We start from the raw sequence: 144,179 nt of genomic DNA on the forward strand, positions 1-144,179 counted from the left end.
ACAGATTGCAATATGAGTCAGACAACAGTATGACTGCACTCCATATGGCAAAATTGATCCCTAATAAAACAACGGTTCAACTGATTAATAAGGCAAAACTGAGTAATAAACTAAAGAAACAGAAGATTATATCCATTGAAAATTAGCTATAAGAAATATATATATATATATATATATATAATTCCAATCTGTAGGTTCCTTTAGTATTGAAATTAATGTCTAAACTCTAAGCTAAAGGACAATTAAGCGGTATAGTCTTTGTTCTTATTCCAGATTTCAAATTTTGGTTCCATTTTAACAAGAGAGTAATATCCATCTAGTTAACACTCAACAACATCCATGATTCCCCAAATCAGTCTCAGCAAGTTGACCTTTTTTCCTGAATCATAATGGGGAAAACAAAAGCAAAACCACACACTTGCACAAAAGAAAATGAGTGCATTTACTAATGGAAAAATGGAAAATCAAGTTATTGAAAATACAACCTGCACTTTGCACCAAATTTGAGATTTTATTCATACCCACACTTACTAAACTTTATATATACTAAGCTTAAATGCTTAAACAAGTCTCATTCAACTTTAATATACTTTTCTCATTTAGCCATCAAATTCTATTTTAAAATTGACTTAAAAAGCATCGTCCATTTTTTCGAACAATCTTATTGATAATTAATCAACTAATACAGCAACATTCTATGTAAATAATATTAATAAATTTAAATCTAAAAGCAAAATTCTGCAACTAAACCAAAAAAAAAAAAAAAAAAGGAAAAAAGAAAAAAAAAAAAGGGAGTAATATCAGAGGATTTTATGAATTTTCAAATTATAATACCAATACCAAATAATTTTCTACAACATCCTAATTACAGAAAATAAGAAAAAATTTGTCTACAAAAGAAAATGAAAGATTAATCAAATGGAAAGCCATGACTCTTACCGAAAATCCAGAAGCTTCAAAATCAAGTTAAAAAAAAAAAAAAAAAAGGGTCGAATTTGAAAAGGCAGATAAGGGATTACTACTCACTGCCTAAGAACTCTATCGAGGAAGTGGAAAAGAAAGGTATGAGAATGACTTTCTAGGTTAGAATAAGCTGCTGAAGGGAAGAGTGAGTGAGAGTGAGAGATAGTTTCAGAGTTTGCCATGCCCAAAGCAACACGATTACGAGAGAGTAGTCGAGGGAGAGAGAAAGCCGGACCGTGAGATTTTTGGGCAAATTTTCAATTTTGGGAATTAAATCTAATTTTAAAATTCAGGAAGCCTAAAACATATTTATAGGTTGTTTTTGGGGTGTTCCAATAATTTTTAAAAGGTACTTTTGAAGTAAAAAAAAAAAAAAAATTTGTGATTTTTTAAAAAGCATTTTAGAAAAAAAAAAAATAGGCTAAATAAAAATTTAATATTTATATTCCTTATTTATTGTTATTATTATTATTTTTTATTTTGCTGGAGTTCGAACCTAGTTCATATGTCTGACTTGGTTGTACTTAATTTTTTTTATATTTATATTTATATTAATATATATATATATATATATATATATATATATATATATATATTACATGTTGATCCTTTAAATATTTATATTATTTTTTTAATATCATTTTCTAGCTATTGTGAGATAATATTGCAATAATAAAATGATAAAATCACAATATCAACTTTGACGAGAGAAGATCTATGTACTACAAATTTTTCAACCAAAAAAAAAAAAAAAAAGATACTACATCCCAAAAATTGTTTAAAAATAAATAAAAAATAATTTAAAGATCAAAAATTTTAACCATCACCATTTTAAAAAGACTTAAATTTTAGTTATACTTACAACCAACCTAAGTCCAAGTAGGATTCTAAACTAAACTAAATCATTTGGCAGTAAATGGAGTAGTTTTCTTGAATTATGTGGTGAATTCTCTTTTAAATTCCCTGTCGTTGTGAAACTTGTTAGCATTTCCTATCTTATATTCATAAGGTATTCATGAAATGTCAATATTTGAAGTGCGTAAAAACAGATTGATGGCTTGGAGTTCAATGTTGGAATTCTGATGGACTACTTGAAGAAGTTGGTGCCCATAGTCTTCATTTGTCAGACTCAGAATCATGAGCTGATTGTGTTCGATTCAAGGGGAAGTAGCCTAAGCCAAATTGGAAGTAGCCAAAGCAAGGCAAAGGTACGTGAAGCTGAAAAAACATCTCGATGAATTTATTTTCCAAGCAGTTGGAGTCAAGAATGGGCATATAAGAGTTATGACAATTCTGTCTCTGATTTTGTTTTTCGATATCTAGGTTACTTTTGAGCTTTATGACATTTAGGATAAGTTTGACTTATGGAATAGGTGATGGAATAAAATAAAAATTTTTAAAATTTTATTATTTTTTTATTTAGTTGGATTTTTAAAATCTATCTTATCTATTTTTATGTAATTTTAATTTTTTAAATTAATTTTTTTTTATTTTTTTTAAAAAGCCCAAAATCTGTATTCTAAAAAATAAAAAATATAAAATACGCTAATTTATGTTTTTTTTCTTTTTTTTTTTTTTACCACACTTTGATATTATTTTAGTTTCATATTAATTTTTTTTACCTTTTTTCTTGCGTCATTTTTTTTTTGGTCTTTTCGCTCACTATACCCAAAACACAATTTGCTCCAAAACTATCACTTTCATATTCTTTTCTTAAACATGAAGAAGTTCTTAGCAAATCTTCAAAGGTAATATTTTCTCCTAATCTCATTTATTTATTTATTTTCTTCTTCTATTTTTTTTTTTTTATTGCGAGATGTTAATAACCAGTGAATACTTATGACCTGTGTAGTTTACATTATAAAATATTTGATTTTATTATAAGTTGTCAGTCTCTTTCTCTGTACCGTCACTTCATAGTCTTTTTGTTATCAATGGATAACAAATTAAGGTGAATTAAAAATTAAGGTATCTTATGTATAGGAAAACCGAAAAAAAAAAAAAAAATAGAGGAAGGAAGAAGAAGAAGAAGATGATGATGATGAGAAGATTGATTATCTACTAATAAGAAACTTTTAGTTTACCGACTGAATATTAGTAATATGACAACATTGATTTAGTTTGACTTAAAAAGATCAATGTGCATGGAGAAACTTTGAATGGCCAATTTTCTCTTTCTTGTTTACGCCACTTGCCCTTTTTTCCCTCTTTTTTTGTTTTTTTTTGGCTTTATTATTATTATAATTTTTTTCTTTGCTTTTTGATTAAATTTCCTTTTTTTTTTCCCCACTTTCACTTGTTATATGTTTTCTGCTTTTTTACTCCTTTTATCATTCATTTTTTTTGTCCTTTTATAAATTACTCTCATCACTATTATATAAATCTTATATATCCTTATGCATGTATATTTGGTTCTTTGATTTAGGATTGCATAGTTTTCATTTATGAAAATTTGTTATGCTAATATTGATAATTTAGTAAACATTTCTTCTTTATTTTATTTTAAGGAGGGAAGAAAGATATGTTAGGTATACAGGATACTGAAAGTTGCTTGAATAATATAAAATTAGTACTATAAAATTTAATTTTATATATAATATTCTTGCAGCTAATTAAATGGTCCGATTGAGTTTAACTGCGAACAAATTGATGAGAAAAAAAAAAAGTTGGCTTCAATATTGATGGTGTGGTTGGAAATGTTATATACAGTCTCTAGTTTTTATGAATTGCTATGTTTTATGGTTAAACATTTGCTATGTTTTATGGTTAAACATTATATTGAAAAAAAAAATCTTTGAAAGTAACATATGTTAATGATTTTTATTCAAGAAGAAGATATATTAATAGATTAATATATATGAAAGTGATATAACTTGCACTAATCAACTTAGGATGAATAGACGTGCATTTATGAAATTGTATGGTATGCTTTAAACAATAGGAGGCTTAAAAGCCGCAAAACACATGTTAATAGATGAACATGTTGCAATGTTTTTACATATTTTGTCACATCATGTAAAGAATTGAGCATAAAACACCAATTTAGATGTTCAGGAGAAACAATTAGCAGACATTTCAACATTGTTTTGAATGCTATAATACAACTACAAGCAGATTTATTTAAGAAACCAGAGTCAGTTCCTGAAAATTCAATAGATGAAAGATGGAAATTGTTTAAGATAATTTTCATATTTTATTGCATATAATATATATAGGAAGTTATAACTAGAGAGACTATTTATTAATTTTATTTTATTCAGTTTTAGAATTGCTTAGGAACATTAGATGGAATATATATTCGATTAAGAATGCCTTTAGAAGATCAACGAAGATACTGTAACAGAAAAGGAAAGATAGCTACAAATATGTTAGGAGTTTGTTCACAGGACATGCAATTCATATATGTATTGCCTAGTTGGGAAGGCTCTGTAGCAGATGGTAAAGTTCTTCGAGATGCAATAGGTAGAAGAAATTGAATAAAAGTTTCACATGGTAAGGAAAATAAATTCCCTAATAAATTTTTAATTTACTACTTTAAAATATTGGCTTTCATTTTTAATAAAAATTAATATAAAATATAGTTTACTACTATCTTGTGGATGCTGGCTATACCAACTGTGAGGGATTTCTTGCCCTTTATAGAGGTCAACGATACCACTTAAATGATTGGAAGGATGGACACCAACCAACTATCCCAGAAGAGTATTTTATATGAAACATTCATTTGCTAGAAATATTATAAAAAGATGTTTTGGATTACTTAAAATGAGATGGGCAATTCTTAGGAGCCCTTCATTCTATCCGGTTAAAACAAAAATCCAAATTATTATGGCTTACTGTCTTTTGCATAATTTTATTAGAAGAGAAATGCCCATAGATCCATTGGAGGAAAGTTTGATCAACAAGAAAACAAATCAACTGAAATCCATGGTGAACCAATAACACAATTTGAAACTTCAGATGCTTGGAGTGCATGGAGAACAATCTTGGCTATTGAAATGTTTAATTTGTGGAGGAGAAATAGGAGGGATAATTTGTTTATTATGTAATGCCTGATTATTTAGTGATTTAATTTTGTTGAACTATTTCTTTATGTTTTTCAATGAATGTAATGATTGGATTAGTGTGTGATTTTTCTTTTGTTTAATTTGACATTGTATAATTCATTTTCATATTGATATTTTATTTTTTATTAGTCAAATTTAATGCATAATACATTAATTATTATATTTTTTGTATTATATTTCTAATTTTTAGGCAATATGAAAACCACAAGCGTTCAAGATTCTTCCAAAAAGAAAGTGGACACATGCTGAAGATGTCAAACTTGTTGAAGCATTAGTTGAATTGCATAATGAACCAAAAGGACTTCAATTTAGGCATGGATATGTGAAAGTGTTGGAGGAAAAACATTAAAAAATGATTTTCAAACTGTTCATGAGATGTTAACTGGTCCTAACACAAGTGGATTTGGATGGGATGATATGAGAAAATGTGTCACTGCAAAAGATGCGGTCTGGGAGGCATATATATAGGTAAATATTCATATTAAACAATACATATAAAATGAGTATTAGTCAGTTTGTATTTGTTTTTGTTTTCACAAAGTCATAGCAAGGCAGCTCCATTTAGAAACAAATCTTTTCCACTTTATGAAGATCTAAGTACTGTGTATGCAAAAGACCATGCTAATGGAAAAGATGCAGAATCACCAATTGATGTTGCTGAAAATCTAGATATGGAAGGAAAAGAAAATGATGGTCTAGAGAAAAATGCAAAAGATGGATATATTAATCCTGAAGAAGACTTTCAAACACTCCAAACTAACAAAGGTGAGGGACTTTCAACTAGAAAAAGGAAAAAAAGAGATAAAGGCGAAGAAAATATAATTGAAGCAATGAAAGAAGTTGCAAGCATGCTTGGCTCTCAACTTAAAGATGCATAGATAGACTTAGCAAAGCAGTTATAGGAACAATAACATCTGAAAATCAAAAAAAAATTAATAAGGAGTTGCTAAAATTACCAGGTCTTAACATGAAAGATCGCCACAAAGCAACAAAATTGATCGCTTGTCAAGATGAGCTACTTGATGTTTTCTTTAGCATTGCTGATGATGAAAAAGAAGAATGGGTTAAAGCATTTATTAATGATGAACTTTAATTAAGCAACAAAATCCATAAATATTTTAGTTTAAACCCTCTCAATCCTTTCTTTTGAATTGGTATTTATTTGAAATTTAGTTAAGATACTTGTGGAATTATTTATGAGGTTATTTTGATTTTTCTTTTTTATGTTGTCTAGGTTCATGGACTGTTAAGTTGATTAGCAATAATAAAAATTTTCTAATTAAGTATTTATTTCATATTTTTATTTTTATTTTTATGTTGTTGAAATTTTTTTTAGGGGTTTTTGAACATATAAATTCTTGAATAAATATTATGTAAAAATATTTATTATTCAATTTTACACCTATGAGAATGTTTACTATTCCATTATTTATCATGTGGAGCCAAACAAAGGAATTCCTATTCAATGTTATAATCCATTATTTTTACCAAATTAAAGAATAGGAATAAATATTTTATTCTATCTTTTTTATTTTTAGGAACTACCACTCGTTAATTTTAAAAAATAGCCATTCTTTTAACTAAACGTAGCCTTATTGTTTTTTTTTTAATAATTTTTTTTTTTAATTTTTCTGCTGAGATACAATTTGACTATTGTTGAATGAATGAGAATGTTTTTGATATTGACCAATACACTAACATTTCTTCACTTTTGTATTAGGATAGGAATATTTGGAAGGTCTACGTGTGATCTTGTAATTTGTTATGTCATGAGAATCATTATAAAATTTTTGGACGTACTGAATGTTAAATGAATATACAATACATATACTTACATACATGTATATATAAAATTTTACTAAAACATATATCAATTTTGCATCATAAGCGATGTGTCTATTGTTGATAATAAACTAGAATACATAATTTTGTGAATAATAGATTGGTGGCACGTCTTTTATAGTGTAGAACTGGCACCCACACTGTATATATAATAATATAGTTTTACATATGTTTAATATGTTGCCATGGCATATCCTTCGATGAGGAATATTAGAGTCCTTTAAAGAATGCATGTCATTTTAAAAAAGCTACCTATTCCACCATTTATGTGTATAAAACTGTTGAACCAAAATATTTCAAAAAGAAGAAAAAAAAAAGAAAAAAAAGAAAAGAAAAAAAAGAGAGGATAAGTACAAATATTTGGGAAAAGCATTTACTACCAAATCAAATTCTTTATCTGTTTTAAACGTTAAAAAAATTAAAAATTAAATATGATTTTCAACCCCAAAAGAAAAAAAAAAATTGTAGATATTAAAAAAAAAAGGGGAAAAGAGAAAACAAAAGGTGAATTTTATTTTCCAATCTCTGATGGAACATGGATATCGGTGACATTCTTTTTTATTAAATAATTTAATTATCAAAATTCTAGCTTTAAAGAATACTGCGGTATTTGTCATAGACAATATGAGTATTAATTACCAATATTCTAGATTCAAAAAATATTACGGTATTTTTCATGGGCAACATAAATATTGGTTATTGATATTTTAGCCTCAAGGAATATTGCATTCCTAGTAGGCAACATGAATATTGGTAATATTTCTTTTTTGTATTAATAATAACTTTTACTAAAAATGCCCTTCTTCCTCCATCCTAGAAATCATCAAATATGGATAAAATTTTAAAAAATATAATATTTTGTTTTATCCAAAATAAGCAAAATACAAAAAAAAAAAATTGCAAATATATGGACTTCTCGCGTTCTCAAAAATGCACCACAAATGATTTTTGTGTTTTTCCTAAAAAAATAAAAAAGATATTTATATAAAAAGGAAAAAATATATATCTTTTTTCATATTCCTATTTGACGTTAAACTCCTTTCTTATTTTTTTTGTTATTTATCAAAATTCAAAGAAGATAAAAAAACAAGGCTGTTGCCCCCCCTGAATTTCTAGCAATTTGCAGTTTGCACTCCGTACTTCATATTTAGCATCTATACCTCTGAGCTTTTATTTTTTTGGTAACAATACCCTTGAGTTTGATGATGTAAAACATGTAAAAAAAACCTATTCAGGGGCATTGCTAACAAAAAACTAGAAGTTAAGCATGAATTATATCTTGTAAATTGTAAATCTGCTAAAAGTTCAAGAACAATGGTGCAAAAAATCCTAAAACCAAAGGAGTGAAAGAAAAATGAAAAGAAGCATAAAATCATAAATAAAAAACCTAAAAAATAGAATTAAAAGAGAAAAATTGCCCCAAAAAAAGAAGAAAAAAGGAATTGGTAAAAAGGCAATAAAAAAAGGTAAAAATATTAAGCCAATAAAACTTGTTTTTTTTCTTAATATTTCATTTTGCAAATTTGTTTCCAAGTCAAATTATTTTATTTTAATCTTGATTCTTTGAAAGCCAATTGAATAAATGACTTTGAGATTAAGGAAAATGTATTTAATTAGGAGTTTAATGGATTTTAAAAAAGTTAATATGTTTAATGAAATTTATGATTTTTCTTATAATTCTATAGACTCCATATAGATTTTATCATTGATTCTATATGAAGTTTAATGGAGTTTGTGAGACTTATTATAGTCTTTAATAGATTTTTATGGAATTCTAATTATTAATTTTTTTTTCATATAACTTATTTTACTATTTTAGTGAATAATATAATTTATTTTTGTAGAACAACTATACCATAAGCATAGTTTTTTTTATTTTTATTATACCATAAGCATTGTTGAACATTTATGATTTCAGACAAATTAACAAATAGGTAAACAACATATACATGAATATTAAACTTTAATAATATCATCCTTGAAATATTTTTAAAAAAATGAAACATAGAAAGAAAAAAACACTAACAAGATGAATTAAAATAAAATTATATAAATATATTAAATAGTCTTATACCACATCTATTATTTATTATTATATGCAAAATTTTATTTAAAAAAATTTATTGTTCATTACTTTGATTTCTTACGTTTTAGGCATCCATCCATAGATCTTAAGCCATTGTAGTTCTCCATTCAATAGCATTCTCTTGTTGTTGCTCTTAACTTTCAAACACGTCCTCAAAATTATTTTCTTCAGTTTTTTGTGTTAATAATGATGATAGAGATTCATCATGTGGCTCAATAAAAAACTCATCAAGTGACATTCCTTGCGAAGAAAATTATGCAATCTCGCACAAGCTAAAACTAGCTTTGCTTGTGTCTTAAATTGAAATGGAGGTGCAAACTTAAAAACTGTGAATTTAGAATTGAATATACCAAAAATCCTCTCAGTTACATTTCTTACAGAAGAGTGATGGAGATTGAAAAATTCAACTGCAGTTTCGGGGTGACGATCTGGACCAGAAAAATCTTGCAAACAAAATGGAGCTAAAAATTGTCTATGATTTGGAAATTCACAATCCACCAGAAAATATTTGTCTAAAAATATAATATATTAATAATTAATTCATAAATATTATTTTTGTAAAAATGAGTACGTATTGAAAAATATATATAATAAAAAAAAAAAACCTTGTAGCACTTTAAGTCCATTCCTCCTTGATAAATCATCATGTAGCAATTTTGAATCATGAGCTGAACCCTCCCATCCAATGAGCATATATATGAGTTCCAAATCAAAGTTACAAACTGCTAATACATTTTGCAATATTTTTCCATGGCGATTACAGTAGCTACTTACATCACGACCCTTTATTGTTGCTAGTATATGTGTGCCATTAATAGCTCCAATATAATCCTAAAAGACATAATAAAATTTATAACTAATATAAGGTGTTAGAATAATAATTACAACACTAATAATAACAAAACTATAACAATAATTATTATTATTATTATTATTACTAAAAAAATAAATAGGTAAAACATCCATTATTTACCTTGAAGTAAGGGTAAAATCTTATATGTTCTCTTATTTTACTTGGCATTGTAGATTTTGGTTTAACCACCATATTTGGTGCTATTGTGTTCAAAAATCTTAAAATTTTGTTGAAGTCTTTGCTCATTGTGAAATGTGATCGACTAAACGTTTCACGAGTCATACGATAGTGAGAATTTTGACCTATGCTAAGTAAAATTGTTGCAAGCATTTCTTCAATGCAAATGAATTTTGTATCCCGCAAATGTGTTTTTTCTTTAATAATTTTACATAGCTTCAAAAACACATTAGGATACATCCTATATGATTGTCGAAAATATTGAGGATCTTATTTCAATACTTTATGGATATAATTACACCCTTTAGGAGTGATTGGTTATTGAGCCAATGGATGTTCGATATATTTATCATATATGCTTGAATTGCCAACAATATTAATTTAATGGTTTCATAAAATTCTCCAGCTTCTTTTGTATCTCTTTCTCTCACTACTTCTCGTTCCCATTTCTCTATTGATCTAAAACATAACATCAAATATTATTAGAAAAATATAAAATGAAATAAAAATAACAATATCATGAAGGGAAAAAAAAATCATTAATGATAAATTCAATTGAGTACAGATTGAAAAATAAAGCAAAGGAAAAAAAATTTACTTAAACAAACTAGAGAGAAAAATATACCAAAACTAAAAACCTATTTTGTAAAATCGTTAATAATGTCCAAATAGCTAAATATATATTTTAAAACTCATTCCATATTAAATGATATCCATTCTAAGCGCTCTTCAAGTAACATCTTCAAGAATGCATCTTTGATTCCCATTTTCTTAATCAAAGCAAGTGCTTTCTAGCGACCATGATTATCTAAATTTGGAGTCTCCTTAATAGCATTTCAAATATTATTCTTTTTCTCTTTTTCACTAATTTCCTTTTTCCTTTTCTCCATTAGGTTATACATTCGTCAAATTTCAGTGGCAATTTTTCCAATGAATCCAAATCATGAGAAAGTTTTTCTAGAAGATCAACTTGAGTGGCGTTCTAATCAAATGAATGAGTATTCCCTTCACATTCAGTTCTAGTTCATTTTCTTTGATAGTGTTTTCCATGGGAACTTCTAAATTTGGATCAAGCTCTGACATTGATGGTTCATTAGGGGAAGATGCTTGGTATGATGGATTGAGTTGATTTTGCATGCATACCTTGTTAATCTCATCATATACATAGTCATCTATCCTAACATATGTACTTTCATCTTCCCCATAAATTATTCCATCTGTATCGTCTCCCAATCTAATAGAGTTTTTTCCAATGGTTGTTCCATTTTCAACAGCAATTTTCAAATTCTCAAAGTGAGTAACAGTGTTTGTTCGAAGGTGTTTCTGATTTTGATGAGAATGTCAAATATATGTATAAAAAAAGAATATAATATTTTGTTAACATATAAAAATACTAAAAAATATATAAGATATAATATAAAATATATTCTTATGAAAATTTATAATCTCATCGTAAAGTAATTATCCCATGTTTCATTTATGACAGTGAATCTTTATGTGGTTGCATCCCATCCAAAACCAGATTTGAAATGCATGAGTTGAGAAAGTGTTTGATAATGCATTTTAAACCATTTCAAGCGACTCTGATACTGGGTATAATTTCTATTACACCTAAGTGCTTCATTAAGCTTAGGAAGTATCTTGCTTTCTATAGCTAGTTTGCTAAATACGCCATTATTGTCATGCCATCCATGATTAGTAACATCAACCATCAGTTCTAACAACATATTACTTTCATGTGAGGTCCATGTGTTATATGCAGTTTTAACTTTTCGTTGTGAATCTCCCATTGTAATAATGAATATCTAAATATAAAGCCCATTAATAGTTGAAACTCATGTTTATATATATATATATATATAAAATAAATTAAGCATATAATATACAAGATCTAGATCTTCACATTCCAACTCATTAGGCTATAAAATCAAATACTTAAAATATTTAATGAATCAGATTAGATTCACAATACACTTTAAAAAACTACTAACTGGAGCTAGAAATAATTTATTTTCCTAATTTTTTTCTTAATTTTTTTTAAAACCGTATTTTCCATTTGTAACAACATACATGTTTTTTTTTTTTTTTTTTTGGGTTTTCTTTTTATAGTTTTACTTACACCCTATAAAATGATAACCTATATCTTGACTTGCTAATATTTTTGAGAGCTACTATTTTTTTAGCCACATTATGAACGTTTTTGGAGAGCTTTTCTTCCTAAAAATGTATTTAAGAAATCTGCTCTAAAACACACCCTTTGTGCATTGGCAAATCATATTAGATTGAAGGAGTAAGGATGATTTGTTAAAACTCTAAAGCCTATCTAAAAATCTACCACACAACCAAAATAATAGTTGCATAATTTAACACAAACTAATCCAAGCACCCACCAAAAGTATCCAAGCAAATTATCTTAACTAATCAAGATTTTATATTTCAAAGTGGGAAATTAAAAAATCCAAAAATCAAACACAATACCAATATTTGTATATTAAAATATTTTCTAGGAAGTCTATGTTCTTCTTACATAGCAGTAGCCAAATCATGAAAATACTTGCAATTCAGATCCTATTGATAAGGAAAAGCTTGGCTTTGAGAGTTGGAGGCTTCCTACAGCTGGGGATTTTTCTTTTTTCTGTATGTTTTACATATGTCCAATGAGTCAAATCAAACTTTTATATATATTATATTAAATAATACTAAACCAATTACTTTTTCTTTTAACGTCACTTGGAGGTTTCTTCTTTTTCTATATGTTTTGCATATGTCCAAGGAGTCAAATCAAACTTATATATCTATTATTAAATAAAATTAAACCAATTATTTTTTCTTTTATCATAGCCCATAATTTACCAGATTTAGGAGATTAATGTTATTTTTCTTTGTATTTTCCGAAGAGTAGTAGTGACTCGACACATACAAAGCATAAAGAAAAAAGCAGAAGAAATTGAATCATACCCAGAAGCCTAGATCAAGGAAGCACATGGAGAGAGCCCACAATAAAGATCGTCGTTTTGGTTGCCGTCGATCTATCAATTTTGTTTGGCCGTTTATCCATCGAGTTGGGTTCGTTCGTCCATTCTTCTTTTTGTCTCAGGGTAGGGGTCTTACTTGGTGTTGGGTTCTAAAATATGATGAAATTTGTGGTGTAGAGGCTAGATTTGTGAAAGTCTTGAGTATTTATACCTAGCATCCCAAAATCCAATCAAATTCATCAATTTGTGAAATCCTTACAAGTTAATGACTTTTTGAATACTAATAGACTTTTAAAAAGTCATAATTAAATATCATCAAATTTATATGGATTCTAAAGAATTCTAAATTGAATACCCTAAGACTTCAATAAATCCCTTACAAATTTTAATTGAATACCATTTGACTTAATTTTTTTTTTTTAAAAATCCATCAAACTCATGATCGAATACACACCTCTAAACCAAAACAAAAATGTTTAAGGCTTAATTTCACTTCATCGATGACAATGTCCAAAAATGGATCCCATATAAGTTGGATGCAAGGAAAATTAAATTTTCATTTGGGTGAGGTATAGGCAAATGAACTAATTTTGATTTACCAAATTAAATGAATGGGTTTTAGATTAAATCAAAATTAAAAGCCTAATAAATCAATGAGTCTCACTTAAAATATAACCAAGTCAAATTTATGGATTATTAAAGTCTAGAGAACTAATTGAAGATTTATGATTTTTGCTCCTCTCATGGACTAGGTAAACACATATGCCCCTATGATTATAAATTTTTCACTTTTGCCATTCTCAATTGTTTACTGCATATTCAATTTTCCTTTATGCTTTTGGGCTTTCAATGAAATCCAAAAATAACGTTGTCTTCAACCTTGTATAGCCACTCGTTGCTACTAACTTTTGTACACACCTTTACCCTATATCAGGCAGATTGCCATTTCCGTTTGCTTTTTTGCTCAGAAAAACGCCCGAATTTTAAATAAAATAGCCTAAGGATCTTTTTGACCTCCATTACCATGATGTCATAATGGGAGAATAAAATCAAAGATTTAGGAAAGGTAATTAAGGCTTATTTCACACTCACACGTATGTTAATAATGTGCAATCTAATTGTAATTGTGTTTGACGCATGCTGGTAGACGTTCAATACAATTTACATAGTGGATATATAAAACAACTAGCAACAACCTAGTTAGTTGTTAGTAAGTTGTATGAACCCCTATAATTGCATGAGGTTGAAGACAACCTAGTCTCAATTGTGAATCGAGATCTCGACTTCCACAATTTAGGAATAATAGGAATATAGCATAAATCAAGTTGACTTATTATTTTGTTTTGTTTGCTATCTACTATAACATGAAAGTTTCTAGTTTTGTAAGCATGTTGTAAAAAGCTCTATTTAAGCGTTAAATGTATGATGCTCGACATGAGCATCTTGAAAATCCCAATTTTAAATCAGGATTTTAACTATATGTTTGTTACTCCTAACTTTAAATCAAGAACATAATTGTTGTTTATTTTGCTACTATTTTGAATAAGTGAATGTTTCCAATTACAGTAAAATGGACCGAGTTTGGTATAAATTAACTATGATGAAAGTGGAGCAAGGATAAAAATGCCGTTTGGGAACGTTTCAAATGGTTTGCTGTATCCATGCACTACTGACATGGATGGAGTACTCTTTATTAAAAAGCATTTAACAACCCCACTTATATGCCTGTTTCCACTATTTGCTGATGTAGTCCTTCAGGAACCAATTTACTTGTCTATATTAAAACTTCTTTTCAACCGGGGGAGATGTCTAAGATTATACGTGTAACTAGATTTTCTTCTGATAGCTGTAGAAATCAACTTTTGTTCTCTAATATGCTACTGTGACTTACATGTGGAAGCTGAGTCATATCACCAAGAGTTGAAGAGTTTGCTACCCTAATGCCAATTCCAGACCTGCATTTACTAGTTCTGGTAGTATGAGGAACATAAGTGCCAGAACTAAAAGTGTCAGAAACTCAAATGGTAGAAACACAGTTCCAAAACAAACTCTAGATAATTAATTTAATGAAGATATGGTGAACAACTTACAACATGAACATTTACATGATGAGGTCATAGGAAGGTAGGCTTTGGATGATGTGGGTGGAAATCTTGACCATGATGATCCAAATGGTGATGGTGTTCCATATGACAGTCTAATGTCACGTCCCGCGCAAAAGGAGTAAAACCCTTGAGGTTTAACCGGAAGACTCTACACTCTCCATGAAGATACAAGAGGAACCCGGAAGATTCTAGAAGATTCAAGAGCAACCTAGACTTATGTAGATTGGAATCTCTCTAGAATACTCCATGTAAATATCTTGTACATAACCCTAGAATAATCTAGAACCCTAACTAGATAGGTGACATGTGTACATATCTAGAATCTTCCTACATGCCAAGCCCTCTATATAAAGGGGTTGGACTCTCATTTGTAACATATCCAAGAACCAAGCATTCTAGTAATACAAGTATTCTCCACATTCTCTCAATCTCTCCTACTTCCTACTCTCTCACTCTTAGCTTCCGCATTTTCATAGCTTGTGAGCAAGGCTTACTTAGCAAGGGAGGTGCTAAGTGCCGCACGGGAGTGTTGAAAAATCTAGGCCCGTGACAGTTGGTATCAGAGCCAATTGCTACTCAAGCATATCGTTGGTGTAACGTGGAAGTAGGCAAGATGGCTAGCTCGGATGTTACCATCAATGTGGAGGGAGCTACCGAAGTGCGAGGTCGTGAAGTGCAACGCAACCCCAATGCGGGGAAGCAGAGGCATAAGTCCAAGTCCAAGGATGTGATGATGGGCGTAGAGTTGCGCTTGGAGGAACATGCATCCCGAGTACAAGAACGGTTTGAGGCGCTGGAGGGTCGCCTAGATGGGCTAGAGTCGGAGGACATTGCCATCAATCAAGCCGTGAGGGGGTTACTCAATGGGCTGGATGATGCCTTAAGGAGGGAGCTCCGTGCGACACGCGACCAATGCATGGGGGAGGTAGCAGACCTTCGTGGAATGTTGGAGAGGGAATTGGATGCCATCCGCACCCAAATGGAGGATATGCGGGGTGATTGGGCTCTTTGCAAGAGGGCGGTGGCGTCGGGGACGACCACCATACGCGAGGGGCCACGTATCGATGTGCCAAAGCCCAAGTCCTACTCCGGGGCAAGGAATGCGAGGGAGCTCGAGAATTTCCTTTGGGGCTTGGAGCAATACTTTGAAGCAATGGGCATTGCGGACGATGCTTCAAAGATAAGGACTGCCACTCTCTACCTTAGCGACACGGCAATGTTATGGTGGAGAAGGAGGCATAGCGACATTGAGCGAGGTACGTGCACTTTCCATACTTTTGAGGACTTTAAAAAGGATCTCAAAAGGCAATTCTATCCGGAGAATGCCGAAGATGAGGCAAGGAGTCGCCTTCGACGACTCAAGCAAGTAGGCCATATCCGGGAATACATCAAGGAGTTCACCAACTTGGTGTTGGAGATCCCGGACCTATCGGATAAAGACTCCCTTTTCTACTTCATGGATGGACTACAACCTTGGGCCAAGACGGAGTTGAAGAGGCGTGGAGTACAAGATTTGGCTAGTGCCATTGCGTATGCCGAAGGCTTCATCGACTACTCCAACCAAAGAGACTCTCCAAGGCCAAAGGAATGGAAGGACAACCATGGAAAAGGTGGGGGAGAACCTAGTAGGTCCAAAGAGGATGAAAGGGAGGAGAGTGCACACAAGCCAAAAAGCTCAAGGTGGAAGCCGCCTAGAGAAGGTAAGGATGCTTCCAAACCCAAAAACTCTTGTTTCTTATGTGATGGACCGCATTGGGTTAGGGATTGTCCGAAGAGGAAGACTTTGAATGCCATGACTACCCAATACGAGGAGAAGCAAGAGGAAGGAGCTCGTATAGGTTCCTTACAATTGTTAAATGCTATCAAGGCTGCTCCTAAGGAGACAAAGAAGAGTGGCCTAATGTTCGTGGAGGCAAAACTCCATGGAGTGCCCACCAAGGCGTTGGTGGACACGGGTGCCTCACATAACTTCCTATCGGTGGAGGAGGCACAAAGGCTTGGGATCGAGGCAACCAAAGAAAGGGGCTCCGTAAAGGCGGTGAATTCCGATGCGAAGCCACTCCAAGGAGTTGCTCGGGGTGTAAAAACCACCATTGGCGATTGGGAGGGCCAATTGAACCTAACAGTGGTGTCCATGGATGACTACAAGGTTGTCCTTGGTATGGACTTCTTCAACCAAGTAAAGGCTTTCCCACTCCCATTTGCTAACAAGTTATGCATCATGGATGGGGGAACGACGTGCATGGTGCCTACGGAACAAGCTAGCAAGCGGGAGGCCAAGGTTTTGTCGGCATTGCAAGATGAGAGGGAGGAGCAAATCAACTTGGTTGCTGCACAAAAGCCTAGTGAGGATGTCCCAAGCCATGCCAAGACACCTCCTAAGGTACAAGATGTGCCAAAGGAGTTGCACCAAGGGAGCTTGCGTGCATTGGCCTCAAGTTGTGGAGACAACGAGAGGAAACGTGTGGAGGCTAAGGGAGGGACCTTAGTCAAACCACTGTCTCAACCGCACAAGGTGCATGAGGGGGTGATAGAACCCCATCGGAGGTCGCTTCCCATTGTAGGGAAAAGGGGCAAGGAAGCCCCAAATGAAGGTAAGTCAAGAAAGGCACCCGTGGTGACAACGGCTTCACCCGACAAGAATGTGGAGGTCACTCCTGCGGATCGAGTCGTTCATCGTAGAGGCGTGCCTAATTACACCAAATACATGGTGAAGGAGAAGAACCTGCTGAATGGTGAAATAAGTGGGGAGCACGAAGATACGCAACGGCAACTCAAAGATCACATTCGGCGGGCAAGGAAGAAGGCGCGACGAGGGCGTCGCGAGTTTAGGTGGGGGAGAGTGTCACGTCCCGCGCAAAAGAGTAAAACCCTTGAGGTTTAACCGGAAGACTCTACACTCTCCATGAAGATACAAGAGGAACCCGGAAGATTCTAGAAGATTCAAGAGCAACCTAGACTTATGTAGATTGGAATCTCTCTAGAATACTCCATGTAAATATCTTGTACATAACCCTAGAATAATCTAGAACCCTAACTAGATAGGTGACATGTGTACATATCTAGAATCTTCCTACATGCCAAGCCCTCTATATAAAGGGGTTGGACTCTCATTTGTAACATATCCAAGAACCAAGCATTCTAGTAATACAAGTATTCTCCACATTCTCTCAATCTCTCCTACTTCCTACTCTCTCACTCTTAGCTTCCGCATTTTCATAGCTTGTGAGCAAGGCTTACTTAGCAAGGGAGGTGCTAAGTGCCGCACGGGAGTGTTGGAAAATCTAGGCCCGTGACACTAAGCTCTAATAACTACACAGCCTTAGTCTATAAGCGATTAATGTTGAGGGTAACTCATAAAATGGTCATATTGTCTCAATGGTCTAAACTGAAATAATATTATTCTGTCGTGTTTGACTAATATTCCACCATTTGATTCCTTACTCATGAAATAGTTGAGTAAGGGTAAACATTTGAAACTAAAAAAGGGATGATGCTTAAGCTAAGTCTTCATTCTTTGCAAAAGAATTTTGATTTTAAAGTTAAGAAATATGACAAATAGTAATTCATGATTTGCTGCATGGATGATAAGTTCACATGGAAACTTCGTACAATAAGGAAATCTAAATCATCAAATTGGATGATCACAACATATGTCCCTATGCACAAATGCAATTTCAACATTCTTAACTATGATCATTGACAAGCTAGTAGTACAATCATTGGATAGTTCAACTATGATCATCAACAAGCTAGTAGTGCAATCATTGGATAGTTCGTTAAATCAAAGTTTATTAGGATTGGATGTATTTAATGAATAGAAGATATTAATTAAAGTAACTTGGGACGAATTTGAGCTGAGAAATCTTGGAGGGATAAATAATATGAGACTGTAAGTGTATTGGGGACTTTAAAAGAATCTTATTCAATGTAGCCAATGTGGTCTATTGTATTGGAATGTACCAATCTTGTTTGAGTCATTTGCATTAAGACAGACTAAGAAGATGTTTTCCTATAGTACCTCATGCATTGGAAGTTGCATTCGAGGGTTTAAACTTAAGCATCCTATAATGGCTGCTAATAGGACATTTTTAAAGTACAAATATGGTGGTGCATTATACGTTGCATCATGATTGGATGGGCATAGTGAAGTCTATTCGTTAGCATTCGGGATTGGGCTGAATGAGAGTGATGTATCGTATATTTGGTTTTTTTTAGATCGAAGGAGGTTTTAGATGATCAACTTGATTTAGCATTCATAACAGATAGACACCAAAGCCTTGCAAATGTAATATGGATTGTTTTCCTCAACTCATACCATGAAAATTGCACGTATCATTTGTGGCAAAATTTGAATGCTAGGTCGAAGAAAATTGATTCAAAATCGTAGTAAGATCATGTTTCAAAATAATTACTAGAGCCTATATTACAAAATAGTTTGATAGATATTTCCAGCAAATGTGCATGTTGCATGCCTTTGCTACATAATATATAATGGAACCAAATCCAGCAAAGTGGGTGCATGCATATTTTCCTAGTAACAAATATAGTATCATGACCATAAACATTGTCGAATGCATGAATAGTATTCTTTATGACACTAGATGTCGGCCAATGATTGTACTTCTGAGTTTCGTTATAGATGTTTAATAAAAGTCATTTTTTGATAGGTGAAACTTTGCAGCAATAGTGATAGACAATCCTGTTACACCATGGTTGGGCAAGATCTTGTAGCAATGTAATGAGAAAAGCATGTGTTTATACATTATCCCTGCTAAATTGTACAAGTACGATGCACCGGGTGGGGTGATTTAGGCAAAGTAAATATGTGAAGGAAAACATGCTCATGCTGTGAGTTTAAACTTAATGGGTACCCTTATGTTCACGCTTTTGATATATGTAAGCAGCATAGCTTTTTTGTCGATAGTATGTGCAATCTTTGTTACTTTATTAATATATTTCATGACGTTTACTCAAAAACCATTTACACATTGGGAGATCCAACACAATGGCATGCTTCTGACGATGTCCTTGCTAGGGTTGTACTACTATAACTAGATTCATGAGAAGTCGGATGACCTAGGGTCAACTAGATTCCTTCTCAAGGCAAAGACCACATTGCAAGCAAGCGGGGTTCTTATGCTCTAAGTTGTACCCATGGATGAGTTATTTGGTTATTTATTTGGATGGATTCAAACAATTTCGTCATTTGTTATTGTATCAGATAAATTAATATTGGATTTAAAATGTTGTATTCTTTAATTGGAGTCATATAGGAATGTCTCTATATAGGAATGTCTCTATATAGGAATGTCTCTAAAATTCACTTATGTTTGAGGCTCTCGCAAGGCAATCATATTTGCAATGCAATGGTTGTAATTCTATTTAAAAATTTCTGAAGTTTTGATACTTTTATTCAAATTGACGGTTGTAATTCTGATTACGATACCTATATTGACATACCTTGACAAATATAAGTCGATATTGTACATGATATTTGACGTTGCAATTGCCGTATTGTTGTATTTGTTGTTGTATTGGATTGTCTCAACAATATATGATTGAGGCTTATGGTTAGATTGCAAATGTTGTATTTATATTCGAGAAAGAATCATGTTGATAGTGATTTTGATGTTATATTTAATAAATTTGATTACCAATGTTGGGGTGTCCTGATTTATAATGGACAAGGACAATAATAGCAATGCATTTGAATATGTATATTGAATCTCAAAGACGAAAGTCAGGAGTCTTGATGTATAGTCGAGGACTCCTTAAAGTCATAATGCATTTGAGGTTTATGCATTTGATGTTTTATTACATTATGTTATCTCAAAAATTGAAGTCAGGAGTTTATATATATATAGTTCTGTTTGAATTGTAATGCTAAAATATAGCATTGATATGTAGTCTCGATGTACATAATGAAATTATCTTCATAATTCAAGTCAGAAGTCTTGATAAATGTTCGAGGCTTATGGTTAAATTGCAAATGTTGTATTTGTATTGGAGAAAAAAATTGTATTAGGAGTGATTTTAATGTTGTGTTTAATAATATCGGTTACTAAAGTTGAGAGTCTCGATTTATAACTGACAAGGACAATATTGACAATCCATTTGAATGTGTGCACTAAATCTCAAATACGAAAGTCATAAGTCTCGATGTATAATCAAGGACTCTTTAAAGTTAGAATGCATTTGATGTTTTATTGCATTATATCATCTTGATACGTGAAGTTGAGAGTTTTGTTATATGTATGGGTTCTCGATATATGTAATGAAATTATTTCCATATTTGTAGGGTCAATATGATATTTTCTAAAAATTACATTACTTTATATATGCACATATTATATGTATATGTGTATATATTTAAATAATTATACTGTGTGTTTGTATATAATTAATGACTTTTAAAATACAACATCAACACATCTTTTACATTTTCAATGCGGGATGCCTCATTGAAAATGATTCATCAAAAATCTTTAATGCATACTTTTCCTTGTCCTAATGATGCTTTTTGGTTGAATCTTCAATGGTAGTCTAACTGACACCTTTTCGGTCCTTCAGCAAGTGTACATGCCACAATCACTACAATGAGGAAATACAATATTAATAAACTTACAAATAAACTTATATAAACTATTATAAATTTGACTTGGATTACAAATGTTTCACCATATAATTTGTTATTAAAAACTTAAGCAAAAATTTGTTATTCTTTGGTGTCCTGCATCCTCTGAGCAGTAAAGTCTACATTTGGATTATGCAGATGTAGATCTGGATGGTTTTTATAGAAGTCAATTATGTAAAGCAACATTGGCATCAAAACCCTCAAGCACTTGAAATTATCTAATTTTTCCTCATCATTCGTTGTCCCCTATATGTTCGAATCATAAAGCTCGATATGGCGTGTATGAAAATTTACGTGAGTTATGAGTTAGTATAGGTTGCTATTTTTTATTGCCATTAGCAGTTGAAGAAACATAGACAAATGTTAGCAAACATGGCCAGTTTCTTTCAATAGATAACAACATTTGATGTCACCATTGAAAATATTAAATCTTTTTAGTTTTAATAAACTATATATCATAAAACTTATATAGTCATACTATCGCCATGGCTGGCTATGTATTGGATATTCACCATTTACATACTTTTCTAATAGCCAATCGATATAAGTACAATGTTTGAAATCTTACCAACTTCATAACGACCATGACATGCTTGTTGCAAAATGGGTAAATAATAATATTTTTTACTATTGTACTTACGAAACAATTCAGTCAGCATTGTAAGTTTATATCATACCCAAAACACCATCCAATATTCCATATTTCACATTAAGTGCATTAGAATGCTACTCTATCCATTTTTTTAATGAAACAGAGGATAACATTCATTCCCTGGTTAAGAGGGAAACAACCTGGACCACTAACTAAGGCCTTTAAATGACCACTTAGTGATAAAGGAGGTAGAGGTGCAGAGATAGCTAAGGGGTTTGCTTAGAAGTAACCTGATACGAATCTAGGTCGATATACTCCTAAACCCGTATTATATTAGTCTAGATCTCAATTAAGTTCAAGTTTTAATGGATTGACCTCAACCCCTAACTAACCTATGATTAGAAATCTTGGTATAATGAAGATGCCACAATAGGTGATGGATATTTTATTGATAAGTCAAACAAAAATACTCATTCACTAATGATGTTTTAAGGGTTCAAAGAGAATAAAGAGAATTCAATCTCACAAATAATTTTTTGTATGAACAATATACTGAATATTATTAATAAAAGAAGCCTTTAAATAGGCTAAAAGTTACAAAATAAAACCCTAATTATCTAGATAAAACCGGCCACCAAAATATAGGAAACCTAGCTTGGCCGAAATTCACTTGCTTTCCTAATCTAATTTGGATTAATTAAATCCTTTATTTTGACTTAGGAATTAATTAATTTACAATGAAAATAATAAAATAATAACTTTCCTAAGTTGATTTGTCCAGAAAATAAATAAATAGAGAACAAATAAAAGACTAATTTCCTAAAATAAAAGGTCAAAATCAAATTAGAAAACTAGTTGACTAGTTTGACTATTAAGTTATCTTTGACCATTATCTAGCTTGTTTGAGCTTCAAATCAGCTTCCATATTCCATTTAGGATGTCAAATATAATTAATAATGATTCCCACACGTTGCCCCTTGATTGGAATAAGTCAAACAAGAAGAAAAGTCAAAGCCAGCAGCTAAATAGCACATTTTCGGCCAAATTGAGATGCTGTCTGTACAAGTCATTTTTAGATGCTTTTGATTCTTATTTGGCTGGATTACATATCCTATTAATGATACTCATTGAGTTCATGAAGTGTTGGAACCATTCCTTGCTACAGGAAGACCAAATTTGCATAAAAATAGCTGCTTGGGTCCGTATCGGCTTCCACCACTCGGATGCTTAAAACAGACTTTGTATCTTTGGATATGGACAAGCTATTTTGAGAGTTAACTACTCTTTATATAAATTATCCTAGGTTGTCCTTAAACCTCTTGGCTTGAGCTCTAGTGATCGGCCCAGTCTTCATCCGTATTGGGTCAGGACCCCAGCGGGTAGTCGGTTGTGCGAGTTCGGGTGGATTCTCATCATAGCCACCTTTGAAAGAGTGTGTAATAGCTCACTGATCAAGTGCTCTTTTTCCAAATATCAATGGGGCTAAGCAATTTGTTGAAGTTGTGGGATGTAAAAATGCATCAGTAGGGAAGCGTTTTGCCTAGAGGGAAGCACTCGCATGAGCAGTGGTAGACGAAGCGGAATCGAGAATGTTGGCTTGAGTAACGCATTCAATGTGTATTCCTAAATAATCTCATTTTTCAATTATTCAACCATTTCATTTTACCAAGTTCAATGTTAGTCAGATTAGTTAATATTTATATATTTCAATGCAACAACAAGATGTTATTTGTAACACAATGGGACAGCATGTTTGCAAAATGATGTTGAGATAATATATGAAAATAATTATGACATACTCAACCATATTACTTATGAATGAAGCCAGTGCTATTCTATATATGTTTTCTAAAAGAACTATTTATCTACTATGTTGAACTTTGTCCATACCATGGCATCATTCAGAGCCCTAACAAACTAAGCTTTGAATTGGGTAAATAGTTTAAAATCGAGCATCAAGTAATCCATATTAAATTGCTACTGTTTATGCTGCGATGGCTTCTAAGCCTACTATTATTGCTGCTTTTGCTAAGACTAAGGCTTTGGTTGTGTCTGCTTTGATGGATTACTTTGCCTAAGATGCACTATGTTTAGTTGCCGCCATGCACATCTCTTTCTTAGTGGAGGTTATTTGAGGTTAAGTTCCTCAATGCAGTTGGTGCTTTCAAGGACAGCTTACATTGGCTGTGGCACATGGTAATTAATGATATCTTAGACAAAATCATCCTATGCATTATCTTTTATCCTAGAGTTATAGGATGGTGTGTGTGTAATGATGATGATATAGCACGTGGCTTTGGTGATGACATGAGCATTGACAATGATTCCTATGATAGACATAAAGAAAATGATATATTTTTTAGGGTAATCAATACAAAACATATGATTTAAGGTTAATCAATACAAAACATGACTAAATTTGACTACTTGGCCATGTAATATAACAAAACATATGTTCGTATATCTTCCGTAGAAAGGGATGGTGGTTACTAACTTGGTGGTGTATCCATCAATGCCTATCATAATCAACAAATATCTTGGTTTACTTTGTTTAAAGTCAATGAAAACAAAATTAAAAATAAACTTTACTACTTGGGCTCGTAATATTTTAGTAAGTAAGTCTTGTATTTCTTTCATAGTAGATTGGATGGTAGACATGGCAGCCATCAGGGTGTTCATGTCAGCCTTAATGGTGGTCATGGTAGCCTGCAACCTATTGATCATATTCTCCACAAAATAGATCTTACCATCATTCAGAGATAGCTCAATGGCATGCTTAACTAGAGCCACAACAGGAGCACCATTTGCATTAACAAGTTCCACATCAAGAAGAGGCTCCATAATGGGTGGGTGTTGGTACCTAGGATTGTGAGGCCCTTCCTTGCAAAGAGCCATGTATGGCTCCTTTAACTCATCATTAATTGGCTCTAACATCAATACACTATTTACTGTGTTAGTGCAATATTTTTATGATTTAGGTAAACATATTAACTGAAACATTTTACATGTTAATGAGTCTTTTGAAATAAGATAACTTACTTTGTTAGCATCGAAAAATGCTTTTAATGTATCATAGAGCAGACAAGAGCTTAACTTTCGGCCAAACAAACAATGCAATTTATGGCTGTTTCATCTTGACAATATACCTACATATCTCTTCCTAATGTTATGCACAATCTTGTAAGTCGACACCAAAATCATAAAATGTCGAGTCTTTATTTTTCAAGTAAATCCATACCAAAATAACATAAAGTGGTACAGGAATGTTGGATGACTAATTTAACTTGCAAGCCAAAGGTAAGCCCTTAAGATCATATTTCATCAACTATTCAGCATTTTAGACATAGGAGGTTGCTTGAAATGTTGGTCAACAATGTAAAGATTGTCAAGTACAGTAACGTCTCTTATGGGTCTTGGTTAAAATTTTCTAGATCATCAATAAGCCTCAAGTAATTTGTATCAATTCTTGTCTTACTGGGACACCTAGGATGCTGTTGTTGATGAAGTTGGTCAATGTAATTTTGACTGCATCAATATTATGCTCATTTATCTAGTCTCTTTTTTCAAAGAGGTAATTCAGCTATTCGATTTTGATGGTGGTGATACTTCTTTTTTAGATGGTCATCAATATTGCCCATGTCGACTAAATTATATTCTTCACTTTTTCCTACACTTAGTAATGTAGTAATGAGGTAAAGTCTCTCTCTGTAAAGTGGGTGCCTTCACCACTGAGGTTAAACTCCATTACCTTCAGGTCACCACATTCTACCTTCCTAAACCGCAATAGTTATACCAACTATATGGAGGTTTTGAATTGTGGCATGTCAGGAAAATATTTGAAGTATGTTTTTTACGGAAGATATTCACTTGTTCGGTTGTCAAACGTGTTCTTACCTTAGAGATACTCTTGTACATATTGTTGTTCAACATTATGCTTGCCTAACATTAGTTGGAATCTTCAAACACTTACTTTTTAACACAATCCTCCAGATAAATGATTAGAAAGCATTTTTTTCAATTTCAATAATTTTCTAATTTGAACTTTTAGAGTTTACTACCTCAGATTTCTTTATAGTGGTGCATGGTGGGTGTTCTATCATGAAAGGTGGTGAGTTTTCTAGTGTGAGAGGTGGTGGGCTTTCTAATGTGGTTCTTGAGAAGTTTGTGAGGTAGGTTTGATAATGGGGTTATTAACTTGGTTTGCCATTGGGTGGTGGTTCATAAGTTTTTCTTCCTTTCACAGCACCACTAGTGTTGTTGCACGTTCATTATGGTTTCACTAGACTTACTTTTCCCCCCTGATTCTTTGGCACTTTCTTATTGATTATCCAGCCAAATAAATGACTTTGCAAAATTAAATTAGAATGAGTCATGATGGGTTTAGCACATCAAGGAAGGATGGATAGTGAGGGAAATATATACAAGTTTCAAATAAATATATATAAATATATTTTTTTAGTTTTTTTTTTGATAGATATGATTTTAAAATTTTAAATCCTTTTAGTTACAATGAAATGGATCTTCATATTAATGTAAAGTGTCCTGATTTGTTTTTCTGAAACTTGATGATACGAACTTAGGACGACCTGCTCCTAAACCCGTATTATATTAGCCCGGATCTTTAATTAAGTTCAAGTTCTAATGGAATGGACCTCAACCCCTAACCAACATGTGGTTAGAAACCTTGGTATACTGTAGACGCCACAATAGGGGATGGAAAACCTATTGATAAGTCAAGCTAAAACAACCAATTCTCCAATGGTGTTTTAGGTGTTCTCAAAGAACAAAGAGATAATTAATCTCACATGTATTTTCTTAATCAAATCAAAGTTTTTTTTATTGATAATTAAACCTTTAAATAGGTTACAAAGCCATGAAATAAAACCCTAGAACATAAAGAAAACCAGCCACCACACATAAAGAAACCTAGTTGGCTGAAACTATACTTCCTTTCCTAATCTAAGTTTGATTAATTAATTTGATTAATTAATTCCTTTATATTAAATTAGGAATTAATTAATTTACAATGGAAAGAATAAAATAAAAACCTTCCTAAAGTTATTTTTCCAGAAAATAAATAAATAAAAGCTAAAAAGTAATGGTAGTTTCCTAAAACAAAAAGTAAAAACAAATTAGGAAACTAAAAATGCTAGCCTTTTTGATCAAGTTGACTTTGATCAATCTTTGACCTCTTTGAGCTTCAAATCAGCTTCTAGATGATTTTTAGGATGCCAAATAAGCTGAATATGAAGTCCCACACGTTGCCCATGCTTGAAAAAATAAGAAAAGGCTAATACAGTAAAATACAGTAAAGCTAGCAAGCAATACAGCAAATTCGGCCAAATTGTTGAGGCTGTCCGTACAAGCCCTTTTTGATTGCATTTAAGGCTGCTTTAACTTGATTCCATGACCTCTTAGGCATATGTATTGAACCCATAAAGCATTGGAACCATTTCATGCTTCCCGGACTCTAAAAATGTACCAAAACCGTCACCCGGGTCCGTATCGGCTTCCACTACTTGGATGCTTAAAATAGGCTTTGTATCTTCAAGTATGGACAAGCTCTGTTGAGATTGATTACCCCCTGTATAAATACTCCCAGGTTTTCCTTAAATTTCTTAATTTGAGCTCTTGTGATTGGCCTAGTCTTCATCTCACCACAGCGGGTTATCGGTGGAGCGGGCTCGGGCGGAATCACATCACTTGACTTGCTTAATTGAAACAGTAAGGAGTACTTTGCTTAAGTGCACATAAGCATCCTGATATTAAATTGGGTCTCGTGACTTTTACCACTGAAGTATAAGCATTTTCCATAATTTTGACGGAGCTAGAGGCTACTATGTGAGTACAATGCAACCTTACTTTTTATCCTGATTTGTCTTTTGGTAGCTCGTCTTGTATATTTGGTATATGGTGCATCCACAAATGTTGAAAATATCAACTGCATCCCAATTTGAAATCGGATTGCTTGATTTGTATTAACAGGACATAGTGGATATCTTCTTTTCTAAAGGCATGGCCATAGTGCTTTACGATCATAATCATATTAAGTTATAACTATCCAAAATAAGCATGTCAATTTGTCTTTAGGGAAATCTGACTTGTTTAACTAGGGTAATGTGGAGTACTTTGCTAAGTGCACATAAGTGTTCGGATAATAATTTGGGTCTCCTAAATTTTATCACCGGAACATAATGCATTTTCCATAATTTTTAAAGGAGACAAGGGCAAATAAAGGCAATTATGCGAGGATGATGTAACCTTCCATTCTATTCCGATTTGTCTTCCGAGTAGCCTAACATGTATTTGGCGGCATGATGCATCTGTAAGCATCAAAACCATCAATTATATCTCAATTTGAAATCGGATCACTTGACTTCTGTTAATGGGACAAAGTCGATATCTACTTTTCTGAAGGCAGATGCAACTATAGTGCTTGGACAACATAATCATATCAAGTCATAACCATAAAAAATAAGCATCTTGATTTGTCTTTGGGAAACCTTGACTTGTTTAATGAAGATAGTATGGAGTTTTTTTGTTAAGTGTACATAAATGTCTTGATATTAGTTTGGGTCTCCTAACTTTTATCATCGGAGCACAATTCATCTTCCACAGTTTTTGAAGGATGCAAAGGCAGCCAGAGGCTACTATGTGAGTACATGCATCCTCCATTCTATCCCAATTTGTCTTCAAGCATCTTGACATGTATTATGAGGCCATTAGGCCATTATGCATCCACAAGCTTAAAAAACTTCAACTATCTCTCAATTTGTTATCATGTCATTCGACTTTTGTTAACAAAACATAGTGGATATCTACCTTTTTGAAAGTGCGACTATAGTGCTTTACCACCATAATCATATCAAGTCAAAACCATCCAAAATAAGCATCCCAATTTGTTTTAAAAAAACTTGACTTGTTCAACCGAGATATTGTGGAGTACCTTGCTTAAGTGCATAAGCGTCCTGACATTAATTTAGGTTTCCTAACTTCTATCATCAGAACAAAATGCGTCTTCCGTAATTTTTGAAAGATTAAGAAGCAGGTGGAGGCTACTATGTAAGTACGTTGTAACCTTCCACTTTGTCTTGATTTGTCTTTAGGTATCCTTGCATGTATTTCTAGGACATGATGTATCTATAAGCATTGAAAATATCAACTATGTCCTGATTTGAAATTAGGTTGCCTAACTTGTATTAATGGGACATAGTGGATATTTACCTTTTTGAAGGTGCGATTTTAGTGCTTTGCCACCATAATAATATGAAGTCAAAACCATCCAATATACGTAGAGTACAATTTGGGTTTCCAGCCAAATAGGAAACTTCATAAAATTAAACTGGAATGAGTTGCGTGTGTTTAGTGCATCAAGGAGGGATATGATTCGAACCTAGGTCGACTTGTTCTAAACCCTTATTATATTCGCTCGGATCGAAAAATTAAATTTAAGTTCTTATGGTCACCTCAACCCCTAATCAACCTCTGACTAGAAACCTTGGTATATGATGAAGATACCACAATAGGTGATGGATGTCCTATTGATAAGTAAAACTAAAACAGTCACTCTGTAATGGTATTTTAGCTGTTCAAAGAGAACTAAGAGAATTCTATCTCACAAATAAATTTTTGAATAATATTAAAGGTGCATTCTCATTGAAAAATTAACCCTTAAATAGGCTAAATTTACAAAACAATAAACCCTAAACAACAAGGTAAAATTCAGCCCAAAAGAATTAGGAAACAAGTGTGGCCAAATTTTTCATGCTTTCCTAAACTAAATTGGATTAATTAATTCCCTTATTTTGAATTAGGAATTAATTAATTTACAATGGAAATAATAAAATAATAACTTTCCTAAGTTGATTTTTCCAGAAATAAATAAATAAATAAAAAACAAATAAAAGACTAATTTCCTAAAACAAAAAGTCAAACTCAAATTAGGAAATAGTTGACTAGTCTGACTATTAAGCTAACTTTGATCAATTTTCAGCTTGTAAGGGCTGCAAATCAGATCCAATGTGGCATGTAGGATGCCAAATAGGGTTATTTATGATTCCCATACGTTGCTCTTGATTGGAACAAAGAGAAAATGCCAAATAAATAAAATACAGTAAAGCTAGTGGCAAGTATAGCATTTTCGGCCCAAAAAGGTCCCTCTATGCGCAAATCACCATTTTGGTTGCTTTTGATTTTTTCTTGTCTTGATTCCATGACCTTTTAGTGATATTAATTGAATTCAAGAAGTGTTAAACCCATTCCATACTGCCCAGAGTCCGTAATTGCACTAAAACAGCTACCCAGGTCCATATCGGCTTCCACCACTTGGATGCTTAAAATAGGCTTTGAATCTTCAAGTAATGGCAAGCCCTTTTGAGAATTGATAAATCCTTGTATAAATCCAGCCAGGTTGTCCTTAAATATCTTGGCTTGAGTCCTAGTGATTGGCCCAGTCTTCAACTGTATTAGATCTGCACCCTAGCGGGTTGTTGGTTGTGCGGGCACAGACTGATTCTCATCATTCCCCTCCTCTTGAAAAGGATTTACCCTTAAATCAAAATCATCACCTTTCTTCTAGCGGAATACATACGAAAAAGTCTTAATGAACTCAATCCACTTAGCATGCCCTTGGTTAAGCTTTCCTTGACCTTTGATGTGCTTCAATGATTCATGATCCGTATGAATCATAAAGTCTTTCTGCACTAAGTAAAGCTACCACGTTTCCAAAGCCCCCACCGATGCATACATCTCTTTGTCATATGTTGGGTACTTTAATGCCGTTCCATTTAGCTTCTCACTAAAGTATGCTACGGGTCTTCCTTCTTGCATTAAAACAGCTCCAATATCTACCCCTGAAGTATCACATTCAATTTCCAAAGTTTTTGAAAAATTAGGCAAAACTAGTAAAGGTGCTTTAGTTAATTTTTTTTAACAAATTAAAAGATTTTTCTTTTGCTTCCCCCCATTGGATGCCAACATTCTTCTTTACAACTTCGATTAAAGGTGCTGTGATAGTGCTAAAATCTTTGACAAATCTTCGGTAGAAACTAGGCAAACCATGAAAGCTTCTCACTTGGGTAATAGAGGTAGGTTTCGGCCATTCTTGGATTGCCTTTACCTTGGATTGATCAACTTTAATTCCTGCAGCACTTACAACAAATCCTAGAAAAACCAATTCATCTTTGCAAAAATCATACTTTTTCATGTTAGCAAATAATCTTTCATTCCTAAGAATATTTAAAACTTGTCGAAGATGTCCTACATGCTCATCAAGGTTTTCGCTATACACTAAAATATCATCAAAGTATACAACCACAAATTTACCAATAAATGGACGCATGACATGATTCATTAATCTCATGAAAATGCTAGGTGCATTAGTTAAACCAAAAGGCATCACTAACCATTCATACAATCCATACTTAGTTTTGAATGCGGTTTTCCATTCATCACCCTATTTCATCCTAATTTGTTAGTTTTGAATGCGGTTTTCCATTCATCATCCTATTTCATCCTAATTTGATGATAGCCACTCCTAAGATGTATTTTAGTAAACATGCATGCACCTTGTAATTCATCTAACATATCATCTAACCTAGGAATTGGCTGTCTATGCTTAATGGTAATATTATTTATGGCTCTACAATAAACACACATACTCCATGATCCATCTTTTTTAGGTATTAACAAAATAGGAACAACATATGGACTCATACTTTTCCTAATATAATATTTATCTAACAACTCACTTACTTGCCTTTGTAGCTTCTTCATCTCCTCGGGATTACTTCTATATGTAGGCCTATTAGGAATTGCAGCTCTCAGCATAAAATCAATTTGATGTTTAATCCCTCGAATACGTGGTAATCCATTATGAATTTCTTCTGGAAAGAAATCTTCAAAATCGTGTAAAAGAGAAGAGATAGAACTTGGCAATTAGAGTTCTTCGGGGTTAGCTTGATCATTTAAATAAACATCTTTATAAATCATGACTAGCAATGGTTTTTTACTCAAAATTGTTTTATTAACATCTCTAAAACTAAGATAGAAATTTTTATTTTTCTTCTCTTTCGTCTATTTTTCTTTCTCTCTCATGGCCTCCATTTTTTTTACCTCACCCTCAGCTTTTCTTGGATTTTTCTCACTCTGGGCTTTGTCATTGTTTTTTCCCTCACTATTGAGTTTAGAATACTTACCTTGGACAGCAAGCTCGGTTTTATTCTCATGGATAGGTGATGAAACTATGGGTGCCACACTAGACTTCTCCTTAAGCTTTTCGGCCTCCATTTTTTGTTGCATTTGAAGTTGGTCTCTATATACCTCCTTTAGAGTTAACGGCTCCCGCTTAACCTTTTTCCCTTTAAATTTAAATACAATGGAATTCTTTCTCCTATAGTGTATGGCATTCTTATCAAATTGCCATGGCCTCCCCAATAAAATATGACCAGTATGCATATGAACCACATCACACAATACAATATCCATATATTTATCAATGCTGAATTTTACTTTGGCTTGTTTATTTACTTTCATCTCATCACTATCATTAAGTCATGGTAATCTATATGGTTCTGGATGTTTAATGGTTTCTAAGCCCAATTTATCAACTACCAAATTACTAATTACATTAGTAAACTTCCACTATCAATTATGATACTACAAATGTTACCTTGAATTTCACATCGAGTGTGAAAGATGTTTTCTCTTTGAATTTGATCCTTATCTTTGTATATGGTTAGAACCCTTCTTGCCACCAAACTTAAATCAACCCTTGAATCCGTGAGTGTTATGAATTCCTCTGGTTCTTTATCTCAAACTTCTTCATCATCAAATTTGGTTTCTCTTTCACTTCCTTCACTTTCAGATTCTAACTCTTCATTACCTTTCAGCACCATGATTTTTCTATTCGGGCACTTACTAGCAATGTGTCCTCATCCCTGGCACTTAAAACACATAATGTCATGAGTTCTAGGAGGTTTATGATCAGATTTACCTTCATTCCTTGGTGCTTGGACAGATTTGGCCTTGGCTTCCGTTTTTGGCCGATTTGTGCTTTCCTCACCTAGTTTCGATTTTGGCTTGTTGTCATATGTGAAATTGCTTCTCTAAACACTTGGATTTGTCCTCCCGCTACTTGTAGCACCTCCAAACCATGTAGCACCTCCAAACCAAGAGCTTCCCCTCCTCTTGAATTGTTTTTCGATTTTGATAGCCACATGTAGTATCTCCTCCAATTCTACATATTGTTGAAGCTCCGCTTGGTTGGCTATTTTACAATTCAAACCACCCAAAAACCTTGCCATCATTGCCTCATGATCCTCATTCATACTCAATCTTGTCATCATCATCTCCATCTCTTTGTAATAATCTTCCCCGGACCTATTTCCTTGAGATAAAGATTATAACCTTTGATGTAGCAACCTATGACAATGAGTTGGTACAAATTGCTTCCCCATGGCTATCTTCAGTTGTCGTCAAGTCGTAATCAATTCATCACCTACTCTCCTTTGGGTACTTTGTTCATTTGTCCACCATTGAAGTGCATAATGACCAAATTCCAAAGCTGCCAATTTAACTTTCTTAGCCTTCGAATGGTTATGAAAGTCGAATATCATCTCCATTCCCTCCTCCCACTCTAGGTAAGCCTCCGGATCACTTTTTCCCATAAAAGGTAGTATGTTGACCTTAATATTTTCAAGGTCATTATCCTCATTCCTTGCTGGTCTCCCATGGATTCCCTTCCTTGGTAAGCAAAAATATCATCTGCCCCTTCTTCAAAATCATCTCCAAAGTTCCCTTCCTCGAATTCTTCTCTAGGTCGATCACGACCTCCTCGACCTCGACCTCAACTTCTGCCACCATGTGCATCAAACCTTGTATTCGGCCTACCTTGAGTATTTCCACTATGTCCAATCTTTGATCTAGGTGATCAAAATGAGCATTCATCCTTTAGAGTTGTTCCATGATCACCATCATGTCAGTATGTTTGTCTCCGCTTCCATTTGCTCTTGAATCACCTTTGCACCTCACAGATTTTTCTTTATTAATTCTTAATGATCCATCTCCTCTCTTCATTCTAGAATCTTCCATGTTAGTATAAATAATGCAAAAATTCTTACCAAAATCTCTCCCTCACATGTTTCACTCAAATAAGGTCTCTACACTCGTGTTTGCATATTAGTTTCGGCTTTTAACCCTCTTTTAAGTTCACACTCTTTTATCTTTTTCCCCTCAAAGAATTATCTCAAAATTCTAATAAAACAAACTCAAAATAGCAACTAGATCACAAATATGCCTTAATTTAACTTATCAACAAAACGACGACTAAAATAAACAAATACCTAGTCTCGGCCTAATTGACCAAAAACAAGGTCAAATATCAATGAAATTTTGGAATCAATAAATACTAGTCCAGAATATTAAGAAACCAAAAATTTAAGGATAAAATATAGAAAAAAGGTTCAAACAACTAACAAGAATCAATTTGAACAAAATATGGAATAGTTGTTAGTTGTTGTTCTTGTAATTTAAGTCTTTGTATCAAATTCTTTACCAAATTTAATCCAATTCATTTTAGCACTCAAAATTCAATTTTCTAGTAACCAAATATTGAATAAATAGACAATGTATCAGTAACTCCAACAATTTTTCAGCAAACAAATTCAAACTCCAACTTGTAACAAAAAATTGGCCTTTAGATTTTCTTTTTCTTTGGCGTTCATTTTTTTACCCATAGAATGTAAACTCACTCTAGTAAGAATAATCACACCAAAAATTGCAATTCCAATACCAAAAACTTCACCAAAATCGAGATCAAACTCCAAATAAAATCAGATTGCACAATTTTTAGGATTTATGCAATGTGCTTTCAAATCTCTCTCTCTTTTTTTTTTGTTTTTTTGATATATGAATGCAATTAAATAAGATTAAAAACAGCAAATAAAAATCAACAAATAACAAAATTAACAAGAACAATGATAAAAAGAAGACAACCTACAAACTAGAAAGCAAAAATACGGTAAACCAAGGAAAACGTATTTTGACTAGGAATGAGATTTTTTTTTTTAATATAGAATGTGTATGAGATGGATGCAACCTTAACCTAATGTAAAAATTGTAGAAAAATACAAACAAAATAAAGAAAATAAAGATAGATTAAACCTGAGCAAAATCTTGGCTTTGATACTAAATGATACGAATCTAGGTCGACTTGCTCCTAAATTTGTATTATATTAGCCCGGATCAAAAAATTAAATTCAAGTTCTTATGGTCACCTCAACTCCTAATCAACCTCTGACTAGAAACCTTGGCATATAGTGAAGATGCCACAATAGGTGATGGATGCCTTATTGATAAGTCAAATTAAAACGCTCACTCTCTAATAGTGTTTTAGGTGTTAAAAGAGAACTAAGAGAATTCTATCTCACAAATAAATTTCTGAATAATATTAAAGGTATATTCTCATTTAAAATTAAACTTTAAATAGGTTAAAGTCATAAAACAATAAACCCTAGACAACTAGGTAAAATTTGGCCCAAAGGAATTAGGAAACAAGTGTGGTCGAATTTTTCATGCTTTCCTAAACTATTTTGGATTAATTAATTTCGTTATTTTGAATTAGGAATTAATTAATTTACAATGAAAATAATAAAATAATAAATTTCATAAGTTGATTTGTCCAGAAAACAAATAAATAAAAACCCAATAAAAGACTAATTTCCTAAAACAAAAAGTCAAACTCAAATTAAGAAACTAGTTGACTAGTTTGACTATTAAGCTAACTTTGACAAATTTCTAGCTTGTAAGAGCTCCAAATCAGATCCAATGTGGCATGTAGGATTCCAAATAGGATTATTTATGATTCCCATACATTTCCCTTGATTGGAACAAAGAGAAAATGCCAAATCGACAAAATACAGTAAAGCTAGCGACATATACAACATTTTCAGCCCAATTCTGCCTTGTCATGATTTCATGATCTCTTAATGATATTAATTGAATTCAAGAAGTGTTGAACCCATTACATACTGCCCAGAGTCCATAATTGCACTAAAACAGCTACCTGCGTCCATATTGGCCTCCGCCACTTGGATGCTGAAAACAAGCTTTGACTCTTTGAGTATTGACAAATCCTTTTGAGAATTGATAACTCCTTGTATAAAGCCAGCTAGGATTCTCTTAAATCTCTTGGCTTGAGCCCTAGTGATTGGCCTGGTCTTCAACTGTATTTGATTTGCGCCCCAACGAGTTGTCAGTTGTGCAGGCACAGGCAGATTCTCATTAGGATAGATAGTGGGTGAAAGATCATATGGGTTTCAAATAAATATATATATATATATATATAATATGTTTTCCAATATTTTTTTTCTTTGTTGTTTCATAGTTACAATGGGAAATGATTTTCATGTAAATATTAAGTGTCTTGTTTTGTCTTCGGGTAACCTGACTTGTATTACCAAGACTTAATGCATTTTGAAGCTTTGAAAGCATCAACTATGTCTTAATCTGAAATTTGGTAACTTGATTCACATTAATGAGATATAATCGATATGTACATTTTTGAACGCTCACCTATAATGCTTTGCAACCTTAACCATATCGAGTCAAAACCATCCAATGTGCCTAGAGTACAATTTTGGGTATCTCGACCTTTTTAACCATCCACAGATACTCATAATTTATATAATAACATCTTTAATAGTAAATTAAAATTTTCCATTACTATTTCCAAAATATGGCATTGGCATGAGATCAATGTTAATATCTAAACATGGCTCCCAATTGTGATGTTATAATTTTAAGCAGCTAAATTAGTCTTGAATGTTGATCAGGCTCCTAATTGCAACGTTGTTAACTTCTTATATTGTTATTTACTATTTAAGTTGTAATTTTAGTACTATATTATCATACATATAACTACACCATGATTAATATGTCCCATTTACAATGGAAATTTATCATTCCACATAGTAACTACGTACATCTTATTAAGTCATTTGACAAATGCAGTGTTGTCACAATGATAGGTTTTTCAATCCCTATTGCCACCAACTTGATCCATTGATAAATGAGTACGCCATAGTCACCACTAAAATGAAACAATAGTTAAGCAAAAATAAATAACCAGTCACAAGTGTAAAACTTGTGAGCATATAATTCAGTGTTGTAAACTTACTCCTAGTCTTGTTGTGGCTACTTTGCAGGGGGCATCCTTTTAATTGTGAATGGACTTCTAAACATGTCTGCTAGATTGGGATGTTTGATGTTGAAGTAGCACATTTCCAAAAGGATAGGGACCAATGCTAGCTACAAGTCAGTGTTTGCAATAATTGTTAACAAAAATTAGCAGTTGAATACATGGAAAATCATTAGTATGTACGCATATTCAGTGTAATGTAGGGCATATTGCATTACATCACATGCACAACTTTAGTAATCGCACCCCCACTAAGGTAGGCGGTATGAAGGACTGATTCGAGTGATGAATCCAGGTAAAAAGGTATTGGAATCGATGTTGAGTAATTCCCTTCTTCATACAGACCATGAAATCCTTGTTGCAACATGGAAAAAAAGATATATTATACAACTTACAAATTAAGATTTCATATATTTGTTACCAAAAATTTATAACATATCTAAAACACATCATCTAAGATCCTACATCTTTTCGTAAAGGTAGTAGGGTGCTCCAATTCGCTCTTCCTACTAAAGTGAATGATGCAATTGATATGTTGTACAGCATAACATGCATATGAATTTAGATAGTGTGACATAAAATTTATACTACTAAAATATAATAGTTTGATTTAAGCCATCCTCATGTACTGAAAACATTTGAAAATAAATGCTTATCAACTTTGCTAAAATCTATTGTCTTAATTGAATTGCGTTGGTCATTCAACCATAATATTAACATTCTATATCGTGTTCGACTAACATCAACATAAAATTGATGAAATTTCACACGCTCCCATTATTGCTACTCTTAGGGCTCATGATATTCATGCTGATGGGGTTAAGCATGCTGTTGTTGCGCTTCATGTTCATGTTGTTAACAGTGCTATTGTCAGGGTTACTATTGTTGGTTTAAGTTGATGTTTGAGCCAGGGGTAAAAAGTGAGCGATAATGTCTCAACAAATACAATCACGGCTTTGCATAGCTCATGACTAATAAATATTTATTGATTACCACCACATTTTGCTGGTCTCACCCATTTGTTGCTCTATCACACATGCATCCTAGTCAAGATTTTATTCATTATTCCTTGATTCATTAGCAACATGTGAGTTATAAAGAACCAGCTCCATACCACTTTTTGTGCAAAGTGTTGATGATGGATCATCACATTATGGTAATGTAGATGGTGGTGATGTTTATGATGCTGGTGTCAATGGTGGTGATAACAAATCAAATGTTGGTTGTCATGATGGTGGTGATGTAAGTTCACATGTTGGTGATGGTGATGTATCACATGGTGGACCTTGTGGTGCTTATGATACACAATACACAACATTTAATTAAAGAAAATTTGAAGTAATGAGACCATTAATAAATGTCAATACTTAACCACGTAAGATTGAAGCATGAATGTCTCATGTGTTGTCTCGTATGGTGTTCATAGTAGATTGTATGGTAGCTCATTTTATCTTTCATTGTCATAAGGTCAGCCATCACACTCGCTAGGTCAATCTTCATAGTTTGTAGTTGATTCTCCACCCAGTGTGGCCTTACTTTGTCCAAGGATGGCTTACCATCAGAATGAACAGGAGATGCAATAGGAGCATCAGAAGACTCCACTATGGGTTTTTGTTGGTACATACGATTCTTCTGCCTGTCTTTCTAGGGAACCATGTATGACTCATTATGCTTTTCCTCCATTAGTGATAATGTCTAATGCACTGTCAACCGCATTTTAGTTAGGTAAACATATAAACTTATTTTATATACATGTTTCACTTACTTTTATTTGCCATGAAATTTTTTTCAAATCATCATGATGCATACGGTTGTGGAACTTCCATTGTAATAACTGAGGATTTTTCACTTACTTGGTATTCTTATTATGATCGATGTGGTGGTACAATGACTGATTATTGTTTGGTAAACTAGTGATTCCCATGGATACTTGTTGAACTTGTTAAGATTATCAACAAGCCTAGAAAAATTATTATCAATCCCCATCTTATGGGGAACACCTATGTTGCCCTTATTGATGAAGTAGATCAATGCCATACTTATTGCATTCACATTTTACTTTTTGCTCTATGCTATATTTGTAAATAGTTCAACAAACTTCTCAATTTTGATGGTTGTAATGTTAGGGAGTTGTTGTTCTTTTAGATGGTAAGGCATATTACTTGTGTTAAAATAAGCATCCTCTTCACTATTCCTTGAGCTCTATAAGCTTGTAATAAGAGCAAAATCTTTCTCCATAAAATGGGCGTTTACACCAACAATTTTGAACTTTATTATCTTTAGGTTGTGGCATTCCACCTTCATATATTACAATAGGTTTACCATCTGTAAGAAGGTATGAAGTTGTGGCATGTCAAACATATAACTGAAGCATGTTTTCTCTTGAAAGATATTCACTTAATTGGTTGTAAAGAGTGTCTTTATCTTGAATATGCTCTTGTACATATTGCTGTTCGAACTTATGGTTACCCAGCACTGATCATAATTTATGAACAACTATTTTTGAACATAATTTTACACATAAACAAATCAACAAAATCATTTAAACAACCATTACAAACACAATAAAAATAGAAAATTGGCAAAACCAAATAGCGGTTAAAACCTAGTTGATGGAAAAGAACGGGTGGACATTTAATCAAGTGATGAACAGGCATAACAAGCACCATAACTTGGATTTTCATTTTGATTGGGTGGCTGTGGATGTGTAATATATGTCTCGAAGTTAACTCGAGATTTCTGATATAAGAAATCAATAATATACAATGGCTCGAGGTTAACTCGAGATTCCTTATATAAGAAATCGATAATATTTAATAGTTATGTATAATAAAAGTCTCGATCTCGAGGTTAGTTAGAGATTATTCAATGTTGAGACAATGGGACTTGTTATGTATTATATATGTTTTGAATCTTAATTTTTAGATCTCAATATGTGATTAGGACATGATACAAAATACATCATTTATGTACCTCATTTCTTGCTTAGCAGATTAGGGATTTCAAGAATAACTCGAAACAAATTTATAATAAAATATTGAAGAACAATCTTATGCCATTGAAGGCTAATTTTGCAACTACCTACATTCTGATGAAGTTTTATCAAACAAAATCCTAATTATAAACAACATTTCAACATTTAGGGGTTACATTGGTTTACTGGATTTTCTTGTGGCATTCGTTGGTATGGTGTTTGGTTGTAGGTTCTTTGCAATGGCTAGTGTTGCATTGGTTTCAGTACCCAGTGGTATGTTTATTCAGATGTCAAGTTCTGGGTTTTTTCTTGTTTATGTCCCAGGATTTTCTAAGGTGCTCCTTCCATTCGTTATTGATGTTTTGGAAGGCCATCTTTCTACTAACAATTTTTTTTTTTTATCTTTGTTAGTGGGCTGTGGTGGGATTTGTTCGACAATGGATCCCTAATTTTCTTTGCCACCGCCATTTTCCTAGCTTCGTTTTCTCTTCAATGGACCTCTTTTGGAGGTGGTCTTAATTTTCATTTTCGTAGAATTGAAACAGTGAAGTGAATAGAGTACAGTGCGAGTTTGTTTACAAGGAGTCATTTTTGAGTGTAGCTTTGATATTTCATCAAAATTTTTGTTTGCTTGCAAGTTTTTCTTGTTTAAAGAAAGTGAAACTACTCATGAGATTTTTGCTTTGGAGGAAGGGGGGGAAGAGGGGGGAGGGGGGGGGGGGGGGGGGGGGGAGATTAATGAATTTCAAAAACACTTTTCAAAGCCTTTAAATTTGATTATTCGTAAAACCCCTTGACTAAATGCCCTAAGGCATAAAGGAAAATTTAATATTCAATAAAAAGTTGAGAAGGGCATAAATAAAAAATTAATTAGAGGGGAAGGGCATATGTCTTTATTTGGCCCTAAGGGGGGCTAAAATCATAATTCCTCGAACTAATTGGGTTAACTTGAATTTAATAAATTGAATAGGGCCTATAATCTAAGCATTTAAATTATTTAAATGAGATGACAGATTTTATTATAAGGCTTAACCTAAATTGTCCAATGTAATCGTATAACTTACAAAGCCTAAAGCCCAAATCAAAATGGATCTAAAACCCAACTAAATATGAATGGGTTTTAAAATTAAAGTTCAAAATTTTACTCTTTAGGCCCATTAAAGTTCAAGGTCTATTGAATGTCAAAACCAATATTAATTTATAGCCTAAACAAATAATAAGGTTATCAATTCGAATAAATAATCAAATTAAATTAGTTTATCAGGTCACAATTGAAAGGTCTAGTAAATATATATTATTAATTAATCTAAAATTGGGTTTTAAACAAAGGATTGTTTTAATTAAAGAAATTGTCTAACAAATCAAATAGACCTTTTGTTGTGTAAAATACATGCAAGCGCATAAATAAAATAATAAAGTGATTTTGAGTACTGTCAGGATTATCGAATCAAAGGAAATAGTAAATAATCAATTCTAATATTAATTAAGCACAAAAAATTATTGACAGTATGAAACTAAACTAAACAATTAAATATGCAACAAGCAATTAAATTGAGATTAAGCAAGAGAATAATACAATTATATGTGACTAGGGCATGGAATTCATTGCATATTACTTTAATTTAATCAATTATGCAATCAACCAATTTAATTAATATTATTTGTTAACCAAAACTTGCTCATAAAAGAACCAAATGTTAATTCGTTAATCAATGGGTTTTAATTTATACAAGGTAATTTAATTATTCATAATCTAGATTAATTTATTAAATTCAAAAGAACATGCAAACTCAATAAAAATAAAGATTAAGTATAATTATGGCATCAAAGGTACCGTATAACTTAGCATGATGGTATTCCTATTAATCATGTAATTCATTGTTCTTCCATATTATCTTTTCTATTTCTAGACAAAAGTAATATTTAAATCATTCATGGGGTTCAAATCTCTGAAAGCATTAAAATAACAATGAATCATGAACAAAAATAATATTAATTAAATATGTCCTTGCATAAATAAAATAAAAAGTAGTTCATAATAGAAATCAAATCCGCCATCAAAATATTAAAAAGCACATTTAACGATTGAAAAACAAAGAATAAAACTAGAAAATCAATATTAAGTTCCTTGATGTATGTGATGGTGGTTGCACTTGCTCTTCAAGTTCCTTGATTCAAGCTTTAAACAATGCTCCAATGGTCTTGAAAAGTGAAAATATTCGTTACACAATGAATGATGTTGTGTGTGTATATGCTGTATGTTTTTCTACAATTGCTTGTTTTTGTGACCGACCAAACATGTAGGTTTCTATAGATTCTTAATTTCTTCTTGCCCATACAAAGTCATTTATATTTTCTAAATTTTCTATAATGACCCACCAAGAATAAAAGATAAAACTAGGTTAATGGGTGACTTGTTATTGTAGATAGATAATCAAATTTAAGAAAAGGACATGTAGCAATTTGGGGCAAAAAAATGGCTTGGGAATTTTGGAGAGGAAATTAAAGTAAGGCTGTAAAATCCCCATGTGTGGCTGAATTTTCCTTCTTAATTACAACTTGACTAATAATTTCCAATTTTCACATGTGCTTGAAATTGATCTTCAAATTTCCTCCCTTGGATTTTAACCTTTAAATCTTGACTTTTAATCTTGATCCTTAAATCTTGGAGATGCTTAATAACTTGGACAAATAAAATGATGCTACATGCATGAATTATAGCCCTTGACTTGATAAATGGTGAGAATGAAATTAGAATCTCCAAGTTTTTTGGAATTGTAAATTTTAAACTTCAAACGATGATATTTTCTCCCTTACACTGAGAATTAAAAAATAATGTGATATTTAGAATTGTGACATTGTGAGGATTCATATGATATTCATTTCCATTATAAAATTCTTAATAGAACTTTTTTGAAATCTCTGAAGAATTTTTTTGCAATCTTTAAGGAATCTTTCTAGAATCTTATCTTTCCAGAATCTTTCTAATACTTAGTTTGATTGAGCTCATATCTTGGTTCCCACCATTTTTTTGATTAAAAAAAAATTAAAAATTTGATGTTACTTTTACCAAATTCCATATATTTCTTCTACATTTAGAAAATATACAATTAGTAACTTTTCATAACAATTAAGTACAAATAAGTAAACAATAGGCTGATAAAACGGCATAAAATCATGAATATTTTATGCATAACAATTTTTAGTTTAAAAATAATTAGTTTTCAATCTATCAAAATAAAAGGTTGCCAATTAAAACAATTTGGCACACAATCAAATCAAATGCCAAATGGATTAAGTATTCAATTGATTTTAGAAGACTATTAATTCCCTAAACATTTTAATAGTCCAATAAAATTAAAAGGATCATTAAATCCAAAAAGGGCATTTAAATTACTAATTATATCAAATTAGCAACCATTAAAAATTGTTATACTTGCAAATCTTGTAGGTATTAAAATAAGGAGAATTAAATTTTTTGAATTTATTTTGTATGATTTACTATAAAAAGGTATTCATATGTGATTAAATGTTTTTGCCCTCATATCTTTGACATATAGTAGGAGTATAATGGTCTTTAATTTTATTTATATATTTGGTAATTATTTTTGTGAGTCTAAAAATTGGACTTACTGAGGTGGAAATGAGTGTACAAGTGACTTTTTATGATAGGTGGATTGATGATTTGGAAGCTAAGTAAGCACAAAGAGTAGAGTTGGGTCAAATCTATGCAGATGGGCTAATTTTCTAATTTTCTCCAAAAGGATACAAGCAGATTTTTTTATTTATCAAAATTATATATGCACGGAAGTCCTTGAAATCAACTTTCCAAATAATTTTATAGATCAATTTTTTGAGCTTTCTAGATAAAGTTATGATGGTGTTCGTGATTGTATAATTGGGTTGATAAGTTTAATCGATTTTGACGGGTTTTGGAACCAAATAACCCATGGGCATATAGGTATGAAGGTTTCATGAATTTTGTATAGGAAAATGGTTTTTTTTTGTTTTTATTTATTTAATTAGTGTACGATAATAAAAAAGTAAATATTTATTGTTTTCTTTACTGAATTGTTGAATAATTTGAAAATTGCTGTTTTTATTTGAGTAACTTATGTTGAATGATCTCTTTGGTATGCTTATAATTCTTTTCTTGATTTGATATTTTTACTGCATAAACTAGACATCGTAAGAAAAATTTAGAGTTTTGTTTCATATCATTTGATGTTATATTTGTTCCAAATGAAATTTATAAGTTTGAGTTTATGTGTTGAAATTGACAACGGGATCAGTAACCTGGTACCTAGTTCTTTTTATTCTTGTTAATGGATCAAGTGAACTCTTAAATTTTCAAATTTTTTCACGTGAGTTCCTTTATATGTCATTTAGTTTGTGCTAAATTTTTAGGATTGGGTCATTTGTATTATATGAGTAATGAAATTATGATTGAAACATATCCTATGCTGAAAATTGATTTTCAGATTCTGACTTATGTTTTGAGAAATATAGTTGAGTGTGTCTTTTGTACTTTTCTTGGTCTAATAATTTATTTATAGGTCCTTATTATGTTTACTTCAATTTTGGAAAGTTTCATTTAATAATACTATATTCTGTCTAGTGAGTTTATTTTGTTTTAAACTATGATTATACGAAAGTTTATATGAATATTGTATAATGTGATATTAAAATGTTAAGAAATATGCATGGTTGATCACATTATCTTTTATTATCATTTATAAGCATATGATATGATATTATAATATGTTAAAGGGCAAAATTCATTTTAGTACTCTCTATTTTTAGCTTTTTTAAGTTAGGGTTTGTAATTTTTTTTTTTTTACATATAACATTCTCTACTACATAAATCGTTAAAATCAAATGGTTTCTATTAAAAAATTGATCACATGAGTATTACGTGACTAAATTAATTTTTAATAATTTCATATTTTTCAATAATTTTTTATTTTTATTTTTTAATAATTTTTTTAATGTGCTTAAAAACTCAAAAAAAGAATCACAATAAATTGGATTAACAGTTTTGTAGAATATAATCCCCTTTGGACTTACTTACCCAAGAAGCAAGACCTCCGATGGTGAATCAGTAGCATCTTCAAAATCCACACTAACTAGTCCTATATACAAATTAACATACTGTTTTCTTCAATTATTTGAAATAAATTTTAATCTATATAGATAGAAAACCAATTGAAAACCTACAGAGATTCAAAAAAACACATATTGGAATTTAAGAAAGATGACGAGAAAGGGAACATGAAAGAAACGACATATAGGAAAAGAGGGTCTGCTTGCCTACGTTAGAGGATATGATGAATAAGATTCCACGCCTTTTCTCTAGAGATTGCTCATCATTTTGCATTTTTATTTTTTGAAAATTTTAAATCCCTAGCGAGAACTTTGAAGATGGTGCAAGAACTTCCTTGCTTAGGGTGCAGAGTTGGGGGAAACAATTTCTATTTTGTGCAACATTTGGATTTCACTTTTGAGATCTCATAAGTTTGTAACCTCCCACCACTTATGTAGCGCTACCTCATGATCTAGCACTGAACGAATTTCTAATCTTCACTTTACATTCGTCGTAGAAGATCCATTCACTGACAATATTTTTTTTGCCCTTAAAGTTTAGTGGAAAGTTTGCAAATGGAAGACCATCAAGAAAAGATTACAAGGAAGGAAGAATTTTTAGTACATTCAGAAGCACCCCATCCACCCCAAGATTGCTCATCATCACACATTCTATAGGACTGTTGATGTTGCTGGAGAGTTCTCTTTCATTTTCCTCCGCTTGTGATCTAAAATTAGTTTTTAATCGAGCTCGTTTAAGCTTTTCGCAACAATTAATTGAAGCCCAAACTCAAAGAAAAAAACAAACAAAGAATGAAGCCCAGGATACAGTTGTCGAACTGAAGGTGGGCGAAGAATGAAGAGTTGATCGAGTTCGTTCTCAATTCTTTACATACAGTCCATTCAGATCTATCTCTACCAGAATATCATAAAGTTTTTTTATTTTTTTTATTTTTATTTCTTTTGTTTCTACATTAATTTCGGATATCTATCTAAAAATTGTCGGGTAGAAGTTGAAGTTCCCATTGTTGAAGCTTGTTTTAGGGATTCCAATGTATAGTGTGGCCTATTGCAAATTCGAGGCAAAAAAGGAAAATATTAACCTAAGCTATTACTGATGCAAATTTTATACTATTTCCAAAATTTTCTAATTAGATTATTGTAATATAGGATTCTATATTTTATTATTGATATTAATTTTTTTCTTAAATTTATAATTATTTAAAAAGGTAATGAAAAAGTTATTTTCGCACCCAAACGTAGTAGATGGAGTGAATGAGCGTTGCAAACTAGGGAGCACAATTTGAGTGGTTCTTCGAGTAGGCAATTGATCCGGGCTCCTTTTTTGCTTTCACTATATAAATCCCTAAGAGATCAAAGAAATTCAAAATTAAAAAGAATAAAAAAGAAAGTATTATATCAAAAATAAAATTATTAAAAAATTAATTTATTTGTCATGTGATACTCATGTGATCAATTTTTTAACAGAAACCGTTTGATTTTAACGATTTAGGTAGTAAAGGGCATTATCTGTAAAAAATTTTTTTACAGACCCTTAACTAAAAAAGGCTAAAAGTAAAGGGTACTAAAATGCATTTTGCCATAAGTTAAAATAAACCGAGCACAAGATATGAAGTTTCGATATTGTTTTTTAGTTTGGTTATTAACGGCCGTTGTGCTTTGCACCTAAGTATGAAAAAGTCACATGTACTATGATAAAAATATGATATGATAAGTGGGTGTTTTACATGGTATGACTTAATATGATAAATGGGTATTTCACACCATATAAAAAAATCCAACTTTAAGTGAGTTGAGTATGAATTCCGGGACGAGTTTTTACTCTGATACTCCTCCTTTAGAATACTTTCATACCTAGAAACTTGAGAGACCAATTCGAACAAATCGTGGTTTTCATCTTTTCAAACTTCTTCCGAAGCTTGTAACTTAGTCCACCTTGAGCTAGCTTGACAAACTCCCTTTTTGGTATATCTAAATGATGTCTGATCCTTGTCCTCTTGAATCGAGTAATGAAGGATCTCTTGAATCGAGCCATGAAGTTTTCCACTGATTGTTGTTCCATCTAACAATGCAACAAGTTGGCTACAGAGATCTCTAGCTCAATCCTATAAAATTCTAGTGGAATTTTTGCTTTAATTCTTACCATGTATGAATCGAATTTTGTTGTAGGTTGATGTACTAGGAGAAAGCAGAATTTGTCAATGAATTTACAAACAAGTGGAGCTTCAAAAAGTCATTAGCCACAGCTTCTTCATAGTGGATAATGAAACGACCTATATGCTCCATAGTGGATCGATTCTTTTCACCCGAACATAAGATAAATTTAGGAAATCTAAATTCCCTTGAGAATTCTCTCTAGTCAATAGCCTCAGGTTAAGGCCTTCTGTAAAATGGTTGACCAAATTTTTAAATGTAGGATCGACCATCTTTTGGATTATGGTCTCAAAGGCATCCATATCTATGCCATGTCTATTGTTTATCCATCTCTGAAACATTATGTCTGTGTATCTATGTTCGATCTTGGTACTTGGCCTAATAGTGCTGGTCTTCATTATGGCAATGCCGAAAGTTTGGGTCATACTATTTAGTATGGCCCCCATTGTGACCTTGATTCTTAACCGGTGGGAAGATATAGGGTTGAAAGTCTGCCCTTCCTCCATGAACATTATGTATGGCTTCAGAGTCCTGAAGCCATAATGTATGGCTTTAAAAGCCCTAACTGCATGAGGTATGGCCTAAGGGGCATGTACATAATCTATTGCGGGGTCTCCTGAAATGCTATCATCTTCCTTTAATCTTCTTTAGGGTTTTGAGATAGCTCATAGATAAACTCCTAGGTGGACATCTCCATTGTATCTTAAGTGTTGCTGGATCATTCCTTCTTATTGCTGTCACAGATATCAGATTCTTAAGACATTGATTGAGTTTGTACTATTATCCTTGGTTGAAATCTTTCAGTCGCACTGGGAGTGCCAAAAAGATATATTAGGAAAAATTCCAATTATCTGTTATCTCCTAGGTATGTTGACATGCCACTTTAAATTTGTAATAATATGCTAATTGAATTAAACTACTCAGAAGATCCTATTGATTATAGGAGAACAAAATAATCTATAATGTTCAATTGCCTTAATGATTAAGGGACTTTAAAAATAAAAATTTCAACTGAGTAACTAAGAATAATTGACTAACTAAAGTAAATTGTAATGAGAATAAACAAAGTAGTCTAGAATCTTGTAATTGTATGCAGAGATGTGTCCTTAATAAAGCCAATGAAGCCCCTATCTATAAATGTAGACAACATTGAGGTGCTTCAGGCTCTTCTAATGTAGGACTTATTGCAAACTCCAACTTTAAAATTTCAATTTATACATGTATCAATTACATACCATTTAATCTTCAATCAATATAGGACCAATCCCAATTAATTAATCTTTCCAGAGTAATATTACAATAAATCAAAATATTAATTTGAAAAATTAATATTATAGCCCAAACACTAAGTACAACAAGAGGTGTTGGTTTGTTAAAGATATAAGATAGAGTCCTAGTCAGTTGTGATAACATTGAGGGATGTGCAGAAGAGTTTTATTAGGAGACAAAGACTTATCTCTACATGTGTATATCGGTGTTTAAATGTTTGAATGCTCTACTGATTAGTTTCTTAGATCTTATCTCATTGTTTCTTAGGCCGTGTAAATATCAGCTCATTCTATAATAAAAATCATCCTTTCATATATACTCTTTATTATATCTTTCATAGTAATAGAGCCTAAGACTGACATCATGCCCTTTATTACTTTAGTTTCTCCTACTATTCCTCAAATAAGTTAGGTTACATTGCCTAATTATACGTTTCCCTTTAAATTGGAACACAACAATTATTTGATCTAGAGGGCTCAAATTTTACCAACAATTATGAGAAGCAATCTTGAAGGATTTATGATTGGAGCAATTTAGCCACCACTAAAGTTTATTGTTGAAAAAGAGAAGGATGAAACTAGCAGCTTGAAGCAGATAGTAAACCCATATTTTTTACTTCGGCATCGACTGAACCAGACGTTGCTTGGATGGATTCAATCATCAATCTCTCCAGAGGTTCAAACTCAGCTTACAAAAACTAAAACTTGATTTAACTTGTGGACTTCATTAAATAGGCTTTTTGGGACCTAGTACTGAGCAAAACTAATGTACCTAAAGTTGCAATTGCAATCTATGAAAAACGAAAGGCTCACTATGATAGAATACTTCACAAAGGTGAAGGAAATTGTAGACAATCTTTCCATAGCCGGATATATTGTAAGTATTCTCCACTTATTACAGGTACTGCCTATTGAGTATGATGCAGTGGTGACAAATATAAATTCTCACCGCCTACCCCTTGAAATCGAGGAGGTTCTAGCCTTATTATTAAGTCAAGAAATTAGACTTAATAATCTTATGATGTTGTCTCAACCTATGGCTAACATGGCCAACCGAAATTCAAAGAAGCATGGACAATTCGAGTCAGCACTACCATCAAGTTCCGAAGCAACAATTAGAGGCCAAGGTCGTGGATTAAGAATTTCAAATATTTCTCAATGAGGTTTTGGTTTCTTTCCTCAGTATTGTCAGCTTTGTATCCATCGTGGACATACTGTGGTTGACTCTTGGCATTGTTTGATAAAAATTTTGTACTACCGACCACACATAATAGCAACAACTCAGCTGCTTACTATAACTCACTAGAAATTACCTCCAATCCTGAATGGCCTCTAGACAGTGGGGCAACCAATCATGTCACTGCTGACCAAGCTAATCTTCAACAGAGATCTGAATATGGTGGTTTTGACAAGCTGGTTATGGGTAATGGACAAGTTGTGAAAACCAAAATATTGGTTCTTCAACTATCTTTTCCTCTCAAGGAAATATCAAACTTAATAATATGGTTCATGTTCCTTAAATTAAAAATCTGTTGAGCATAGCTAGATTAATTGCAGATAATAATATTATTGTTGAATTTAATTCTCACTCTATGTTTGTGAAGGATCAAGCTACGAGGAAGTTTCTACTTCAAGGAAACCTTAGGGATGGACTTTTCTGTTATGAGAGTCATTTCTAATTCTTGTAAAAAGGAATTGATAAATAAAGATTATAACTTTTGTTATTTTTGTTCGCTAGGCAAACGAAATCTTTTATATGCATCAAGTTCAAATTCCAAAAGTAGAGTGCTATTAGAATTAATCTTTTCTGATGTTTAGGGTCTTGCCCTTGTAATTTCAATATAAAGATATAGGTATTATGTTCTATTTGAAGATAACTATTCTAGATTTACCTTAAAATTAAAATATGAAGTGAATATCGGTCTTTACAACCTATTTTAAAAGATCTTGAAATTAATTTTCAGCACCCTTACCCATACATGCATAATCAAAATGGCAATGTTGAGTGTAAACATAGGCATGTTACTGAAACTACACTATCTCTTCTTGCTCATAGTAACTTGCCTATGTCATATTTGTGGGGTACTTGCTCAACAGCAACTTTTTTAATTAACAGTTTTCCTATCAAAGTTTTACAAAATAAATCTCCATTAAATAAATTACTTAAGAAAAATTTTGATTTCAATTTTCTCAAATGCTTTAGATGTGAATGTTTTCCATTTTTAAAACCTTACAACTCTGGGAAATTATTAAATGTTTCATGCTGGAGTAACCAAAATCAAGAAAGGCATGGAAGAGGGTAGAGAAACAATAATCCTACTTTGTATTTTTGATGCCATGTATATTGATTTGAGAAGCAGTACCAAGTAACAATTTCAAATATGTGAGATTTTAACCATTAATTGGAGCACTTTTGTCCGGGATGTAATCCACACAAGAAGCAAATGCTGGTAAGCATCATTGTTCCACTGGTTTTAATCACTGTGCTGTTTCCTATGCAAGGAGTCTTGTTCTGGGAAATCTTATTCCTGCTTTTAGGCCTCAAATTCAATTGAACTTTTTCTTCGGTTAGAAAGTTCAATTGAACCTTGCTATGGGAGGAAGGAGATAAAGGAAGTAGAAGCAGAGAGAAAAAGCAGACGCGTTAGAAAGAAAAAGGGAATGGAAAAAGGAGACCAAAAAATTGATTTTCAACTCTCCTAAACAGCCACACACGTAAATCACATCAACGAGTCCACGATCCACCCATATTTATAAATTCATTCCAAAGTTTTTAAAGAAAACGTTATGTTAAAGTACCTTAAATAATCAAAATAAAGCTAGTCAAAGTACTTTAAGTAATTAAAATAAAGTTACTTTAAAAAAGGAAACAATTAAAAAAATATATCCATACTGAAAACCTGAATGCTGTTTCTAGAATGTTGGGCGCTGGGAAAATTGACAGGAAAATAACTACCATCAAACACCATCTTGATCGAACTTTCAAATTTTATTTGGCATGCATGCATATGCAAATTTACTAGACCAAGAATGAAGATCAACATCATAAGAAGCAGCAGATATTTGGTTGTCCGTGTCCTGGATTTCCTTTTGTTGATCCACATCCAACTTTGCATTGCTGCAGATATACTAACTCCAGGCAATTTGATGAACGAGTCAGAGTTCTTGGAGTCTCCGAACAAGTTGTTCCGGTTAAAGTTCTTTAATCTTGATTATTCGAGTAAGTGGTACTTGGGGGTTGAATTCGTCGAATCCGAAGAGATAGTTTGGGTGGCCAACAGAGAAAATCCTTTGAGTCGTCCCAGCAATGGCTTTTTGTTTCTCAATATTAGCAAAGATGGAGACTTGGTTATTGGTAACCACTATGGGATTTCCAACACTATAAACTTTGATAGCCCTACATTGGGTTTGAATACATTTGCCGAACTTCTTGACTCGGGAAATCTCGTTTTGAAAGGAGATGGAGAGAAGATTGTGTGGCAGAGTTTTGATTATCCAGCTGACAAACTTTTGCCGGGTATGAAACTTGGATTGTTGGGCTTTAATAACGTTGGACAGCCTCAAAGGCATTTACTCACGTCTTGGTTAAGCTCGGAAGTTCCGGCTTCAGGTGTATTCACTCTGGAATTGATCCAAAAAATACACACCAACTTTCAATTTGGCAAAGAGGAAAACTATACTGGCAAAGTGGGAAATGGAATGGCAATCAATTTAGTTACTTCCTTCGTATGGCTGATGCTCTCCAATTCAACTTCAACTATACCTCAAATGGGACTGAGAGCTACTATACCTTTTATGTTACTGGCGATTATAAAATCTCGTGGATTCAGCTGGAATCAAATGGATGAGTTACCTTGTCTCTGGAGTTGGATGGAGAATGGGCATACTGGTGGCCAACTATTTGTGATGTAAGCGAAAACAACAAGGCTTGCATAAGCCAGAAGCCAAATAAATGCAGCAGCAGAGATGAATTCCTGGAAAGAATGGAAAGAGCTATGGATGAGTGGGTACTCCACCGAAATCATAGTCTGGGTCTAAATGACTGCGAAGAGATGTGTAAAAACAATCGTTCATGTAAAGCCTACGCGTCAGCAGAATCTGATGGAACAGGGTGTAAATTTTCGTATGGTCAAGTACTGGGTGAGACCCACAAACATGTTGCAGAGTCAGAGTCTATTTTCATTCGTAACAGCACTTTAAGTGAGAAAAACGGCGCCACCACCACCCAGAAACCAAGAGACAGTGGAACCGATACAACAAGAAGCCCCCTCGCAGTACCAAAAACCAAGAATTGTATGCAACAAGGTATAGAGCAACATCAATCCTACTCTATATTTTTGGAATGTCATATTTACATATTGATTTGAGAAGCTGCAGTAACAACTTTAGCTTGTTAGATTTTGACCATTACTTGATGTCATTTTGTCCAGGAAGCAATTTACACAAGAAACAAATGTTGGTAAGCATCATTGTTCCTTCGGTTTCCATGGCAGTTTTTGCTTTACTTTGCTCATTTTGCTGTTTCCTATGGAAGGAGTACTCTTGTTTTAGGCCTCAAATTCAACTGATTTATTTTATTCAATTAAACCTTGATATAGGGAAGGAGAGAAAGCCAATAAAAACAGAGAGAAAAAATTCAGACGCGTTGGAAAATAAAGTGAATGGAAAAGAAGAGAAAACAATAATTTTTGACTTTCCTAAACAGCCACACACGTGAATCACAATGAAAGACTCCACCGTCCACCCATATTTAAAAATACACTATAAATTTTTTAATGAAAATATGTTACGTTAAAGTATTATGAACAATTAAAGTTCCTTATAAAAAATAATGCAACTAAAAAAGATTCTCCGTATGGAAACCTGAATTTTCTTTCAAGAATGTTGGCGCTGGGAAAATTGCTAGGAATCTAAGAAACCAAATATAAACAAACCCCATCTTGATCAAACTTTCAAAGTTTATTTGGCATGCATATGTATGCAAAATATGAGACCTAGAATGAAGACCACTATGAGCATGAGAAGAAGAAGCTATTTGGTTGTCCATTCCCTGGTTTTCTTTTGGTTGATTCACATCCAACTTTGTCTTGCTGCAGATATTCTAACTCCAGGCAATATGATGAACGATTCAGATTTCTTGGAGTCACCGAACAAGATGTTCAAGTTAAAGTTCTTTAATCTCGATCATTCGAGTAAGTGGTACTTGGGGGTTGAATTCGTGGAGTTCAAAAAGATATTTTGGGTGGCCAACAGAGAAAATCCTTTGAGCCATCCCGTCCCTGACTACTTGTTTTTGAAAATTAACAAAGATGGAGACTTGGTAATTTGTAATCAATATGGCATTTCCAACACTATAAACTTTGATAGCCCTGCAACGGGTTCGACTACACATGCCAAACTTCTGGACTCAGGAAATTTCGTTTTGAAAGCGGGGGAGAGGATTGTGTGGCAGAGTTTTGATTATCCAACTGATGTACTTTTACCAGGTATGAAACTGGGATTGTTCAACTTTAATAATGTTGGCAAGCCACAAAAGCATTTACTCACTTCTTGGTTAAGCTTGGAAGTTCCGGCTTCTGGTGTATTCACTCTTGGAATTGATCCAAGAGATACACATCAACTTTCAATTTGGCAAAGAGGAAAACTATATTGGCAAAGTGGCGAATGGAGTGGTCATCAATTTAGTTACTTCCCTGGTATGGGTGAGGCTCTTCAATTCAACTTCAACTATACCTCAGATGGGACTGTGAGCTACTATACCTTTGATGTTACCGGCGATTATAAAATCTTGTGGATTCAGCTGGACTCATGTGGAAAAATTACCATGTTTCAGGGGTTGGATGGAGGATGGTCATACTGGTGGCCAACAATTTGTGATGTAAGAGAAAACAACAAGGCTTGCATAAGCCAGAAGCCAGATAAATGCAGTAGCAGAGATGAATTCCTGGAAACAAAAGGACAATATATGGAAAAGTGGGAATACCACAGAAATCACAGTATGGGTCTAAATGATTGCGCAGAGATGTGTAAAAACAATTGTTCATGTAAAGCCTACGCGTCAGCAGAATCTGATGGAACGGGGTGTAAATTCTCATATGGTCAAGTACTCGGCGAGATCATTAAACATGTTGCAGATGCAGAGCCTATTTTCATTCGTAACAGCACTTTAAGTGAGAAAAGCAGCACCAGCACCACGACAACAAGAGACAATGACACGGATACAACAAGAAGCCCCTCCGAAGTAATAGAAACCAACAATGGTATAAAAGATGGTATAGAGCAACAACAATTCTATTTTGTAAATTTTTGTTACCATTATAACATGTTAGAAATTGATCATTTAAGTATTGTCAATTTGTTCAGGATGCAATGCACACAAGAAACAAATGTTGGTGAGCATTATCGTTCCTCTGGTTTCCATGGCAGTTTTTGCTCTACTTTGCTCATTGTGCTGTTTCCTATGGAAGAAGTCTTGTTTTGGAGGTACACACACACACACACATATATACACATTATATTTTGGCCATATTTTTCAATACATAACTTAGTCCAGTTGAACAAAATTTCTAAAGAGATTTTTCCTCTTGTATCAAGCAGTAAGCAAACGAGGAAGCCGCCATGAGGATGCAAGCGTGAGAACAGAAGTATTGATACACGAATTGGGGATTAGTATGGCAGCTATTAAACACACCGGCACAGATAAGCTGAAGTTAAATGGAAAGCTAGATCATGAATTGCCTTTATTCAGTTTTTCTAGCATAGAAACTTCCACAGGATACTTCTCAAATGCAAACAAATTGGGGCAGGGTGGTTTTGGGCCTGTCTATAAGGTAAAATTCAAATTCCAAATAATAATGAACAGAGAGTTCATCTTTTTGGATAATATATAACATCTGAAAATGAATAAATTGGGTTTAAATTTATTTTCAGGGTACATTGAGTGATGGCCAAGAGATTGCAGTGAAAAGACTTTCTAAGAGATCTGGACAAGGAGTACAAGAATTCGAAAACGAAATGATGCTAATCTCGAATCTGCAGCATAAGAATCTTGTTAGAGTATTGGGATGTTGCATCAAAGGAGAAGAAAAGATAATAGTCTATGAATATTTGCCAAACAAAAGCTTGGATTCGTTTATTTTCGGTTTGTGTACTAGCTAATTGATCACCTTTTAATTTACAGAATTTGCGTTGTAGCTTCTGCCTTTTGTTCTTAATACATATGTTTTGCAACAGACACAACAAAACGAGTTTTACTTGACTGGGAAAAACGATTACGCATCATTGAAGGGATTGCTCAAGGGCTTTTGTACCTCCATAAATATTCTAGACTAAGAATCATTCACAGAGATTTGAAGAACAGCAACATATTATTAGACAGCAATATGAACCCAATAATCTCGGATTTTGGGACAGCAAAAATCTTCGGGGACAATGAATCTGGAGCAAACACAAATCGTATAGTTGGGACTTAGTAAGTGAATCTAAAGGTTATCATTTTCTTTTCCAAAAAAATTAAATATCATTAATGCAATATTCCACATTTTTTACTTACAAAGATTTGTTAAACAATATGAAAACAGTGGCTATATGTCTCCCGAGTATGCCATGACTGGTCTCTTCTCTGAAAAATCTGATGTTTTCAGCTTTGGAGTCATGGTACTAGAAATCCTAAGTGGTAAGAAAAACACTGGTTTCCATCAGCCAAATGAATTTTTAAACCTGCTAGAATTTGTAAGTATTTCATTCAGCTAGCTACAATAAGCTTCTTAACTTTATCTTGTTTAGGACTGAGCTTTGAGTAAAAACTTTCATGCAGGCATGGAGTTTATGGAAAGAAGGAAAATTTTTAGAGTTAATGGATCCAGTAGTTTCAGAAACATGTAAACAAGCGGGCGAATTTAGTCGGTGTGTCCAAGTTGCTCTATTGTGTGTGCAAGAAAATGCAGCAGACAGACCAATCATGTCAGAAGTAGTGTCAATGCTTGGAGGAGGTGATATGGTAACTCCCCCAGCTCCTAAACAACCAGCTTTTTTGAAGGTTGCAAAAATAGATGACAATAATTTGCTCAAGATTCCAGGAACATGCTCTGTTAATCATTTATCAATTTCAATTGTACAAGCTAGATAGAATTCTTAGATCATTAGACAACTTTTGAGACAAAAGCATGGTGTGGAAAAGATTACAATTTGGTTTAATTTCTTTGTTCTGATGAACATAGTATACGTTATGTTCCAAAAGCTCATAAACTCCCTGCATAGATATTTTCTTTGCTAGTGAGTGCATATGAAAGATTTGTCCCTTCCCCCTTGATAGAGATTTTTGATATTCAAAGATTTTGTATTGATTTCCATCTAATTTATGTACTTGAAATTCAAATTTATTTTCTAAAAAGTCTTCTTATTGTTCAGTGTATATAAAATTTTAGTGGAGATGAAAAAATCTCTCAATACGGTGGCTGATCATAGATATAAGAAAGGTAGTCTAAATAAAGCCAGGATGCCCTTCCTAATTTTTTAGATAATGATCCCAAATTCAAATCACCATACTTTATTATTATTATTTAAAAAAAAAAAAGGGAATGCGATATAAATTATTAAATATATTTTTCAATAAAATTGTCTATATATATATATATATTTATGTATATATACGAATATATTATTTATTCTTCATAGGCACCATATATAATCTACATAGGCTTATTATTGTATTACACACTAATTTGTGCATTAATTAGTGCTGTCTTTTGGGAAGCTAGCATTCAAATTAACAGTTTTATACGTTTAGGAAGTCCTTAATTAGTTTTATAGTTATTGAAGTAACCGTTAAGAAGACCGATCATCCTTCTCTAAAAGCACTCTTATTAATTTCTTTATAGTAATTAAAATCACATAAATAATCATTCCTCTCTTCTCGAACTTAACCTTGTTTATAAATTACCTCCTCCCCTAGCATTTTTTCTTCATCAATAATATTATTTTCTCACAAACCAAATAACAAACACATTATTCCAAATGGCTCCAAAATACATGTTTCTCTTTGTGTCAACCCTGACATTACTGGCAGTGACTGCCAACGCCTCGAGGAACATTGCCCCCATGAATCCGGGATACAGTCTGGCTGCGAGCAGCAAAACTGGTGAAGGAAGCGAGGATTGCTGGAGTGCTCTATTTGATCTTAAATCATGTTCAAACGAGATTGTTCTGTTCTTGCTGAATGGACAAACTGACATCGGTCCTGACTGTTGCCGAGCCATCGATATGATCACGCATAACTGCTGGCCCGCCATGCTCACTTATATCGGATACAGCGCCGAGGAAGGCAACATTCTACGGGGATACTGCGACGCAGCCGTGGCCCTCGCTCCGTCTCTGCCTCCTGCTGCTTCTATAACACTCTCTGGGACCAAAGAATATGCCCTATCTCCTGGTTTAGATAACATCATGGACTAGTACAATATTTCTTATCAAATTTAGTTATCAACTAAATGTTTGTTTCCCTTTCGTTTGGAAATTGAAGATTAGATGTTTTTAAGATTTATGGTGGATGGATGTTTTGGAGTGCTAAGAAATAGTGATCATAAAGACCTGGTATTTTGTGTTTGGTTTTGCATGATATATAATGTCAAGGTTTACGCAATAATATTGCTTTTATGTCTTTCCAATTTTTGCTTAATGGTCCATTTGCTAATTTGCACTGTCATTTTCAACTACTAAGCTACTTATGAAAATATATTTCTTTCTTAATGAGAAACAAGTTACTTAATATTTATAAAAATTAAAGTTATTTCTAATTTAGCGCCTTGCGATTAATCTGGTCGTAATAATTAATCTTAAAGTTAGAAGATATTATATTAAACTAATTGAGGAAAGGGATGTAACAACTAGGCTCACATAAAATTTCAGTTAAGCAAACCTCGACCGTACGATTAATGGAAGTGTGTGAATACATACATATATATATATATATATATATATATATAACACCCAGTGGGAGGGACGCATAATGAAGTTATCCATCTTCATGTTTTAAATTGAATGTATCATGTCCAAGGAAGATTATATTTTCAGGTCTCCTCAGAACAAACTAGTAATAAGTCTAATGTTTCCTCGTGCATAAGAGAATTTGCGTATTTATGAGACATATCACGAATTAACCTCTAAAAAAATGTTTATTTTACCGAATATATGTTTTAGTATTTCTGCTTCTTTTTATTTTTTTATTTTTTTTATGACCATCATTTGGGGGTAGGTCATCATTGAACATGGTCAGTATGCATAAGTTAGATATTAATTCTTATGAGGCCGCAATATTAACAATGGAAAGTACTTTAAAGGAGATATCACAATCAACTCCTTTAATTATTATTCGAAATAATTGCATTTTAGTATTTTTTAAAATTATCTAATTCTATTTTAGGGTTTTAAAATTAATTTTGTCACATTGATTCCTTTGTTTTTAAATTTTTTATAAATTGGTTCAATTCAGTTAAAATTTATAGAAACTATCAAATAAAGGTTATGTGCAGTGCAAGTTATTCCCAAATATGATTTTTTAATTTATTTTTTAGATTTTTCCATTTAAATTTTTTTTAAAAAAATTATCAGAATCCAAAAAAGAAAAAAAAAACTAGATGTACAAAAAAATGTGAGAGTTTAAAAAATACCACGTGGTAAAAAAATTTTGAGGGCACGATAAAAAATGAAAGTTGTTTTAAATAAATTCTGAGATCATAAAATTATACTAGGTGGTTAAAAAAATAGTGCGTGCCTAAACAAATACTAGATGCTCAAAAAATTCTTAAAGCCTAAAAAATGTTAGATGTTAAAAAAATTTGAGAACCAAAAAAAAAAAAAAAAGGAGATGGTAACAAAATTATTAGAGTACAATAAAATAGTAGATGGTAAAAAAAAATTTTAGGAGCCCTAAAAAAAAAAAACAGATATTTAAAAAAATTTGGGAGTCCAAAAAAATACTAAATAATAAAAAAATTCTAAGAGCAAGTACCAGATGTTCAAAAAAAATTCAGAAAGCTTGATAAAAAAAACTATATGTTCAAACAATTTTAAGAACATAAAAAATATACTAGATGGTTAAAAAATTCAAGTGTCCCAAAAAAATACTAGCTACTAACAAAATTTTTTAAAGCCAAAAAATACCAGATGTTCAAAAAAAATTAGATGAAAAAAATTGAGAGTTGGAAATACCATATCGTAAAAAAAAAAAAAAAAAACAATTGAGAGCATAAAAGATATATCATATGGTTAAAAAATTTTTGAGTGCCAAAAAATTAATAGATGGTCAAAAAAAAAGAAAAATTCCTAGAGCTCAACAAAAATACCAAATATTTTTTGGGCTCTCGAAATGTTTTTTTAAACATGTGACATTTTTTTAATATTGTAATTTTTTTTAACTATCTTGTATTTTTCTAAACTCTCAATTTTTTTTTTGAATATATGATATTTTTTTTGAACCTTTGGAATTATTTTTTACTATATAATGTTTTTGGGCACTCGGAATTTTTTTAAACTATCTGGTGTTTTTTGGACTTTTTGAATTTTTTTTAATATCTTATATTTTTTTCAAGCTCTAAATGTTTTTTACGATATGATATACTTTTTTGGGCTCACTCGGAATTTTTTTAATCATTTGGTAATTTTTTTGGAGCTCTCAATTTTTTTTGAATATCTGATATGTTTTGGGGTTCTCTAATTTTTTTATTTAATATCTTATATTTTTTGGGATCTTTTAGAATTTTTTTTTTAAATCTAGTATTTTTTTTGAACTCTTAGAATTTTAACTATCTGTTTTTTTCCAAGTTTTCAAATTTTTTTTTGAACTCTGGACTTTTGTTTTTTAGTATTTTTTTGAACTCCTGGCTCTTAGAATTTAGTATTTTTTTGGGCTCTCGATTTTTTTTTAAAAATTTTTTGAATAGGAAAATCTAGAAAATAAATTAAAAAAATCAGATTTCAGAGTCATATGAACTGCATATGACCCTTATTTGACGATTTTAGTCAATTTTAACCAAATTGGATTAATTTGTAAGAATTTTAAAAAGAGAAATATCAATTTGACAAAATTGATTTTAAAGCCCCTAAAACAAAATTAGGTGACTTTAAAGGGTACAAAGAACAATTATCCCTTATTATTATTACTTATTTTTTAATAGGGTACTTATCAAGAGATTTGAACTCTGGTTTATTATTTAAGAACCAGGTCAATAACAATTCCGTCCAATTAATATATGAAAAAAAAAATATGTTTATCCTTTTTTTTAAAAAAAAAAATTATGATATATTATTTCATTTTTTTTTTATAAATTTTTTTATGATACATTAGAAGCTAGTTAATTAATTAATTGTTATTAATTTAAAGAGTAAGTGATATAAAAATCTAAATAATAATTAAGATTTCCTATATTAAGATTAAATACCTATGATATAGTCGTCATGGCTGACTTGTTGGTAGTTTTTTACCATTATTATTATTATTTTTCATCCAGGATTCGTTTTTTCCCCCTTCAATTCTTTGCTGGCATTATTGTCACGGCCATAAAATTTTCTTCCAGAGGATTTGATGCCAACTTTTTGTAAACTTCTCAGTTTGCCTTTAGGTGAGACGATTGTTCTCCGGACCAACTTTCATCGGAACCGAATTCAGACCAAGAAAACCCATTTCAATATGCTATAATACTAAAGGAAACTGCTTTGATTCCTAGCTCAGTTGTCCATCCAAAAAAGGAGCAAAATTGTAGATAATCTAATCAAGATTGGGATTTAAGGATTCGAGAAACAGAGACAGCGGCTCTTAGTGATAATTGTAATTTAGGGAACTTAGCTTTTGGTATATCTATGGTGGCTCTTTGTGTGCTTAAGTTTTCCAGGCTAATTATAAAATGGCAAGTTGGAAATTTTTCAAAAAAACTGGCATTAAATTCTGTACAAGGAAACTTTACGGCCGTTACAATAACACGAGTCCAATTCTTTATTTGAGATTTAAAAATGCATTAATGAACTACTAAAACCTACTTATATAGGGAAAATGAACCAATAGAAATTCTTATAGGGCATAAATAAGTTTTAGAAATTGATTAAAAAAAAAAAAGAACACTTAATTATATACGTATATATTGTTCATGGTGTATATACATATATATATATATATATATAATATATATAAAGTCTGTCTATGGTACAGACGTCCATACATTTTTATTATCTGGATCTCAGTATTAATAACGATTTTTGAAAAAATCATCGTCAATACTATTATATAGAGATGAGTAATGACTACGGGATTTTTTTTTTTTTAATCGCCATCAATACTAAAATTTGCATCATAAAATTATATATATATATATATATATATATATATATATATATATATATATAGAGATAGAGGATCAGTTCTAAGATTTGGAGTGCATACCCTGTGCTAAGTTATTATGCATTATGCTTGAGTTTCTTATATATTCATGAGCTATTATGTGAATGACAAAATATGTATAGGACACCATTAATTGGAAATTTTCAAAATATCAAATTTTCTTTTCATTTATATATCAAATTAAGGGGGGAAAACACTCATATCAATCTAATATTTATAATTTTCTTTTCTCTTTCTATTACCAAATTTTGTGCCCTAAACAAAAAAAAAAAAAAAAAGGAAAAAAAAAGAAGCAAAAATTCTCAAATAATGTTGATTTAAATTAACAAAAAACTATATATATATATATACATATATATAAAGATATATAACTAATTAATAATTCCCTTAAAAAAGCTAATTCATAATTATTAAGTTTTGATATCCTCAAGTTATTCATTGGAGCTTTCTAAGGTAAAACTGGATGTGGGATAAGACAAGTAACATTGGATCATAAATTATGTCACATGGCTATAAACATATAATATTAAACAATAAAATGAGTAACATTTCAAAATATAGAATATTACTACTTTGTGAAATAATGTTATCATTTTATGAACTATTTTACACAATTTATGATCCAATGTTATGGGTTTTATCATATGAACTATGTTACACAATTTATGATCCAATGTTATGGGTTTTATCATATGAACTATGTTACACAATTTATGATCCAATGTTATGGGTTTTATCATACATTCAGTTTTATTGTAGAAAATTTCAGATTCTTGACACCAATTTAATTTTCAATGTGATGTATAATTGGTGTAATATAGTATCTAGCACACCAATATTTTGTACAATGTTTGGTATATTCTTATACTCTTCTAACTATTCATCTATTTCTAAATTTTGTGCCCTTAACAGAAAAAACAAAAAAAAAAAAAGAAGCAAAAATTCTCAAAATATGTTGATTTAAATTAACAAAAAACTATATATATAAAACATATATAACTAATTAATAATTCCCTTAAAAAAACTAATTCATAATTATTAAGTTTTGATATCCTCAAGTTATACGTTGGAGCTTTCTAAGGTAAAACTGGATGTCGGACAAGACAAGTAACATTGGATCATAAATTATGTTACATGGCTAGAAACATGTAATATTAACAATAAAATGAGTAACATTTCAAAATTTATAATATTACTACTTTGTGAAATAATGTTATCATTTTTATGAACTATTTTGCACAATTTATGATCCAATGTTATGGGTCTTATCATACATTCAGTTTTATTGTAGAAAATTTCAGATTCTTGACACCAATTTAATTTTCAATGTGATGTATAATTGGTGTGATATAGTATTTATCACACCAATTTTTTGTACAATGTTTGGTATATTCTTATACTCTTCTAACGATTCCTCTATTTCTCTTTTTATATTTTTCTTCAAACTTAATAACTAGGTTTTTAAATTTTTTATGGTATTTTTTAAAAGGTACAGAAAAAAAAAATATTGATTCCATATCGCTTATTAAAATGGTTAGGGCTAGTTTTGAGATTTGGAGTACCCTATGCAAAATTTTAAGATACATTACAAAATACTTTTTTATTGATGAGCAATTATTTGAATGACTAAGCATGTATGGGACACCATTGGTTGGAAAATTTCAAAATATTAATTATTTTCCAAATTAATATATCCAATTAATAAAAAACCCAATCATGTCAATATAAGATATATATATATATATATATATATATATATATATATATATATATATATATATATATTGTGTTGTTCTATACCTAAATTTTATGCCCTTAAAAAAAAAAATTCTAGAACAAAAATTCTTTAAATTAACACACAAAATGTATAATAACATATATAACGAACTAATAATTCCCTAAAAAAATTAATTAACAATTATTAGGTGTTGATATCCATAAGTTATTTATGACACCAATTTTGGTGTGATATATAATTGGTGTGATATACATACACATTAATTGAATGTGATGTATAATGTGGTATGAACTATGACACTAAACTATTTGTCACACTGATTTTCAATGTCATGTGTAACTGGTGTCATATACGTATATTTGCAAGTTATTTCCAATTTTGGAATTGTATAATTATATATTGCTATAACTATGTGGCCCTGTAGAGTCCCACCAAGAGCACGGTTAGCCCATATATATACATATATATATAATTATATATATGTATAGATATATTAATTTTTGCTATTCAACATGTACATACTAATAACATTGTAAAATCCATTTACGTTCATTTACTTATAATCCTATTTAAAAAAATTCATGGTTTACATATATAAATTCCGTAGTATATATGACCCTACATTACATGTAATAAACATTCGTGTGTTTAATAACGTTAGCATGTGTGCATTTAATAGCAAAAATATATTAATATATTATTCGGTTGATTTAATAAAACGAAAATCACAAATGCAAAAGCAACTGCAGAATTAGACAGTTCAACTTTTGATAGAATTAATGCTTATTACTACATATATATACACACTGTATACAAACCTTTTTTACATTTATTAAATAGTGTAGAAATAAAACTTATAAAAGTATATAATTTATGGTGCTATAGACTAAAATGAACAACTTTTTAGCAAAAAATAAAAACTTTAAATTAATTAAATTAATATACAAGCAATATATATTTAGGTCAAAAACATTGGGCTAAATATTAAATAACATATATTTTTTTCCTTTTTTTTTTTTTTTTTGTGGTTTAAAGTTGTTGTTTCTTTTGTTATGGGCTTAAAATTAGTCAATTATTAACATAGTTAATTTGATATTGAGTTGTTAATTCAACTGAAACTATTTACAATTTGCACAATTTAAATAAAATTTAACATCGAAAGAAAAAGGAAAAATTAAAAAAAGAAGAAGAAATTGCATTATATAACGGATAATTAATCAAATAGCAGACACCAGCTCGCAGTTAAGACCTCCTTATAAATCTCATGGCGTCCTCTCGTTCCACATTCTTTTCAGTTGGAGTCCTTTAGACTTTTCCTTTGATTATTTCTCATGGAGATCCTCCTCCTTATATATAATCCATGTATTTTCCAAATTTCTATATGTCCATCCTCCAAGAAAATCTCTCATGGATGACTCTTATACCAATTGCAAATTAGTCCTCGCAGCTGTTCTAATATGCACCACCGTCCCCATGGCCATGACCATGACACCGCGGCCTCTTAGGCTCTCCTCCGCCACCACCCTCCTTGCCCGTCTACAGCTGGAGGGCGAGTCGTCGTCCTCCAGCTCCGGTTGCTGGGAGTCTCTGTACGAGCTCCAATCGTGCACCGGCGAAGTCATCATTTTCTTCGTCAATTGCGAAACGAGGCTTGGACGTGGCTGCTGCAGTGCTATACGCAAGATAGAGCTTGAGTGCTGGCCTCAGCTGCTGGGTGCGCTTGGCTTTACTACTCAAGAAACCAATATCCTCCGCAGATACTGCGATGATGCCGCTGACACCTCCGGTTCTGTTGTGCCGCCACCTCCGCCATCAACCGTGGCTCCTAACACGACGGAATATGGCCAGAATTCCCGGCCTTAAAAGATGGTACAGGCTATATGTATGCTGGCTTCTATATATATTGAAGTGTATTTGCACACGCATGCATGCCTTGTAAGGTTTCAACGTGGATAAAATAAATTAAGAAAAGAAAACAAGGGTTTATTTGAATGGATTACATCATGAATATATATATATATATATATTTGAAGAGCATTTTGTTTTTGAGTGTACGTTTTGCACTGAACGGCCTTGCTTCAAAGAATTGATGTACGGAATAGAGAAACGGATTACTTTGAAAGAGTTAAGGTTTAATATTATGGTCCAAAGTGACAAAATGGCCTATTAGCTCAGTTGGTTAGAGCGTCGTGCTAATAACGCGAAGGTCGCAGGTTCGAGACCTGCATGGGCCATATTTCCCTTTTCAGCTTTTTTTTTTTTTTTTTTTTTTTTTCATTTTTCTATTTCGAGTTTTTGGCTTTTTGTCATTTCCAGGTTTATTTTTGCCTCACAAACATAATACCTGGTCTAAAAATTGAATAAGATGGGAATAGTTGTTACTTAGCACCGATCAGTGTGGAATTAGATATTAAAGATCCCATTGAATGCACCAGTAACATTCTTACCACATGCAATATTTTGTCCTGTCTACCAATATATTTACTTTATCAGTTTTTTTTTTTTTTTGGTTCCCCACCTTCATATTTCTATTTTGCGATTTTGGCTTTTTGTCATTTCTAGGTTTAGTTTTGCCTCGCTAAGTTACATTAATACCTGGTCTAAAATTGAATAAGATGGGAGGAGTTGTTACTTAGCACCAATCAATCTAGAATTAGATATTAAAGATCCCATTGAATGCAACAGTAATATTCTTACCACATGCAATATCTTGTCCTGTCTTCCAATATTTGAATAAATTACACTAATCAGATAATTTTTAAAAAAAATTAATTTTATAGAACTAGAAGTTTATAATATATATAAATATATAAGATACGTAATACACCACCTAATCTTTATTTAAATATCCTTCCTGGAATTTCCCAACAAACAAAGTGATTACAAACAAACAAGTTAAAAAAAAAAAAAAACTGACGACCAAAAGAGATAACAAGCAGATAAGACTAGTATCCATTAGCATAACCTGGTTTTTTAAATACTTTGATTCCTTTCCAGCGGGATTCCATGTAGTAGGAACTATTATCCTGAGCGTAGACCCCACATTTGAAATAGTGGGAGGTCCCACCACGTCCTGGAGCCTGATAGGTCAGAATTCCATCGATGTAGACTTTAACGGTGGAGTTGTCCACATCATGGATGACATTGAACTTGAACCAACGGTCGTAGATGTGTGGAACCAAGACTGGAGACCTATAGTAAGTGAGGGTCCCGTTATAGGTCCTAAGCATGAGAGTTGTGGCGTGAGGAGGGCTTGAACCGAAAACTTGCATTACACATACTCCTGATGTCCCATATGGAATGTATCCATACCCTTCAAATTGCCATACTCCTGAAGAATAGTCAAATCCCTGCATTACATATATATATATATATATATATATATATATATATTATTCGCCAAAAAAAAAAAAATGGAAAAATGGAAAAGTGATTGTTGTTATTATGCTAAATTGTGAAATTTATTGTGAGTTGGATAGCTATTATAATTGTATGTGAGGTATTCAACTTATAAATGAAGATTATCTATCTTGTAATGCTCAAATTTATTATAGAGTTGAACAGTTCTTATTGCGCAATGTTTCAAAACGAAAATATTAAAACTAAATTGTAAAAAACTGCTTTGTCCCTTATTAGTGAAACATTATTTCCTAACGTTTAGATGGGCTATCTATTTGATTCTTGAAATTTACGATTGAATTGAGCAGCTTCTGTCGTGTCCTGTTACATAATGGTGAGATATTCCCTCATTAGGGTATTGGGATGTAATTTTTCTTGATAAATAAGGTATCAAAACCAGTTCAGTGTCCTATATATGTCACAAATATAAGAACTAGTGCATGAGCATTATTTTGGACATATGCATAAGCAAAGAAAAACCAAATTGTCCATCCAATCTGAAACTCCACTGTTCATCTCAGTTCAATAACAACAAAAAAAGACACTATTTAAAAAAAACGACACATGAAGTTCACTATATCCTAAACGAAACTGTCTTCTTGTGCAAAGTTTTTTTGATAACTTATAACGTGAAAAATAAGAAGAAAGAAAAAAAAAAAAAAAAAAAAAGAAGAGAGAAGGAGAGGGGGGTGGGGGGGACAGAGGAAACGATCTAGGTTAGAATTAGAAAAATGTTGTCGAGAATGTTTACTCTAATGAAAATCTCTGTTCGAGGCTTCGTGGGACTGTTTTTGGAGAGAGGATTATCAGTGGATTAAACCCATAGCTTATGGACTCCATGTACAAAGCTTCTATTGGCAAATCATATGGCTTCTGAATGTGAAAGTTTGATGTGTTTAATGGAAGCTGGACGAAACCAAGGGTTGGATCCACAGGCCACCCACTAGAACAAAAAATGAATGAAAGGAATGTAGCTAATTTTAGAGGTGCAATGTTTAAGAGGAAACCCATATCTCTTTTTTATGCGAGATTATTTAGAAATGCCTAGAAAAAGGTTGATACGTGAAATGGCAACGTAGAATGTGTAGATGGGATTTTAAAGTGGAAGAGGATGAACCATGAATTATATTTTTCCTCTTGGTCTCATGCATTAATTGATATTTAATACCCTATCTTTTGTAGCCACTAAAAAAAAAAAAAGAGGTGGTACCCTTTCTGTTGTACAATCAGAAAAAAAGAAAAAAAGGAAAAAAAAAATTGCCGCCTAAAATTGCATAATGAGAACTTCTAGATCCAAGCTACACATAAAAAATTTAACCCTAATCAAGATTTTAATTGGTTTTTATAGACTAATATAAAATTTAAAATTTAGATGGTATTTTAAACAAATTTTTGAAGACTCTATAAAAATTTCAATTATTTAATATAAATTTTAAATAATTTTTTAAAAAGTCTATAAAAATTTAAAAATATTTAATTAAGATTTTTTAAAATAATATAAAAGTCATATGGTAACTAAAATGTCAATTATTTTTATTGATTTTAAATCTTTAACTTTTAAATCGAAAATGAAAAGATTTGTTTAATAATTTCTCTGCCTATATCTATTTACCCCAAAATTTTTGAAGACTTATAAAATGAATATAACTAAATCATCCTAGAGTCATTTTGGCAGTCTTCTTAATTAAAAACAAAAAAACGTAAAATGACCTAATTGCACGGATCCCCCTAGGGACCTGCTCCTATGGGGTTGGTTGACTTGTTGGGTGGGATCGGAATGTTCTCTCTGTCCTATATATATATATATATATATTTATTTAAATTTATATATACATTTATAAATATATTTATATACATGTCTTTGCTAACTTGACTACAACTTAAACCTTATTTATATATATATATATATATATATATATATATAGGGTAATGCTATGATGTGCATTGTTTGCATATGGATCTACATCAAAACCGATATCTTATATATGTGTGTATATATTTATAGTCTGAATCATGTAGATTTTTAGTTTAGGATTTGATAAGGTTTAATGTACTATAATATATTACCGGATAAAATTTGTTACTTAACATATTGTGAGATGTTAGACCTAATTAAATATTGAATATAAAGATTTAAATTAAGACTGATTATATATATGTATATATATTTTATATTTTATACATGTACTTACTGGTAAAAATATATATTTATATTAGTAAACTAATATATATATATATATACATATTTTAAAAATATTGAATATTATTTATAAAAAGTGGAGAAGCAAATTCCCCTTTTCGCCCCGTTTCCCTTTAGCGAATCCCTACTATGCATCATTCCATTGCCATTTCTGTTCTCTTAGAGTACCCATTGGTTATTGCCTACTTTTCCATAATAAAAAAAATGAAAAGAATTATTGTAGATTATACAAAAAAAATCCAAAAAAAAAAAAAGGGGAAAAAGAAAAAAACCATAGAATATAGAAGTCATAAAGTTTCATTTCTATATTTTCTTACTAATATTTCTTTTTTAAAGCGATTCTTATGATATTTTTGTTTATTGACGTGAAATATAATTTTATTACATCAATGTCTATAGAAGCTTTCAATGTTTATAGAAGTTTATTAATCTCCATTAAAGTCTTTAAAAAAAAAAAAGTTGATGAGAGTTTTGTAACCTTTATAAAAGTCAATAGAAGTCTATAAATTCTCCAAAAATCAATCACTAAAGGTCTACAAAAGTCAATTAAAATCTGAATTAAATACACTTCTTTAAATACACCTTCTAAGTTTAACTTATTTGGTTATATACTTTAATTGTTACATACATTAATTTTTATATTTTTATTTTGAAACAAAAGAAAAAATTTGCCTTCAATAATAATAGTTCTGTGTTTTGAAAACCATAAAAATAAGTGTTTAATTAGTACATGATTAAACAACTTAGTTAATCAATTTTTTGGGAAAGCGAAGATGGTAATTTTTGGCTAGAAATTAGAAATTATGCAAGTGGGTTTCAAGCTTAATCATAACTAGAATGGTGTGTCTTACTCCTAATATATGCCTTTTTGCATTATTTATTTGAAAACTGTCTCAATCCAAATATAGTTGTGAGAAGTTCACCAACTCGGTCAACTCATTTGACTATAACTCTTTACATTGAACTTCTCAATCTTGTGCATGTGTAATGTAGAATTCTTCCAAATGAACTGTAAAAACTCAAAATTCATGGTTTACGTATAATAAATATAGAACTTTTACGCACCGCTATACGGATTTCGGTCCGTGGATTAGTATGGCTGGTAAGAGCATGAGGCTTATCAGTCGAGTAGACCCACAGCCTGTGAACACCATTGATGAAGCTGTAACGCTCATTTTCAGGCACATCGTAAGGCCTTTGAATGACAAAATTTGACTGATTTAGTGGCAGGGAAAGAAACCCTTTTATGAGATCGACTCGCCGGTGCCGCCAAGCACAAGTTTGAAGCCGAGCAAGGCTAAAGTACAAAAAAACCACTGCCAAAACCAAGTTCAGAGTGGTCATTTTTTATGGTGAAGATGACAAATGAGAGCAAATGGTCTGGCAATAATGGAGAGAAAGAAGTTAACAAAAAAAAAAAAAAAAAAAAAAGGAATCAATTAGAAAGCTGCCATTTTATTCTATGCTTGAAACATATGGCAGCAAACCCAGCTTCTATATATATATATATATATATATATATCTAGACAGGTGCTATCTTATGTAATAGTGATACCATGTCATTAAATTTAAGGACCTATAACCATCCACAGTATAAATTTAATGTCGTATAACCTTGTGCAACGATACTTTACGGTAAAATAAAGCATTAAGGGTCCAAAGTGTTACGTGCTTAATTGTGAATAGAACAAGATACAACATTATAAAATTGACAAATTAACAAATTATGGATGACAATACTAATTTATAAAATTTAACTTTAATTTTATTTTTTAATATTAAAAATCTAATACGGAAAAGTTAACATTTTAAGATAACCAATTAAATTGTTATATAGATCACAATAGATCTTTTTTAAAAAAAAAAATGAAAATTTTATATTTTTTCTTAATTTTTTACTCCACTTAATATTATAGCACATTGATATTTTTTTCTTTCTCTCAGTATAGATCCGATCATTTTGTAGGCTCATTTTTGTTTTCACAACTATAAACCTGTCAGACTTTAACCAGTAGAGTATATAAAAGTGTTTTTGGCACTGTTTCCCTGTAAACCTTCGGCGGATTTGCAATTTGCATCATACGTTTCATGTTTGGCACCTATGTTTCTTGAATTTGCAGTTTTTTGGCAGCTTAATAGTGCTAAACCTGCAACAAAAAAAATGCTCGGAGACATTACTGCTAAAATACTACAAATTAAAAGGGTATAGATGTTAAACATGAAATATATGGTGCAATTGCAAAATCTGCTGAAAATTGAGGAGGCAATGATGTTGACAATCCTACATAAAATGTACAATATGATACAACAAATTAAAAATTGCATTATAGTTTCTGGGGAAAAAAAGGATTGCATTACATATGAACCCAAATATATACTACATCACTGTGTAAGTAGACTGTATTAGCAATTATTTTAATTCCAGTGGTCATTACCATATAAAATGTTTACCGAAAGAATATTATTATGCGGTTTAATGTTTATATTTTTATTGATTACTCATCCTAAAGGCCAAAATCAATTTTCATGCATATTAAATTGTGTGATGGATGACTGCTAATCCAACAAAAAGAAAAGGTAAAACATTCAAGCTAAAAAAAAAAAAAAAAAAAGTAAAACAAACAAATTATGTGATCATCAATCCATACCCATCTCCAAGACCACAAAATAAAAAATAAATAAATAAAATGCCAAAAAAAGGACCATAGGAAAAAAAAAATACCATTAATCTCTGCTCTAAGCTAAACATGATACAATTGTTTTTTTGTATGCCTATTCAAAGTTGACTTAATTATGGCTAATGATTTTTTTTATTTTTATTTTTTATGTAGTAGTCATCCTCGAAGTATGGATTAGGTTATGTTAATACGCTTACAATATTTGATTGTATCCCATACAATGGGTGAGTTATGACCACTAGATCACAGGTACGAGAAGCAGTAGGACAAAAAAAAAAAAAAAAAAAAAAATATTCCACTTCAATGGCTTCATTAATCGTATCACTGATTTTCCTTTCGAAGATGTTATCACTGTTGTGGAATAGAAGGTCCACATTTACCCAAAAAAACAAAAAAAATAGTAGGTCCACCAAATACATATATATATAATCCCTTTTTGTGAATTTGCTTTTTAATATAGCATTTGGTCTAATATTGGTGCACTTATAGACACGTAAATGGTATCACCAGAGATTCGTAGAAAACGCATTTAGCAAATTTTGTATCGTTGTTAAAAGTTGTTGGCAATGATATTTTAAAGCAACATTTGGAAAAGAGCAAAAACAGTTTTCCACCACTAATTAATTAATCACAATATATGTCAACCTCTTGCTTAGGTATATAATTGGTGGTCCAGTTCAATATTCAAAGATAGATACTAGAATGCTATTTAAACCAGCAAACAACGGTCACGGGCTACTAATTTCAACAGATATTACCCAAGAACAAATTATGAGAAGAAACAAATTGCTAAAAGACAAGGAGAAATTTATCTATCCATGATCTAATTTCAGCAACAAGCTTTAGATGCACTGTTGTCCCATGATGTAATACCCTGTCTTCATTGGCGAAGTTGTCATTCTCTAACAATATTATCTCCAATTAGCAATTGTCAGTATGGAATCTTTTATTCAGAGTTTCCCAGGAGCCCAGCTCGATATTCAAAGATAGATACTAGATTGCTATTTAAACCAGCAAACAATGTTCAGTGGCTACTAATTTCGCTAGATATTACCAAGAACAAATTATGAGAACAAACAAATTGCTAAAAGACAAGGAGAAATTTATCTATGCATGATCTAATTTCAACAACAAGTTCTAGATGCAGCGTTGCCCCGGGATGTAATTCCTTGCCTTCATCACAGTCAGTATGGGGTTTTTTGTTGAGAGCTTCCCAAGGGAGGTCACCCATTTTAGGATTGCTCTCACCTGAGTTCTTTCAAATTGTGAAGCTAACCGCTCTGAAAATGCCTTGACATTATAAGAGGACTTGTCACTCTCCACTCATATTATTCTCAATTTAGCCACCACATTTGGTATGGAGTTTCTCATTTGAAGCTTCACAGAAGGGGTTATCCATCCTAAGGTTACTTTCACTTGAGCACACTTAATTTCGGGGTTTAAAATGATTGCTGTCTCCATCTTAGGATTGCTCTCACCTAAGTTCTTTCGAACCGTGAAACTAATCGCTCTAAAAACACCTCAGCATTATAAGAGGACTTTTCACTCTTACTCTTTACTAATATTGTTCTCAATTTACCCACCACACTTAGTATGATGTTTCTCGTTTAGAGTTTCATTGAAAGGGTCATCCATTCCAAGATTGCTTTCACCCGAACACTCTTAACTTTAGGGTTATATCACACCGTATGGGGGCAATGATCCGATCAGCCCATGAATAGTTTAGCCTCATAACTCTGCTGCCTACGAGTCTAGGGGGTCGGACGGCCATTATAGACAACCATCTCAAATCGTATTGATAGTAGTGTATCTGCGACAGTTGATATTATGCGATTGCATATTAGCATGTTATATGGTATTGTACGTACCTCTGCTACGAGTGTGCATATTTTATAATATATATAGAATTTAAAAATTTTATTTTACTTTATTTTATTTTTATCTTATTTATTCATAATTTTGATTTATATTATTACCCTTGTTTGTTATTATTGTTATTATTATTAAAATTATTAATTGTTATGAGATTATTATTATTATTGTTATTATTATTACTATTTATCATTGTTATTGTTATTAATATTATTATTGTTATTATTATTATTATTATTACTATTATTTATCATTGATATTATAATTAATTATTATCGTAGTTATTATTAATTATTATGATTATTACTATTATTATTATTGTTGTTGTTATTATTTTTATCATTATTATTATTTATCATTGGTATTATTGTTAATTATTATCGTAATCATTATTATTATTATTATTATTATTATTATTATTATTATTATTTGTCTTTATTAATTGTCTTTATTTTTTTTATAATTATTATTATCACTATCGCTAATTATTATTGTATTTATTATGATTGTCTTTATTGTTATTGTTATTAACATTTATTATTATTATTACTATTAGGGAAAATTTAATATACCTCCTTTGAGGTTTGCCACAATTTAGATCTAATCTTTTAGGTTTTGAATATTACATTCAGCACCCTTACAGATGAAGTACATCTATCGAACCATTTTCTCTCTCCTATGTGGCACCTTAAATGACAAAATCATCTTTTTCAACTTCTAAACATAAATCAATTTCATTCACATCCCTCATAAAATCAATTTTAAACAAAATAAGCTATTATTAGATATAAATTTTAAAATATTTCCAAAAAAGTGGACTAGAAAAATACGTATGATATGCTTATTCAGTTCAATAATTCTGTCTCATTCTCATATGCTTTTCTTCTTACTTCTTTAGAAGCTAAAATAGCTACACAAATTACAAAGTAAAAAACCACTCATATATATATATATATTTTTCTCTTTCTCAATTCTTCTTTTTTTTTATTTTATTATTTTCTCTCATCTTCTTTCTGTTTTTTTTTTTCTTTTTTGAATTTTCTTTCTTACCAATCAAATCTCTAATGGATCTATCCCCAGAGGAGCTTTAATTCTTAGGCGTCCCACATATCCTAAGGAATCAATCTCAATCCTTAAACAATCTCCAAAGACATTTTACCTTATCACCTTGATCCTAATTTTCTCTCTCTCATTTGCAATCTTAGCTCACTCACTCTTAACCCACCCATTTTTCGCTCAGCTCAACAACCCATCTGCTGACCCAAGCTAGAGCCACCATAGATAGACCATTCTGCTCATCTCTAAGTTTTGCTACCTCATCTTCCTCTTTGCTTTCTCTTTCCTCTCCACTGTTGCAGTGGTCTTCACTGTGGCCTCCCTCTACACCTCCAAGCCTATTTCCTTCTCATCCATTGTCTTTGTCATTCCCAAAGTCTTCAAGCGCCTTTTCATCACCTTCTTATGGATTTCCCTCTTGATGGTCATCCACAATTTCATCACCTTTTCGTCACCAAAAGTCTTGAAAATTTGTGGAAATCTATATCCATGTACTATTTTTATAGAAGTCTTGAAAATTTGTGAAAAGCTCTTGTAATAAGGCGGGAGAAATAAAGTGGTATGATATAGGAGAGTGTTTTTGTGTAGGAAATTTTTGGGGCATGCTCAACCCTTATGGTAGATGCCGTCGGATTTTCTATGGGACAGTCTTGTAGGGTTTCTTTTGGGATTAGGGCTTATTTAGGATTTAGGTTAGGAATCCTATATGGGTCTTGACAAAAGCATCACCCAAAGCAATATTTGGCGGTGCTTTTGTTTAAAAGAAGTGTCACTTGATTTGGTATTTAGCGACGCTTATAAGTTAAGCATCGCCTGATATGGTAATTAGCAAAGCTTTCATTGTTCAAAGCATCACCTGATATGGAAATTAGTGACGCTTTCATGGTTTAAAGCATCGCTTGATATACTATTTAGCAACACTTGTATTTTTTTAGCGTTTTTTGATATGGTATTTAATGACGTTGGGCTTATTCAAGCGTCACCTGATATAGATTTAGTGATATTTTTCTTTTTAAAAGTGTCACTTAATGTTGATTTTAGTGAGGTTTTTGAAATGAAAATGACTCCTGATTTCCTATTATACAACGATGTTTTTGTTTTAAAGCATCATCTTTGTTTTAGTTTTTTTTTTTTTTAAATTTAAATATTGTGTTTAGTTTTGTCAAATTAAAATTGTTTAATAGTTTCATGCAAGATAAATAATAGACAAAAAAAAATTCAAATAAATATTGCATAATAAAAAAATATTCTAATAAATTGAATATTATTTCAAATAATAATTTTACTATTTGATTATGTAGAAACAAAAGCAATTAAGCTACAATACTCATTGAGATTAAATGTTTGAGATCATGACTAATGTCCATTTAGCTTTAAATTGGTTGACATCATCGTGTGGTCAAGTAATTGATACGAACTTAAGACGACCTACACCGAAACCCGTATTATATTAGCCTAGATCTAATTATGTTCAAGTTCTAATGGTCACCTCAACCCCTAACCAACCTGTGATTAGAAACCTTGGTATAATGAAGACGCCACAATAGGTGATGGATATCCTATTGATAAGTCAAACTAAAACACTCATTCACTAATGGTGTTTTAGGTGTTCAAAAGAATAAAGAGAAATTCAATCTCACAAAAACAAATTCTGAATATTATTAATAGTGTATCCTTCCTAAAAAACAAGCCCTTTTATAGGCTAAAAGAAAAAAAAATAAAATCCTAAAAGCTAAAGGAAAAACCGGTCAATAGGATTAGGAAACGAAGCATGGCCGAATTTCTCTCTCCTTTCCTAAACTAATTTGGATTAATTAATTCTTTTATTTTGAATTAGGAATTAATTAACTTACAATGAAAATAATAAAATATTAACTTTCCTAAACTTATTTATACAGAAAATAAATAAATAAATAAAAACCAAAAAGTAAAGGTAATTTCCTAAAACAAAAAGTAAAAACCAAATTAAGAAACTAAAATACTATCTTTTTAACTAAGTTGACTTTGATCAATCTTTGACCAATTTAGGCTCCAAATCAGCTTCCATATGCTTTTTAGGATTCCAAATAGGCTTATTATGAAGTCCCACACGTTGCCCTTTCTTGGAGGAAAGAGAAAAGGCCAACTCAGCAAAATACAGTAAAGTCAGCGGAAATACAGCAAAACCGACCAAATTGTCATGTTGTGCGCACGGCCCCTTTTTGGATGCCTTTGAAGCTGCCTTGACTTGATTCCATGACCTCTTAGACATATGTATTTAATCCATGAAGCATTGCAACCTTTCATGCTGACTGGATTCCATAAATGCACCAAAACCGCTACCGAGGTCCGTATCGGCTTTCACCACCTGTATGTTCAAAGCAGGTCTTGGATCTTCGGGAATGGACAAGCCTTCTTGAGAATGAATTACTCCCTGGATAAAGGAAGCAAGGTTTTCCACAAACTTTTTAGCTTGAGCCCTAGTGATTGGCCCGGCCTTCATCCATAATGGGTCAGCACCCCAGCAGATTGTCGTTTGTGTGGGTTCGAGCATATTCGCATTAGTAATTATGTCAAAAAATTATTAAACATAAAAAATAAATAAATAATAATTGGTATAAAGTAAATAATTATTAAAATGTTAAAATTATCATTATTCGTAAGTTTTGATGAGGAACATTTCTCTTAATGATATCCTTCATTATCATAATGATATAATAACCATATTTTGTGTTTCTAGGCTGCTTAGGAGTTTAAATTCATAAACATTAATTTAAATACAATATTAAATAATAGATATGTAACATAACAAGTATGTAAATTAACAACTAATGCTTACTTTAAATATAATAATTACCTTTGTGTTGTTTTGCCATAGAAGCTTTTTTTCTACTGTCTTCCTTTGATTTCATTCAATGAATTACTATACAAATATAAATATTTAAATTCAATTTAAATATTATGAAAAGTTATTATACAATTAATTAAACAAAATATTATTTAATTAACCTACTCATGGAGCAAAGATGTGAAGTCCTTAGAAATATGATTCTTCAATGAATCATAAAACCATATTACTGCTTACGTAGATATCAACAGCACTTAACATCCACTAATTGCTAAAAAAATCCATAAATTATTAGTTAACTTAGCACATAATTAAATTAATTATGTAACAAAATATATTATAACTTAACATAACATACCTTGCACAATATAGAAAGAACCATATATGACATTGTCTTGTATGTTGCCATATACTCAATATATTTATTGTTTTCGCATGAGCATTTGCCTAACCAATTGGTGCAATGATAGCAGGATGAACAAAGTAATAATTTCCTTCAGCTTATGCTCCTATATTGCCATTACATAATCAAATTACAAGTAAATATAATTTTATATAATCACATTTAATTTTATATAATCACATTTATAATTAATTGCTCTAAAAAATTAGTAATAAACACATTTAAATTTAAGTTACCTTATGTAGAACAAGATGCACTCAGAAGATAATTCATGCATGGAATAAAACTTAGTTATGTTGTTCTTTGATATGCAAAAATCTTGTTCATACCCCATAGTTCCTTCAATCATATGAAGTGTGCATAAATAATTCATATCAAAATCATTAATCCGATGTAACAACTAGCCGATCCATGGGATAACTATTGATAAGGCAGAATCATCATCACATGGATCATCCTTACAAAGTGCTTCCCTACATGTAACATGTTTTTTCTTTATACTTTCCTATAAATATCAATAAACAAAATGTTAATATAACAAAAGCAAATTATTATTCACACACACCTATATATATATATATATATATATATATATATAAATTATTATATACAATTGCATCAAACGATATCTTATCTAATGTTAAAATAGCAAGATATCTAGGCCATTTATTAAAGGCCCCTTCTACATCACTAACACATCTAATAACGAATGATGGTACAGGTAAAGGGCAAATCCATCAATCATCTAATCGTTAGTGGCTTTCAAATTTTGTTGGTCTACATAACACCATGACGCACATCCAATGAGATAGAAGGAACCAAAGTATCATGTGCTACTATATTGTCAACACTGTCTTGTGCAAAGAAAAAATTATGTATATTTTTTGAAACAATAAAAATTAAAAGTGATAAAAAAATATATTTATATACTTCTCTTTAGCAATAATGATTACAAAATTAAAAATAAATATAATAAAATGAATGAAAATAATTAAAATTAAACATATATATATTAATTGTAAATTTATATTGGGTTTTTTTGTTATAATACCTCTGAAGATGTTATAGGTAATTAATTAATAAGAGGAGCATCAAACCTAGTAGTAAATGGTGGGTCCCTAGATCAGCAACATAGTTGTCATGTACTACACGGTCTCCATGTGGTAACTGAGTATGAGTATGAGCATGTGATACGTCTCCATACGAAGATTGTTGTCCAGGTCTATGGGGCTAAGACTGTAGGTTAATACTACATGCAAATACTAACTCACTAATCTTTCAATGTCATCTTTCTTTTGAATGATCCCCAAAAAACCACTAATAACATGTTATAGCATGGTACCTCTCTCACTCTCCTTGGATTTATTCTTTTTTGTGAACTTTGCCTAGGTGTGTGGAAAAATTAGTCACTGTATAACCTTTGCCTCTACTCCTAAGCCGACTTCCATACTAATTGATCCGCAAAACTTTTGTAAGTATATCATCTGAAGGTGAAGACTTATTTTTCCTTCCTTTGTCTTCTCCCTTAGGACATTTAACAATATATATTAAATGATTAAATGATTAAAAAATTACAACATTTAACTAAAAATTAATATGTTGTGCATGGCAACAATAATAATAAAATTAAGCATAATTAAGTGAATGAAAAAAATATAAAATTTAAAACTAAACAGAAATATCTATATTTCAATCATAACAATAAATAAACTATAAAATTAATCATATGAGGTAAAAAGTAATAGTTAAACATTATGATTATATATTTTTATGTAAATAAATACTCACAATTTTTTCCACCAAAATTTCAATTTCTTCAATTATTTTCCATTTTTTCCATCCATGTATTTTTTAGCGCCTCTTTCAATTCGCTACAAAATTTACAAATGAATATTAATAATGCTATTAGGACCCATCCAGAATCCCTTATTGAAATCTTAGATAAGCCCTGATCCTAGGGAAATCTTATTGGACCTTCCAAAGGAAAATCTTGTAGCATCTCTCCAAAGGGTTTGACATGCCATAAATTTCTCTGTACAGAAAACACACTTCAAAAATCACCACCTTATTCCTCCTATCTTATTACAAATAATTCCATAAATTTCAGCACTTCAATATAATACAACATAGGGAACAGGTATAATATTAAACAGTTAATAGTCTAATACAGTATACAAAGCATCATAGGCTTTATAATTAAGTATAAAATTTGATACAACACAAAGATATAAAGAAATATTACAAGATAGGAAGAAAAGGAAAGAAAAAGGCTTCAAGTGCAGCAATGAACAAAGACGTCGAACTCACCCCAGATGGTCAACGTCTATTAACTTGGACCGAGGGGAACGTATTTAAAAAAATAATAATAAAATGCTAATCATCCAATTGAGTGACCTCAACTACTACATAAATAATAATAATAATATACATAATAAGGTGATTAATGATAATAACTTAATTAAATAAATAAATAATAAGTAGTTAAAAATAATGAATAGGTGAAAATGAAGATTTTCTCTCAAAGCACTTACCATTTGACTTAGTTGGAAAGGTTCCCCTTTTTAAAACGGTTTTCACAAAACCCATCATTTTTATACCACAAAATCAAGGAAATAAATAAGTAAATAAAATACAAATAATTCAAAATAAAAAAATTACATTGAATTTAGTAACAAATTATTAGATTTAGAATAAAACATCATAAGATAAAATGAAATCACAAATAAAATTTGTATCAGAAACATTTGGCATAAAGGTGAAAGTAATAATTTATAAAATTTTGATTAAATAAATCAATGAAAAAAAAGAGAAATGTTTTAATTAATTTAAAATGGATACTAAAATGCAATAAAATTCATCTTAAATTTATATAAGAATAAAACGTCAAAAGGTTGAAAAAAAAATCATAGTAAATTTATATAAGAAAAATTTAATATAAAAACAAAATTAACTTCATTATATAATTTATAAAATCTTGATTAGTTAAATCAATGAAGTAATAAAAGAATAGTTTAACTAATTTAAAAACTCAATTTGAAATAGATAATAAAAGACAATAAATTCATGTTAATATCTCAAATTGAAATAAATAATAAAAACATGATAGAATGAAATTTTAAAACATCAATTTAAAATAAAAATAAAAATTATGATAAAATGCATTGTACAACATCAATTTGAAACAAACAATAAAAATATGATAAAATACAATTTAAAACATCAATTTGAAATAAATAAAATACATTTAAAACATCAATTGAAATAAATGATAAAACATGATTAAATACACTTTAAAACATTTTGCTTAAAAATCTTATCGACAAAACTACTTAACACATCACACTATATACCAGTAGTGCCAGGCAATATCAGTGTCCTAAGTACCACTCTGACGGGAAGGTTAAAGAGAAAAACTTGCAAATGGTCACCTTGGTGTCCTAACGGCGTCAATGCTTATAACAATCATTCTAGCCATGAAGGGGGGCGGTTGATGCTTACTATATAATACTTGCCAACCCTCAGATCCATGGCATCCATAGGACTACCATATATAATACTGAATACTAGTATTGTATGGTGCATCTAAAATCATAAAACCATGCATCTTACAAATATAAAATTTTTTATAAAGTGCAACGGGTTTAGTACACAATTTAAACCCATAAAATTCCACTTGTCCTTTTAAACCATCGTCATAAATCCATCAGTATAAATACACCAATTTTTCAACATCATAAAACCAAATCCATAAGTATTTAAATGCATAAATGCAAATTCTGAGCTCAATAATTTGATACAAATATTTTTCTTAGATCCTTAAAATTAATTTATACAAAATATCATTAAAATCACATAAATACATTTTTTGGTTTGCACAATAAATCCAACAATAAAATTTAACAAAAAATTAAAACCATAATTTTCTTTAAAACCAAAATATAAATTTGCAGTGACATATATTTTAAAATCAAAATAAATTAGGCTTCATAAATTCAAATAACAATTTTGCTTAAATATTAAACATATAATATGTTTCAGAAATTTAATTAACACAATATGTATTTTATCAACCCCCAAAATACTTTTTAAAAAGGATCACTCAAGATCCTCTACGGGGATTGGTTCTCATTATTCAAACATGTGCCTAAAATATCAAAAATGCAAAATATTGATTAAAATAATATTTTAATCGGGGTATAACATACACGGGTTACTTGGGGAAGCTAACATAAACATTGTCCAAAATACACAAATTATATACCAAAACCAAGCTTGTAACACGAGGATCATGGATTAGGCCTTACCTCTCGGAGATTGGACCGGTGGTGGCCGGAATCCAACTGGGAAGGGTCAGAACTAAATGTCTTTGAATCTCCCAATCTGTTTTTATTTGGAGGAAATGGATCTTGAATTTGGGTTTAGGAAGGTTAAAATAGGGAGGAAGGTTAAAATAGGGGGGAATAGATGGGTGGTGTTACTGGAAACTCGCCGGAACGAAGAATTTCGGTGAGCAGCCATGGTCACTAGAAAAAGTCACCAGCGCCCACTGGTGCAAAGGTAGATCATAGGGTGGGTAACATGGTGGTATGGGAGGTGTCAAAAATGGGTGGCCGGATTGGGAGAAATCAGCCGGCAAAGTAAACAGCACCACCACCAGAAAGCACATCGATCCTAGCACATTGCCGATGTGCTAGCCCTGAAAGTTGGCTGGTCGACCAGTTTCAAGACTGTTGACCTGCTGGTCCAGCCCTTGCATGCCAGTGGTGACCAGAGCATGGCGAGCCAACGATCATCGATTTCTCTCTCCTTTTTCCTTTTTCTCTCTCCTCTCTCTCCTCTTTCTCTACCTCACACACACCCCATCAACCAGTAAAAACACCACCCGTGGGTGCCACTGTGCACTCACAGGATTGGTCAAATTCTTGACACATGGACAGTGTCATTGGACATTGTGTATATGCACAAATTGATGCACGGTAAACGTTATCTCGAAAAAATTTTGCAGGTCCATAACTTTCTAACCAAATGTTCAAATTAAGCATGTCGCTGCTTTATGAAGTCTTATTGATGAGTACTTTAAAACCATATATGAGTAAAAAAAAAGAAATTTACAAGAACAAAAATTCAAACACGGCAGCACTCGAATAGTTCAGACTGCAACTTGTTTTGCTTATAACTTTCAAACTGTAGCTCCATTTTTTACGTGCTACTAGTCCATGAACTCGGATCGATGTGTACTTTGCAATGATGCTTTGGCAAATGTGAAACTCTATCTAGAACAAAATGTCAATATGGGCTCCACTCTATCAACGTCGATCAATTCGGTCAAGCTCAGTCAACGTGAGAAAAATTCCGGTGTATTTGGGGACAGGGTATTACAAATGCCATGTGAATAAAATAAAAAAAATACATATATAGTTAAATTCAGTTATAAATAGAACATATACCATTGTTTTTTTGTTTTTTTGTTTTTTTTTTTTCCAATTTCACATATCTTAATGCACCCATTTTATGAGGATACTTTTTTAGTTTTCTTCTTTAAGATTGTTGCTCATTTAGTTCGTACAAAATTATAAACACATATACACATTAGAAAATTAAGTAATTAATTTCAAATAAATAATATAAGTATATTTTTAAGTAATTAATGACAACAAAATTATATAAGTAACTTAAGCTTTTGTACATTTGATAAATATATATAAATATACATTGAACTCTTCTATCAGTCTTTATTTTAGAAATTCATTCCACATGTCTTGGATTATGAATTGATACATTTAAGGTGGATGCTTAAATGCTTCGAGTATTTCAAAATATGGTTGAAAATATTTGGTGTACAAATAACTCTTAAATTTTCTCTACTTCACCCCACAATCTTTAAAAGTTTCCTTCTTAAGTGCCTCATATTTATTGAATATTGCTGCAAATTGAAAATATATTTACTAACATTAATTAACCAATTAAATATGACAAATTAGAAACTAAAAAAAAATGCATACAAAGAAATTAATATAAGTTAAATCGTATATTAATTAATATACTAAAAAATCATATTATACTTATAATATAAGTTAAATCATATATTTATAATAGTTAAATCAATTACAATAAATTTAATTATAAATTAAGTTAAAAAAAAGTAATTAAAATTCATAACTAAATATCCAATAAAAAAATAATGTATTACCTTTATTGAATCCCATAGGTTCTTTTTCAATTGTTTTATCATTGTTTTCCAATTAGGTATACTAATTGGTATTGTACTTTGGACCAATGACTCCTCCAAATTATTAATTTGCACTTTACACGGTTGAGAGCAACTCCAATCTCATTATATTGAAGTTCCAAATTTTTTCTTCCTCTTACATCCTTCCTAAGACCTTGCATCATTGTAGGTCCTCTTCTTTTATGTTCTTTAGTTGGAATATCCGGTCCAGCTCCATCACTAGATGATAATCTATCGTCATCATTTGGGAGGGTATGTTGATAAAATGGATCCATAAATCTACATCAAAAGAATGAGAACAAAAAATAATTGAAACAATAATAGCATAAATAATAAATTAACAATTTAATTAAGCCCAAATTAATTGACAATAAAAAAAATAATAATTAAGCATAGATTAATGTACACATAATTAACAAAAAATATAATAAAAAAATATACATATATTTATCATGAGAACAATAACAACAATAATTTCTTTAAATTACTAATTTGATAATTAATTAAGCACAAATTAATTGACAATAATAACCTAAAATTATTTAAGCATAATTTAATGTGCACATAATTAACAAAAAAATATTACATATATTTATCATGAGAAAAATAACAACAATTCCATTAAATTACTATTTTGAAAATTAATTTAGCACAAATTAATTGACAATAATAAATAAATAAAAAAAGCATAAGTTAATGTATACATAATTAACAAAAACTATAATAAAAAATATTACATATATTTATCATGCGAACAATAACAACAATTATATTAAATTACTATTTTGAAAATTAATTTAGCACAAATTAATTGAAAATAATATTAAAAAATTAATTAAGCATGCATTAATGAATCTAATTACCAATTTATTTAGTAGATGACATGTTTTTTTATCCATATCCCCTCACAATCATTACAAATATAACTATTCTCGCATTCTTCCTCATTATCACTTTCAACTACACTTGACAACTGAAAGACAAATGGAGTATGAACCATTATAATATCTCCAACAATATCTTCTTCAACCAATTCATTTTCGACAAAACTAGTATGTTGTTGTGGAGTTAAAACTATAGATCATCGACAATCAAGTTGATTTCAACATAAAATACTTGTTGAACTTGTGAAGCCATAATGAATGGGTTAGATTTATATCCAATTTTATTAGTCAACTCATGTAAAACCTATCTCATCAACTTTCACACTATTGTTGTCGACCCAACCACACTTGAATACAACAATTTGGAGCAAATTGTAATTGACATCCCATAATTCTCTTATTATCCCATATTATGCCATCTCAGCTAGAATAGGGTTATTATTCTTAGCACTAGAAAAATGCTCACTTTTAGTAACTACCTTTACACCACTATTCTGAGTGACACACTTATTTTCCTTATCCAAGGAATTGAATCGAACATCTTTAATCTCATATCCTTCATGCTTCATTATTGATGCGAATCCACCCAAACCCGCACAACTGACAACCCACTAGGGTGATGACCCAATTCGGATGAAGACCGGATCGATTACTAGGGCTTAAGCTAAGAGGTTTAGGGATAAATTTTCTGCCTTTATCCAGGGAGTAATTCATTCTTAAGAGGGCTTGTCCATACCCAAAGATCCAAGACCTATTTTGAGCGTATAAGTGGTGGAAGCCGATACGGACTCGGGTAGCGGTTTTGGTGCATTTATGGATTCTGGACAGTGGAAAATGAGGTCAAATCTTTTTAAATTCACTTGATATCACTAAGAAGTCATGGGAACTGGTCAAGCATGAAGCTAAGCTGGTCATTTAAGTGGTGTTCGCATGAGAGAGAAATTGGCCGGGTTTTGTTGTATTTTCCGTTGGCTTTACTGTATTTTGCTGAGTTGGCTCTTTCTCTTTCCTCCAAGCAAAGGCAACATGTGGGACTCCATAATAATCTTAGTTAGCATCCTAAAAAGCATATAGAAGCTGATTTGGAGCTCAAATTGCTGAAAGATTGGTTAAAGTCAACTTAGTCAAAAAGCTAGTATTCTAGTTTCCTAATTTGATTTCTACTTTTTGTTTCGGGAAATTACCTTTACTTTTGGTTTTTATTTATTTATTTTCTGGATAAATAAGTTTAGGAAAGTTATTATTTTCATTGTAAATTAATTAATTTCTAATTCAAAATAAGAAAATTAATTAATCCAAATTAGATTAGGAAATTGTGTGAAATTAGGCAATTTCCTAATTGGATTCTATGTTGGCCGAAATTTTCTAATCCTTTTAGGGTTTTATTTTGTTCATTCAAAGCCTATTTAAAGGCTTATTTTCAATGAGAAATCGAGCTTGAATTTTATACAGAAAATTATTTGTGAGATTGAATTCTCTTTGTTCTTTTGAACACCTAAAACACCATTAATGAATGAGTGTTTTAGTTTGACCTATCAATAGACCTTCCATCACCTATTGTGGCATCTTTATTATATACCAATATTTCTAATCATAGGTTGGTTAGGAATCAAGGTGACCATTGTAACTTGAACATGATTAGATCCGGGCTAATATAATATGGGTTTAGGCGCAGGTTGTCCTAGGTTCGTATCAATTTCCACTTATTGCGGACCATGTACTATCCATCTTAAAATTTTAGAAATAATATTATTTAGTTGACTTTGCTTTACTCAATCTAATCAATGGAAAAAATTATAAAAATTAATTATGCACTAACCTAAAGTTAAAACATTGATATTATTGGTTTATTTTTTCCATACCTTATCACATAACCAATACATAAATGTTTGTTTTTGATCATCTTGAAACCATTTAGCTATTTTTCCTCAATTTTTTTTTGTTTGACTTCGAGGTTTCCACATAAATTCCAAAACAAAGAAAAATTATCCTATTTAATCAACATATAAAAAATAATTACTAATTTGTACTCTAACTTGGATATACATACCCAACTTCTTAGTATGCTTAAATCGGGCGCGAAGGGTTGGTACGCATACCCTTCACCATAGCTTCTGCCAACTGCTTAATATGCTCAACCTTAAGGTGGCCTTAGCCATACGTGCTATTAGCTTTTGCTGACATCTAGGTCCACCACATTTGGAATGCATTTTAAAATCTAGATAATAAATACAAGTTCAACTTAATACAATACTTAAACCAAGCAAATCTACGGAGAAAACAAAGTCTAGAAAACTGGTACAATGCTAAGAAAAACAAAGCAAAAGACATATAAGTGTTAGATTATAGGATTTATAAACCTATTGCTCTAATTCCAAATTGGCAAGACTACCCTCGAGATCCTTCTAAATAAACAAAATGGTCGAACCTAAGGAAACCCCACAAATTGCTATTGAAATGTCTAGTGGGACCTCCTTATAGATTTGGATATAACCCAATAGTACCGTTAAAATACCAATAATACCTTAAACAGATTTTTCCATAAAAATCAACCTCACTAACATCAAAGCTACCAACTGAAGTCCAAAAAAAGAAAGATAAAATAAAGAGTCATACATATTAGTTCAATCTAACAAAGCAATCAAAAGAAGTATAAAAGGTTAAGATTGAATAACAACAACATAAATAATAATTCTAGTGGGAAAAGAAAATACATCAATAATTCTTGTACAACGATGATGAAAATATGACAAAATGAATATACTAGAAAGATGATGAAAATGACAGATGTAGTGTATGTGCAACCTGTCAGCTAAGACTTAAGAAAATAATTTAAAAATTTAAAACTATGTGACAAACTCAGTAAGTGGTATAAATTAATGATATGAAACTAGTCATTACGTCAAAAGTTTTTACACAAACTCTCACTTTTAATTGAAAAATTTTCATTTATAAAACAGTTTTAGAAAACCCGACTTGTACTTCAAATCAATATCATAAAATGAGCATTTTGTTATTTTAGAATTTAAAATATTGCTAACCAACTGAAACATAAATTTAATACTGGACAATAAATAATATAATTATAATAATAAAAATAAAAACGAAAATATAGTAAAACCACCAATATATGTATATTAGAAAGATATATGTAAAATATACTATACGATATACCTAGCATTGTTAATTGATGTGCGACATCCCAAAACAACACTAGATAGTAAAGAGATACAAACAAACCAGGATCACAAGGGAATGTCACACAATTCAATCATCATTTTAATAAAATGGCATAAAGCTCAGTTATCATTATTTCATATGGTAATAACCTATTATCCTACAGCTACGAAAGAGTGACACACAACTCAATCCTCATTCCAAAAGAATGATACAAAACTTAATTAGCATTCCCTTATATCTTGACTATACATAGGATGACTAGACCTATGTGCGACTAATAACATAGAATAAAACCACTAGTACTATATGGTATACTATTTAAAAACAACAATACAATATTCATAAAAAATCTTTCTAAGATCATATTTTTTCAATTTTTCCCAAACAAATTCTGTGCCACAATTGAAATTAATATTCACCAATCCATTTATGTAGTTATTCTAAAAAATTCCAAATCACTATTTCACACTAAAACATAAAATATCAATAGCAAAGTATATAATAGCATAAACTATTTTTAAACATTTTGAAGTATAAAACACTTAAACGTATTTAAAAATATACAATTTTCAATTCATTTTCTCAAAATCAATTATTTTTCAAAAGGATTAAAACATCAATTCATATACGAAGATATTTAAATACCAAGATTCATAAGTTCACTATGAATTTATTATAATTTGAAATAATTTAAAATCTTATCAAAAGTCATATAAAATGATAATACATATATGCAAAAGTAGATATCCATATGTGCATAAATAAGCATAAAATCAAACAATATATATGTATAAAATATTCAAACCATTTATATATTGTACTAATATGATAAAAAATTGTTTAAAAATATAAATCATTTATAGATATCACTGATGTCTAGTCCTTCTCCTCCATAAGGCCAGCTCCGAGCTCAGTTTAGGTGCCTATATTATAAAAAATTATTCCTCAAGCTCTAAAAATTGAACCCAAAAAACATTAGAGCATAGTAAATGTCTTAAAATGCTTTATAAAACTCTATGATTATATAAATTGAACACAGAAGGGTCCAATTATATTACAAATCCTTATGACCCATTATCCAAAATTTGAGTTTTTCACTTGAAGACCAATTTTATGAAATCAAACCTTCCTATGGATCCTATTAACATCTTATTACACAAAACCAATTTCAATTTTGTCCTAGGTTGTTCAAATACAGTCCAAGTTTACCTAGTATTAACATAATTGACTAAAAAATGAAAACATATTCAAATACTATCCAAATTCACAAATTATATGTTGATAGAAAGCTTGTGGAATGGTTAACAAGATGGTAAGCTTACCTAGGTCTAAAAACGTCGCCAGTCATAGGAAAACACAAGGAAAGTTTCTGCCAAATTTGTCATTGATGAATCTTTTAAACCATGAAGAATTTTAACAAATGGATGTTGAATTCAACCGCAAAAGGTTCAAAATAAAAATGATAGGGGTATGGGTCTGCCTAGGTTAGTTAGAAATGGCCAAACTGTCGAATATTTATGAACCACCATCCCTGGCATTAGAGGCTCGATTTGAGTGCATCCAATAATGGCTGGCAAAGATTGTGGTGGAGTGGGCAACACTGGTGGTTGGTGTGTGGGTTAGGCTTGTAATGGGTGATCTAGTTCGTGGGTTTGATGGTGTTTTAGGGACTTATGTGTATTTCTTGATTTGTTTAATGAATTGCATGCTTTCCTATGTATATTTCATCTTTTAGGCCACTAATAGACAAAAATCCAAAACTGTTTTAGACATTTACACAATACAAAATTTGAAAACTTGAAAGAATCATAACTTTTTAATCATAAGTTTGAACTATGCATGTCGATAGTCCACAAAATTTGTAGTGAAAAGCTCTACTTTATGATGTGTTGTCAAACTAAAATTCCTAAGCATTCAAAAAGTCCCAATGGTCCATTCAATTCACCTTGGTAAAAAATTCAAGGTCTAGTTTTTTTTTTTTTTCAAGATGTTTTGTTACATCTCTCGTCTTTAACACAAAGCATCAATGTTTGAACTTCCTTTCTTTTCTTTTCTTTTTTTTTTTAAAGATTTTTCAATAATGCAAAATTTAACTTTGTGAGTTTCGGTTGTATATTGATTCTCAACTGGGTGCCAAAGCTTGCATGTTGAATCTTTGCCAACAAGGTGACTAGAAACTTTAGGTGGAATAGTCCTTCAAGTTAACTGGCTAAAAATTGGTCTTGAATATCCCAATTCTCCTTTTTTTGAAAAAATTTCATAATATCCAGATCAATATGAACAATATATATGCCATTACTCAAACTATGATATTCATCTCTATTTGAATCCTTTAACAAGGAAAATTCAATAAATTTGACAAAATGACGAACTTTAAGAATAGGAAAAACCTAAGATTTCCAGATGAAGTAGTTGTTCCATTAAGCTAGATTGATTTCTTGGAAATGGTGAAATCATGAGGATAGAACTTTGGTTTACCATTGAGCTGGGTTATGATAGCATGAAATGTTGTACAAGATTGAGAAAATCAAATAGAAAATGCTGGGAAAGCAAGAAAGTTTAAGAATTTCCAAGAGAGGATTCTTTATGTAAAAGCTTCTTTGTTCAAAGAGAAAATATTACAAAGCATGCAACTTAAGTAACCTATTTATACATACAAAAGTCAACTATACTTGGTTCTCTAACTTTATAATGATAATAAACTTACTCCAACTGAAATGTGGTGATGTGGACTGATGACTTGAAATTATTTTTAGGAGCTGAGGAAACTAGCTTTATTACCTTTTCTCAAACAAAAGGTCTTATGATTTATCAAAGGCTTTTTTCAGGATTAAACAACTTTACATTTTTTAAAATAAGCTATTCTAAACAAAATTAAACCAAAGAAAGTAAAAAAAAGAAAAAAAAAACTTTGCAAATCATTCTTCAAAGTCTTTAGCTATTGGAACATGAGTTGGAACTTGAGCAACATTGAGCTTAGATCTTAATGTGATAAGAAATCTTGATATACTGAATAGTTTGGTAAAAATATTAGCTGTTTCTTTTGAAGTTGGAACATATCTAATTTCCAATAATTGTCTATAAACTTACTCTCTTACATAGTGAACTTCAATCTCTAAATATATGCTTCGTTTAATTATGATAAATTGGATTATATGCCAAGGTTGCTGCTCCTAATCATGCCACACAATTGGTTTTTTTAATTGTAGCTGCAATTCTTTTGACAATTTTGTAACTAGCTCGATGTAGCGAGAAATAAAGAAAATAGAAGAATTCCAATCAAGCAACTCTAATACTCCCAAAGAATTGAGAATAGAGAAAATTCCCAATCAAGCAAAGCTTAAGCTTCAAGTAAACAAGCCAGATCCAAAAATAACAACCACCTTTTCTTTCTGAAAGAGATGGCTTTATACATATAAAGAATTAAAACAATGTTGTTACATACAATGGTCATTAACTTTAATCAAGATTATTCAAAACTAAACAAAACGAAAGAAACAAAATCCTTATTGAAATGATGCGTCTAATCCCTAATTCAAAAACATTCCACATGCCACACTGACATCAATCTATAATGGTAGCAAAACATAACTAAGCTAGATGATAATGTTTCAATAGGTAATATTCTCCATTAATTCTTACTCACCAGAAGAGAAGACGTCTTCAAGTTTGTCAATGAATGTTGGAGCTAAATTTGAAGAAAATAAGGGTGACGGTCTTGGAGGTCAGAAGGAAGATTAATGAGGTAGGCATTATCACGGAGCTTCTTCAAAATCTGGAAAGGTGATACGAACCTAAGACGACCTGCTCCTAAACCCGTATTATATTAACCCGAATTTACTTATATTCAAGTTTTAATGGTCACCTTAATCCCTAACCAATATGTGATTAGAAACCTTGGTATATAATAAAGAAGCCACGATAGGTGATGGAAGTCCTATTGGTAAGTCAAGCTAAAACACTCATTCACTAATGATGTTTTAGATGTTCAAAAGAACAAAGAGAAATTCAATCTCCAAAATAATTTTTGAATATTATTAATGGTGTGTTCTTCCTAAAAAATAAGCCTTTTTATAGGCTAAGAGAAAACAAAATAAACCATAATTACACTGGGTAAAACCGGCCATGCAATGAAGATTCCTAATATGGCCGAACTCCTTTCCTAATCTAATTTTGATTAATTAATTCCTTTATTTTGAATTAGGAATTAATTAATTTACAATGAAAATAATAAAATAATAACTTTCCTAAACTTATTTTTCCAGAAAATAAATAAATAAAAGACAAAAAAAAGTAAAGGTAATTTCCTAAAACAAAAAGTAGAAACCAAATTAGGAAACTAAAATACTATCTTTTTGACTAAGTTAACTTTGACCAATTGACCAATTTAGGCTCCAAATCAGCTTCCATATGCTTTGCAGGATGCCATATAGGCTGATCATGAAGTCCCACATGTTTCCCTTGCTTGGAGGAAAGAGAAAAAGCCAACACAGTAAAATACAGTAAAGCCAGTGGAAATACAGCAAAACCCAACCAATTTCTCTCTCATGCGTACACCATTTAAATGACCAGCTTAGCTTTGGCCTTGACCAGTTCCCATGACTTCTCAGTGATATCAAGTGAATTCAAAAAGATTTGACCCCACTTCCCACTGTCCGGAATCCATAAATGCACCAAACCAGTACCTAGGTACGTATCGGCTTCCACCACTTGTATGCCCAAAACAGGTCTTGGATCTTCGGATATAGACAAGCCCTCTTGAGAATGAATTACCTCCTAGATAAAGGCAGTAAGGTTTTCCTTAAACCTCTTAGCTTGAGCCCTAGTGATTATGATACGAACCTAGGACGACCTGCTCCTAAACCCGTATTATATTAGCCCGGATCTTAATTAAGTTCAAGTTCTAATGGAATGGACCTCAACCCCTAACCAACCTATGGTTAGAAACATTGGTATAATGTAGACGCCACAATAGGGGATGGAAAACCTATTGATAAGTCAAGCTAAAACAACCAATTCTCTAATGGTGTTTTAGGTGTTCTCAAAGAACAAAGAGATAATTAATCTCACAAGTATTTTCTTAATCAAATCAAAGTTGTATTCTTATTGAAAAATAAGCCTTTAAATAGGCTAAGATTACAAAGAAAAAAACCCTAAAAAATTAATTCAAAACCGGACTCCTATAGGAATTAGGAAACTTGGCCGAATTCTAATATGTCCTAAACTAAGTTTCCTAAACTAAATTTGATTAATTAATTCCTTTATTTTGAATTAGGAATTAATTAATTTACAATGGAAATAATAAATTAATAACTTTCCTAAACTTATTTGTCCAGAAAATAAATAAATAAAAACTAAAAAATGTAATGGAAGTTTCCTAAAACAAAAAGTAAAAACAAATTAGGAAACTAAAAATGCTAGCCTTTTGATCAAGTTGACTTTGATGAATCTTTGACCTCTTTGAGCTCCAAATCAGCTTCTAGATGCTTTGTAGGATGCCAAATATGCTGAATATGAAGTCCCACACATTGCCCATGCTTGGAAAAATAAGAAAAGGCTAATACAGTAAAATACAGTAAAGCCAGCAAGCAATACAGCAAATTCGGCCAAATTGTTGATGCTGTCCGTACAAGCTCTTTTTGATTGCATTTGAGGCTGATTTAACTTGATTCCATGACCTCTTAGGCATATGTATTGAACCCATAAAGCATTGGAACCATTTCATGCTTCCTGGACTCCAAAAATGTACCAAAACCGTCACTCGGGTCCGTATCGGCTTCCACCACTTGGATGCTTCGAATAGGCTTTGTATCTTCAAGTATGGACAAGCTCTGTTGAGATTGATTACCTCTGTATAAATACTCCCAGGTTGCCCTTAAATCTCTTAATTTGAGCTCTTGTGATTGGCCTAATCTTCATCCGTGTCGAGTCAGCACCCCAGTGGGTTGTCGGTTTTGTGGGCACGGGATGATTCGCACCATTCCCCTCTTCTTGAAAATGATTTGCCCTCAAATCAAAATCATTACATGTAGCAAAAGGAGACAAATCAGCAACATAAAATGTAGCACTAACATTATACTCATCCGACAAATCAAGTTTGTAAGCATTGACATTTATCCGCTTCAAAACTTGAAAAGGTCCATCTCCATGCTACATAAGTTTGGACTTCCTTTGCTCGGGAAACCTCTCCTTTCTTAGGTGAAAACAAACTCAATCTTGAGGTTCAAAGACAACTTGTTTTAGGCCTTGATTAGCATTCCTTGCATATTACTCGGTCCTCCTCTCAATATTTGCCTTAGTCTTTTCATGAATCTGCTTCACAAAATCAGCTTTTTATTTTCCATCTAGATTAGCATGTTCACTTAAAGGTAAATGTGTTAAATCTAATATAGTCAAAGGATTAAACCCATAAACAATTTCAAAAGGACTAAATTTAGTAGCTGAATGTAAAGACCTATTATAAGCAAATTCAACATATGACAAACATTCTTCCCAAGTTCTCAAATTTCTATTAATCAATGCTTTCAACAATGCAGACAAAGTTCTATTCACTACTTCGGTTTGTCCATCACTTTGTGGATGACAAGTAGTTGAAAATAAAAGCTTAGTACCTAATTTAGCCCACAAAGTTTTCAAAAAATAACTTAAGAACTTAGCATCCCTATTCGAAACAATAGTCCTAGGCATTCCATGCAATCTCACAATTTCTTTGAAAAATAAATTAGCAACATTAGATGCATCATCAGTTTTATTACATGCAATAAAATGTGCCATCTTAGAAAATCTATCCACAACAATAAAAGTTGAATCTTTTCCTGTCCTTGACCTAGGCAAACGAAGAATAAAATCCATAGACAAATGTACTCAAGGATAAGAAGGAATCAACAAAGGATGGTATAACTAGTGTGGTTTCAATGTGGACTTGGTCTTTTGACATTTCAAGCATCTTTCACATATTTTCTCAACATCCCTCTTCATGTTAGGCCAATAAAAATGTTCTTGCAGCAAGGATAAAGTTTTAAAAACACCAAAATAACCCATTAAACCACCCCCATGACCTTCTCGAACTAGTAACTCCAGAATGCTACAATTAGGCACACAAAGTTTGTTTTCCCTAAACAAATACCCCTTAAATATGTAAAATTTATTAAATCCATGTTTCAAAAAGGTTCTAAATATTTCTCCAAAGTCACTATCATGCTCACAAAGCTCCTTTAATTGTTCAAAACCAAGCAATCTAGCATCTAAGGTAGAAATGAGAACATACCTTCGGAATAATGCATCGGCAACCACATTTTCCTTACCTTTCTTGTAGCGGATCACATAAGGAAAGATCTCAATAAATTCAATCCACTTTGCATGCCTTTGGTTGAGCTTTTCTTGACCTTTAATGTGCTTTAAGGATTCATGATTCGTATGAATCACAAATTCTTTTGGCATGAGATAGTGCTGCCACGTTTCCAAAGCCCTCACCAAAGCATACATCTCCTTGTCATATGTCGGGTCATTTAGTGTAGCTCTATTTAATTTCTCACTAAAATAGGCTATGGGCTTTCCTTATTGCATTAATACAACTCCAATACCTACACTCGAAGCATCACATTCAATTTCAAAAGTTTTAGAAAAATTTGGCAAAACTAGTAACGGTGCAATACATAATTTTTCTTTCAACAAATTAAAAGTTTTTTTTTTGTACTTCCCCCCATTTAAAGCCAACGTTCTTCTTTACAACTTCATTCAAACGTTCTATGATGGTGCTAAAGTCCTTGACAAATCTTCGATAGAAACTTGCCAAACCATGAAAGCTCCTCACTTGAGTGAAAAAGATTGGTGTCGGCCACTCCTTGATTGCTTGAACTTTAGATTGATCAACTTTGATTCCTGCAACACTTACTACAAATCGTAGGAAAACAAGCTCATCTTTGCAAAAGTCACACTTTTTCATGTTAGCAAATAACCTTTCTTTCCTAAGAATATTTAAAATTTGCCTAAGGTGTTCTACATGCTTATCTAAGTTTTGGCTATACACTAAAATATCATCAAAGTACACAACCACAAATTTACCAATAAATGGACGCATAACATGATTCATAAGCCTTATAAATGTACTAGGTGTATTAGTTAAACCAAAAGACATGACTAACCATTCATACAGCCTATAATTCATCTTAAATGCGGTCTTCCATTCATCACCTTCTTTCATCCTAATTTGATGGTATCCATTCATAAGATCAATTTTAGTAAACATGCAAGCACCATGCAATTCATCAAGTATATCATCTAATCTAGGAATTGGATGTCTATATTTAATGGTGATATTATTTATAGCCTTACAATCAACACACATTCTCCAAGAACCATTTTTTTTAGGCACTAATAAAACAGGAATAGAACATGGACTCGTACTCGCATGAATGTAATCTTTATCAAGTAACTCACTTACCTGCCTTTATAGCTCCTTTGTTTATTTAGGATTACTTCTATATGCAGGTCTATTTGGTATGGCAGCCCCTGGAACAAAGTCAATTTGATGTTCAATCCCTCTAATAGGTGGTAATCCATTTGGAATTTCATCCGAAAATACATCTCCAAAATCTTGCAAAAGAGACAGAATTGAACTTGGCAATTCAAGTTCTTCAAAGTTAGCTTGATCATTAAAATAATTATCTTTATAAATCATGATTAGCAATGGTTTCTTACTCAAATTAGCTTTATTAACATCCCCAAAACTCAAATAAAAATTTTTATTTTTCCTTTCTTTTCTTTCTTTTCCTTTCTCTCTCTCGGGTTTCTCACCTTGTCTCTTGGTTTCCTCTTTTTTTCTCACTCTACTTTCAGCTTTCTCATGATTTTTCCACTCAATTTGTGTTTTAGAATGCTTACCTTGGATAGCAAACTTGGACTTACCTTCTTGGACGGATGGTGAAGCCGTTGGTGCCATACTAGCTTTCTCCTTGAGTTTTTCGGCCTCCCTCCTTTGTTGTATTCGCAATTAGTCTCTATACATTTCCTTGGGAGTTAATGGCTCCACCTTGACCTTCTTACCTTTAAATCTAAAAACAATACAATTCTCTCGACCATAATGAGTAGCATCTTTATCAAATTGCCATGGTCTACCTAATATAATATGTCCGGCATACATAGACGCAATATCACATAAAACAACATCCACATATTTATCTATGTTAAATTTTACTTTGGCTTGTTTATTCACTTTCATCTCACCACTATCATTAAGCCATTGTAATCTATAAGGTTTTGGATGTTTAATAGTTGTTAAGCCTAATTTATCAACCACAATGTTACTAATCACATTTGTACAACTTCCACTATCAATAATCATACTACAAATCTTACATTGGATTTCACATCGGGTGTGGAAGATGTTTTCTCTTTGAACTTGGTCCTCATCCTTGTACACAACAAGCACTCTCTTAGAAACCAAGTTTAATTCGACATTGGATGCATGGAGTATCTTGGCTTCATCTTCAAGTTCTTCCTCTCCTTGTTTGGTCTCATACTCACTTTCTTCAGTTTCCGATTCTAGCTCACCATTACCCTTTAACACCATGATTCGTCTATTCGGGCATTGGCTAGCGATGTGTCCTCATCCCTGGCACTTAAAACAAATAATTTCTCTAGATCTTGAAGGTTGAGGATAAGATTTTACCTCATTCTTTTGTGCTTGGACAGATTCGGCTTTGGACTCCCTTTTTGGCCGATTTGAACTTTCTTCTCCAACTTTCGGCTTTGGCTTGTTTTCAAAGGTAGGATTGTTTGTCCAGCCACTTGAATTTGATCTTCCACTATTGGAAACAATTCCAAATCATAAGCCTACACCCCCTTTCTTGAATTGCTCCTCTAATTTAATAGCCACATGCTACATCTCCTCTAAGTCCACATCTTGTTGCAATACTAGTTGATTGGCTATTTCACGATTCAAACCACCAAGAGACCTTGCCATGGTTAATTCCTATCTTCATTCATGCTTAACCTCATCATAAGAATCTCCATCTCCTTGTAATAATCCTCCCAGACCTAGTTCCTTGAGATAAAGATTAAAGTCTTTGATGCAGCAACCTATGATAGTGTGATGGTACGAACCGCTTCCTCATGTCTCATTTCATTTGTCGCCATGTGGTGATCAAGTCATCACCAACTCTCCTTCGGGTGTTTTACTCATTGGTTCACCATTGGAGTGCATAATGTCCAAACTCCATTGCTACCAATTTCACCTTCTTAGCTTCTGAATAGTTGTGGCAATCAAAGATCATCTCCATTTGTTCCTCCCATTCCAAGTTAGCATCTGGATCACTTTTCCCTATGAAATGTGGTATGTTTACTTTGATGTTGTCAAGATCATCATCTGCCTCCTCTCTCCTATGCCTCCCACAGCCTAGCCTCTTTTGGATAGCAAGTGTTTCATCCATTAGTTCCTCGAAATCATCTCCAAAATATTCCTTTTCAAACTCCTCTCTAGGTCTTCTATGGCCTCCTTGACCTCGATCTCGATCTCCATGGAACTCTTGCCTCAAATTCAGTCCACCATGAAATGTTTCTATTTTGTCCATCCTTTGATTTATGTGGTCAAATTGAGCATTCATCCGCTGCAATTGTTCCAAGACAGCCTTCATGTCCATTTGATCACCACTCCCCGTAGCTCGGGAATCACCAAGGAATCCTACGGATTCTTGTTCATTAATTATTAATGGTGGATCTCCTCTCCTCAACCTTGAATCTGCCATGTTAGTATAAATAATACAAAATAAAATAAATTCTCACCAAAACTCACTCCCTCACATGTTTTACTCAATCAAGGTCTTGACACTCGTGTTTTCACACTAGTTTTGGCTTTTACTCTCTTTTAAGCTCACTCACTCTTGCCTTTTTCCACTCAATGAATCATCTCAAAGTTCTAATTAAAACACCAAAAAAATAGAAACTAGATCACAAGTATGTTTTAATTTAACTTATCAACCAAACAGTAGCGAAAGCAAGCAATATCGAATGAATTGGCGAAAGCTTGCTTTTTGGATTTTCTAGGCAAAATAAGGAAAATTAACAAGAAAATTTTGGAATCAATAAGAACTGGACTATATGGTAAGAAATTAAAGATTCAAGAATAAAAATTTAGAAAAAAAATTTTAAACACGAACAAGAATCAATTCAAATAAAATTAAAGAGTAGTGTTGGTTGTTGTTCTTGTAATTCAAGTTTTTGTATCAATTCCTTTAACTAATTTTAATCCAAATAATTTAAGCACCCAAAATTCAAATATCCAGCAACAAAAATAATTCTCCAGCATCTCCAAATATTGAATAAATAATCAACAAACCAGCAGCTCCAAGAAAATTTCCAGCAACAAATTTCAACACTAAATACAACAAATTGAATTTTTTTTTGTTTGGCTTTTTTTTCTTCTTTTTTTTTTTTGTTTTTTAACTCACATAAGACAACTGCAGTAGTAAGAATCAACACCAAAATTGCAATTCCAATACCAAATAATCACCAAACCCCTGACTTCCCAAACAAAATACAAATTCTATAGTTTTTTTTTTTTTTTTTAATATCTGTTCGGCTTTTTTTTTTTTTTTTTTTAACATATGAATGCAAATATTTAAGACTAAAACAGTAAATAAAAATCAACAAAAACCAAAATTAACAAGAACAATGATGAAAAACAACCAACAAACTAGGAAGCAAAAGTACGGTAAAACTAGGAAATCCTAATTTACCTGGGAATGAAATTTCTTTTTTTAAATATGCAAAACGTGTATGATGATAGAAGTAACCTTAACCTAATGCTAAAATTGTAGATTAACACAAAAGCAAATAAAGCAAATAAAGATAGATCAAACCTGAACAAAATTCGGCTTTGATACCAAATGATACGAACCTAGGATGACCTACTCCGAAACCCGTATTAGATTAGTCTGGATCTAATTATGTTCAAGTTCTAATGGTCACCTTGACCCCTAACCAACCTGTGATTAAAAACCTTGATATATAATAAAGACGCCATAATAGGTGATGGAAGTCCTATTGATAAGTCAAGCTAAAACACTCATTCACTAATGGTGTTTTAGGAATTCAAAAGAACAAAGAGAAATTCAATCTCCAAAATAATTTCTCAATATTATTAATGGTGTGTTCTTCCTAAAAAATAAGCTCTTTTATAGGCTAAGAGAAAACAAAATAAACCCTAATTACAATAAGTAAAATCGGCCATGCAATGAAGATTCCTAATATGGCCAAAAGTCTCCTCTTTTCCTAATCTAATTTTGATTAATTAATTTGCAATAAAAAAAATAAAATAATAAATTTCCTAAGCTTATTTTTCCAGCAAATAAATAAATAAAAACCAAAAAGTAAAGGTAATTTCCTAAATCAAAAAGTAGAAACCAAATTAGGAAACTAAAATACTATCTTTTTGACTAAGTTGACTTTGACCAATCTTTAACCAATTTAGCCTCAAAATCAGCTTCCATATGCTTGTAGGATGCCAACTAGGCTGATCATGAAGTCCCACATGTTGCCCTTGCTTGGCGGAAAGGGAAATAGCCAACTCAGCAAAATACAGTAAAGCTAGCGGAAAATACAGCAAAACTCGGCCAATTTCTTTCTCATGTGCAAACCACTTAAATGACCAGCTTAGATTCAGCCTTGACTAGTTGCCATGACTTCTTAGTGATATCAAGTGAATTCAAGAAGATTTGACCCCACTACCTACTGCCCGAAATCCATAAATGCACCAAAATCGCTACCCGGGTACATATCGGCTTCCACCACTTGTATGCCCAAAACAGGTCTTGGATCTTTGGATATGGACAAGCCATCTTGAGAATGAATTACCCCCTAGATAAATGCAGTAAGTTTTTCCTTAAATATCTTAGCTTGAGCCCTAGTGAACAGCCTGATCTTCATCCGTATTGGGTCAGTACCCCAGCGGGTTGTCGGTTGTGCGGGCATGGGCAGATTCGCATCAAAAGGACCAATTTTCTTTAGCATCAGTTTTTTATATGTTCCCATAGGAAACCTCTCTTAAAGGAAAATCATTATAAGATAGCCCTCCTAATAAGTTTTAAAATGTCAATGCATATCTACAGTTTTTTTTTGTGCTTGGCATCAGTGGCTTCAATGTGTTTCTAGACTTCATGATGTAACTCGAGGTACTACTTTTTAAAGTTGGTTTCCTTGTTGTTGTCGGAACCTTTGATATGAGTAGGTTTGTCATTAAATAACTTGGTATACATTATTGAGAATGGCATGAAACTAGTTGTATTATTCAACATACTATTGGAAGTGAATTTAGCCTGTGGAACAAGTATGCCCCATTGTCTTGGCCTGTCATGAGCTAAACTCCTAAAGATGTTTCCTAAAGTTTTGTTTACAACTTTCATTTATCCATCCATTTGGGATAGGTAGGAACTGCTTTGTTGTAAATTGGTGCTTAATTGTTTCAATAAAGCTTCTAGAAGTGGCTAACTAACTTAACATCATGGTCCGAAGTGATTAACCTGGAACTCCATGAAGCCTTACTATTTCTTTGAAAAAGAGTTAAGCAACATAACTTGCATCGGTATCTTTCTTACAGGGAAGAAAGCAAGCCACCTTTGAACACCTATTAACAACAACATAAATAGAATCAACCCCAAGATAAAATCCATGAAAAGAGCTTCCCAAATTGTTGTTAGAATAGGAGAGGAGTGGAAAGGCCAGTATTCTGAGAGGTTCTTTTATCATGTTGGCAAGTGGAGCATTATTCAACAACTCTGGTTGTCTTGCTTCACATGAGATTAGAAAAATCTTTTAGTGATCAAAGAAATGATCTTGTCTCAGCCGAGGTAAGTTGCTAATCCCATAAAATACAAGTCTTGAATGAGAAAGATACTTAGGTATGTTCGAGGAATGTAAGGCTGTTTTTTTTTTTTCTTTTTAATAGAACTTCAATAACGTGGTAATCTCATACATGCTCATGAGTTTCAAATTTGTTTTAGACATCACCAAAGTCTTCATCATTTTGATATAAACTCTTGTATAGTCTCAAATTCCTTGAGGTTAATTTGAAGAATTAAGAGTAATATTGGTTTTCTAATAAGTGCATCAACAATGTTGTTGTCTTTTATAGCCCTATGCTTGAGAGAATAGTGGAATTTGTGAAGGTACCGTAACCAATGAGCTTGAAGATCACTCAACTTATTCTTAGAGTTGAGAAATTTCAGTGGCTGACGATCACTGTGTAAGATGAAGTCACATTGTACTAAATAGTGATCCCAATGGTTAAAAGCTCTTACAACAGCATGTAATTCTTGCTTGTAAGTACTACATTATTGTCTTGCTTCATAAAGTTTTTCATTGATGTAAAAAATAGGCCTTCCTACTTGTATAAGAACTACACCAATCCCGGCCTTTGAAAAATCAGTTTCAACTTTAAGCAACTAGTGTTCAAGTTAACTTCTCTTTAAGCAACTGGAAGCTGTCTTTTTGAGCTTGTCCTCAGTTAAAGTCTCTTTTCTTCAAATGGTTTGTTATGATGGAGCTGAAATTTCAAATAAACCTTCAATAAAAAATTGCCAATATGTGGAAGCTCGTAGCATATAACTGACGGAGGTTATTTCCAATCGAATGTAGCCTCAATCTTCTTAGGATTGGTATGAACTCCATCTTTGCTCACAATAAAGCCTAAGAGTAGTGATTTTTTTTTCCCATAAATTCACACTTTTATCTTAAAGAGATTGAAATCTAGTTACGAGTGTTCAAGATGTTGAGTTGGATCCATACCATGGATAAGGATGTCATCTATGTCACTACGAATGATAATGACTTAAGAACTTGGTTCATAAGCCTCATAAAGGTAGTTGGTGCATTACATAAGTTGAAAGGCATCACCAACCACTTGTACAACCCATCCTTGGTTTTAAAGGCTATTTTCACTTCATTACTAGACCTTATCCTTATTTGATTATAACTACTTTTCAAATCCAGCTTTGAGAAAACTTGAGAACCTTTCAGTTTATCTGACATATCCTCAAGTTATAGTGTTGGGAATCGATATTTGATAGTTATTTTGTTGGTTGCCTTACTATCAACGCACATCTTTAGAGTCTCATCTTTCTTTGGTAAAATTAAGGTTGAAATTGCACAAGGATTGAGACTTTCCCAAATCAACATTTTCTCCAACAAGTCATCCACGTACTCTTGTAAATTTTATGTTCCTTAGGCCTCATTTGATAATATGGAAGGTTTGGAATTCGAGAGCCAAAAACCAGGTCAATGTTGTGTTGCACATCTCACATTGGTGAGTTCAGCTAGTAATTCAATGGGGTATAGGTTTTGCTATTCTTGCGGCAATGGTTTCACTAAAAGTGGTACTATAAGGTTTTTGGATTCAGGATTTGAGAGTACAAGGGACATAACAAACTTTGGTTTGGATGGCTAATGTGTTTTTGAGGACTTTGGAAGCAAGTTCTAGAGTTGCTATTTAGTATATTTGGAAATGGCATTTGGTTTAGTGAAAATTGTAAAAAGATTACTTTCTTGGTCTACCAATGAAAAGTATAGATGTTTTTTCCAACCATGATGAACATCTTTGTCAAATTTCCAAGGTCTTCCTAGCAGTAAATGGCAAGCACCAATGTCTACTACATCGCATTTAACCTTATCACAATAATGATTCCTGTTGAAATTAATGCTGCACATTTCTCAAGAGAAATTAAAAATAAATTAATACTTATTTCTAGAACTATTTAGACGGCAAGTAAATCATAGAAATTGATGAAGATATTTATGTAACTTAATTTCTAGAACATTCATGAATAATTTAGTCAGTCAATGAACCGACTTTGTACTCCTATAAATAGAAAGCTATTGTTTCCATAACATATATAACAATTACTTTAAAAAAAAAAAGTTAGCTATAATTTATTTTCCATTCTCCATTGAGAGTATCGCACTTTTTATTCAAACAAATCAAATCATTTCTATTTTCTTTTGTTACCTAATTCAAAATACCCTCCAATAAATTCCATCAGTTGTATCATTCACCATGGTTTGTTCATTAATTAGGTGTAGTTGTCATCCAGTCTTTAGTGATGAAAACTATGATTTTTGGTTTATAAAAATGACAAATTATTTTAGATCCTAAAAATTGCAGGGTATTGTCAATGAGGGCTCCTACTGACATTACCATACTAGATGACAAACAAAAGAAGGAGCTTGATGAGAATCAACACATAGATTCCCGAGCTTTGTTCGTTCTACAACAAGCCATGGTAGATGAAATCTTTCCAAGGATTATAGGAGCTACAATAGCAAGGAGGCATGGGATACACTATAGGAGGAGTTTTCAGGCAATGTTAAGGTACGTGCCATAAAACTATAGACCCTAAAAAGGGATTTTGTAATTTAAAAATGAAGCATAATGAGACCGCTAAAGATTACTACTCGAGAATAAAAGAAGTAGTTAATTAAATGGGGGCCTATGGTGAGTATATTTCTAAAAAGAAAGTAGTTGAAAAAATTGTGGTTAGTTGCATAGAAAAATATATGCAATTATTACTGCTATAGAAGAACCTAAGGATATTGAAAATTTAACGGCTACAGAATTAATTGGCTTTCTAGAGGCATATGAGAAAAGACTTAGAAGACGAAACAAAAATTCTTCGGAAAATGCCTTTCGGTCTAAAATAAAAATGGGGTCTCTAAATACTAAACATGGATGGAAAAATCATAAGAAAATTGTATAAACAATCAAAATAAAAATAACAAATATCCTCCATGTGATAGTTGCAAAAGAAAAAATCATTTGGAAAAAGACTATTGGTTTAGAGGAAAATCACACTGTAGAGTCTGTAGAAAATTTGGGTATGTAGAAAAAGACTGTTGCTTTAAAAACACACATCAAGCTAATTTTATTAATAAGGGCATAGTAAAACATCTATTCTATATCTCACTAGGTGAAGATAAAAAGGACACTTGGTATTTAGATAGTGGTTGAAGTAATCACATGGCAAAAGATGCAAGTATTTTCTGTAGCCTAAATAAAATAGAAACAAAAGTCAAAATTGGAAATGGGGAATTTAAAGAGGCTATGGGAAAAGGAACTATTGCTGTAGGAACAAAAAAGGGTAAACGATACATTACTGATGTACTATTAGTCCCTTCAATAAATCAAAACCTTCTCAGCATTGGACAAGTGATAGAGAAAGGATACTCTCTACGCTTTAAAGGAGATTCATGTAGAATATACGACAAGACAAATAAGACTATGGAGATTGCAAAAATCAAGATGAAAGGAAATAGATCCTTTCTAATAGAATGGAAATATGCTAGCGAAGCTACCATAAAGGCATAAGTAGACATCTCATGGATCTGCCAGAAGAGATTTGGTCACTTCCATTTCAATGGCATCAAGATTATTCCACAAAAGAACATGATGCGTGACTTACCATCCATTGAAGATATCAATGGTACTTGTGAAGCATGTTTACAAGGCAAGCAACATCAGTAACCTTTTCAGGCAGGCACAACATGGAGAGCAAAGAAGCTGCTAGAGCTAATTCACATCGATGTTTGTAGACCAATGCGAACTCCATCACTAAACCAAAACAAGTACTTCATCTTATTTATTGATGACTTTACTCGAATGGCTTAGATATATTTTTTTGCAAGAACGATCAAAGGTCTTTGAGATTTTTAAAAAATTCAATGATTTAGTCGAAAAACAAAGTGGCTACCAAACCAAAACTACTCGAAGTGATCAAGGAAAGAATACATCTCCAAGAAATTCAACGATTTCTGTGAAGATGAAGGTATGGAGCACCAACTTACAGTTGGATATGCTCCAGAGCAAAATGGTGTATCTAAAAGGAAAAACAGGACAGTCATGGAGATGGCTAGAACAATGCTAAAGGATAAAGTCTCCCAAATAGTTTTTGGGCAGAAGCTGTTTCTACTGTAGTCTACCTACTAAACAGATGCCCAACTAAAGCAGTTCAAAACAAGACACAGATTGAAGCTTGAAGTGAGATAAAACCATCAGCAAAGCATATTAAGCTTTTAGGGTGCATCTGTTATGCCCACATTCCGAAGAAAAAAAGAAGCAAATTAGATGACAAGATGGAAAAAAAAAGGTATCTTTTTTGGTGATGGCTTGCAATCAAAAGGCCAGCGGATTTACAACCTAAAAATGAACAAGCTAATCATCAGTCGAGACGTTGAGTTTGATGAAGATGCATCCTACAACTAGGAAACTAAAGAAGTTGAAAGGATGATAATTTATGTACTAGCAATACAACAACAAAGAGAGGAATAATCATATGAAACTTAAAGATCTCAGGAGATAAATCAAATTCAAGAATCTCTAACTCACCAAATGCAGCAACAACTTAGGTCAGAAGATTCATCGCCAGAATCAACCCCTCAAAGAACTCGATTATTAACAAAGATTTATTAATCATGTAACCTGGCCATACTAGAGCCTAGGAGTTTTGAAGAAGCTTCAAAACATGAAGTTTGGGTCAAAGCTATGGAAAGGGAGATAAGAATGATCGAAAAGAACAAAACATGAGAGTTGGTGGATCTTCCTTTGAACAAAGATGTCATTGGAGTTAAGTGGGTATATAAGACAAAGTTTAACTTTGATGGATCAATACAAAAACATAAGGCATGACTAGTGGCAAAAGGATATTCACAACAATTCATAATTGACTACAATGAAACATTTTCTCCAGTTGCTTTACTCGACACTATAGGGGTGATCTTAGCATTAGCTGCTCAAAATAGATGAAAAATATATCAACTAGGTGTGAAGTCTGCATTCCTCAATGGCTATTTGGAGGAAGAAATTTACATTGAGCAGCCGCATGGATTTGTGGTACAAGGACAAGAAAATAAAGTGCTAAGATTAAATAAAGCCTTATAGGGACTAAAACAAGCCCCGCAAGCCTGGTACAGCCAAATTGACAACTATTTCATCAAGTAAGGATTCAGGAGGAGCTACAGTGAGCCAATACTATACATCAAGACCCAAGGTACGAACAATACTCTCATTGTTTCTTTACATGTTGATGATCTCATATATACATGAAACAATGAGAAAATGATTAAGGAATTTAAAAAAGAGATGATGAAGACATTTGAAATGACGAACTTAGGCTTGATGCACCACTTTTTCGGAATAAAGACAAACCAATGAGATGAAGGAATATTTATTTCTCAAAGGAAATATACTGAAGGTATTATTATAAAAATCAAGATGAGTGGTTGCAATATTGTAGCAACACCACTTGACAATTTTCAGACAATGAAGAAAGAAAATGGATCACCACCAGCTAATAGCTTGACATTTCGAAGTCTCATTGGAAGTCTTCTATATTTAACAACTACTAGACCATACAACATGTATATCAAGGTTCATGCAGAATCCAACTCAAGAACATTATGGAGCTGCAAAAAGAATACTCATCTATCTACAAGGAACCAAAGATTATGGTATATAGTATAGACCAATTTCTAATTCACAACTGCTTGGATTTATGGACAGTGATTGGTTAGGATCAGTTGATCCCATGAGAAACATTTCTGGCTATGCGTTCACACTTGGCTCAGGCATTTTCTCTTAGGTATCAAAGAAGCAACCGACAGTTGCACAATCATCTGCAGAGGTAGAATATATTGCAACTGCATATGCCACAAGTCATGCATTATGGCTCAAGTATATGTTTGAAGACTTTGGAGAACCACAAAATGAAGCAACAAAAATATACTACAATAGCAAGTCAGCAATAGCAATGGTGAAGAACCTAATGTTCTATAACAGGACCAAACACATTAAAAAAAATATCACTTTGTTCGTGAAGCTGAAGCAAACAAAGAAATTGCAATCAAGTACTATAAGATTGAAAAACAATCAGCGAACATCTTCACCAAGGCACTACCACGAGGCAAATTCTAATTACTACAAAGCAAGATTGGAGTAATAGAAATGTGCATCAAGGAGGAATGTTAAAATTAATGCTGCACATTTCTCAAGAGAAATTAAAAATAAATTAATACTTATTCTAGAACTACTTCGACAGCAAGTAAATCATAAAAATTGATGAAGATGTTTATGTAACTTGACTTCCTGGGACATCCATAAATAATTTAGTCGTTCAATGAACTGACTTTGTACTCGTATAAATAGGAAGCTATTGCTTCCACAACATATATAACAATTACATTAAAAAAAAAAAAGTTAGCTGTAATTTATTTTTCCTTTCTCCACCGAGAGTATCCCACTTTTTATTCAAATAAATCAAATCATTTCTATTTTCTTTTGTTACCTAAATCAAAATACCCTCCAATAAATTCCATCAATTTCCAGTGGAGAATGGGACTCTACATATTTCATCTATTAACTTCTCATTGCCTTTAGAAATCTGCCCTATCTTGTAAGGTTCTAAATGCTTGGAAATTGTTAGTTGTGAAGCTTTAACCAAAGATTTGGAGACCACATTTTCATAACTCACACTATCTACGATTACTTCGTAAACCTTACCTTTAATTGTGCACCTGGTTCTTTCTTCATTTGATGTGCAAAACTTTCCTCGATGGGCAATCACTTGATTTGTGCCCAAGCTGATTGCATTTAGAACATTTAAAGGTTTTGCATAGGGATTGGGTGGTTTGTGGTTCTGGAATGGTGGTTTGCCAGTAGGTTTTTGGTATGGATTTTGATTGGTTTTTTTGGTAGCGTTAGAAGGGTTGGAATGGGGTTAGTTTGGAAAGTGTTACTGGGGCTGGCCTTTGGCTTGTCTGAATATAAATCTAATATTGATTTCCATTTTTGTTGAGCTTTGCTGCAATAATATTGTCTCTCCACAACATTAGCTAAGTTCACAGCTTCATTTAAAGAGTTCAAGGTGTTGAAGTGTGGCAATTTTGCCACTTGATGGTGCATGTCATCGGCTAGCATGCACACCTTGGTATCAAATCATTTCCTTTTATGAGTTTATATTTTTTTTTGTATGTTTTAATTTATGCAAGGTATATTTTGATAATGTTTTGTGCCTAAGTTATGTATGCAAAAGTATAGGCAAAATTATGCACAAAAGAGTAGGAATGTTATGCTTGAAATGCCTATGGTGCTGGATTCATAATTTCCAGCAACATAGTTCTACTATTTATCTTATATCTCCGGTTTCAAATGGATTTTTGGGCCGAAATTTTGAGGGATGTCTACAGACATATATAGAAGACTATGGTTCAAATTTCAGGTCCAAATGACATGGGAAAGTCCATTTTCTATTCCAAACAGATTGCTGTATCTGATGGGCCCATTATGCAGAGTATGGGTCAGTTTTGGAGCTGTTTGGCCCATGATCCGGTTCCAGAACATTCCTAGCTCTTGGAACAATATTTATTGATGACCAAGGATGCTTCAAACCAAGTTTCATAGGCAGATACAAAGGGAAACTAAGTAGGTGAAGCTAGTTTGGTTGTTTACCCAAACTAGTTAAACAATGGGAACTTAGTTCAAACCATGTGCCACTTTTTACTATATTTGGAATAGACATGTTGCAGCTATTTTTGACCTCTTTTGTGTATGAAAAGTTAGGTGTTGACCATTTTACTTTTTAAATTTCAAATACTTTACTCATTTTGTAAGCTCACATGCTTGGCATGTGTGAAGTAGTTGTAATTTCAAGCTTATATTGTAAAATGAATGAAATGGCTATACATCTAAGCCTTATTTTCAAAAGCCAACGTGTTCCTCTTCTTCTCATCTCTTCTTCAACACCTTAGAACACTTGAGGAACCCTAAAAACCAGAAAACACCATAACCAAAACCTAAAAACACAACTCACACACAACCATACCCAAGAGCATCACCAAAAGCTTGCTTGTTGCTAACACTTCAAGCTAGCTTGCTCTTGGTCATAACCTTCTCACCCCAACAAAGTGGTATCAGAGCAAGGCACATTTTTGTGAGATTTGTGAGGTTTTTGGGCTGGTTCATTCCTTGAGAGTGAAGAGATACTTGAAAGCACAAATATATTTTCATATTCCTTAATACTAGAACATTCACATGGCTTCTTCAAGTTTTTCAACTCCTTCTCCTCCTATCTTCAATGGGGAGAACTACAACATTTGGAGTATCAAGATGCAAGCCTACTTGAAGGCTTATGGTCTTTGGGAGGTCACCATAAATCCCCAAGAACCCGAGCCTTTGAGACAAGGGGCAACGGTCAACCAAATCAAGCACCATGAGGAGGAATTGGCTAAAGGTTTCAAGACTCTCACCGCCATTCATTCTTGTATTAGTGATACCATTTTCACAAGGATAATGGCATGTGAGAGTGCCAAAGAAGCTTGGGACAAACTTCAAGATGAGTTCCAAGGGAGTGCAAGGACAAGGCAAATGCAAATCCTTAACCTAAGGAGGGAGTTTGAGACTATCAAGATGAAAGACAAAGAAACGGTTAAGGAGTTCACCACAAGGCTTCTTAATGTGGTGAATCAAATTAGGATGCTAGGTGAAAGATTAAGTGACCAAAGGATTGTGGAGAAGGTGTTGGTCTCCTTGCCCGAGAGGTTTGAAGCTAAGATATCTTCATTGGAGGAGTCAAGGAACCTAAATGAAATTTCCTTGACCGAGTTGGTGAATGCCTTACAAGCTACGGAGCAAAGGAGGAGGATTAGACATGAAGAATCAATGGAGGCTGCATTTGTGTCTAAACAACATCAAAAGACACAAAATCAAAAGAAGAACAAGCTTAAGGTCATAAAGGAGAAAGGTGAAACTAGCAAACCCGAGAGGAAGTCCTATGAACCTTGTCACCATTGCAAGAAGAAAGGTCATCATCCAAGAAGGTGTTGGTGGAGGCCGGATGCATTTTGCCATAAATGCCAACAAAAGGGTCATGTGGAGAGAGTATGCAAGGCAAACAAGAAAGATAAGCAACAAGCAAATGTTGCTAAAGATAATGCAAGTGATAGTGAATCCGAAGAGTTGTTTGTTGCTACTTGTTTTAGTAGCATCAAGAATGATGAAGGATGGATCATTGATAGTGGAGCAACACACCATATGTCTCACAAGCATGAGTGGTTCACAAACTTGGATAGGAGCAGCCACAACAAAGTCAAAATTGGAAATGGAGCCTTGATGGAAGTGAAAGGCAAAGGAGATGTGGTGATACACACCACCAAAGGTATCAAAACTATCCATGATGTTCTCTATGTACCTTCTTTATGTGAGAACTTACTTAGTGTAGGTCAAATGCTTGAGAACAAATATGCATTACACTTCTCAAACATGACATGCACTATAGTTGATCCACATGGAAATGAATTAATGTGTGTTGGAATGAAGAACAAGAATTTTAGGTGGAATATGGATGAAAATGGTGCATGGGTTGCATTGAACACCAAAGTTGAGAACACCTCTCAACTTTGGCATAAAAGACTAGGCCATGCTAGCTTTAAGTCATTGGTAGGCACACATGAACTTGTTAGAGACATGCCATTGGTGGAGAAGCAAGAACATGTGTGTGAAGTGTGTCAAAAAGGAAAGCATACTAGGCTAGCATTTCAATCTTGTTCTTGGAGATCAAAGGAGAAGCTAGGACTTATACATTCGGATATTTGTGGTCCTATGAGTGTTCCATCCTTAAATGGCAGCAAGTATTTCATAACTTTCATTGATGATTACTCAAGAATGTGTTGGGTGTATTTCCTTGAAAGAAAATCACAAGCTTTGGAGAAGTTTGTAGAATTTATGAAGTTAGTGCAAAATCAATCCGGTTGCACTATAAAGGTGTTAAGGACGGACAATGGTGGGAAATACACAAGTGAGGCTTTCAAACAACTTTGTAAGGATCATGGTATAGTTCATCAATTCACTACACCATACACACCACAACAAAATGGTGTATGTGAAAGGAAAAACCGTACCATCATGGAGATGGCTAGATGTTTGTTGTTTGAAAGTGGCTTGCCAAAGAAGTTTTGGGCCGAAGGAGTTAATACATCCATCTACATCCAAAATAGGCTTTACTCCAAGTCTTTGAGGAGTAAAACCCCATTTGAGCTTTGGTTTGGATATAAGCCTTCTCTTGATCATCTAAGGGTATTTGGAAGCATTTGTTACATCCTAGTACCACAAGAGAAGAGAGGAAAGCTTGATGAAAGGTCACAAGTTGGGGTTTTGGTTGGCTATAGTGATGTGACCAAAGGATATAGAGTGTATAACTTGGAAACCAAGAAACTTGTGATAAGTAGAGATGTGAAAGTTGATGAGGAAGCTAAATGGGTTTGTAGTAAGGAGGAGTTGGCTAGTATGGATGAAGACAATCGGCTTGAAGCTCATGATAATGATGAGGAACAAGGAAATGATGAAGGTGCTGCCCATGATGATGAATATGATGAGAATGAGCTAGAAATCTCCATAGGGGCTGCTTTGGAGATTGGTGATGGTGTGAGAGGCACAAGACCTCTTAATGAGATTTATGAAAGGTGTAATGTGGCATTGAGTGATCCAATCAATGTCCATGAGGCTATGGCAAGAAAAGAGTGGAGACAAGCCATGCAAGATGAAATCGATGTGATAAACAAGAATGACACTTGGAGCTTGGTAACAAAACCGAAGGGAAAGAATGCTATTGGGGTGAAGTGGATCTTTAGGACCAAGTACAATCCGGATGGGTCCATAAATAAGCACAAGGCAAGGCTTGTTGTCAAAGGATATGCACAACAAGCCGGTGTGGATTATGGAGAGACTTTTACACCGGTTGCAAGGATGGAAACCATAAGACTTCTTCTTGCAATTTCGGCACAAAAGTCTTGGAAAGTATATCACCTTGATGTGAAGTCAGCCTTCTTGAATGGAATATTGAAGGAGGAGGTCTATATTGTGCAACCCGAAGGTTTTGTGAAGAAAGGAAGTGAAGAGAAGGTATACAAGCTACACAAGGCCTTGTATGGCCTTAAACAAGCTCCTAGGGCATGGTATGCCAAGATAGATGGTTTTTTGACAAAGCATGGATTTAGGAGGAGTCCTAATGAGCCTACATTGTATATTAGGACTCATGGTTGCATGGTGTTGGTGTCTCTTTATGTTGATGACCTCCTAGTGACCGGTGGTAATGAGAAAGAAGTGAGCAATTTCAAAAGTGAGCTAGAATTGAACTTTGAGATGTCTAGCCTTGGAGAGATGAAATACTTTCTTGGAATTGAAGTTGTCCAATCATCCAAGGGCATCTTCACATCTCAAGAAAGCTATGTGAAGGAGTTGCTCAAGAAGTTTGACATGGAGGATTGTAATAGCGTTGCCACACCTATGAATGAAGGCACCAAGTTGGTGAAGGATGATGATTCTCCAAAGGTAAATCCTTCCATCTATAGAAGTTTAATTGGTAGCCTTTTATATGTATGCTCTACTAGACCGGATATCATGTTTAGTGTGGCTGTTTTGTCAAGATTTATGCATAGTCCATCACAAAATCATCTTAGTTGTGCAAAAAGAATCCTAAGGTATTTGAAAGGTACTAGTGATTTCGGTATATGGTACAAGGATGGCATGAATGAAGCTTTGCTTGGTTATAGTGATAGTGATTGGGCTGGTTCTTTGGATGATAGCAAGAGCACATCAGGCTACATTTACACTCTTGGAAATGGTCCTTTCTCATGGAATTCCACGAAGCAACAAACCGTTGCAAAAAGCACCGCGGAAGCCGAGTATATTGCTTGCTCAAGTTGTGCTAATCAAGGTGTTTGGCTTAGGAAATTATTGGAGGACTTGAGCTTGAAGCAAGAGGAAGCCACGGTAATATTGTGTGACAATACTTCAGCAATAGCAATTGCTCAAAATCCAGTCCAACATGGGAGGACCAAGCATATACCGGTCAAGTATCATTCCTTAAGGGAATTTGAAGCAAGTGGTGAAGTGAAGTTGGAGTATGTGACTTCCGAGGAGAACTTGGCGGATATCTTCACCAAGCCATTGGGAAAGAAGAGATTTGAGATATTGAGAGGACTTCTCAATGTCTCATACAAAATTGCCAAGTAGGAGTGTTGAAGTGTGGCAATTTTGCCACTTGATGGTGCATGTCATCGGCTAGCATGCACACCTTGGTATCAAATCATTTCCTTTTATGAGTTTATATTTTTTTTTTGTATGTTTTAATTTATGCAAGGTATATTTTGATAATGTTTTGTGCCTAAGTTATGTATGCAAAAGTATAGGCAAAATTATGCACAAAAGAGTAGGAATGTTATGCTTGAAATGCCTATGGTGCTGGATTCATAATTTCCAGCAACATAGTTCTACTATTTATCTTATATCTCAGGTTTCAAATGGATTTTTGGGCTGAAATTTTGAGGGATGTCTACAGACATATATAGAAGACTATGGTTCAAATTTCAGGTCCAAAGGACATGGGAAAGTCCATTTTCTATTCCAAACAGATTGCTGTATCTGATGGGCCCATTATGCAGAGTATGGGTCAGTTTTGGAGCTGTTTGGCCCATGATCCGGTTACAGAACATTCCTAGCTCTTGGAACAATATTTATTGATGACCAAGGATGCTTCAAACCAAGTTTCATAGGCAGATACAAAGGGAAACTAAGTAGGTGAAGCTAGTTTGGTTGTTTACCCAAACTAGTTAAACAATGGGAACTTAGTTCAAACCATGTGCCACTTTTTACTATATTTGGAATAGACATGTTGCAGCTATTTTTGACCTCTTTTGTGTATGAAAAGTTAGGTGTTGACCATTTTACTTTTTAAATTTCAAATACTTTACTCATTTTGTAAGCTCACATGCTTGGCATGTGTGAAGTAGTTGTAATTTCAAGCTTATATTGTAAAATGAATGAAATGGCTATACATCTAAGCCTTATTTTCAAAAGCCAACGTGTTCCTCTTCTTCTCATCTCTTCTTCAACACCTTAGAACACTTGAGGAACCCTAAAAACCAGAAAACACCATAACCAAAACCTAAAAACACAACTCACACACAACCATACCCAAGAGCATCACCAAAAGCTTGCTTGTTGCTAACACTTCAAGCTAGCTTGCTCTTGGTCATAACCTTCTCACCCCAACACAAGGGGCTACGTTCAACTCGTTTCTGCTGGACCATTTAGGCCATAAACAAATCTAGTTACTTGCACCCTTTCAGTCTCATTCAAGTTATTCCTTGAGCTAAGCTAAAAGAATTCATGAGTACACTCATTGACCGTTCTATTGCCTTGCTGACAATGGTGGTATAAAATTTGGTCATAGTCATTTGGTAAGAACCTTGCCTTCAGCATTTGTTTCATCCTATGCCAAGTTTGGACCCCTCTTTACCCTTTCTTCTTCACTTCATTTGAATTTGTTCCTACCAAGCCGATGCACCACCACGTAGCTTATAGGACACAAGCCTAACCTATTGCTCTGGAATTTGCATGTAATCCATGAATTTATCAACAATTTCCACCCAATCGAAGAAGTTTTCAATATCCATATGACCATTAAAGCATGAGATATCAATCTTCATCTTATAATCAGTAGTATCATGGGGCCTCAATTTCATCATTAGAGTCAATATTTCTAGCGATTTGAGGTTGAAAATGGACAACGTTGTGCTGCGGGGTATCACCGGTGAAGTTTGATGGCTCAGTTCTAGTGATTTGCTATTGTTGTTGCGGGATTGGAACCCAAGGTCCCACTGGAAGAGGTCATACCATTCCTTCAGGGGCTGGTTGAGATAAATATTGGTTAATTTCAAGGATTAAATTTTCAAGCTTTTGTTCCAAACCATGAATAGCTGCCCAAATTGCTTTCGAGTTTTGGTCTTCACTCGTATTACAACTACCACTCTCATCGGAATTGGGAGTTACAGGCTTGGCCACAACTGGTTGCTTCTTTGAAAGGAAGCCAAGTACCAAAGGATTCTATTCCACTGACTGCTATAGAGTAATCCCTCTTAATTTTATAGCTAGCTAGGTTTATATTATAATTTATAATTTTATATAACTAAAAGAGGTTTAGTAACAAGCGGTAGAGATTTGAAAGTAAAGAAATTTTTGTGTGGACGCCAAACAAAAAAAGGACAACAAAAAGAGTTATCAATTAATTTTGAAGATACAGAAAAGATTACCACATACCGTGCATAAAATATATAGGACAACAAAAATTTTTATTCTTTTTATCCTTCATAAACTTTCATATCATATATATATAATGTCATTAAACGTTTCAAATTTATTTAATATATCAGGATCGCAAGCAAGCTTAATCTAGGCACCAACAATGAAAACAACAATTAATCTACTGTGACAATGAGTTGGCCACATCGATGACAAACCGGTATCTGACATCAGATTTGGCAATTCTTTCCATGGCTGTATTAATGTAATCCATTTTTATCAGCTCAATATCTGCTGTAATATTGTGCTTTGCACAAAAATCAAGCATTTCCTGTGTCTCTTTCATGCCTCCTATGTCGCTTCCACCAACAAGCTTTCTCCCTGTAATTATTTATATTGAATAAGAATAATATGAATGAACTTCCATATAAAGAGGGCATAGCTTATTAAATATAACATGGCACGATTTATATATTTTGTTTCTCAAAAATTCTATCACGACAACAACATCTTAAATTAAACGAGAACATACACATAAAAAATTATTCATGTAACAGACATATTTTCATTTGGTGCCACGTTCCGTTTAATTACTAACATATGAAATTTATATGGCAAAGTAAACTCGTTCCATATGTCAATTGTTAAATGAAGAAATTTATATGGCAAAGTAAACTCGTTCCATATGTCAATTGTTAAATGAAGAATTTTATATGGCAAAGTAAACTCGTTCCATATGTCAATGTTAAATGAAGAGTGATATCATATGGCCATCAGGCCATGTACACGCATGTGGACAGAGGCATATGCTACATATATCATATATTGCAAAGTGAAAATTTCCTACTGTTTTTGGTTGACGTTCAGGCTTACCCAAAGCTAAAGGAAGTATAGGAAGCTCAAGTGGCTTGGCAGGCAAACCCACAGTGACCAGCTTTCCATTCAGCTTTAGCAAACCCAGCAGTGGACCCAGAGGATGAACACCAGACACTGTGTCAATTATGTAATCCATAGTACCCAAAGATTCCTGCATGAATAGTAGAATTTGTAATGAACACAATGCTTTCAGAAATTTAAAAAAGAAAAAGAAAAAGAAAAAAGAAACACTTTTAAATTACCATATATGCAATTGAATATTTTCAGGTCTGCTCTTTATTAAGGAAATAATATCACCAAGACGGTGTCTAACATTTAGTTGGACGTTAAAAGTGATAAATTTTATTAGTTTGATGGGTAGAGTGGACTTTCGTAAGATGGAAAGATGGGAAGAAAATTTAAGTGTAGGAAGAGTAATAGATTTTCTATTTGCTAGGTGGAACGGTAGATGAAAGAAAAAGGATAAATAGATTTTTATTGAAGACTGAAGAAAAGAAATAATGAAATACTTACCATTAGAAATTTATAATTTGATATAATTTGAAATAATGAAATAATGAAAAAGGATAAAAATTTATATATAATTATAAATATATGTAAGTAATTCGACCTCCTTCTCATTTTCAGATTTTCTTTTATTCGTACCAAACATGATCAAAACTAAAATCTTAAAAAATATAATAAAAGAAAATGGCCTGGGAATGGGCAAGACGGTGCCATAAAGTTTGTTTACATAGTCTTGAGAGGGGCCGTACAAAAACGACTAGCTAGGAGCCTAGGCTCAATTTCTTTTTTATCATAATAGGGCGACCCCATTTATACCCCACCCTTGAAAGGTGAGTGTGCACCAGTTGTCCAATTAATGACTTTCAACTAATTAGATCCACCAATTTATTGCAAATCACCTACTTCACCGACATCCATACAAATTTACTGGATAAAATTTAAAACAAATAAAATTTTATCACCAACAAATAATCATTACTAATGGGATCACTTGTTTATGCAGTAATTTAATTGGTTATTTCTAATCTATTTCATCAATAATGATCACTAACAAACAAAAAACTCAATTCATTAATTACCTAAATAATTTCAATTTTCTTTGTTTTTTTTCCAAAATTACTAATTATCATTAATTACCTTAATTTTTGAAGCATCAGTGAAAAGAAGGAAAGCATCAGCTCCAAGTCTATTGATTGCCTCAGTCTCCTTACTTGGTGAAGTACTAATGACGGTTACTTTCAATCCGAAAGCCTTGGCCAATTTTACAGCAACATGACCAAGCCCACCAAGCCCTGCAACACCCAAATGCTTGCCTGGCTCTGTCATACCATAATATTTCATAGGGCTATAAATAGTGATCCCAGCACACAGGAGCGGTGCACCGGAATCGGAAGGTAAGTTATCGGGAAACAGAAGCACATAACGTTGGTCGACGACCACCATATCGGAATAACCACCATAAGTTTTTGTACCATCATGGTAAAAGGAGTTATAGGTCAATACAAATTGAGGGCAGTAATTCTCTAAGTCCTGTTGGCAACTATCGCATTTTTTGCAGGATCCAACTATGACTCCAACTCCAACACGATCACCCTCTTTGAATTTTGTCACATTCTTCCCAGTTTTGCTCACAATGCCAACAATTTCATGCCTGCAGGACAATTACCAGTTACAAAGATTTTCCGTGTATATACAAATAGAAAAACCTTGGTGCCAAAAGTTTTTTGCTGTTTGAATTAGGAAATGGAAAAAGCAGTGTTTTTGTCCCCATCATACGTATTATTGAAATTTCAATAATAATTTGTTCACAGTAATGGAAGAATGACTGAAAAGAAATTTGCCTTATGTTTTTAAATGAAAACATTATTGTTGCACGAAAATACTTAAAGCTAGCTCCATCACAAAAAATTGACACCATATTATCCAGTAAAAAAAATTTATACTTAATTTTAAAAAAGGGTACAATATCTTATATTTATATTTTATATCTTAATTTGCAACTATATATAACATTCTTTTGCATATGAATAAAACTCTTTCTGTCAGTAAGTATTGCCAAAGGTCACATATGTAGTCTCAAGAAACTGTCAATGATCGAATTTCCAGAAATTGACAAGTACTAAAAGCTCATACCCGGGAACAATTGGGTACAATGTGTAACCCCATTCGTTTCTGGCAGAATGCAAGTCCGAATGACAAACGCCGCAGTAAAGGATTTTTATTGTGACATCTTCCTCCCCATTTTCTCTGCCAATAATGCAAATTATAAACGAAGCCAAAATAATTAAAACATACAGAAAAACTTCTCAGATTCTCAATCAATTCCTAAATTTATATAAACATTTTAATATTTAAGTGATTTAATTATGTATAGGTCATTATACCAAGGTGAAGCAAATCTGGGGTGCTAACCATATTTAATTTATATGTGCACCTATAATTAATCCCATGCCAAACTATTTAGATCTTAAGTATTCATGCCAAACTAAACAACACAAAAAGAAAGATTGTTCACCATCAAATAGACAAAGGAATCCCAAAAAAAAAAAAAATATATATATATATATATATTTAAGGACAAGATCCAAAACCTTCTGGAGAAATGGAAAGGAGAAAGTATCCCAGAAGAATCTGTTGCAGCCCAACCAAAAACCTTTTGTGGGTGTTCCTCCTCTGGTGATTTTGCCATTACTCTCTTTTCTTAGCTACTCTCACCCCTTCACTGGACTTGGAATCCATCAAACCCTTTTCCATGAATATATAGAACAGTGAAAGTTAAAAAAATAATATAAAAAAACAATATTATTATTCATCTTTTTATTTTTTATTTTTTATTTTTTTGTTCAATAAATATACAAGCTGTCATACTCATGGGATGGATGGGAGGTACTACTTTGAAGGCAATAACTTATAAATCATGCATATTAGAAAGAAACGGTGTCATTTCCTTTGGTACTATATGTATATATAGTACCAAAGCCGTTAATCACGGTGATACTATGGTTCCAATTTCAGGGATCACTGGCATGTTCAGTATTAAATATTCTCATCTGTGAAAGAGGCTGTGGCTGTTGGAATTCTTAAATATGGGTTTTTAAGTACATATCTGTCACCTCCTTACAATATCCATGACTGCAAATTAGGGTACCGTTGGCAATTAAATGGCTGAAAATTGCCTCCTTTTTTTTTTTTTTTTTTTTTTTTTTCACATAAGAAATAAAAAATTTTGGATGCTAAATGTCAACTTTGCCTCCTATTTAAGCTGAAATATAAGCTAATATTGTACAGATATTCATATTGGAACGCTTGTGGTAAATAAGTCACACGTGACAATGATGCATAATATGGTTCGGATTCTGATGGCTGGGAAAATTTTCTAAAGTACTCAGTTGTAAGGAGTGCTCTGTACCACTGCCTCTCAACTTTTGACATATGTGTAAATTTTTTACACTTTATAAACCATTAAGAACGAAATAAAAGAACGTTATTTTTCCCTTTGCCTTCTGTTTAGAATGTCCTCAAACTCTCGACTTTCTGACAACCCTTTTCTTTCCCATTTAGCCCACACCAAACAAAGGCTAAACCAAATCCCAGTTTTCTTTCTTCCACAATTATAGACTCTGCCAATTGATTGGAATTGCACCACAGCAGTAGTTTTTATTCAAACCTTCTACGAAGCCAAATATGGTGAAATATGGCAGAAAATATGCAAAACCAACTATTCTAAATCATATTTTAAAGAAACCAAGCGCAATTAAATTTAATTTAAAAATAAAACATTTTGAAAAGAATAACAGTGGTCTACAATGAAAAACAAAGATAGAGTTGCATATACATATACTTAAATTGATGAAAATGCACTAGAAAGCATTGGCCAAAACACATTTGAATGTCTGTTTGGTATAGCTATGACTTTTACGTATAAAACTTTGTATAATATATTTTTTTGAAATAGAACTTTTATTAAAAAAAACTAATATACATTTGGTTATAAATAAATAAAACTGTATTAAATTTTTCACATAAAAATCATAAAAGCGTCAAAAGTTGAAAGGCAGTAGTATTAAGCACTCAATATACTAGAGGTACTTGAAATTTTTCCCTGACGACTGGATGTGAAAACTACTTCTTGAATATGTGAAAAACCAGTTACACCACCAAAAAGACTCAACATTTAAAAATCTAGATAGCTTGAAATTTAAGGGCTCTCAGAATTCATTTTATCTTCACCATATCTACAAGAACCACTAGTGGAGATTGCAAGCGACATGCCATGGAACTAGTTCCTCCAAAGTATTTGGTAGTTTGTTGTTTCATCCTTCTAGAAAGAAATTTCAAAGGATTTAAAAGAAAAAAACAAAAATTGAAGATAATTTTTTAAACAATTTTATAGTTGGTTCTCATCCTAAAACAACCATCATCGGCAAAATAGGACTGCCGAATTTGTGCAACAGTGCTTCAACGGTCCTCTCTCACCAACGTCTATGTGTTATGAGAGGATAAATAAACAAAAAGGGAACTTTTGACAAACTATGTAGACGAAGAAAAAAAAGAAGGAAAAAAAGAAAAAAAAGAAAACTGAACCTTCATAAGAAACTTGGACGATTCTACTTAGGAAGGTCCCATTAAGTAATCTGTAAAGGAGAGCCCAACTAAACCTCACCTAAAACGTGAATAACCGATGCATGAAATATAAAATAATACATCAATATATAAATATAGAATCACAACAAGAAGTAAGTCCTTAACTATGGTAAGCAACTACAATTTGTCATATTATATATCATTATTAAACATACATACTGGGATCATTAATATGTTCATACTTTAGATTAGAGCATGTTAAAAGTAATTATAAATATAAGTTATATGAATGATTCAAATGAGTAAAGAAAGATAAAGGAAAAACAAGATATTGATGTTGCTGTGAAAAATACAAAATGATAAGTGATGTACAGGATAGACTATCCACTAATTGCCTAAACCTAGTAGAACAAATTAAAAACAAATAAAATGCGAGATAAACATATCTCACTAACTAGTATAACATAATAGGAAAATAATATTTTATTTCTATACACTTTTCTTTCAAGACCTTTCATTTAATTCTTCCGAAAAGTTTTTTTTTTTTTTTTAAAGTCTATTTCACAATATCCAATTTGTATCCTAAATCAATATTGTAAGAAAGATAATGAATAATAAAACCATTTAAATGGTATAATTTAAACCAACATGCTGTAAATATTAACCATAAAATAATATCAATATAAATTCATTAAATAATCCTATAAAATAAAAAAAATCCACAAATACATCAGAAAACCAATAATGTACTCAGAAAAATAAGCAATGTACTATACAATATATCTAGTGTTATCAAGTGATGTATGGCGTCACAGAAAACCATCAACAGTAATGAGAAAAATAGAAACAATGGGGTGAACCTATATGACAACTCTTAATATCCCATAGTCATCATGACAAGAAATAAACCATGGGAGAATCCATTTAACAACTTATAACATACTAAAGGCATTGCGGCACTATAGAAACTGTGGGAACAATCCATCTCATGACCCTTAGTGTACTAAAGGTATCGTGGTAATCCAGCATGCTAATAATATAATAACAAAACTAAGACACTAATATTATATAGTATATCAACTAAAAACAATAATATGGTATCATAAACAATCTTTAAAGATCATACTTTTCTATTTTTACCAATAAATACTGCACCACAAACCTATTTGTTTGAATGTTCCAAAAATTCCAAATCACTATTTCATGTCAAAACACAAATAACAAAAGTAAAATATACATTATCATCAATCATTTTTAATCACTTAAATTATAAACAATTTAAACATGCTTGAAAAAATGTGTAATTTCTAATCCACTTTCTCAAGACTAAAATATCATTTGAAATGCTAAAATATTTGAATACCACGATTCACAAGTTCACTATGAGCACATTATAATTTAAAACCATTTAAAATCTCATCAAATGTTACTTGAAATGATAATACATATATGTAAATGTATATAGTCATATATGTATACGATAAATATTTAACTTAAACCATATATGTAAAATATTCAAACCATTTATATATATATTGTACTAAAATGCCCAAAATCATTTAAAAATATAAATCACTCACAGATGCCACTGGTGATAACTATTACTCCTCCACAAGGATGCCTCCAGGTGTAGTTTGTATTATTGTAATATAATAAAATACCCAAAAATCAAAACAAAGACATTGATACATTTCAAGTGTCTTAAAATAATTTATACAACCCTATAGTTGCATAAATTGGACACCAAGTGGTCAAACTATAATCCGAACCCATTAAACTTAGTACCCAAAATTGGAGTTTTTCACCTGAAGACCATCTTTGTGAAATTAAACCTTCCATTGTATCATATTAACATCTAATTACACAAAACCAACTCTAATTTGGTTTTAGGTTGTTTAAACAATGTCTAATTTGATCTGGTATTAAACTACTTGACACAAATAACTAAAAAATCATCAAATCACGTCCCAAATTTACAAATTATATGCCAATGGGAAGCTTGTGAATTAGGCAACAAGATGGTAAACTTACCTTGGTCCAAATAAGTCGTAAGGAAAGTACAAGGAAGGTTTTGACAAAACTTGATGTTGATGGATCTTTCAAACCATGAGAAATTTAAAAACGGTGGCTAGATTTGAGTTCAGAGAGTTTAAAATAGGAGGGACAGAGGTATAAGTTGATCTAAAATGGCAAAAAATCCAGGCAACTCATCAACAACCTACAATTACACCAGCTTGGCTTCGATGATCCAATTTGGACACATTGTCAGAGGATTGCCATGAAAATTGGAGAGCTTGATTAGCATTAAGTGGGATTTCTATATGATGCTTGTGTGGCTCAATTATGGTCAGAAAAGGAAATCAGCAGCAACCTAATTAGTTGAGGGAATGAGTTTGTGGGTTAGGAAGCTCGTCAGTGGGTCTATATCGGTTTTTCAAAGGGTTAAGGACAAAACAAGGATTTCTTCATTTGTTTATTGTAGACACACTCCCCAATACATATTTAGGGCCTTGAATCACTAATAGATAAAACTCTTGAATTGATTTGGATACTGATATAATATTGATTTCCAAAATTTCTTAAAACCATAACTTTTAATTGTAACTCAAAATTAAGTATGCCACTAGTCTCGTGTTGATAAGCTTTATGTAATGGTATAATGATCAAACCTAAAACTCGACCATATAAAAGTCAAACTTGGGATCCCTAAAATAGTGGATTTGGTCAAACTCAATAAAATATTTTGACATTTTGGGCATTTACTATGATGAGATGATAGGACCCACCTATGACACCTTCTAAAAACCCCAAAGTGGCTTTGTTTAACGAAGTCCCATTGGGTAGACCTGATGTAAAGTTCAATGAAACTTCATCTAAAATATGGATGCGTTGAAACATAATCAAATCAAGTAACATTCATAACATATTCCACATCATCAACACAACCTCAAAACTACAACCCCACAATCAACCTCTATCACCAACAACATGACTATAAACATTCACTTTGTTGAAAATTTTCCTCTTTTCAACGTATATCCTAAACCTTTTGTATAACATTCAATAAATAGGATGAATCTATACACATAAACCATGAATTTAATCATAAATTGTTATATTTCATAAATATTATATGTAAAAAAAAGGAGTAATTAACCGTAGATAAAAATATCGAGTCAAATTGTAAAACCATAATATATCATAAAACATTTACAATGTACCAAATGATATGCCTTGTGCTGCTAGGTAGTGGACAATATTCCTAACACCACCAGGAACTAAAGAGGATTAAAGAAACCAAAGTCATGAGGGAGTGATATATAACCTAATTATCATTTGGAAGGAATGACATAAAACCTAATCATCATTTTCTCATATCGTGACAACATATCATATTATGGTCATGAAGGAGTGGCATACATCCCAATTATCACTCTAAGAGAATGGTATAAAACCCAATTATCATTCTCTCATATTGTCACAACCTATCATTTTATGGTCACGAGGAAGTGGCACACAAGTCAATTATCACTCCAACAGAATGGCATGAAACTCAATCATCATTTTTTCATATCCTAACTAAACAGGTACTATATGGTACATCACTTAAAAACAACAATATAGTATTTACAAACTATTTTTTCAAGATCTCATTTTTTTGGAACAATTATTGTACCATAACTGAAATTAATATTCAAACCCAACTATTTATTTAAATATTTCAAAATTTTCAAATCACCATTTCATGCCAAAATATAAACACCAACAGTGAAATATATATTATCAGAAACCATTTTAGATTATCTTGAATTATAAACCTTTTAAATTTAATTAAAAATATACAATTTTCAGTCCACCTTCTCAAAATCAATTATTTTCCAAAAAGATTAAAAGCATTGATTCAAGTACCAAGATTCACAAGTTCATTATGAACTTATTAGAATTTGAAACCATTTAAAATCTTATCAATAATTACATAAAATGATAACAAAAATATGTAAATATAAATAGCCATATATGCATAAATAAAATTTTAATTTTCAAACCATATATATAATATTTGAACCATATAATTATATGCCGAAAACCACTTGAAAATATTAACCATTTATGGATACTATTAATCGACTCATGCCTACACAACCGACAACCTGCTAGGGTGTTGACCCGATACGAATGAAGACCGGGCCGATCACTAGAACTCAAGCCAAGAGATTTAAGGACAACCTGGCTGCTTTTATATAGGGAGTAATTAATTCTAAAAAGGGCTTGTCAATACCCAAAGATACGAAACCTGTTTTAAGCATCCAAGTGGTGGAAGCCGTTACGGACCCGGGTAGCTGTTTTAGTGCAAATATGGACTTCGAACAGCAACGAATGGATCAAACACTTCTTGGATTCAATGAATATCACCAAGAGGCCATGGAATCATGTCAAGGAAAAATCAAAAGCATCCAAAACTAGCTTGTACAGACAACATTTCAATTTGGCCGAAAATGTGTTGTTTTGCCGCTGGCTTTGACTTATCTTCTTGTTCAAACAAGTTTGACTTATTCCAATTAAGGGGCAACGTGTGGGAATCATTATTAATCATATTTGGCATCCTACATCGTATATGGAAGCTGATTTGGAGCTCAAACAAGTTGGACAAGGGTCAAAGATAACTTAGTAGTCAAACTAGTCAACTAGTTTTCTAATTTGATTTTGATTTTTTGTTTTAGGAAATAGTCTTATATTCGGTTTCTATTTATTTATTTGCCAGAAAAATCAGCTTAGGAAAGTTATTATTTTATTATTTTCATTGTAAATTAATTAATTTTTAATTCAAAGTAAATGAATTAATTAATCAAAATTAGTTTAGGAAATAGGTGAATTTCGGCCAACATGTTTCCTTTTCTCTTTGGTGGCCGGTCTTAACCTAAATTTTTAGGGTTTATTGTTTTGTGACTCTAGCATATTTAAGGGCTTGATTTTTAGAAAGAACATACCTTTAATAATATTCAGAATTTATTTTTGTGAGATAGAATTCTCTTTGTTCTTTTTGAACACCTAAAACATCATTAGAGAGTGTATGTTTTAGTTTTGACTTATCAATAGGGCATCCATAACCTATTGTGGCATCTTCATTATACCAAGGTTTCTAATCACAGGTTGCTTAGGGACTAAGGTTTCTAATCACAGTATACTACGGGTTTAGGCGTGAGTCGACCTAGGTTCGTATCACCATTGATACTCACTTCTACTCCTTCACAAGGTCGCTTCGAAGAGTAGTACAGGCGCTTATAATATAAAAACATTCGTTAGGCTCCAAAAGTTAAACCAAGGACATTAATGCATACCAAACATTCCAAAACAATTTCTAAAATTCTAAGAATATTGAAATTGATCTTTGAATGGTTGAATTATACCGTGAACACTAATAGATCCTATTAACTTCTAGGAACATATTACTTACAATAATTTAGTCCAAGATTTTCTAGTTATTGTCTAAATCAAGCACAATTTCTTTTAACGCACTTACTAAAAATTGGGTATTTTCCATTATTTAATAATTTTTGAAATTAATGCTTCAACAATTTTTATACACCATTAATAACTTGAATATAGCAAGATTAGCTAAAGAAAACATCTTTAGATGATCCAATTTTGTTAAACCTAAAATACCCATACACCTAAAATTGGCTTTTTCATAATACTTAACCAAATTACGCAATCTATATATCAAAATGAAGCTTACAAGATGTAGCATAAAAATCCATGTTCAAATAGAATTAATGTGGTTCAAGGTTGCTCAAAAATCAAAGAAAAATTGTTTTTGAAACTTATGGGAAAAATGGAGACACTTTTGAGCTTGAATGATACCTTAAATGAACTTAGGAGGTTCAAATATATGGAAAGGACCGTTTTCTATCATCTCCCAAATTTTGGAGAGCAGAAAATGGAATCCACCAACCGTTCGACAAAATTCTGATGCCTATCCAATTAAATTTTTGTTCTAAGATGTTTCTCATCAAATATGCATTCCAACGCCATAAATGGTGTAGCAAATGGAGGTCAGTAGAGTAAGTTATGAGGTTTTAAAATTATGGATTTAGAAAGAGAAAGCTTTTAAGAGAGACAACAATGGTGGCTGTAATTTTGGGGTAGTGAGAAGAAGAAGATAACCCAATTTAACTTTATATTTGTGCTCAACAATTACAAAAATACCACTGATTTATTTTGACCATCACTTTTAAACCATATATCTAATTTCAGCATTCCACATGTCCATGAACTCATATTAACAGGCTCTTCACAACGGTATAAGAATGAAAATCAGATTCCATCCCTTAAAAGGCCAAACTTTGATCCCACTCAAAAGTCAAATTTGGTTAAACTTGGTATACCCTAGTCAAACTGCTAAAAATTTGAAATTAAATTTTTTTTTTTCGGAACGGGTCATTTACCCTCATGAAAATTTCGTGCTTGAAATGTTTTACTTTAGGAGCATAAAACTTATTGATGATGAACTTGCCCATAGTGTTGAGTATCTTAGATGCGGTTCACCTTTCGTATCAGTTTAGCGCCTATCATAGACTAATACAAAAGGTGAACTGCACTTGAGATACATAATGCTATTAGCTACCTTAGACCATCAAGAAACCTCCTTTTCTTGGTAACCTACTAAGAAATCAACTTAGAACAGAACTCTGATAACTCCCTGAACCTTCATTCATACTCAAAATCGATCATGCTACTTTGAGTGAGCATCTCAAATTCTAGCCTCTCAGTCTCAATGAAGGAAGGTAGAAATCAGTGTGAAAAGCTGTTATAATTATGCCCAAATGTCTCCTGATCGTCTCAGAAAAATAAGCAATGTATCAGACGATATATATAGTGCTACCAAGCGGTATACAGTATCCCAGAACACCATTGATGGTAATGAGAGAAACACAAATCAAGGGGTAAACGTATCTCATGACCATTAATATCCTAAATCATCATGGTAAGAAATAAACTATGGGAGAACTCATCTCATGACTCTTAACATACTAGAGGCATTGTGGGAATAGATAAACCATAGGAACAACACATCTCATGAACCTTAGCATACTAAAGGCACCATGACAAAATCCAGTACACTAACAACAGAATAACAAAATTGAGACATTGGTATTATATGGTATATAAATTAAAAACAACGATATGGTATTCACAAACAATCTTTTCAAGATAATATGTTTTAATTTTTTCAAACAAATCTAGCACCATCAACCAGAATTTAATATTCAAACACAATTATTTATTTTAAATATTTTGAAAATTCCAAATCACCATTTTGTATCAAAACATAACAACCAATAGTGACCATTTTTAAGCACTTGAAATATAAATAACTTAAACATGCTTAAAACAAAAAAATTCTAGTCGTCTTTTTCAAAACCAATTATTATTAGAAAAGACTTGAACATCAATTCAAATACCAAGATTCATAAGTTCATTATGAATGCATTAGAATTCAAAACCATTTAAAATCTTGTCAAAAACCACATGAAATGGTAACACATATATGTTAAAGTAGACATTCATATTTATATATATATATATATATATATGATGAGCATTTAAATCAAACCGTGTATATAAAATATTCAAACCATTTATATATTGTACTAATATGCCAAAATCATTTACAAAATATAAACCACTCGTAGACACAACTGGTGATCAGTCCTGCTTCTCTGTAGGGCTATCTCCAGGTGCATTATGAGTGTTTGTAATATAATAAGATATTTCTTAAGCTTCAAAACTCAAACTAAGGACACTGATGCTTTCCAAATGTCTTAAAATAAATAATACAACCATAAAATTACATAAATTGGACATCAAGGGTCCAACGATATCGTGAACTCTTGGGATCGGGTATCCTAAATTAGGATTTTTCACTTGAAGGCCATCTTTATGAGATTAAACATTCTAATGTGTCATATTAACATCTATTTACATAATATCAACTTCAATGTTGTTATAGGTTGTCCAAATACAATCTAATTTTACCTAATATTTGACTAATTGATCTAAAAATAGAAAAATTATCAAACTACATCCAAATTCACAAATTATATGTCAATGAAAAGCTTGTAGAATGGGTAACAAGTTGATAAACTCATTTTGGTCCAAAAACATCATTGGTGGCTAGAAGAACGAAGATAGTTTCAGCCAAATTAACGTTGATGAATCTTTCAAATCATGAAGAATTTTGACAAAAGGAGGTCGGATTTGATCCTAAAGGGTCCAAACAGAAAGGAGAGAGGTACGGACAACCCTGAAACAGCCAAAAATTTAGGCAGCTCATTGTGGATCTACAATGGTGCTACCATGGCTTCACTAGCTTGATCTGATGGTGTCATTGATAGGATTACTGTGAAAATTGAAGGGCTTGGTCGACTTTAAGTGGACTTTCTATTAGGCTAGCACATGTGGCTTGATTGTGGCAAAAAAAAAAGGTAGTTGAGAAAACGGGTTTGCGCATCTGGAAATGGGTAAACATGTCTTTATGGATTTTTTTTAGGGGTTTAAGAACAAAACAAGTGATTCTACACTTGTTTACTATTGGACATGCTCTTCAATTCACTTTGAGTCGCTAACGAATAAAAATCCAGTATTGGTTTAGACACTAATATAATATTCATATTCAAAATTTCTGAGAACAATGACTTTTCAACTATAACTCAAAATTATGTATGCCACTAATTTATGTACTCTTGTTGATGAGCTCTATGCAATGGTATAATGGTCAAATCTAAAATTTGACCATTCAAAACGTCAAACCTTGGACCCACAGCCGGTCCAGATGGTCAAACTTGGTCTAAATTTTTAAATTTTAGACATTATCTAGACGAAGTGTTACAAATACAAAGTAGCCATTGTTGGAAAAATCTCTGGTGCCTTGCTTCATCATTACCTGAGCGGTTGCCGAAGAAAAGAAAACCTAACCTTATTATTTAAGGAGGAAAAGAGAAAAAAAAAAAAAGGTGTTTTGGTAGTCTAATACTCTGGTACTGTATGGAGTTAGTTTAGAATTGTGAAAATATTTGAATATTTATTATTTTATTCAATTATTGTCAAGGTTTTAAAAACGCGAAATGTAACATGTGCTATTTTGGTTAAAATGTGAATGGTGTATCAAAATGTATCGAGTATCTTAAAATACACATAAATTGTTTAGAAATTTCATTATATATAATTAGTATTTGTTTATAGAATAATTCTCCCTTCAGGATTTCCTGACATTATAAAATAAAGATACAATGCACAAAAGTCAAACTGAAGTGAAAATAACTAATTTATCTGTGATGATTAGTACTATATTGTGATCTTATAAAGTGAGGATATCCTTATTAGATCAGGATTATATATTTATATATATGTACAATAATGATCTAGTTGGTTGACTATCTCACTTTTATTATTAACGACATAGGAGTAGGATCGATAAATCATAAATGGTTATATTAATTTAAAGATTTTTTTTTTTATTACCAAAAACCTAATAAGAGAAAGTGAACCCTTTGATGGAAGCCAGTTAAATTCTTATATACTATTTATAACACTAGATTTTACTTTTTGAACAAAATTGAAAATTTTATGCATTTCCATATTTACTTCTATTTAGTTTGTATTAAATCAATATCTAACAACATAAAGTGAGCTAGGTAGCCCACTAGGTCCAAACTCTCTCTTTCCATATCTATATATATATATATTGGATATCATATTTGTTGTTATATCTATATAGTTTACGTATAAATATTTAATTCAAAACTATTTAACTTTAAAAAGTTATAAGAAAATATAATATTCCAAATATTTTATCATGTATTATATTGTAGATGCCAAATAAATGTAATAAGATGTGTACCAAATACTAGGTGTCAATATCTGATTGCTTTACTCTAGTCCTATCAAGGGTTTATATATCCATAATTAAGTTATGATAATATTAACTGATAAAATATTGACACATGACACTTGGGACACATCTTAATATATTTATTTGGTATCCCTAGTATTATATATTATATAAGTTCAAAATATTTTTATTAAACACTATAAAGGATAAACAACAGAAAAAGTTATTTGATTTTCATAATATATTAATTCTAATATGATTATTGTTATTATTTTTTTCCCTTCCTTCTTGAGTCTTCTATATTAAAAAAAAATAAAAAAATACTCATTGTTTCATTAAGCTCCTTTTTCTCACTTTCTTCAAATTGTATCTTCTTATTAATAGACATATAGTGTTAGGCTTCTTCCTCCTCCTGATACATGGTGTCCTACTCTAAGCCGTCGGTTGTAGGAGAAACAATTTTTCATTCTTTTTTTCTTTTGTGACTTTGATAAGTTATAAGGTTTGGGCAACATTAATTTTGATTCTGCATTAAAGAATAACAAGAAATTTGAATAGAAATGGGAATCAAAGAAGTTATTGTTAATCTTGAAATGAAAAAATTCAAATAAATTAAGAAAATAATTTAACAACTATTAGAACCTGTATGTTTGTATTTGGTTGATTTGTCCGAGGCCTGTGTGATACCATAGAGTCCTTAAGATGATTCTTGCTCCACCAGTGTAGATGGTTTGGTGACACTCATCTCTCGGGATATAATGGATACATGACATCATAAAAGGTCTTTTTCGAGTGAACTTTCAATACCTAATCTTTACCACTCACACAATGCAAAACGTATTCTTTAATTCTTTTTTTCTCTCTGTTTCAAAGAGGGCTTCAGAAGAATGTAAAAACACATATTGTTGTTTCCCAAAAACAAAAACTTCTTTTTTTGTCGAAAGCCCATATTCCTTCAAAACCATACATTAGGAAAAACTGAAAGATTGAGCCATTAATACCCATTAAAACCCATAAAACTCATTTATGGAAAATCATTCACATCGTTAATTAAAAAAAAAGGTTACAATCCCCCACATGAATGACTATCACAATGTATAATTATTGCTGGCATAGGTTTAGGCCACCTTAGAATGTCCTCTAAAAAATGGCGCAGCCATTCAACCTTTTCACCACATTTATCTAATGCAATAACTCAGATCTTGGATTGAGTTATAACAGTTTTTTTTTTTAGGACTTCCATGTCAGGCTACACTTGCTAATGTAAACATATAACCACTTATGAACTTTGAATTCTTGATATCTGATATCCAATTTGCATCACTGTATCTCCTAATAAGGTAGGATATCTTGTATAGTGCAGTTTGTAATCACAAGTATATCATAAGTATCTTAGTACTCTAACGATCCAATGATCTTCATTTGTATTACTCGTGTATCTACTCACTAATTATAGCCTAGGATATATCTGGTCTAGTACAATTCATTAGGTACATCAGACTTTCAATCATCCTTGCGTATTCCACTGGAGATACACTTCCCCACTTATTCTTGGATAAATATAAACTAATATCTATAGGTGATCTCGCTATACTAGTATCTTCTTTACAAATTAGATAGTATTTTATCCACATAATGTGATTGACTAAGAATAATTTCATTCAAAGTCTTAGTGATTTTCATTCCTAAAATCACATTAGCAAGCCACATATCTTTCATGTCAAATTTGGACTTTAACATGGCTTTTGTAGTTTGGACTATATTGTCATCACTACCTACAATGAGTTTTTCATCATAAGTATATCATAAGTATCTTAGTACTCTAACGATCCAATGATCTTCATTTGTATTACTCGTGTATCTACTCACTAATTATAGCCTAGGATATATCTGGTCTAGTACAATTCATTAGGTACATCAGACTTTCAATCATCCTTGCGTATTCCACTGGAGATACACTTCCCCACTTATTCTTGGATAAATATAAACTAATATCTATAGGTGATCTCGCTATACTAGTATCTTCTTTACAAATTAGATAGTATTTTATCCACATAATGTGATTGACTAAGAATAATTTCATTCAAAGTCTTAGTGATTTTCATTCCTAAAATCACATTAGCAAGCCACATATCTTTCATGTCAAATTTAGACTTTAACATGGCTTTTGTAGTTTGGACTATATTGTCATCACTACCTACAATGAGTTTTTCATCAACATACAAACAAAGAATGACATATCCATTTTCTGTATCTTTTGCATAGACATATTTGTCACACTTATTTACTTTATATCCATTATTTAGCATGGTATTATCAAATTTTTGATACCACTGCTTTGAAGCTTGTTTTAGTCCGTACAAGGATTTCGCCAATCTACAGACTTTCTTGTCTTGTCTTGGTGTGGAGAAACCTTATGGTTAGTCCAAGTAGATCTCCTCATCAAGATCTCCATTAAAAAAAAGTTGTTTTGACATCTATTTGAAGTATTTCAAGATTTTGCAATGCAGCGATTGCTGGTAGCATCCTTATGGAATTTATTCTCGTTACTAGAAATATGTGTCAAAATAATCAAGACCTTATTCTTGCTTTTATCCTTTAATTACAAGCCTTGCCTTGTATTTATCTATTGTTTCATTTGTTTTTATTCTCCTTTTAAATATCCATTTGTAACCTAACAGTTTACATTCTTGATGAAGATCTACTAATTTCCAGGTGTGATTCTGCACACTGGAATCAATTTCACTTATTTTTGGCCTTTTTCCATAAATTCCCTTTAGGAGAATTTACAACTTCCTGGATGCTCTAAGGTTCGCTTTCTAGCATGCAAGTAAGAAAATCTGGACCGAAGAATTTTTTCATTCTTACTCTTTTGCTTCGTCTCAGATCAACCTCAGTCTCAACTTCAATATTCTATTCCTGATCACTATAATGATTATGTTCATTGATAGCATCATATGTTCATTTAGATGAACTCATTCCTTCTTCAAACTTATATGGAAAAATATGCTTGAAAAATGATGCTTTTTTCAATTCCATTATCATGTTCTGGTGTATATTAGGAAGTTTAGACCTATATAAAAGAAACCGATATGCACTATTATTTTCTGCATAACCTATGAAAATGCAATCAATCGTTTTGGAACCCATTTTCACATTTTTAGGAGTAAGTACCACTACTTTGGCTGAATACCCCCACACTCGTAAGTATTTATAGGAAGGTTATCTTCTTTTCCAAAGCTTATAAGGCTCTTCACTAGATTCTTCTGGAGCACCTTATTTAAAAGGTAGTTCACCGACAAAATGGCTTACCCCTATAAATTATGAGGTAATCCAGAATTAATCAGTATTGCATTCATCATATCTTTCAAAATACGATTTTTCTGTTCAGCCATACCATTTGACTGGAGTGAATATGGTGGAGTAATTTCATGTTTAATACCATGTTTAGTACAATACTCACCACCATGATCACTTTTTATTACTTTAATCTTTTTGTTGAGTTGATTTTGAGCTTCAGTTTTATAGAGAACTAACTTCTCTATTACCTCATTCTTACTCTTGAACAAGTATACATAGCAATATTTCATGCTATCATCGACAAAGGCGATAAAATACTTATTAATTGCTCTAGTTGGTGTGAATTTCAAGTCACATATATTACCGACTTGGGCCTAAACCTGTATTATATTATCTCGGATCTAATTATGTTTAGGTTCTAATGGTCACCTTAACCCCTAACCAACCTGTGATTAGAAACCTTGGTATATTGAAGATGCCACAATAGATGATGGATATCTTATTGATAAGTCAAAACTAAAACACTCATTCACTAATGGTGTTTTAGGCATTCAAAGAGAACAAGGAGAAATTCGATCTCACAATTAATTTTCTATATGAATGATGTAATGTATATTATTGATTAAACAAGCCTTTAAATAGGCTGAAAAGTTACAAAATAAAACCCAAATTATCTAGTTAAAATCGACCACCAAAGAATAAGAAACCTAACTTGGCCTAAATTCACCTCATTTCCTAATCTAAGTTGGATTAATTAATTCCTTTATTTTGAATTAGGAATTAATTAATTTAAAATGAAAATAATAAAATAATAAATTTCCTAAGTTTATTTTTCTAGCAAATAAATGAATAGAAACGAAATAGAGACTAATTTCCTAAAACAAAATGTTAAAATCAAATTAGGGAATTAGTTGACTAGTTTGACTACTAATGTATCTTTGACCAATATTCAGCTTGTTTGGGCTCCAAATTAGCTTCCATATACCATTTAGGATGCCAAATATGATTACTGATGATTCCCACACGTTGCCTTTTGATTGGAATAAGTTAACCAAGAAGAAAAGTCAAAGCAGCGGCTAAACAACACATTTTCGGCTAAATTGAGATGCCATCCGTACAAGTCCTTTTTAGATGTTTTTGATTCTGACTTGGATGGATTCCATGTCCTCTTAACGATATTAATTGCATTTATGAAGTTTTTGAACCATTCCTTACTGCCCAGAGTCCAAATTTGCACGAAAATAGCTACCCGGATCTGTATTGACTTCCACCACTTGGATGCTTAAAACATGCTTTATATCTTTGGGTATGGACAAGCTCTTTTGAGAATTAACTATTCCCTGTATAAATTCTCCTAGGTTGTCCTTAAATCTCTTGGCTTGGGCTCTAGTGATCAGCCTAGTCTTGATTTGTATTGGGTTAGCACCCCAGCGGGTTGTCGGTTGTGCAGGTTCAAGCGAATTCTCGTCATTCCCCTCCTCTTGAAAAGGATTTGTCCTCAAATCAAGATCGTCACCTGCAGCAAAAGGAGATAAATCAGCAATATTAAATGTGGCACTAACATTTTACTCACTTGTTAAATCAAGTTTGTAGGCATTCTCTTTAATACGCTTCAAAACTTGAAAAGGTCTATCCACACGCGGCATAAGCTTTGACTTTCTTTATTTTGGAAACCTCTCCTTTTGTAAGTGCAACCAAACCAAATCTCCTGGATCAAACACTATCACAAAAAAATCTAGAAATACATGCTCATTATGGCAAAAGTTACACTTTTTAAAGTTAGCAAATAATATCTTCGAAATTTTCAGATTTCCACAAAGTAAAGCTCTCAAAAATGTAAATAAAGTTCTATAGAACAAAAGAATTTTTAAATAAGCATCTTTATAATTCATGACCAGCAATGGTTTCTTACTCAAGATGGCTTTATTAACATACCCAAAACTAAGATAAAAATTTTATTTTCCCTTTCTTTTCTTTCTTTTCCTTTCTCACTCATGGATTCAATGGATTTTACACCACTCTCGGCTTTTGTACCAAATTCCACACCCTCGAGTTTATTATAATTTTTCCACTCAACCTGGGTTTTCAAGGATTACCTTGGACAGCAAGCTCATCTTTTCCCTCTTGAATAGATGGCGAAACCATTGGTGCCATTCTAGCCTTCTCTTTGAGCCTCTTAGCTTCCCTCCTTTGTTGCATTTGTAATTGGTTTCTAAAAACCTCATTCGGGGTCAATGGTTCCAGCTTAACCTTCTTTCCTTTAAACTTAAAAATAATGGAGTTCTCTCTCCCATAATGTATAGCATCTTTATCAAATTGCCATGGCCTCCCCAGCAATATATGACAAGCATGCATAGACACAACATCACACAATAGAACATCCATATATTTATCTATGCTGAATTTTACTTTGGCTTGTTTATTTACTTTCATCTCTCCACTATCATTAAGTCATTGTAATCAATATGGTTTTGGATGTTTAATAGTTGTTAAGCCTAATTTATCAACTTCCATGCCACTAATCACATTTGCACAACTTCCACCATCTATAATCAGATTACATATGTTACCTTGAATTTCACATCGGGTGGAAGATGTTTTCTCTTAGAATTTGATCCTCATCTTTGTATACAGTAAGGACCCTCCTTGTGACTAAGCTTAAGTCAGCCCTTGAAGGTTGGAGTATTTTGGATTCCTCATCCTCATCCCCTCCAAGTTCTTCATCATCCAATTTGGCCTCTCCTCCACTTTCCTCACTTTCGGATTCTACACCATTATCTTTCAGCACCATGATCCTCCTATTTGGGCATTGATTGGCAATGTTTCCTCATCCTTGGCACTTAAAACACACAATTTCATGAGTTTTAGAAGGTTTAGGATCATATTTACCTTCATTTTTGTGTGCTTGGATAGATTCGGTTTTGGACTCCCTTTTTGGCCGAGTGGTGCTTTCTTCTCCAAGTTTCAGCTTTTGTCTTGCTTCAAAGATGGGATTACTTCTCCAAGCACTTGGATTTAACCTCCCGCTGCTTGAAACTCCTCCAAACCATGAGCTTGTACCCCTCCTTTTGAATTGATGCTCAAGCTTAATAGCCATATGAAACATCTCCTCCAATCCCACATATTGTTGCAATTCTAGTTGATTGGCTATCTCACGATTCAAACGACCTAAAAAACTTTCCATGGTTGCTTCTCTATCTTCATTCATGCTTAATCTCATCATAAGCATCTCCATATCCTTGTAATAATCCTCCATAAATTGCTTCCTCATGGCTCATTTTATTTGTCACCAAGTAGTAATCAATTCATCACCTACTCTCCTTCGGGTATTTTGCTCATTAGTCCACCATTAGAGTGCATAATGTCCAAACTCCATTGCTGCCAATTTTAACTTTCTTAACCTCTAAATAGTTGTGATAGTCAAAGATCATCTCCATACGTTCCTCCCATTCAAAGTAAGCCTTCGGATTACTTTTTTCCATGAAAGGCGATATGTTTACCTTGACATTCCCAAGATCATCATTTTCATTCTTTGCTAGTCTCCCATGGTTTTGCCTTCTATGGAGTGCAAAATTTTCATCAAACTCCTCCTCTAAGTCATCTTCAAAGTTACCTTCTCACAATTCCTCTCTAGGTTGCCCTCAGCCTCTTCAACCTCGACCTCGGTCTCCATGAGCATTAAACCTTGTATTTTGCATTCCTTGGGACATCTCTAATCTATCCATCCTTTGATTTATATGGTCAAATTGAGTATTCATCCACTATAATTACTCCAAGATGGCTCTCATGTCCGTTTGCTCATCACTTCCCATAGCTCGGGAATGGCCTTTAAATCCTATGGACTCCTCTTCATTAATTCTCAAAGGTGGATCTCCTCTTATCACCCTTGAATCTGCCATGTTAGTATGAATATCACAAAAATAAAATAGGACCTCACCAAATTCACTCCCTTACGTGTTCCACTTGATGCGAATCCGCCCGAGCTCGTACAACTAACAACTCACTGAGGTACTGATCCGATACGAATGAAGACTGGTCCGATCACTAGGGCTCAAGCTAAGAGAGCTTTAAGGACAACCTTGCTGCTTTTATCAAGAACATAATTCATTCTCAAAAGGGCTTGTCCATACCTGAAGATAAAAGACCTGTTTTAAGCATCCAAGTGGTGGAGACTGATACATCAGACATTTTATATCGGACACCCATACATCGGACATTTTATATCAGACACCCATGCCTCGAACATCTGACCTCGAACTTCGAATATCAGACATAACTTAGTTCGGACATCAGGCAGACATAAGTTAGCTCGGACATCAGGCAGACATAAGTTAGCTCCGACATCAGACATAAGTCAGTTTAGTTGTCAAACTAGTCAACTCGTTTTCTAATTTGCATTTGACTTTTTTTTTTGGGTTTTTATTTATTTATTTTCCAGAAAAATAAGTTTAGGAAAGTTATTATTTTATTATTTTTCATTGTAAATTAATTAATTCCTATTTAAAATAAGGGAATTAAGTAATCCAAATTAGATTAGGAAAGGATGTGAAATTAGGCAATTTCCTAATTGGATTCTATGTTGGCTGAAATTTTTTAATCCTTTTAGGGTTGTATTTTGTTCATTCAAAGCCTATTTAAAGGCTTATTTTCAATGAGAAAGGGAAGCTTGAATTTTATACAGAAAATTATTTATGAGATTGAATTTTCTTTGTTCTTTTGAACACCTAAAACACCATTAGTGAATGAGTGTTTTAGTTTGACTTATCAATAGGCCTTCCATCACTTATTGTGCCGTCTTCATTATATGCTAAGGTTTCTAATCACAGGTTGGTTAGGGGTCAAGGTGACCATTAGAACTTGAATATAATTAGATCCGGGCTATTATAATACGGGTTTAGGAGCAGGTCGTCCTAGGTTTGTATCATTTGGTATCAGAGCCGATTTTGTTTAGGTTTGATCTATCTTTATTTGCTTTATTTATTTATTTTTTTTTGTGTTATTTTGCAATTTTAGAATTAGGTTAAGGTTGCATCCATCCCATACACATTCTGTATCAAAAAAAAAGAAAAAAAAGAAAACTCATTCCTAGTTAAATTAGGATTTCCTGGTTTTACCATATTTTTTTGTTTCCTAGTTTGTTAGTTGTCTTTCATCATTGTTCTTTTAATTTGGTTATTGTTGATTTTTTTTTGCTGTTTTAGTCTTAAATATTTGCAGTCATCTATTCAAAAAAAAAAAAAAAAAAAAAGAGTTTGTGGCAACATTTAAAAAAAAAAAAAAAACAACTGCACATTTGTGTTTATTTGGAGGTCACAGGTTTGGTGAATTTTTGGAGTTGGAATTGCAAATTTGTTGTTTATTCTTGCTACTACAGTTGTGTTTGATATTCAGTGAGTGAAAAAAAAAAGAAGAAAGCGGAATATAAAAATATATATATATATCGGTTTGTTGAAAATTGGTGTTGAAGTTTGTTGTTGGAAATTTCTTGTAACTGCTGCTCTGTTGATTATTTATTCCATATTTGGAGTTTTTGGAGAGTTATTTTTGCTGCTGGATATTTGAGTTTGAGTGCTAAATTATTTGGATTAAAATTAGTTAAAGGATTTGATACAAAACTTGAATTACAAGAACAACAACCAACATTTTTCTATATCTTTGTTCTCTCTGATTCTTGTTCGTATTTGAATTTATCTTTCTAGAATTTTATTCTTGAACTCATAATCTATTACCATCTGGTCTAGTTCTGCAAAATTCCAAAGTTTTCCCATTAATTTGCTTTATTTTGCCTAGAAAAGCCGAAACTAGGTTTTGTTGAATTCTTTCGGTATTGCCTACCTTTAGCTACTGTTTTATTGATAAGTTTAATTAAAACATACTTGTAATCTAATTGATATTTTGTGGGTGTTTTAATTAGAACTTTGAGTTAATTCTTTGAGTGAAAAAAAAAAAGACAAAAGAGTGTGAGCTTAAAGAAGAGTAAAAACCGAAACTAGTATGTAAACACGAGTGTCGAGACCTTGTTTGAGTGAAACACGTGAGGGATTAAATATTGTCAGGATTTATTTTATTTTTATAGTATTTTACTAACATGGTAGATTCTAGAATAAGAAGAGGAGACCCACCATTGAGAATTAATGAAGAGGAGTCCGTAGGATTTCATGGTGATCCACGAGCTACCGAGAGTGCTGAGCAAACGGAATTGAAAGCTGTTTTGGAACAATTACAGTGCGTGAGTGCTCAAGTTGAGCACATGAATCAAAGGATGGGAAGGCTAGAAGTTTACCAAAGAATTTTGAACACAAGAAATAGGCAAGAATTCCATGAAGGTCAAGGTCGAGATCGAGGACGAGGAGGTTATGAGAGACCGAGAGAGGAATTTGAGGAGGAGAATTTCGGTGGAGACTTTGAGGAAGGCATGGACGAAACCTTTGCTATCCAAGAGAGATCTGGCCATGGAAGGTATAGGAGGGAAGAAACAGATGACAATCTTAGCAATATCAAGATCAACATCCCACCATTCATGGGAAAAAGTGATCTCGAGGTATATTTGGAGTGGGAAGAAAAGATGGAGATGATATTCGACTGCCATAATTATTTTGAGGATAAGAAGGTGAAGTTGGCAGCAATGGAGTTTGGCCAGTATGCACTTCAATGGTGGACAAATGAGCAAGGCACCCGGAGGAGAGTTGGTGATGACTTGATCACAACATGGCGACAAATGAAAGGAGCCATGAGAAAGCAGTTTGTGCCATCACATTACAATAGGTTGCTGCATCAAAGGCTTCATTCTTTGTCTAAAGGAAGTAGGTCCGTGGAGGATTATTACAAAGAGATGGAGATGCACATGATGAGGCTGAATATGAATGAGGATAGGGAGGCAACAATGGTGAGATTTCTTGGTGGTTTGAACCGTGACATTGCCAACCAGCTTGAATTGCAACAATACTTGGAGTTGGAGGAGATGTTGCATGTAGCTATTATGCTTGAACACCAATTCAAGAGGAGGGGAGTAGGATCATGGCTTGGAGGTGTTTCCAGTAGTGGGAGAATCAATTTAAGTGGCTGGAGAAACAATTCAGCTAATGAAATCAAACCAAAACCGAAAGTTGGAGAAGAAAGTACCAACCGGTCAAAAAGGGAGGCCAAGACCGAATTTGTCCAAGCACTTAGAGGTGAGATAAAATTTGATCCTAAACCTCAAAAATTCAGAGAAATAATTTGTTTTAAGTGCCAAGGAAGAGGAAACATAGCCAGCCAATGCCTAAATAGAAGAATCATGGTATTAAAGGGTGATGGTGAGCTGAAATCTGCAAATGAAGAAAGTGAAGCTGAAACTGAACAAGAGGAGGAATGTAATGATGATGAAGCCGAACCAGTAGACACATCTAATGCTGAGTTGAGCTTGGTTTCAAGGAGAGTACTTGCTGTTTACAAAGATGAAGAGCAGATACAAAGAGAAAACATCTTCCACACTCGCTGCGAAATATAAGGTAAGATTTGTAGCATGATTATAGATAGTGAGAGTTGTATCAACGTGATAAGTAATCTTGTAGTTGATAAATTAGGCTTAAAAACAATTAAACATCCAGAACCCTATAGGTTACAATGGTTAAATGATAGTGGTGAGATGAGGGTAAATAAGCAAGCCAAAGTTAAATTTAATATAGGTAGGTATGAGGATGTTGTCTTATGTGACATTGTACCAATGCATGCCGAACATATTTTACTAGGTAGACCATGGCAATTTGACAAAGATGCTACTCATTTTGGTCGAGAATATAGTGTTGTTTTCAGGTTTAAAGGGAAGAAAATTAAGCTGGAGCCATTGACTCCCAAGGAGGTCTACAAAGATCAACTACAAATGCAACAAAGGAGGGAGGCCGAAAAACTCAAGGAGAAAACAAGTATGGCACCAACGGCTTCACCATCCTTTCAAAAAGGTGAGATTGAGGTTGCTGATCAAGGTAAGCTTTCTAAAACCCAGATTGAGTGGAAAAACCAAGAGAAAGCCGAGAGGGGGTGAGAAAAGAGAGCAAATCCGAGAGCACCAACAATCTGGAAATTTCCGCCAATCAAAGCCAAATCGAGGGAAGAAAAAGAAAAGAAAGAAAAGAGAGAAAAAAGCAGACTTTTTATTTGAGTTTTGGGGATATTAATAAGGCTATTGAATGTACGAAACCCTTGCTGGTCATGATATATAAAGAAAACTATTTTAATGATCAAACTAACTTTGAAGAACTTGAATTGCCAAGTTCAATGATTTCTCTTTTGAAGGAATTTGGAGATCTTTTCCCGAATGAGATTCCAAGTGGACTACCACCTATTCGAGGGATAGAACATCAAATTGACTTTGTCCCAGGGGCTGCCGTACCAAATAGACCAACATATAGAAGCAATCCCGAAGAAACAATGGAGCTGCAAAAACAGGTAAGTGACTTGCTTGATAAAGGATACATTCGTGAGAGTTTAAGTCTATGTGCTGTTCTTATTTTATTGGTAACTAAAAAGGATGGTTCTTGGAGAATGTGTGTTGATTGTAGGGCTATAAATAACATCACC

The 144,179-nt window shown here is 32.4% G+C and overlaps 6 protein-coding genes and 1 non-coding gene across 9 annotated transcripts in view; 4 read left to right on the top strand and 3 right to left on the bottom strand.

The window, feature by feature from the left end:
• LOC107425507 (uncharacterized) overlaps positions 1-1,246 on the bottom strand; it is a 4,375-nt gene extending 3,129 nt beyond the window's left edge. For both annotated transcript variants that reach the window (XM_060819152.1, XM_048479661.2), the window contains exon 1: positions 940-1,246. The gene's annotated coding sequence lies outside the window, so the exon portion shown is untranslated. The remainder of the gene's footprint in view (positions 1-939) is intronic.
• Positions 1,247-52,975: 51,729 nt separating this feature from the next.
• LOC107425498 (G-type lectin S-receptor-like serine/threonine-protein kinase At1g67520) lies at positions 52,976-57,120 on the top strand. The gene is made up of 8 exons (XM_060818898.1): positions 52,976-53,297; positions 54,089-55,264; positions 55,356-55,475; positions 55,590-55,822; positions 55,923-56,133; positions 56,226-56,463; positions 56,573-56,723; positions 56,809-57,120. The coding sequence occupies exons 1-8, from the start codon at positions 52,976-52,978 to the stop codon at positions 57,118-57,120; spliced, it is 2,763 nt and encodes a 920-aa protein (XP_060674881.1).
• An 887-nt stretch (positions 57,121-58,007) lies between these two features.
• Positions 58,008-58,445, top strand: LOC132799087 (egg cell-secreted protein 1.3-like). The gene has a single exon (XM_016035503.3). The coding sequence runs from the start codon at positions 58,008-58,010 to the stop codon at positions 58,443-58,445; it is 438 nt and encodes a 145-aa protein (XP_015890989.3).
• A 6,740-nt stretch (positions 58,446-65,185) lies between these two features.
• LOC125423905 (egg cell-secreted protein 1.4) lies at positions 65,186-66,238 on the top strand. The gene has a single exon (XM_048479744.2). The coding sequence runs from the start codon at positions 65,528-65,530 to the stop codon at positions 65,981-65,983; it is 456 nt and encodes a 151-aa protein (XP_048335701.2). The 5' UTR covers positions 65,186-65,527; the 3' UTR covers positions 65,984-66,238.
• Positions 66,239-66,280: 42 nt separating this feature from the next.
• TRNAI-AAU (transfer RNA isoleucine (anticodon AAU)) lies at positions 66,281-66,354 on the top strand. Its single transcript has one exon. It is a non-coding gene; the product is annotated as a tRNA-Ile (tRNA).
• A 579-nt stretch (positions 66,355-66,933) lies between these two features.
• LOC107425510 (citrate-binding protein) lies at positions 66,934-71,153 on the bottom strand. Of its 2 annotated transcripts, none has more exons than XM_016035518.4 (2): positions 70,785-71,150; positions 66,934-67,470 (listed from the first exon to the last, which is right to left on the bottom strand). In XM_016035518.4, exons 1-2 carry the CDS (start codon positions 71,061-71,063, stop codon positions 67,066-67,068), a joined length of 684 nt encoding a protein of 227 aa, XP_015891004.3. In that variant the 5' UTR covers positions 71,064-71,150; the 3' UTR covers positions 66,934-67,065. The 2 variants fall into 2 exon arrangements, with proteins under 2 accessions (XP_015891004.3, XP_060675147.1); XM_060819164.1 differs by lacking the exon at positions 66,934-67,470 and adding an exon at positions 69,716-69,901 and having other exon boundaries at positions 70,785-71,153.
• Positions 71,154-116,982: 45,829 nt separating this feature from the next.
• LOC107425502 (probable cinnamyl alcohol dehydrogenase 9) lies at positions 116,983-120,736 on the bottom strand. The gene is made up of 5 exons (XM_048478570.2): positions 120,436-120,736; positions 119,978-120,091; positions 118,982-119,495; positions 117,836-117,989; positions 116,983-117,343 (listed from the first exon to the last, which is right to left on the bottom strand). Exons 1-5 carry the CDS (start codon positions 120,531-120,533, stop codon positions 117,144-117,146), a joined length of 1,080 nt encoding a protein of 359 aa, XP_048334527.2. The 5' UTR covers positions 120,534-120,736; the 3' UTR covers positions 116,983-117,143.
• Between the last annotated feature and the right edge of the window lie 23,443 nt (positions 120,737-144,179).

The sequence above is a fragment of the Ziziphus jujuba genome, chromosome 7 (genome assembly GCF_031755915.1).
Source record: "Ziziphus jujuba cultivar Dongzao chromosome 7, ASM3175591v1".
NCBI lineage: Eukaryota > Viridiplantae > Streptophyta > Magnoliopsida > Rosales > Rhamnaceae > Ziziphus > Ziziphus jujuba.

Coding starts and splice junctions, on each gene's coding strand:
- LOC107425502 (XM_048478570.2), bottom strand. CDS start 120,533: ATGGCAAAATCACCAGAGGAGGAACACCCACAAAAGGTTTTTGGTTGG. Junction 120,092..120,435: donor CCTTTCCATTTCTCCAGAAG/GTTTTGGATCTT, acceptor CATTATTGGCAG/AGAAAATGGGGAGGAAGATG. Junction 119,496..119,977: donor TTGTACCCAATTGTTCCCGG/GTATGAGCTTTT, acceptor ATTGTCCTGCAG/GCATGAAATTGTTGGCATTG.
- LOC107425498 (XM_060818898.1), top strand. CDS start 52,976: ATGGAAAGAGCTATGGATGAGTGGGTACTCCACCGAAATCATAGTCTG. Junction 55,265..55,355: donor CAACAATGGTATAAAAGATG/GTATAGAGCAAC, acceptor CAATTTGTTCAG/GATGCAATGCACACAAGAAA. Junction 55,476..55,589: donor GAAGAAGTCTTGTTTTGGAG/GTACACACACAC, acceptor TGTATCAAGCAG/TAAGCAAACGAGGAAGCCGC.
- LOC107425510 (XM_016035518.4), bottom strand. CDS start 71,063: ATGACCACTCTGAACTTGGTTTTGGCAGTGGTTTTTTTGTACTTTAGC. Junction 67,471..70,784: donor GGACCGAAATCCGTATAGCG/GTGCGTAAAAGT, acceptor TATGTAATGCAG/GGATTTGACTATTCTTCAGG.
- LOC125423905 (XM_048479744.2), top strand. CDS start 65,528: ATGGATGACTCTTATACCAATTGCAAATTAGTCCTCGCAGCTGTTCTA.
- LOC132799087 (XM_016035503.3), top strand. CDS start 58,008: ATGGCTCCAAAATACATGTTTCTCTTTGTGTCAACCCTGACATTACTG.